Raw genomic sequence first — 142,832 nt, 5'->3', positions numbered from 1 at the left:
GACCAGACTAGCTCCTGGATACAGAGGACACCATGCAAATCTAAAGCCCATCTCTGTGCCAGCTGAAGAATGCAGTAAAGCCCTCAAATACCCAGTTACCGTCTTGGAAAGAAGTAGGGAAAGAAGTGAAACCTTGAATGACAGGACATTTACTTAAAGAGTTATCCATCAATCCCAAAGGAACTATTTAAGCCAGCTCTGATTGGAAGATAAAAACAAAGAGTAGGAACATTTTCACTGAAAGGAGACTAAATAAGCTAGTGGAGACTGTCAGCTGGCATGTGAAGTTTCTCTATTCCTCTGTAGGAAAGGAAGAAGATCTCCTCAAGATCTCCTCAAGAAGATCAGATACAGATAATAAAGGGGTTACATTTTGAAGCATGTTAAAGTGAGGAAATTGGCAGGTTCTACCACACAGATCTCTTTGATTTTAACGTCATCAAAGCAAAATTATGTGCCCAGGGTCACATAAGCAGTGAAAACAAGCCTGAGGCCAGAAAGAGGTCTGCCATGTGCCAAAGCCACAGTCTTTCCCCTGCCTTAGGCACCCTCTGTACCTCTGTGCCCTCCGTTGCCCTGTCCTGATGTATCTGGAATCCTACCGCCCAACTCTCCCGCAACCCCGACCATGCCTTTGTCCTGAGGGACGCTTCTGCCTAAAGTAGCCCTTTCCTGTTTTCCACTTGCACAGGGGATAATGGCAGAACACCCCAGCACTTCAGCACAGGGGCAGCCTCAGAAACCCCACACTCCAGGCTTCCTCCTCTTTCTCCCACCGCATACCTCCTCTTTCTCCAACTGCAAACATCTCCCATGGCCTGAGGGAACAAAGCCAAACTCCTCAACTTTACATTCCAAACAACTCCTGACCTGGCTCCAACCTGCCTTTCCTCCTGCCCCCACTGTTCTTATACAGTGTCAGTGCCAATCAGACCTACCTACTCTTGGCTCCGAGCTCTCACCTGCACACCTTCTCTCACCACCCTCCCTGTTTCCATCATATCCTCTCAGCCTGGAGGCCTTCCTCAAGACTGTCGCACCTCCTTCTGGCCTCCTCTTCTCTGGCTCCTCCAAAGTCATTTACTGGGAAATCGTTGCTGGGTAGAGAGACTTTTGAAAATCAGGCAGAACTGGATTCAAATCTTGCCTATTACTTCCTTGACATTGGGCAAGTCGTGTCATCTCTTTGTGCCTCAGTTTGGCTCATCTGCAAAACTGGAATGGAACTGCTTACTTATAAAGTTGCCCAGGGAGTTAAATGAGATATTGTGTGCCAAGTACGTGGCAGGGCCTAGCACGTGGTAGAAGGTCCAGAAATGTCCATTCCCTTTTGCCAAATCCTGAGAATCTTCCTAATTTAACCTTCCTGCCCACAAAGGAATAGCTCACAGTGTGTGTCTCTCCTGTCTACTCCAGAAAGCAGTAGTACTCCACTGACGTCAGTGTAGTATGACACAGTACAGCAAGTATGGCTTTTAAAAGTATACTTGGAGGCAGACAATCTGAGTTTGAGTTTTGACTAGCTACTTGATCTGTGCACCACTCGGCATATTACCTACCCTCTCTGAGCCTCGGTTTTGTGATATGGAAAATGAAGGTAGTAACAGACACTGATTCAAAGGATCATTTTGAGGATTAAATGCACTGGTAGTTGGACTCAGTAGAGTCTGAAATTAGCCACAAATAAAAAAACAGCTTTGTTTCTTCAAAGTACTGCCTTCGTCCTTTCCCTGATGAACCTCACGTTTCCTGTTTTGTAATGACATCACAGGATGACCCTTCAGCCTCCTTTCATTTTCAGGGTCTAAGTGGAAATTCCAGTCTGGTTTAAAATCTCAGCCGCATGTCTCATTTAGTCCTCACACCCTTCCCATACCAGTCAGATATCAACCTGAGAGTCTCTGCCGTTGAGGAAAGGCATATGCTCTGCTCTTCTGAACTCCTCCCCCTTCCTCTCCTGGGGCCCTTTCTCCTTGGGAGCTTTTGGGCCTGGAAAGGATAAAAAAGAAAAGAGGATTGGTAGACATTAGTGATCAATAAATATACCCAGTTCTACTCCCAACATATGGCTGGATTACACTTTCCTGTCCCCTTGAAGTTAGGTGGAGCCATGTGGCTTGCTCCATAGCAAATGACATGTGAGGACGGATCCCAGGAGGATGAGTAGAGATAGACATAGAGAATGAACAGGGAATTCATTCATTCATTCATGAACAGGGACAACTCCATTGTCATAAAGCTCTAAGAGTTGGGAGCTGTGTGTTACTTAGCATAACCGAGGCTAACTGATATAGGTGGCTGATGGCTCTTCTATGGCCACTCTTCAGTCTCTATGTGGTAGGTCCTAAACTGATCTTAGAATACAGGCATGAGTGCTTCAGGAGGCCTTACCAGAAGGAGAATTCTCCACTACTCATCCCCAAGAGCTGCCCCAAGCTGACATCCTCTGCCCTCCCTCAACTACCACCCTTAGTGATCAACCCCAAAGCCTCTTGCTGCTAAGCTTCCTTCCCCTGCATCCAGGCTCTTGGGTGGATCTTGCCAGATGGCTTAAGCCTGGCTGTATTACAAAATGTGCACTCAATTCATGAGCAACTCACGCAGTTTTATTGTGCCAAAGTACCATATCCTCTCTCCAACTCACTGTCTCTCTCTGTATTTGCTTCCTATTGCTGCCATAACAAATTACCACAATCGGTGGCTTAAAACCACACAGATGTGTTATCTTCTGCTTCTATAGGTCAGACATCAAGTGCATATCTCCTGGGGTAAAATCAAGATGTCAGCAGGGCTATGTCCCTTTCTAGAGGCTCTAGGGGAGAATCTGTCTCTGTGCTGTCCCCAGCATCTACAGGCCCCCCACATTGCTTGGATTGTGGCCCCTTCTTCCATCTTCAAAGCCAACAATGGCAAGCCGAGCCCCTTTCATGCCCTCTCATCTTTCGTGCCTCTTTTTCCATCATCCTAGTTATCCCATGTCTCTCTGATGGCAGCCAGGAAAGGTTCTTCATGGTCAAGGACTCATGTGATTAGATTAGGCCCAACTGGATAATCCAGAATAATCTCCCTATCCCAAGGTCCTTAACTTTAATCAAATCAGCGAAGTCCCTTTCACCATGTAAGATAACATATTCACAGGTTGCTGGGATTAGGATGTAGACATCTTGGGGCAAGGATGGGGGTGGTAAGGGGACATTTTTCTGCCCACCACACTTTCCAATTATCCTTTCCCCCTGTTCAAATAAGCACAAAGAGCAGATCAGCAATTCCTCTGCTAAGGAGGAGTTAAGGCACAAACTAAAATGTCAATCTTCCTTCATCCAGCACCCCTTCATCTCTATGAGTGGTTCTCTTAGAACCCCTCACATGAAGTGGGGACAAATGCCCCTCTAGCCTCCCCCGTGAGAAATGAGAAGGGGAAAGTCACATCACCACCCTCCATACTCCCATCAGATAATTATTTGAGTATTTAAATATTCTTTGAGATAATTCTATAGGAAATATAAATATAACATAAGACATATAGGACTTTAAATTTCCTATGATTCACAACAAAATAAGCCAAAAGAGGGGGTGCCTGGCTGGCTCAGTTGGAAGAGTGTGTAACTCTTGATCATGGGGTTGTGAGTTTGAGCCCCACTTTCAGTGCAGAGATTACTTAAATAAATAAAACTTTTCAAAATAAGCCAAAAGAAACAAGTGAAATTCATGTTAATATTCTATTTCATTTTTTTAATTTTTATTATATTTTTTAAGTTTATTATTTTGAGAGAGAGAGCATGTGTGCAAGCAGAGGAGGGGCAGAGGGAGAGGGAGGGAGGGAGGGGGAGAGAGGGAGAGGGAGAGGGAGAGGGAGAGAGAGAGGGAGAGGGAGAGGGATACAGAGAGAATCCCAAGCAGGCTCCGTGCTGTCAGCTCAGAGCCCAACACAGGGCTTGATCTCAAGAACCATGAGATCATGACCGAAGCGAAAATCAAGAGTCAGACACTTAACTGACTGAGCCACCCAGGTGTCCCAATATTCCATTTCATTTAACTCAGTATATCCAAAATATTATTTCAACATATAATCATATAGAAAACTATTGAGATACATCATTTTATTGAACTAAATCTTTGAGATAATCCAGTGTGTACTTTACACTGCTAGCACATCTCAATCTGGACTAGCCACATTTCAAGTGCTTAATAGTCATCTGAGGCTAGCGGCTACCATATTGAACAGTGCCACATCTAGACTTTGATCTGTATAGGCCATGACAGTGTGGGGCCAGGGTCTGGGCTGCAATTATGGGTGGAGGTAAAAGAGCCCATCCAGTAGCTTCTGGAGGAGTGTCTGTACCTGTTTGCTTTTGGTGCTCTTTATAAAACAGATGTTTTCTGCCTCTTAGCTCTACTTCAGGGTGGCCCGTTCCCAAGCAGTGGGAAAGTCTCATTCACCATGCTTTTAAACATCGAAGTGCTTAGTGCAGTTTGTCTTCATATATGTGCCTATTATCCTACATGATACTGACAATAGGGACAGACACACAGTAGGTACCCAAAAAGAAGCTATTGAATGAATTGGCTTTTATTTATTCCCCAAGTCCCATGAAGTCATGCCAATACCAAGCCCAGGACCAGGCACAAAGTGGACTCAGTAAGCATATTCCATACATACTCCCCAACAGGGCCCGGTCCCGGGCACTGACCACAGCAGACGCTCGATAGGAATGTACTTTCACTGCACACAGAAGCTAGAAGAGAGGGCATAGTCTGCAAATGGAAGCTAGTTCTCCTTCCTCAAAGTATGAAGCCTTAGCCAATTGGAGAACTTAGGAAGTGGATGACAATGTGGAATGTCAAAGCTAAAATAAGGGGGTCGGAAAGGTCATCTCATCCAGCCCCTTTGTTGTATAGACAAGGAAGCTGAGGCCTGGAAATGGAAAGGGACTTGCAAAACCAGGAAGGCAAGCCAAGTCCCCCACCACAGAACCTAGAGCTCGGTTCTGAAATCGAGACTCGGAAATGCTCCCCATGCCTTTTGGTGCAGACAAAAAATAACGTTCTGACTTGGGGGATGGAGGGGTCATGAGAAGGGGATCTGAAAGTTATGTTGACTCTGCCTCTGATTTCCCATTTGGTCTTGAGAAAGCCCCTCTGCGGTCCCCATCTAGAAGACAAGGAGCAAAATGCAAGTGAGTGACATGCTGCTAAGCTTCTACCAAGATTTCATCAAATCACACAGACCACCCAGCCAAGACCCGTTTTTCAGATGGGAAAACAGAGGCCCAGAGATAGGAAGGGACTTGTGTAAGATCAGCTAAATAGTGGCAGATCCTCACTTTGGGCTCTTCCTTCTATGTCCAGAAATGTCTCTCCCAATGACAGCGCTCACTTCCTCTCCAACCCACCTCTTTACTCCTGAGTTCCATTGTAGGGGCCACCCCTTCTTTGAAAGGCAGGAGAGGAGAAAGAGGCATCTGGAGGAAAGGTAGGCAGTCAGCTGACTTTTCTAAGCAGGGTTCTGACTCTGCGGGAAAGAGGAGTCCAAGATCCCAGCTGAGGTGAGAGCTGGCAGCCACCAATCAGGCCTAGAGAAAAAAAATGCAAAAGGATTGCAGCCAAGGAGAAGAAATGTGGAGACCTGAGGCTGGTTCCACGAAGCGTGCATGCACGGCGCACGCGCGTGCTCTCTCTCGCTCTCTCTCTCTCTCTCTCTCTCTCTCTCTCTCACACACACACACACACACACACACACACAGGCACACGCTCAGCCTCACGTCCCGCGCCATTCAATTCCCCTGCGTGTTCTAAACCTAGATGATCAGATAATAAGAGGTTGAGTGGTATGCATAACATCAAGTTGATTAAATTTGTTTACTGATAATTCTTTCAGGTTCCCATGAATATCGTGTAATTTCCTTGCTGTATTTCAAACAGATTTGGGCTAATGCATTATTGACAGCACCCTTGCAGACCATCTCGACAATGTCATTCAGGATAATTATTTCACAACAGATTTCCAGAGCCCCTGGTTCCTGTTGGGATTCACTTGGGCATAAATTACAGAGCCGAATATTTAATCAGTGTCCCCATTAGAACCCCGCGGCTTATTTTTAGGAATTGAGGAGGGAGAGCGGGTGGGGGAGAGGGTATTTGTATTATTACAGCATGAATACATTTCTTCTGTTCTGGGTGGGTTTTTTTTTTTTCCCCCAAAGCTCAACCAAGCTGAAAAGCAGCCTGAAGCATCCTTGCCTTTTTTAGAAATAAACACAAGCATTAATCTTTTGACTGCATTAAATTAAATATTAATGTTAACGGATCACATAATGTGAAGTTAAAAAAGCGATTAACATTTATACCACATTCTCTCTCTGTGACTTTTCCATTACACAAATTAGTCCCTCTCTTAACTAATAACACCTAAGCAATGGTACCTTGGAAAGGTAGGACCAGGAGACAGGGGCTGGGTGATGGTTTCTGGTGTTTCTCAAAGAAAACTGGGGAGAAGGTGTCGACGGGCAGCCGCTGACCAGACCTGCCTCCCCACGCAGCCCATCCAGCCATAACTGAGGTGTAACGTGGCTGCTCCCTTGCAAGGAGTAATCTGAGGGCTAATTAGCAATGCCAAGGGGTGCTGCGCCGGATCCAGCAGTGTTTACATTTCCGGCTATTTGTGTTGTTCAAGCAGCAGAATCAATCAAGCAGCAAGCCTGTGCTGAGCGCCCACTCCTCACCCATGAGCAATGCCTCGGCTGCCTGCCTACCACTGCAGTCCGGCTTTGCCACCGTCACACCCCAGAAAGCAATCACACGGGGCTGCCGGTGGCCTCCCACTGGCCCACTCCGGCCACCTCTCCCCCAGCCCCTCCACAGACTGACCTCTGAAGCCTGTGAGGTTGGCCACCACCCCTCCTTTTTTAAATGACTCTTTCCTTCTGCTGTTGAGACTTCCTCTGACCCCTCTTGTCACTTGAAGTTCTGTATTACCCACCACCAGGCCCATGAGAGGCCACGAGGCACTGTGAGTCCCCTCCAGCCCTCTCTTCCTTCCTCCTCCTCTCCTACGACTATGGATCCCAGTTCTGGCTGTCCCCTACGAGGTCTGCCCCACTGCCTAATTCAGATCCACCCAGGGTGCCAAGGCCTGCTGAGTCCCTGGCCATGTACATCCAGGCTCTCCCTGTCGGCCCAGGCTTCCCACCTCACCGCCGCCAGAGAGACTGCACAGGTTAGTTCAGCACCTCTGATGGCCCCAAGGTCGCCGGGATAAAGTCTGACTGTAGCCTGCAGGATAAAGGCCTTCACGACCAACCCCAACTCCAAGTACTAGTCCCTGGCCACTTCCTGCCACACACACCCTCTGTTCTAACTATATGAGACTCATCATCATAAATGATTTCTGTCTGTGGAGAGGAGAAATGAGGGCAAGAGCCCTTACAGCCTTCACAAAACATTACTGTGCGCCTGTAATTTGCCATAGGGTAGGCAGCCTCAAGGAATCCGGTCCTGGCTCTCTGCTCCAAGGAGGGCTCTGAGGAGACTCTCTCACTCCGCCTGGGCTTCCAGCAAGGTCAGAATAGAGAGATTCAACCCTCCGGGGCTGATGAGAGAATCTTCGTGGAGGACGGGCATTTGAGCTGGACCTTAAAGGAATAACCAGATTTCCACAGGCAGAGAATGCTCATTGTATTCATTTATCTGGCCAGACTGGCACATGCAATGAGAAGAGGAAAATGGGACCAGTCCGTGGCAGAACACCTCACAGGGTCCCAGAGCCACTTCCATCCTCCCTGTGAGGAAGTAGCCTCAGCCCCGGCCGGAGGAAGCTCCTCCAGGCCGGCAGCTGCCCGTGAACGGACAGCTCTACCAGCCACTTCTCAAATCCGGGACCCTGAGTTCTTTCAGCCTGAGCCGTAAGAGGGGGATGACCGTTCCATGCTCAGGTCATTAGCAACCAGCAACCTATTTCCACCATTCATTGCAGAGAATTTGGAGCCAGTAACCTGAGTTCCAAGCCCAGCTCAGCCGTTAACCAGCAATGCAATCTTGCACAGGTCCTTGGGAAAAGGAGCCCCCGTTTCCTTGTGTGCAGAAAGGGGTTAACAACAATGCCCTCAGAGGCACACAGGAGATCAAGAAGGGAGAAGGGCGCTGTGAGTGGGAAGCCCCATTGGTGAGCCTCCACGCTCCGGCACAGCCTCCCGCCCCGCACCCCCTGGCACCTCTGGGGTCCTGGACTCCGTCTTACAAGTGCCCAGCTGGAACCTACCATGAGAGCGGTGCCCTGATTGCCTGGCAAGCACAGCCCCGCCCTCCAGAGCTTCCCTGCTCAGCCCGATCCACCGCCTACGCGCAGAGGCCCTCTCTACCTCCACATCTCCCTTTTGTTTGCAAGGTGCAGACAGAGGCCTGGCGAGGGGGCCGTTTGTGCGTGTGTCACAGTCAACTCTGCCGACACCTGCTGCCACACTTTCCTCTCCTCCTCACTCTCAGGGCACCACATGAGCCTCGTTCATCTTTGACTTGCGGACTTGGCTGCCACTGCTCCAAGATCAAAACATCAGAGAGCCAGACAGGACTGTGGTTCTCTATTGCTGGTGCTTTTTGTTGCATTTTGTTTTTTGACTAGTACATGTACAGTTGGTCCTTGAACCACGCAGGGGGTTAGGGCGACCGGCCCCCTGCGCAGTTGAAACTCCACATATGACTTTTGACTCCCCCGAAATGTAACTATTAATAGCCTACTGTTGACCAGAAGTCTTATCAAGAACATAAACAGTCAATTAACACATATTTTATGGGTTATATGTATTATATACTGTATTCTTACAATAAAGTAAGCTAGAGAAAAGAAAATGTTACGAAGAAAATGATAAGAGAAAATACATTTACAGTACTGTACTGTATCAAAAAAAAAAAAATCCACACATAAGTAGACACCACAGTTCAAACTCGTGTTGTTCAAGGGTCAACTGTATATGCTTTAAAATCGGTACCAAAGGGGATTTAGTGACCAATGAGTCTCACTCCCATTATCTCCAACCCCCAGTCCCTCAAGTGTCCTTTCCAAGCGGTATCTGCTACAGCCAGAGATATCTTACATATATTCAAACATATTTATATCTTTTTGCACAAATTTTAGCATATTATACATAACATTCTCCACCGTGGTTTTTTTCACTTACTGTATCTGAGAGACTGGCCCCAATCAGTACATGTACATTCTCCTCATTCTTTTTTGCAAGTGCAGAATATCATATTGCATGGATGCACCATAATTTAGTGTCCTACTTGTTGACAGGTGGCTGTTCCCGGCCTGGTGCTTTGAAAATCAGTGCTGCAGTTGGGGCGCCTGGGTGGCTCAGTCGGTTAAGCGGCCGACTTCGGCTCAGGTCATGATCTAGCGGTCCGTGAGTTCAAGTCCCGTGTCAGGCTCTGTGCTGACCGCTCAGAGTCTGGGGCCTGTTTCGGATTCTGTCTCCCTCTCTCTGACCCTCCCCCGTTCATGCTCTGTCTCTCTCTGTCTCAAAAATAAATAAACGGTAAAAAAAAAAAAAAAAAAAAAAAATTTAAAAAAAAGAAAATCAGCGTTGCAGCAAACCATGTCGCAAAAAAGCAGCATAGCAAACACCAGGATCCACAGGCGGCCCGCAAAAGTCATCCAATCCTGTTCATGCCCCAAGGTACCACCTCCTCCATGAAAAAGAAAACCGTGCCCAAGAGGTTTTGTGACTCAATGAGGCTCTGCTAATTGATAACATAATAGAGTGAGGGATCTGGGTTTTTCCATTCCATGGAATTATTTCAATATGTTTAAAAAAATCATTCAAGGGTGCCTAGGTGGCTCAGTCAGTTTAGCATTCAACTTCAGCTCAGGTCATGATCTCACCATCTGTGAGTTCAAGCCCCACATCAGTCTCTGTGCTGACAGCTCAGAGCCTGGAGCCTGCTTCGGATTCTGTGTGTCCCTCTCTCTCTGTCCCTTCCCCGCTCAAGCTCTGTCTCTCTCTCTCTCTCAAAAATAAAGTAAAAGCATTAAAAAAAAAAAAAAAAAGCATTCAAACTCTCCACTTTACAGAGGGGGAAACTTGAGGCCCTTCAACAAGGAGAGCATCTCCGCAAAATCCTAAGGCAATGGTTCTCAAACTCAAGCATGAGCATCCCCTGGAGGGTTTGTTAAAACAGCGGGCTGGGCCCCACTGCCAGTGTTTCTGATTCAGTGAGTCTACTAAGGAGTATGAGAACTTGCATTTTTAACCTGTTCACAGGCGATGTTGATACGGACACCACACTTTGAGGACCAGTGTCCTAAGGGTTCCTGGTGTTTCAGGTGATGCAAGGGGAGGCCCTGTGGATTCTGATTCCCCAGCCAGCTAGCCACCCACCTGAGCTTTGAACACCACAGCACTACTTTTTCTGCTATGTGAATAAGTTTAACTCTTGGTTTTTTTTACTGGTGTTTGACTGTTTCAGTGCTGTTTTGGGGAAACAATTGGAATGCATCAGAGGCCTTATCATTTGGTCATGAGAAGCTACCTTTCATTTCCCTGGAGAACAGTGGTCAGGTGCCCCATGGGGGGTTGAGTGGGGTAAAGTCCCTGGGATATGAGCTGTGCTGTCAGAGCAGGGAAAGGGCCTTTCCCGCCTACCTCCTCCCCACTGGATACGCTGGATCAGAGTTGGGCCTGGTGAGGAGGGGCATCACAACCCAGATGTGTCCCCAGAAAGGCAGTTCTCCACCACGGCTGCACTGCTGGCTCTCCCCCTGCCCTGCAACCTTGGCTCAGATTCACTGGTTCTCTGAACAGCTGGCCTCTGCCCTTGGCCTGAACTTTTTGACCAGATGCCTTCGAGGGCAGGTTAAAGTTCAGCCATCAATGATTCCCTCACTCTCCTCATGCCCCCAGAGTTCCCAAGCACCCCATCAAGGCCCATCTCAAGGTCTGGGCCTCCATTTCCAGGAACACAAGTCCCTTTCTCAATACAAGAGAAGACACAGAAGTACCAGTCAATGCAGAAATATGCCAAAAATGTGTCAGGTAAGATTTCAACATCCTCGTAGTCCACTGGATGGGGATTTGGAAGACTTCTGGTATTTGTCACTGACATAGGTCACTTTATGGCTGAGCCTTCCTACTATAGAATACTCTACTGTGTGTGTGGGTCTTCAGGAGGCAAAGCCCTCCTTCTAAGTCAGAAAACAATGCAGGCCTGGGATGCCTGGGTGGCTCAGACAGTTGAGTGTGGAGCCTGCTTAAGATTCTCTCCCTCTGCCCTCTCCCCCGCTCTCTCTCAAAAAAAATTTTTTTTTCTAAAGAAAACAATACAGGCCTGATACTTGTTTCATATTTCCCTTCTCTTTGCAGCTGAAACCCCGTGTGTCACCAAAGAAGAGCGGACCAGATGCCCAGGACCCGTAAGAGGCAAGGTCAAGAGAAAATGTGTCCCAGAAGAGGCAGCTCCCAGGTCCCGAGGGCATCACAGTGGGGATGGAAGTAGCACCAGCTCCGTGCCAAGCCTTCCCTGCAGCTCAGTTCAGGCTGTTATCCTCATGTCTGGCCACCCTTATCCCGCTTCCCTAGCTTTCCCGCTGATGCTTTGATGGGTCATATTCCCTTTAAGCAGATCCCTTTCCCACTTAAACCAGCCAGAGGTCGCTGGCAACAGTGAACTTGGACTAACACTCATACCAGTACAGAATCCTCGGAAACCAAAAGGAACTTTTGCCCTGGACTTCCTCCCCCATGTCATCAGAGCAAGCCAGTCATCCCTGCAGGATTCTGCAGCCTTCGACTTAGCTAATGTTGGTAACAATAATCCCTTATGCTCAAGCACCAGTTAGGTCCTTTTCAAAGCTGTCCCCTCCACTATCCTACTCACTATCACCATGCACAGGAGAGGCTGAGAGAGGCCAACAGAGAGGAAAGCAGGGAGAGACTGGGACTCAGGACACCTGGGTGTTGTTGTTTTTTTGTTTTGTTTTGTTTTTGTTTTTTTTGCTGTTATCACTACATAACAATAATAAAAGCTACTATTTGTTAAGAGTTGGCTATTTGCAAGCAATGGGCTAAACAATTCATTATATATTTTGTGTAGCCCTGCAAGGTAGATGTTTTGATATGCATTCTCAGAGAAGTTAGTTAATTTGCCTAAAAGCATCCAGTTGCTAAGTACAGAACTAGTACTGAAATCTGGGTCCAAAGCCAGGATTCTTAGCCATTATATTAAATATTAAATGACTTCCCACTGATCTGCCTCGGCCTACCTTTCTGGACAAGCCACTTAAGCCCCTCTGAACTCCAGGGTCACCAGCTACAGTAACTGCTCTGACTTACAACACCGAAGTTTAGATTGTCCAGGAAGAAACAGAGCACCCTTGAGACAAGTTTCTCTTGAGCCAAGCTTGGAAGGTATCCCAAACCCCAGCACCAAAGCCTATTGGATAGGCTCACATCCAGCCAACCACAGAGCCCTAATTTTGCAGCCTCAGCATTAGTAAATCCTCTCTTCTGCTCTTTGGCGGTCTTGGAGGCAGGGTGGCAGGCTAGACAGGTGGGCATTGCCACATTATTAATTTGGCTGCCGATTAACTCCACCTCCTAACTGAGAAGGATTCTAATTACAAAACCTGGAAAGTGGCAAGTCCTGGGAGCTGACGGGATCAGCCCATTACGGTTCCTTCTCTGGCCTTGCCCCGGGGGCAGTGTGGAAAGGGAGCACAGAGCCGAGGGAGTGCGGGCCAGAGAGAGCCTGTTGCCAGTTGAGGGAGGGGGCTGTGGGCCCTGCCAGGTAGCAGAGGCAGGGGGCCAGGTTCTAGGCAGTTCTGTTGGGGAACCAAGTAGCTGACTCTGCCCTTTCACCGTGCTTAGAGGAGGCGGAGCCACGCCCCACCTTCAGCCCAGTGGGACCAATTAAAGCATTTACAGTAAAACACGGGAGGGGATGTACCTCCAGGTCTCCATCTTGCCACGTTTGCTGAAGGAGCGCCTATGACATTACACAGATTAATACTCCACTGAGCAAATTAATCCTTGGGATTTCACTCACTACCTGTGGCTTATAAATTTTAATTGGCTCTAAACCACCACCTGAATTGATGTGGGAGTGTGGTGATGCAAGGCAAGACATCAGAAAGAGTGCCAGCCACACGTGTAGCTTCAAGCAGGAAGGAGGGGGATGCCATATTCCAGGTGCCAAAGGGGCGAGGGAAGAAGGAAACCTTTCAGCAGCAGTATTTCCTTGTGCATTCAGCGGAGTGGGCAGAAGGATGCAGAAGCAGCCTTTGGCCTCTTCTTTCTCTCTGCTTGTCTCAGTCTTGTCCATCGTTCAACTCTCACATGAATTTGAACACTCCACAGGCTTTGATTGAGCACTTGGTATGTGCCACGTCCTGGCTGGGCAGTGAAGAGTCAATGTGTTGGGTTGTAAGAAAGGGAAATTCACTGAAACGCCCTGGGTTAGAAGTAGAGACAGCACCACTGTGAAGATGCCCAGGTGTCACAGGGAGAGGAGAGGGCCCCATGGGAACTGGAAGGTGATCAGAGCCATACTCTGCCTCTGACATTTTCACAGGCGTTGGCCTCTTTCTTTCTACACACCTGCTGTACTCTGCTCTCTCCACAGGTAGATTGCTCATCTTCCTGCAAAAAATCTCCATAACCTCCCAAACATGGGAGCCTCAGCTGCCACATTTAATGGCCTCAGTCACTGTGTCCCATTCAAATTTCCAGGAGAAAGGAGCAGGCGGGCCTGAGCTGAGTCTCTCTTAACCATTCCTGCCCTTTTCTAGGCTCACCAACGGCTTCCACTTGTTGAAACTTCCTTCTTGGCTTCTAGGACTCAGCTGGCACCATCTTTCCTCCAACTTCTAAGGCCTTCTCCAGACACTCCCATGGTTTTGACACTGTTAAGGGCCTCTGAGCACTGCTTCAACTCCGTGCACATGCTATCCTTGAACTTGGCTCTACTCTGGTTCCCCCACCTCCACACCCGTCTCTGCCTACAGGGAGAAGTCCATGGATGCAAGGGGATATGCCCACCCAGACACCATGGTTCCGTTCTAGACTAGCACTGTCCAATAGAACATTCTGCGATGATAAAGTTCTACCTGCACTGTACAACGGTAGCCTCCAGCTACAAGTGGCTACTACTGCTGAGGAGCTAAAGTTTTATCCTTTTATTTTTTTTATCTTATTTTCATTAGCTTTATCTCCCACAAGTTTCCTGGCCCTGCCACACTTCTTTTCTAATCCCACCCCCGCCTAACAGCAGCCTTGAGTCACTCTTCTTAACTGTAAAACATTACGTGATCCTCTATCACCTGTATTTCATAATGAAGTCTGGCTTTTCAGCCTAATAGTTACGGTTTTTGTAATCCTGCTTCATCTCCCAGCCTCCCTCCCTCCTTGCCCCTACACAGGCAAACAGCAATGTCTGCACCCCTTCTCTATGCTCATTGAAAAAGCCTTGCCTTTTCTCACCTCTGTGCCTTTGCAAAGACTGTTCTTTCTGCCCAAAATGTTCTCCACCCTACCTTCACTCCAGTGCTAGCAAACTCCTATTTACCCTTCAAGCCCCAGGTCAACGGTCCTCTTATCACCTTCCCTATTCCTGTTCTCCTCTCTCCAAGTTAACATGCCTTTTTCAGTGCTCAGTTACCAAGGCTACTTAAATGTTAATTCTACCCAGGGTCCCCTATACATGTGGGCATCCCTCTGCAAAGGCCTCTGCAAAGGAGTAATTTGTCATTTTGCACAAGTGTGGATTTGAATCTCATTCTGGAAGGCTGGTGTGCAGGGGGAATTATACAGCTGTTTCAGGAGCCTGACTGGCCATTCAACATCCATTTCTCAACACATATTGGTTATTTTCTATTCATTATTTATGAGAAAAAAGTGACTCTTTAATGGAAAAACTTTGTGTAAAAAATGCCACTCTCATCTGCCAGGCAAAAAAAGCTCTGTGATGGTGGTCTATTTAGGTATATAGATACCAACCTTCTGCTTTATTTTTTTATCGAAATATAATTAACCTACAATGTTGTTTCAGGTGTACAATATGATTCAACAATTCCATAAATTTCTCAGTGCTCACCAAGATAAGCAATCTCTTTTATCTATTTCACTCACCCCCCCTTCTCTGTATTTAAGAGTCTTTTGTCTTTGTTTCTTAGATTCCACATATAAGTGAAATCATGTGGTATCTGTCTTTCCCTGACTTATTTCACTTAGCATAATACTCTCTAGCTCCATCCACATTTGCAAATGGCAAGATTTCGTTCTTTTTTATGGCTGAGTAATATTCCACTGTGTGTGTGTGTGTGTGTGTGTGTGTGTGTGTGTGTGTGTGTGTATCACATCTTCTTTTATCCATTCATCAGTCGAAAGACACTTGGGTTGCTTCCATATTCTGGCCATTGTAGAGAATGCTGCAGTAAACACAGGAGTGCATATATTTTATCGAATTAGTGTTTTCGTTTTCTTTGGGCAAATAACCAGTAATGGAATTACTGGATCATATGGTAATTCTAACTTTTTGAGGAACTTCCATGCTATTTTCCACAGTGGCTGCACCAATCTGCATCCCCAGCAACAGTGCACGAGGGTTCCTTTTTCTCCACATTCTCGCCCCAAAACTTGTTTCTTGTGTCTTTGATTTTGGCCATTCTGACATGTGTAAAATTATATCTCATTGTGGTTTCAATTTGCATTTCCCTAATGATGTCTGTTGGCCATCCATATGTCTTCTTTGGAAAAATCAAGATGGTCTTGGGATAGAACTCCTAAATCTCGGGAGTCTCCCAGTGTTTTTCACAGGGTGATCCCTAGACCAGAACATCATAAGCAAATGTGCAAATCATGAGCCCTCCCTAGTCTGGCAGAATCAGAAACTCTGGGGTGGGGCCCAGCACCTTGTGCTGTAACAAGCCCCCAGGTGGCTCTGATGCCCTGGTCTGTTTCTGTCTTATGAGACCTCCTGAGTGGAGTGCCCTGCCACCCTCAGCTCTCCAGGCCCAGTCCCCAGTCCAGCATTCTGGTGTGACAGGCCTTCCATAGCCCGATATGTGTGTACTGAATGAGAGAATGAATGCATGCGTGAGCGAGTGAACAGAAAGTTAAAAACAAATAGGAAAGAAATTGAGCAACAGATGCAAAAGAAACCAGAATAACTTCTTGTTAGGCATTTATTCCGACCTTCTGGTCCAATGAGTAGGAAGAGAAGTGTGAATAGACGACGCAGGCATTGTAGACCCCCTGGACCTGCTCCTCTCCCATCCCCCCGTCCCCACCCTTGTACTAAGACCTGAGTGGCAGTACTTGGCCCCTCACCCTCTCCAATCCATGGCCCAGGTGAAAACTCCTAACTTCCTCAAAGAAGAACCCAGGAGCAAGGGAGCGCTGGGTCCTAAATGGCCTGTGCAGGACCCATAAATTAATTACTTAATATCATTTACAGAAGGCCACTTGGTCTCAAGATGAATGGAGCTAATGCTGTTCTTGGCATCCAACTTAAAGATTCAAGGCGCCAGAAATACAAAGGAAGGCTTCTTTCAACTTCCAGACTAGGCTGCTGAATTAAAGCTGGAAGGATGGGATGGGGGGAGGGGGGCTATTCAAAGAAGGAAGAAAGGTTTCTTTGGTGAAGAAATATTAATCTCAATATTCACATGGCGTTAAAATATATGTTTGAGATCTCCAGAATGAGATGTTCATAAATAGATAAGCTCTAAGTGGATGATTTTTTAGCCTTGATTTTCCTTTACTGAAATATAATTAACACTTCCTGAAACCAGCTAGCTTGGAATAATTTAGTTCAATTGTAAGTATGCAAAACACTTAACAATTAGCTCCATGAAATGAGACCAGCCAGCACTGAGCCGACTTCATTAATGCCCTAAGTGCATATGCCCTATTATAAGAGCTTTCAGAAATATTGTATAAATCTGAAATGCCCCCATAGAATGGAACGGGGAGGGAGTTTCCGATTATTTCCATTCATTTGAAAGCTACATCTCATAAACGCAGCGGTCTGAAAGATGACGGCAATTGGTTTTAATATTTTTACAGCCGCTTCGAGGTGGTAAAAAGAAAAGAAACCAAGGTATTGTAATGGGGTCTTTAAAGCCAGCGTGATTTAACCTCCCATAAAGAGGGGCAGCTGGGGCGGGAAAAGCTTATGGTTTCTCATAGTCAAGGGCCCCGGGTTCAGCTGCATGGCCTGGTACACGTCCTTCACCTACCTACGTTTTCTCATCTGTAAAATGGGGATAGCCAGGGATACTATTTAAATAACTGTCAGTGCCGCACAAGCACTGAGCAATGGGAATGAATGCTGGCAACAAACAACCAGAACCATGGGCATGGTGGTACGATCTGCACACCCAGTACCCTCGCCTGTTCATCCTGCTTGAACCTCAGAGCAGCAGAATGAGAATACAGCCCTCAGAGAGTGCTGAGAGCGTTACAGGATGTATTGAACGGAATAAGCCTTCAGTGTTTCTTTAATTTATTTTTTAGAGAGAGAGACAGAGACAGAGACAGAGCGTGAGCAGGGAAGGGGCAGAGGGAGAGGGAGACACAGAATCTGAAGCAGGCTCCATCCAGGCTCTGAGCTGTCAGCACAGAGCCCGATGTGGGGCTCAAACCCATAAACCGCGAGATCAAGACCTGAGCCGAAGTCAGATGCTTAACCAACTGAGCCACCCAGGCGCCCCATGAATGGGACAAGCCTTCAAAGAGGGAAGCCTCTATTCAAATACAAGAGGTTTGGATATTTTTATATTTTTTCCTTCTTTTCTAGATAGATAGTGGCTGTGGAGGCAAAGCCATCATGAGGTTAACATTGACTCAGCTCTGAGTGGAGTGAAAAATGAAGAATTGCCAAAGCCAGAATGAAAAAAAAAAAAAAAAAGTACAATTTTCAGTGTGTACATTTACCAAAATACTGTTTTAACCCACCAACCTGAAACAAAGAGCAATCAGGGTGATTTTGCCAGTCACAGAATATGGAACCCTATAGGCAGGGAAGGCCAGGATGGGCACACAAGTTCCAGACTGCAAGATGCACATCTTTCTTCCAGTCACACCAGCGAGCTCTGTGACTACATGTGACCACATACGGTGACAACATCAAAAGTCCACGTCTGAAGTCCAAGGGGAGGGCAGCTGTAACACCTGAAAACAAGGAAGGTGGCCAGCTGCCGGTTCCACCTCTGGAAAGCCCTGGCTGAAAGCAGGTTCTTCCCTGCACCTGGCCCTAACTCTGTCCTGGGTGCTGCTGGCTGCACCATTCCCCAGGAGGGCCCCAGAGATAGGAGGCACTGAACACAAATCCCTACTAGGGCTCTCCTGGGGAAGCGGGGTACGGTGCATCGAAGTCTGGGGGAAGAGTAGGCAGCAACATTACTTAGAATGTAACTGGTTAGAAGCTACTGAGTACCTGGCCATGTCAGGTATTTTTCGTATGTTAAACTCTTTCCTTCACAGATATGAAAATGGAGGCTCAGAGAGGTCAGGTGACTGGCCCAAGATCACACCACTAATGAGCAGTATAACTGGGATTCCCACTTGCCTCTTCTGCATCGAAGCCCATGCTCTCTGCACCCACTTATGCTGTTTATAGGGACACATTTAGGTGAGCTACCTAGCATTTAGGTGAGTTCCTGGCCTGGAGGAGGTGCTTATAAATGCCTGTGGAATATGAGTAGAAAATACTAAATATGGATCTTGTATTGATTTCTAACTGCTCCTGTAACAAATTAATACAAACCTGGTGGCTTAAAACAATAAAACAATTTATTACCTTACAGTTTCACAGGTCAGAAGTCCATAATGGGTTGGCAGGGCTGAATTCTTTATGGAAGCCCTAGGAGAGAATCTGCTTCCTGTCCTTTTCCAACTTCTAGAAGCCACCCACACTCCCTGGTTTGTGGCCTTTTCTTCCAACTTCAGAGCTAGCAGCAGCCCATCTTTAAAGCTTTCTCTATGAACTTTGTTGCTTCCGTCATTATATCTGCTTCTCTCACTCTGACCTTTCCGTTGCCTTCATATCAGGACCCAATGGGCCCACCCTGGCAATCTAGGATAATTTGCCCATCTCCAGATCCTTCATTTAACCACATCCGCAACGTCCCTTTTGCCACATAAGGTAACACTCACAGGGTCCCAAATAGGACTTGGACGTTTTGGGGGCCCGTTATTCAGCCGACCATCGACCTTAATATAAATGAAATCATAATACCCATTCCTTTCTTAGAAATTAGCTTTAGAAAAAGCTTTAGCATATCATTACAACAAGCTTAATTCCAGATTTTCAGGATAAGACTCAATATGAAATATTGGCACTCCTTACCAATAATAATAATTTAGTGGCTTTCACCTGCATACTTGTTGTCACAATAAATGCCTTTCAAGGATTTCATTTCATCCTTAAAAATTCTCTGTAATTTGGACATTATCATCTCCAATTTACAAAGTAGGAACTGAAGCTTCAACAATTACACAACTTGCTCAAGGCCACAGTACACGGTGGAACTGGAATTTGAACTTGGGCTGGTAGAGAAGGACAAGACCATCCTGATTGCTGGTTCAGGAATTATTTCTACTAGACAGCCTATGCATGGAAGAAAAAGTGCTCTGGAAAATTTAAAGAGGTCTTAATATTAAGAAGAAACACAAAGAATATAAGAAAGCATTTGGAGCTAAATTCCAGTTCTGCCACTTGGGACTCAGTTTCCTTATCTGTAAGTATCTGTAAACCCAACTCCTTGGGTTGGTGTGGACATTAAGTGGAGACAACGCAGGTAAAGTGTGGTAACAGAGTTCCATCTGTGTTGGCTGGGCAGGGAGGAAGGCCAGAAGTGGCCCTAAGGGTCCCAATGCTGGGATTAACGCTGGTCAACCTCAAGCTGTTTCTTCTCTTATCTGGACCCGAGCCCCCCATATGCAGTGAAAAAGATGGGCTCAGCAGCTCTGCAAGCAAGCTCTCCCTCTCCAGGTTCCAGCAAGAAGACTGTACAGGCTTCCTGACTCCAGCTCAAAGGCCTTTGGAGCACAGCATGCTGGTACTGCAAGCATTCCCATGTCTCCATCCCAGGGCAGCCTCAAAATGGATAGGAATGTGTAAAACGGTCTTAAATCTTGCTCAGAACCACTTTGCACAGATGCCCTTCACACCTCTTCCAGCAGAATCGTTTACCGGGCACATGAAAACAGCAAAGCAAGCACAGGGTCTGGAGCCTGGTCCCAAACTGTTTTACATGGGGATTAATGACTAGTGTGATCAATCCAGAAAGGCTGGCTCTGGCGGCTTCATGATGACATCATCCGGGCAGCTCCTTTGTCCCTGGGAAGAGAGCTCCACCCCTCTCCATCTCACACCCTTGGGAGAGTCCATGGCCAGACTGCAGTGTCAAAATGGAGTAGACAATAACAGGCAGGGTGCTACAAGACCAGCTACCCCATGGAAAGAGGCCCAGAGGCCTGCACCAGGTCACACAGCTGGCTAGCAGAGCTCATGACTGACCGCTCGGTCACTAACTGGCTATTATGATCTTGGGCAAGTCACTTACCCTCTCTGTGCTTCAATTTCATCAACTACAAAATAGAGGCAATAATAAACCTATTTCACAACACTAGCTGAATTAAAATATGCAAAGTGCTTAGAAGAGTACCCAGACCATAACGAGTGCTGTGTTATCATTAACTACTACCTTCTTATAGCTTGGCTGTATATTCATGCTCTTTCCATGACATTAAAGCACACCTTTCTGCCAGATCAGTGCTCTGACACGGTCATATGTTCTCTCCTCAGCTAACATGAAGTCCTGGGCCAATAGGCCACTCCCGATGTCCCATTCTCTCAAATCATCCACATAGGACTGTTCCTTCCCCAACACTCTCACTGGTGGTTTCTGGGACTCTTATAACATAAGGAGTTGCAACAGCTTAGGAGTTAAGCACTCTCGGCCAGAATTTCCTTCTGTAAGAAGTGATGAAGGCAATCGGGCAGAAGGGAGGCCTTCACCCCGGTTCCAGAAAGCCAGGTTCCCAGAGCCAGAGGGAAGGTTGTCCTTTGTTCTCCAGCCCCGCCTGATTCCAGCTGAACTCTGAGAACTGACTGCCATATGGCCCCCGACACAGCTGCCCTTCAAGGAAGCACGAGGTGTGTATGGATGTAGCATGGCCCAGTTGGCTGTAGTGCTAGCCAATTAAGGACAGTCACCCTGTCACTTTGCCCATTAAAAGCCCCAATGCCAAGGCCTGCCTTGATGTCTAGCCCTCTCCCCCTCGCACACACAGCTTGTTCCTTCAGTGAAGACATGCGCCTGACAGAGAGGAGGTCCACAGGAGCACAGAGGAAATGGCTGGCAGGGGCAGCCACAAACATGGCCCCAGTCAGCCAGCTGGGCCAGCAGGACTCAGACACACACACGGCATCCTCGTCCATTCGAGCTACTACAACAAAACACCACAGACTGGGTGGCTCATAAACAACAGAAACTTATTTCACACCTCTCTGGAGGCTGGAAATCTAAGATCATGGCAGTAGCATGTTGGGTGAAGACCCTCTCTGGGTCTGGGTCACAGACTTCTCACTGGGTCCTCACATGGTAGAAAGGGCCAGGTCACTCTCTCAGGCTTCTTTTAGGAGGATGCGACTCCCATTCATGAGGTCTCCACTCTCGTGACCTAAACATCTCCCAAAGGCCCCACCTCCTAACACCAGCACCTGGGAGACTGAGATTTCAATACATGCATTTTGGGGAGACACGAATATTCAGACCACAGCACATGGTATGACAACATGGACCACAAGAAGGCCAAGGGTCTTTATGACCTTGGGACAGGGGAAACCATTCAAGGAGGAGCAGGAATGTGGTGAGAAAGCAGAAACAAAGCTCTGGAAATGAACGAGGAAGGTGGGAGGGGCACGGCCAGGAACCCCACTCCCTACCACTCCTTCAGGAAATAAAGGAACCAGCTGAGACAAAGGCCATGAGAACACTACTTCCCAAGTGCACCTTGGCCAGAGAAATCTCTCTACCCAGAACTCCTGGACTAAATGATAACAGGCCATGGGCCTGGGTTCATATTCAGACCGTGCCACTTACTAGCTGTGTGACCTTCTACAAAAAGTTAACCTCTCTGGACTCCAGTTTCCGCATCTGCACAATGGGTCAAAAGCAGAAATTCTCTCATGTTGTTGATCTGAGGCTTCAAAGGGATAAATATATATCACTCCCTTCCTTCCCATGGTCTCTGCTCTACAGTTAGCTTGCAGTAATATTAGCCACCATGCACCACTGTATCTGCAATAACCAGGAGAGCCATGGCACCCCAGAAGCACTTGAGAAATACCTAATGAACGAATGAATGTTCCATCATCTGGATGTAGTAATCAGGCCTATTTTTTCCTGGCAAAGTTACAAGAATTTGGATTCCATGTGGATATGTGTCTCTCACAATGCCTTCCCTCCCTCATGGGCGCAAAGTGCTTTGAATTCTGGAAGAACGTGCCAGTGAACTGTGGTCTTTAAGGCCTCCCCAAGGGCACAACCTCCCTGCTCAGAGCCTTGAGGAGATAGCTGCCCACTAGGAGAAAATAAGACCCCCATCCCCACCCCAAGAAACCATGCCTGGTTCTGTTCTGCCCATGATCTGGAGTGAGACGAACAGCTTCAACTTACCCTTGGTCTGTGGCAGATGCATTTGGTATATATGCCCCACCTATAGCCCCAGCTACAGGGGCCACCCTAAGTGTCCCACATGTTTTCCTCTGACTCAAGCAGAGACGGATACCTGACCTAAAAACATCTAGGTCCTTAGGACATCTGTCAGCTAACCAGTGATCGGTCAGATTATTTCCTGTCAAGAATTTGGACCACGGGATAGGCATTGTGGGCTGTGTAGAGACATGGCCACAGCTGGCCCTACAGCAAACCAAGCCATCTGCAAACAAGCTAGAGGAGGGGATGTACAGAGCGGAGAAGCCACGAGTAAGCAAAGGAGTACTGCCTACAGGGAAGAAAACAGCAAAGAGGCTGCTCAGAGAGGGGCAAAGAGCAAAGGCCACACAGCCCAAGAGAGATGGGAAATGAGAGGCAGAGGGAAGTTGCCTCACGCTCCAGTGGCCTACCTGATCTGGCTGCTGTGAGCCCAGCTGGCTTCACTCTCCATCTGCAGCCCCCTATACTGTTCCAACCACCATGGCCTGCCTGGTACATGAGCTGGCTCACATGGATGGTAGTCCATGCAACCCAATGATCCCCACCTACAACAATGGGCATGGTGCTGCTCAAGGGGCAGGGGTGTTTTCTGGCCCTGGGGTGATTCCATGCCATCCTAATGTCCTTCTCTCCATCCTTCCTAGGGGCCCAAACCTGGGCCCCTTGCAAGGATTTCTCTGCAAGGATTTCTCTGAGTTTCTGGGCAGGATGCAGATTACACTGCCAGAGAATTCAGGACATCAGGGCTCAGCTGTCTAGAGATAAGAAGAGGCATCTGTAAAATATTCCTAGAGTTACTGCCCTTCTATGAGGAAGCGTCAGTGCAGCCATGACATGATAGATTGTTTTGGTCTCCTAGAAATGAAAGAATCTCCTCCAACAACTGAAATAAAACTGTAACTCAAAGTATTGTATCACTAGCCAAGCGATTGGAGTGGAAAAGCTTGGGTTCAAATTCTGGCTCCACTACTTACTTTGTGACCAAGGGCAATAACTCAACCCCTCTGTTGTTCAAATTTCTCATCTCCTGTGGAAATAGTATCTGCTTGGTATGGTTTGGAAAGGGCTCAGCAAGATAATGCATCTAATTGTAAATACTGGAAGAGGTTGCCTATCCATCGGCCTGCCTTTCCTTCATTGTAAGTGACTGGCAACAAGTAGGTACTAAATAAGTGTATTGTGATGGCCAAGCCCTCCTCAGCCTATGGCAGTGCCATCAAGCACACACATCACAGAATCCACTCCTGGCTGCACTAAACCATGAACCCCTGGAGAAGAGGAGCTCTATCTTGTTCATCCTACCATCCTCCAATTCCCAACACCAGCTCTAGTACAGCTTAGAAGAGGGAAGGAACAAACAAGTGGGTTCCTTAGGGCACATCCAGCTCTGGAATGGTTTGGCTCTGGTTATCATTAAAATACACTCTGTGAGTCTGTGCCTTTCACCTAGGAGACTCACGCCCAGGCATGGACTTGGACCAGGCCTTCTATCCATCTGAGATGGAATACTCCCACTGTGTTTAATGCACGTATGTGTGATTGAGAGCCAGGGCCAGTGGGTAAGGACGCCCAACTTCCTGTAAGCCCCGGAACAGATTCTCACCTTGGACACTGACTCCCTACCAACCTACGCACACGCGTGCGCACACACACCCACACACACACATGTATAAAACCAGGTCAGGGAAGAACATATCCAAGCTGGCCTCACCTACAAGGTCTCAATCCTCCTAGACAGTTGGGTAGGGGCCAGGAGTTGGAAGAACCTGGGCCAGGTCCTCTAGAGATATCTCGGGATCCACAGGTGCATCCTTTTTCCTGAGGGTATATCCTGTCATGTACAAAATGCCAACACCAACAAAGATGGATCCAACTAGGCTGCCTATTCAAGGGACCAGATGGAATCAAAGAGCCAGATTCTAGAACAAATTCAGGCACCAAGAAAGCAAAGAGAAGTCAAGGATCAAAGAGATTCAGAATTCGGACCAAGAGCTGAGCTCAAAGGAGGTCAGGGTCAGGGCATAGGGGCTGGCCATGGGGCAGCAGCTTTACTCCAAATAGCCTCCCCATCTTCAAGTGGTTCTCCTAGCCCACCTCCCCTAAGAGAGACATCATCATACTCACCTACCGACGACATGATGAGAAAGTGGGAAGTAGGAAAATACCATGTGATGAGCCGCCTCAACTTGTCACTCATCCTATGGTGGGACGCATGGCAGGGCAACGTCCTGCTTAAGATGAGACAGCCACAACTCCTTACACATGGGGGACTAGGGGGATAGAGGCCCAGGAATGGAGACGGGAAACCAGCGCATCTCTTACCATTTCCTCCCATGTAAAATAGACCCCGGGAACATGGAAGCACTTCAAATTTTCAGCACATTCCATGCTATTCTATATGTCTCCATGCCTTTGTTCTCGCTCTTGCCTTTCCTCAGGATGCCCTTCAAATATTTCTTACCCTGCCAGTTACCACAATCCAGGACTGAGCTCAAAGGTCATCCCCTCCAGGAAGCTCTTCCTCAGTGCCCAGGAGCTTAGTGAACTAACATATGAGAGCTCTCCCATCCCTATGTTCGCCTTAGCTCTTTCCATTTCATACCAAGAGTCTCTCTTAGGTGTATGGTCCCAGTGGGCCAAGAGCTCCTTGAGGGCAGACACTATTCGTAGTCACCACTTGGTCACCACCCCAGCATCTATCACAGGGCTTGGTGTTATAGTGAGTGCTCCATTAGTGCTTGCTGAGCAAGTTCTTAACACACAGAAAACAGTGGTTAGAATCGTGGAGAAGAGAGTGGAATGAGAGATGAAGAGGCTGGATATGAGCATATTGAAATCTGGTGGGATGCCCAGGTAGAGACAGAGCCACAGAGAGAGCACAGGGCTGGTGATAGGTTTGGGGGTCTCCCATGTGGAGCTAATAACGAAAGGCATGGAAGCAATTTGAGCTCTTTGGATTGAGACGGTACTTTGGAGGATAGGAGGAGAGGATAGGAACCCTCATGATGCTTCTAAAATTGTTCCACTCACAGACCAACTCTCTCTCAGTGTGTGCACAGGATGTCAGCTGGAATTTTTACTGTTGCCCCCAGACTGGTATGTGCACAGAGTTAAAGGCAAAAAAGTACCTAGAAAGGCACTAGTAGCTGACACCTTCCCAAAGGTTTCACCAAGAAACTGAACCAGCACCTCTAACACCAGGCCCCATCGCAAACCATGACACACACACATGGTCTATATGAGAGGGAAGGAAGAAAAAGAGGATCGCTGGGGAAACTGGTGTCCTAGAGAACATACTGTTTCAGTGAGAGGGGCTCAAGAGAATCACTCGTAGAAATGCGGGGAGTGCCCACGAGAGGGAGAAGCTGGTATTTCCCTCCCCAGCCGGGTGCTTGCTGAGCTGTGCTGTCTGCAGCCCCACCTTGTACTGCCAGAGAGAGGCAGTAGTAGTGCCAGGAGAAGCTGACGTGGGTCCCCTAGAGCTTGGAGATTCCATGGGCATGGAATGTGGCACCCACTTTTTCCTGGGGATCTCTCAAGGCAGAAGGAGCCTGCAGCAGCACCAACGTATGGAAAGCAGGGGTAGAATGCTTAGGAAGAAAGGGGGTGCCCACACCTCTGACCCCACCAGCCCCTGAAGGCATAGTAGGGCCTCAGCTGCTCCTATACAGCCCCATGGAGGTGTAGAGAAGAGAGGATGGGCCCAAGCCACAGGACAGCCCAAGAAGCAGTACCCCTCGACACCCCACAGAAAGGGGGCAGAGTGTGCACCATTCATGGGACTGAAGCGATCCATTGCTGCTGAGCACATCATCAGGGATGGGTGGTGCTGGCATGAGCTGTACTCTGCCCCAAGGACACCGGCCTGCTATCTACCCAGGTCAGCCACGGCAGTAAGCCAAAGTAGAGATGCCTCCCACCACACACAGGAACTTTTCTAGGAAGCCTGACTCCACAGCCCCCTGTCCTTGCACCTGACCCCAGGGGGTGGGCCCCAAAGCTCTGGACCAGGAGGAGGAGTGAGAAAGCAAACACTACTTCCCCCACCCCCACCCCCTGCCCACTTCCATCATCTGAGTACAGGTCTTGCCTACAATGGGCCAAGTGGAGTGTTTCAGTCCAGAGATACACCAGTGGTTTTGACCATAAAGCTATGGACTCTACTCCAGCTAATGTTAAGGGTAATTTGGCAGAGTTTAGCAGAAAACAGTGACTAGAGAAAAATAAAACCATTTCACATCTCTATGCTACCAAGTTGACACTCATCAATAAACCAGTTACACAGAGGCCAATGTGGAAGCCCCTCCCTAAACTGACAAATGAAGGAAAAAGGGAAGGGGGGAGAGCTCTTGGCCCCCCACCTCTGTTTCTCAGGAAGATAGAACTTAAGTCAAAACCTCCTCAGTCTTAATTACCAAACAAAAAAATAACCAGACGAGCTTCTCACTGTATGTCTTTATTTATACTGTCATCTGCTCCGGCATTTTAATATCCAACTTTCCGTTGGAAGACAGATGCCTGGATGTTCACACCCCGTTCTAATGGCTTAATACCCTGGGTACTGGAGCAGGGAGGGGGCCGCAAGGAAGGAGGGGGATGAAAGCCGCCGCCACATTGAGCACAACTTTGGAGCAAATGGGTTTGAATATTCATTAAACAACATTTAATTTAAACACCCAAACTCTGAAAGCAGCAGCATATGGCCTGTTTTATTTTACATAAACTGAATAGGAGGTTGGGCCATTCGTTTCTGCAGACATAATGTTCAATACCAATGAATAATGCTTCCCTTTGAGGAAGCCCCTGCACTATACTGGGCCCACTGCCCCACTGCCCCCACCGGCTCAGACCAGCCCACTCGTGGTGGCACAGCAACATCAACCAAACCCCCATCACCCTTTGGGGGCAGATTTGGATTTCATTAGGGAAAGAAAGAAGATTCTGAAGAGCCATTCTCCTGGTTCCTTGGTTTGTACCCTGGGAAACATGATTGGCAGAATTCTCATCCTAGACCAGGTCTCCCCGGTGCCTGGGGGCTAGGTGGCGGCCTCCAGATGGCATGAGCCTGACTTCCTCTGCCTGTGCATGGCTGCCATGCAATGCTCACACTAAGCCCCAGGGCCCTGGATCCCCCACCCCAGCCTGGAACTTAGGATTGTGCACATTTATACAGAAGGCTCTAGGTACAATGAGATGTGTGTGAGCATATGTGTGAGCCTGTGTGTACGTTCTTGTAGGGGGATGTATACACATGGCCCCGCGTGCTGGATATATGTGTGCACATGTGCACATATATGCAGTGTCTCTCTGGGTGTGCCTGTAGCTGTGTGTGTGTGTGTGTGTGTGTGTGTGTGTGTGTGTGTGTACAACACATTCATCTGGAGAGGTACGAGGTATTCTCTGTAACTTTCTATGCAGGTATGAAAATCCCAGTAGGTGTGTAGGTACATGCATCCACACGTGTATGAAACAGAGCATGTGTGTGTAAGGGGTTTTGTTTGTTTTTAATGGTCACTCAGTTCTTAACTTGGGGTCCACACACATCTACCATGGCATCCATGGACAGAGTACAAGAGGAACATGAACTTGGATGAGGAAAAAGGGGACATCTTTATTTCACTAACTTCTAATTTTTTTCCTTTATAAATGTAGACAACAAACCCACAGCAGTAGTCTGTGTTGCCAACAGACATCAGAGGTATCTTCATATAACACCATGGACATTATATATCTCAAGATGTTCTTTACATTCTCAATCACTACTTTGAATCGTAAGTATTTAGACCTGCTGTGAGATACTATTATCACATTAATAAAGAAGCATATATGATACTTCATCACAAATTATCTGATATTTTGCTATGTGTACCTGAACAGAATTGGTTTTCTTCGTAAGTTCGTGTTTTTTATGCACTTAGAAATATTCTGGGATGGACCCCATTGGTCACCAGCCCACCCAGGGGCAAAGAAAAGGTAAAAGAGCCCATGTGTGGGGATGGACAGAGCCAGCTGTGGTCCAGCAAGCACTCACAGGATGCCACATGGAGAGGTGTGCAGGACCCTGGCAGAGATGGAACGAGTACCTTCCCCTCTGAAGGAGACCCTCCCAAGAAGGCAGGTGTCCACAGGGAAAGAGGGTAAAAAGCCAGTAACTATATAGCTATAAAAGACAACTATCTCTGCATGTGCCCAGTCATGCTAGACACTATGCAGACGGCCCACGCTGGCATCCCCTCGGCACTTACACTCCAGGCCTTGTGGGACAGGCTTCTCAGAGGAGCAGGGACTCGAACAGGGCCATGGGGCATGCTCCCAGTAAAGACCGTACCGGGCTCATCTTCTCCGCTCATGAGTCGTCATCACTGCCCATCCACCCAAATATCAGTTAGGCTTTCTTCAATGACCAATTCAAACTATCTTAAACAACAGACAGCATTCATTAGCCTCCATAACTAGGGTCCAGGATAACAGGTGCTTCAGGTAGGTTTGATCAGGGCTCTGGCTGTTTCTCCGCTATTCTTTCACCTCTTCTCTGCTCCAAATCTCAACTCTGTCCTCAGGCTGGCTTTCCTCATGGTAACAAAATGGGTACGGTGGTTCTAAGCCTTCTATCTGCACATCACACCACCTGGAGCAGGAGGGATCTCTCCCCAGCCATGAGCAGAAGCCTTCCCTCCAACTGTGATAAGCCTAACCTCAATCAGTTGCTCTGGCCAGGGGCGATTCCGTGCACTGATCAGTTTAGGTCCGGGTCACTGCCCATCACCAAGCCATTACTATGGCTTTACTATTACTAACGTCACACTTTTATTACTTAAGCCAGTCAAGACCCACCTCCCCAGAAAACAAGTTGGGAGAGTGACAAGGGGATAAAGTGGACGCCTGTAAGGGAAATGGGAAGATTTTCCAAGATCTGTCTTTCCAAGAACTGCTAGCAGGCATGGCGGCTTCCAACCAGACTGGCAGTGCTGGGGCAGGCGCCAGCTTATGCCTATTCAGCAACTGCAAGGTGACCACTCCGAAAAGCACTTCATACATCACTATGACAGGCCCTCAACCTGCCATTGAGCACACGAAAAGCCCCTTTCGGTCACTGCCACACAACCTGAGGGGGCTCCCCTCTCCCACGGAGACCAGACTTCTTCAATAAGATACTGTCTGGGAGGCAGGAAGGCTGGGGAATTCCTTTTGTGGACCTCAGTTTCCCCACATGGTCAAAGGGGGGACTGGACAAACTAAACCTAAAAGCACTTCTCAACTGACAGTTCATGCACCACAGCAAATGGAGAGTGTCTAAACCTAAGAGTCCCCATCACCTACTGTCAGATTCTGCCACAGCCTGCTGGCTGGTTTCCCCACCCCCCCTCCAGCCCCGCACCCCAGCCCAATGTGCTCTCCACAAAGCAGCCATTCGTTGGGTCAGTCCGTCGGCAAGCATTTACTTATCCTGCTGAGTACCAGGCATCGTTCCCGACGCGGGGGATACAGCAATGATGTACATACAAAAAATAAAAATAAAAATTGTTTGTATAGACACACAAGACCCTGCCTTCATGAAGCTTCCTTTCTAGAGAGAAGACAGTCAATAATCAAGAAAATAATAGAAGTGAATGTTGAGGAGAAAAAATTAAAGTCAGGAAGAAAATTTGAGGAGGGATACAATCTTTGATAAAGTGGTCAAAGAAGGCGTCTCTGAGAAGATTAACACCTGAGCAATGACCAGATGAAAGAGAGAGCATGACCCACAAGGTTAGCTGGGGCAGAGTGGGCCAGGCTGAGGGGACAACACGTGCAAAGTCCTAGAGCAGAAGCAGGGCTGACAAGCTGGAGGAGCACAGCTAGCGGCACGGCTGACAGCTAGGAGCACAGCTAGTGGTGATGGGAGGCCAGGTCACAGGCCATGTAGATCATGGAGAGCCTTTTGGCATCGCATTAAGTGACTGTGCAGCCACTAGAAGGTTCTGAACAGAAGAAGGACTTCATGTGACTCTCATTTTCACAGCTCACTCTGGTTGCTGCATGGAGAATAACTCTAAGGGGTGAAGGTGTCATCAGGACTGCAGTGAAGGGGCCACGGCAGTAACAAGGTGAAAAATGTGCAGACTTGGGCCAGAGGAACCACAAAAGTGGTAAGAAACAATCACATTCTGGATAACTTTTGAAGGAAGAGCCAGAAGATGCGTAGATGAACGGGCCATGGGAGTGAAAGTGGAAACCACCTGCCATCCATGGGAGAGGATGGCCAGCAAGAAGGAGGACAAGCAGGGACTACCAGGGGCTCAATTTCTGGCCAGTGGCCTTTGTAAAAGGCACATGATACACGATTCCTCTGCTTAAAATCTTCCAGCGGCTTCTCCCTGCCCTCTAAGTAAAGTCCAACCTGTAATCACCTGCGTAGTCCAACCCCTCCCCTCACCACATTTCTATACGTTCCCAGTCCTGCCTTTTCCAGCTCCCACAAACCCACCCACCTTATCTTGCCTCTAAGTCTTGGCCTCTGCTAGTCTCTCTTCCTGAAAGATCCCTCACCTGTTTGCATCTCCAGGCCCCAACTGCCTCGCCTGCAGAAAGAAGATGCAGAGTGTAGTACCTGTTGACTTGCAGGGGACCATCCAGCCGCACCAGGCTACAAGTCCGTGGTCCTGGGTTTCCATGCCCTCCCTTGCCCAGGGAGGGGAAGATTGGCACCAGAGTCCAGCGGAGAGTATCCCAGTGCAGGCTGGGGCATGCCCCAAGGGCCAGCCTGAAGTACAAACCCTAAGACTCAAAGGGAAAAAGCATGGAAAGGATGCAGAAGAGCCTGAGTAGAGGTAGGAGTGACAAACTCTTGTCTAGAGTAGACAAGAACCCCAAAGCCAATCTGTGTTTGCCAAAGCAGTGTACTCCACCTGGGGAACCCTTCCCTTCCATCCCTGCTCATCCTTCACAGACCCTGCTGTAACTCGGCTCAAATCCCCTCTCCCCAACGAAACCTTCCTGCTGCCCCTGGACCCTCCCCTGCAAGCCAGTTAGTGGTGAACACACCGGTCTTCCCTCTTACCTCCACACCCAACCACTCCATCACTGACAGAGCCGACTTGGAGCCTCACGCACTACAGATTTATCTTAAACTGTTCATGGAATCAGATCGCCAATATGCTCTGCACAAGACATGAGCTTCCTGCTGGGGCAACGTACCCTTATCCAGCAGGCAACCTGGTCTTTGTATGGGGAAGAAGCCAGAGGGGCTGTGATCCAGGCCATGTCCCCAGCCCCTGGCCTGTACCTAATCCAGCCACTTCCTCTCACCTTCAGGATGTTAAGAAGCCAGAGACTCCTTCTCCTCTCTCGCCCTCCCTCACCTTCCGCCCAGGGATGTTATGAGAATTAATGGGATAACAGATGAAGTGCCTCCAAGGAAACGGGCTACATAAATCCAAAGTGTTGTTATTAAATTCCAAATTTAGCCCTCGGGATCAGTGAGACATGACAGATCTGGGCTGGGAGCAGTCCCAGCTGTGTGTACAGGAAGTCCCCATAAAATCAGAAGCCACAACGTACAGGCTTTAGGGGTCAAAGGAAACCCTAAAAAATCCCCCAGGCCTGCACCTTGCAAAAGGCCCAAAGAGCCTCCACAGCAATCCCACCGAGTAAGCAGCTAGACTCTGCTTATACACAACCAGTGACAGGAAGCTCACGACTCTCCAAGTCAGCCCCTGCCCTCCTCCATCAGCTCTGAGTTTTAAAAACTTCCTCCTATCCAGCCAAACCATTTTGCCTTATTTTCCACACACTGGGAGAAATCTCACCCTTTTCCCACATGATAGCCCTTGACCAATAATACCTATCCCCGCTTGTTTCCAGCTAAATACTTCCAGACCTTTTCAGGGGTGCCTGGCTGGCTCAGTTGGTGAAAGCGTGCAACTCTTGACCTCAGGGTTGTGGGTTTGAGCCTCATGTTAGGTGTAGAGATTACTTAAAAATAAAATAAAATCATAAATAACTCCAGACCTTGCAAACAGGTCTCATAAGCCATCATCTGAAGGCAGGCTATCATCCCGATACTCCTCTCTGAACAAGCTCCACTTCACAGTTTCCAAAAATAAAATAACCCCAAGGAGTGGTCCAAATGGACAGGGTAAGAGGACTCACTGTTCCTTCACTCTAGATGCCCACTTCCTATGGAGGCAGCTGGAAGCAACAATTTGTGCTTTTTTTAGTATCCAAATCACACCATGAAATCATATAATCTCCATTTAGGTTTTAGGCCATAATCCCTGCCACACATGTATCTGTCTAGTTATGGCCCTGAAGAACCCCAGAAATGACACCCAAGGTGGGTGGGTGGCCTCCTGGGAGCAGAGAACCATAGCACATGACACAGCCCTTGGAGCCAACACTGACCTAAATTCACGACCCTGCCACTTACTGAACCTTTGGAAAATGACTAAAATCCTGAGTTTCAACCTGTTTATCTCTGAGATGAGGATAATAATGCTTACCTTGCAGAAGTGCTGTGAGGACACAGAGTATATACATAACGTGCCTAGCACGGCAAACAGTGAGGATTCAATAAAAAGCATTATTGTTCTATTCAAAGTCTCACGGGAGCCCTGACAGAAGTTTCTAAGGACAGAAAACTCAGGAAGTGACAACAGAGTCCACTGATTTTCCACAAGGGTGCCAATACAATTCAATGAGAAAAGAACAGTCTTTTCAACAAGTGGTGCTAGGACAAAATGAGTAGTCACATGAAAATGAATGAAGTCAGACCCCTTCCTCACACTGTCCATAAAAATTAACGCCAAGTAGGTCACAGACATAAATGTAAAAGCTAAAACTATTAAATTCTTAGAAGGAGCCATTGGAGCAAACCTTCATGAACTTTGGGTTAGGCAATGGTTTCTTAGATTTAACATCAAAATCACAAGAGACAAAAGAAAAAACAGATAATCATCAAAATGTAAAACACTTGCCTTTTAATTTTTTTAACATTATTTATTTTAGAGAGACAAAGCGTGAGTGGGGGAGCCAGAGAGAGAGGAAGACACAGAACCCAAAGTAGACTCCAAGTTCTGAGCTGTCAGTAGGGCTCAAACCCACAAACCGTGAGATCGTGACCTGAGCTGAAATCTGACACTCAACAGACTGAGCCACCCAGGCACCCCAAAACATTTGCCTTTTAAAGAGCACCATCAAGGGGCACCTGGCTGGCTGTCATTAGAGCATGTGACTCTTGATCTTAAGATCTCGAATTCAAGCCCCACACTGGGTAGAGAGACTACTTAAAAAGCATATGTTTTAGCGGCACCTGGGTGGCTCAGTTGGCTGGGCGTCCAACTTTGGCTCAGGTCATGATCTCAAGGCTGGTGAGTCTGAGCCCCATGTAGGGCTCTGTGCTGACAGCTCAGAGCCTGGAGCTTGCTTCAGATTCTGTGTCTTGCTCTCTCTCTGCCCCTCCCCTGGTCACCCTCTGTCTCTCTCTCCCTCTCAAAAATAAACATTAAAAAAATTTTTTTAATAAAAAAATCAAATGTTTTAATAAGAAAGTAAAGAAAATAATAAGAACATCATCAAGAAAGCGTAAAGACACTGCACAAAATGAGAAAAAAATATTTGCAAACCAAACATCTGATAAGACATATCTAGAATATACAAAGAACACGTACAGCAATAAAAAGACAATCCAACTTTAAAATGAGCTAAAGACTTTCTAAAGACATATGAACAGCCAATAAGCACACGTAAAGATGCTCAACACCACTAGTTACTAGGAAATGCAAATCAGAACCATAATAAGATACCACTTCGTATCTACTTAGCTGGCTAAAATAAAAAATACAGATAATAGTAAGTGTTGACAAGGATGTAGAGAAATTAGAACTCTCACACACTGCTGGCAGGAATACAAAATGGTGCTGCCTCTCTGGAAAATACTTTGGGAATACCTCAAAATGTTAAATACAGAGTTACCATATGACCCAGCAATTCTGCTCCTAGGTATATATCCAGAGAAGTGAAATTGTTATGTCCACACAAAAACTTGCATATAACTGTTCACAGTACCAGAATTATTCCTAATAGCCAAAAGCAGAAACGATTCAAATGTCCTTCAATTGAAGGACAACAGGGCATAAGCATAAGCATACAATGGGATATCATTTGACAATTAAAACGAATAAATTACTTCTACATGCCACAACATGCATGAACCTTGAGAACATCATGCTAAGTGAAAGAAGCCGGTCACAAAATGATACACATGAGATGATCCCATTTACATGAAATGTCCAGAATAGGCTAATCCACAGAGACTAGAAAGCAGATTAGTGGTTGTCAGAGGCTGGGAGGGAGGGAATGCTAATGGGTAAGAGGTTTATTTTTTGGAATGATGAAAATGTTCTCTGTAAATATACTAAAAATAGTTGAGTGGTACACTTTATAAGGTGAATTTTATGGCATATAAGTTATTTCAACAAAACCATATTTTTAAAAAGGAATCAAGTATAGGGGCGCCTGGGTGGTTCAGTCGGTTAAGCAGCCGACTTCGGCTCAGGTCATGATCTCGCAGTTTGTGAGTTCGAGCCCCGCGTCGGGCTCTGTGCTGACAGCTCAGAGCCTGGAGCCTGTTTCAGATTCTGTGCCTCCCTGTCTCTGACCCTCCCCTGTTCATGCTCTGTCTCTCTCTGTCTCAAAAATAAATAAACGTTAAAAAAAAAATTTTTTTTTAAAAAAAGGAATGAAGTACTGATACGTGCTACAGTATGAAGCTTGAAAACATGCAAAGAAAAGAACCAGTCATAAAAAAGATCCCATGTTGCAGAGATCCCATGTTGCAGAATTCCATTTATAGGAAATGAAATGTCCAGAACAGGCAAATTTATAAAGAGCGAAGGTAGACTAGTGGTTGCCCAAGGTAGGGAACAGAGGCTGGGGGAAATAGCGAGTGGCTGCTAAGAGGAACAAGGTTTCTTTTTGGCATGATGAAAATACCCAGAAACCCAGTGGTGGTGATGAGGTGCACAATTCCAAAGCCCACTGAATTATATACTTTTAAAAGGATAAACATTGCAGTATCTGAATTACGAGTAAAGCAGTTTTTAAAAAGAAAGTTTGGTGGGTTTTTTTTTTTTCAGTGGCAACATGGGGTGGTCTGGGAGTGATGAGGAGGAGGCAGAAGTCCTGGCAACACAAGCTGTGGCTGCTGTGGACACGTCGGCAGTGCTCTCTCTCTGTTCATCCCCTCAGGAAGTGCTCCCTCTGCCCCAGTTAAGTGGAGACTGGGCTGCAGGAGCTGGCAGGACAAGGAAGGGACCTCTGTCCTGGGCGGGGCCGGTCAGTGTCACATTGCTGGTAAGTGACAAGTTGGATGCCAGGTCTAGTTAATGGAACTGGCTACCTGGAATAGGAAGCAATGGGGAGGTGGGTGTGGGGAAGGAGAGCATAGAAAGCTGCCTGCAAAGGAGGAGTAGGAGTGGACTCACAGAAGGGGAAGGAAGAAGGAGAGAAGGGCTGATTTGTATCAGAATCCTTTCCCAGTCCCGATCCCAGGGAGGCTGCCGGCAGGGCCTACACTTTGGTTCTTAAACACCTCTCAGCTTTCCAGTAACTTCCTTTTGCTTGAGAGGCTTCTACTCAGAGTCTCTATGAAGCATCCATTTTCTTCATCCAGCCATGGCAGAGACTGGTTGCTGTCCCCCAAAAGCATTTTCCCTACTTTTGCCTGGGCTAGAGTTAGCCTACATTTTCCAGCCCTCTTACAATTAGGTGTGCCAGGAGACTGAGTCCCAGCCAATGAGACAGGAACAGCAATGATGTGGGTGACTTCTGGTCAGGACTTTGTGGAGAAAGGGTGCCTCTCCTCCCTCTTCCCCATTCTGCCAGGTAGATGCAAGTGACCAGGAGGCCCTGAAGATGGCAAAAGGCAGAGTAGGAGGAGCCTGGATTCCTGACTCACCACATACAGAGGAGAGCCTCCTGCTGACCAGGAATAGCCCCGCCGCATCTGGCAACCATTTGCAGAATGGAGCCAATACTGTGAGTAGCAAAGCAGAGGAAGTGGCTAGGTCCTCATAACACTCTTGATCTGCTGCATCAATCAACCCTGAAGACCCCTCTGCATCTAGATGGCTTCTTATATAAACAAATAAATGTCCTCATTGTTCAAGGCAATTTAAGTGGAGTTCTCAGTGTTCTGCGGCTAAAGGCTTCCTACCCAAAACACCATCTAAACCAAAGACAAAGCCAGCTCAGGGAGCACCAGTCGTAGACGTTTTGACTCTTAACTTCTCAAGGAAGACCTCTGTACCAGTGATACTCTGCAAGATAGCACAGGGAAATGAGCTGAACAGCACGGAAAAGTGCCCCAGACAACACTGCAGTGCTTTATAACCTTAAAAACAGAAGGAAGATGGTGTTGGAAAAACTGGACAGCCACAAGCAAAAGAATGAAACAGGGCCTCTATCTTACACTATGCACTTATACATAAATCAACTGAAAATGAATTAAAAGATTGGGGGGGCGCCTGGGTGGCGCAGTCGGTTAGGCGTCCGACTTCAGCCAGGTCACGATCTCGCGGTCCGTGAGTTCGAGCCCCGCGTCGGGCTCTGGGCTGATGGCTCAGAGCCTGGAGCCTGTTTCCGATTCTGTGTCTCCCTCTCTCTCTGCCCCTCCCCCGTTCATGCTCTGTCTCTCTCTGTCCCAAAAAAATGAATAAACGTTGAAAAAAAAAATTAAAAAAAAAAAAAAAAAAAAAAGATTGGGGGGCACCGGGGTGGCTCAGTCGGTTGAGCGACCGACTTCAACTCAGGTCATGATTTCACAGTTTGTGGGTTCGAGCCCCGCGTCGGGCTCTGCGCTGACACCTCCGAGCCTGGAGCCTGCTTCGGATTCTGTGACTCCCCCTCTCTCTACCCCTCCCCTGCCTACACTCTGTCTCTCAATAATAAATAAACGTTAAAAAAAATTAAAAAAAAAAAAAAGATTGGGGCGCCTGGGTGGCTCAGTGGGTTAAGCATCCAACTCTTGTTCTCAGCTCAGGTCATGATCTCACGGTTCATGAGATCAAACCCTGCATCAAGCTCTGTGCTTATCTCAAAATAAATAAATTCTAAAAAAAAAAAAAGTAAAGAAAAATGTGGTAGACACCATACACATACATACACACACACACACACACACACACACACACACACACACACACAGTGGAATATTATTCAGCCATTAAAAAGGGAGGGGCACCTGGGTGGCTCAGTCAGTTAAGCATCCAACTCTTGGTTTTGGCTCAGGTCATGATCTCCGTTTCATGAGTTCAAGCCTCACATTGGGCTCCAAGCTGACATCCAGAGCCTGCTTGGGATTCTGTCTCCCTCTCTCTCTCTGCCCCTCCCCCACTTATGCCGTCTCTCTCTCAAAATAAACTGAAAAAAGAAAAAAAGGAAATCTTGCCATGTGTGACAACATTGATGGAGCTTGAGGGCAGGCAATACACTAAGTGATATTCGAGCAAGAGAATACCGTGTGATCCCATTTATATATGGAATCCAAAAGAAGTCCCAAACTCAAAGAAATAATAGAGATTGGTGGTTGCCAGAGGCAGGGGGTAGAGTATAGAAGAAACTGGTGAAGGTAGTCAAAAGGTACAAATTTCCAGTTATAGGATAAACACATCCTGGGGAAGTCATGCACAACATGATGACTATAGTTAACAACACCATATCATATATTTGAAAGTTGCCAAGAGAGGTCTTAAAAGTTCTCATCACAAAGGGCGCCGGGGTAATGCAGTCATTTGAGTGCCCAACTCCTGATTTTGGCTCAGGGCATGATCTCAGGATTGTGAGATCAAGCCCAGCGTTCTTTCTCCCTCCACCCCTCCTCTGCTCTGTCTCTCTGTCTCTCTCGGAGTAAGAAATGACTCCTGAGTAGCAAACAGCTCAGTCTGGGGTCAGAAGGGGAGTGAGCTCAAGGTGAAGAGGACTGAAGCTTAGTCTTCTCCCTACTACTGATGAGCTGTGGGACTTAGGGAAAGTCAACTGTGCCTCCGTGGCCTTATCCATAAACAGAAGAAAATGCAGCGCTACCTGCCTACAAAATGGGAGATGCCAGATCAACTAAATAACTTTCCTTCTCCAAGGAGGCTGGCTGGAAAGATGCATCTTGTTGAACACATTTCCTCTGCCAACAAGAGCTGCAGTTCAATGGTGTTTGCCTATGGGTCGGACAATTTCTAGCCAAACTCTCAGAGTATCATTGCAGAGGATGGCAGCCAGCAGAGGGCTGTACCCAGACCCTCCCTTGACTCCCCCATGCCTCTGTGACGTGCACCTCTACACCTCTCCGAAAACACAATTCCGGAGACTAACTACCCAGGCAGAGCAGCTCAGCTGGGTGAGCAGTCACAGCAAGCTGTGTGTAGTACGCCAATCCCTGGATTAATGAGGTGAATGCTGAATGAAGCCTCGCACAGTCATGGCCCCTCCCTCTGCGCAGTGTGTATGTGGAATACACTCTGCAGCTGAGAACAGGGTGTAAATCTTTCCTTCTTCCAAGAAATGCAGAATAGAAATCTATAGCAAATCCTTTATGTCTAGAGATCTGTATTTTAAAAAACCCAATTTGATAGTTTCCACCTTACTGCCTTGCACCAAGTCCCCAGCAAGGCTTACTTAAGTGGATACAGGAGATGGATGTCTTACAGCAGGGTTTATAGCTGCCCTGCAATCCAGGTTCCCCGACTAGGACAAGTCTGTCTCAACTCCCCAGAGCAAAATTTTATAACAGCGTCCGAAGGCCACCACTCTCGGCACCACTCCATCTTGCAGAGTAGGGAATGGAGGCCCAGAGAAAAGGGACTGGCCTGAGGAAATATGGTTGGGACAGAGCTAAGGCCTGAAGATGAGTCTCATGACCCAGCACTCTAGCCCCCCACCCAAACCATCCAAAAACTGGATGGAGGCACTGCACCACAGGGAGAACACTGAACCAGAATCAGGCCACTAGGGTTCAAGTGTTCTCTTACCCAAATAAACTGCAAGCCCCTTAGCTGGGGCACACAGCTGAGGGGCAGCTTACAAAGGAGAAACGCTATTTGCACTGAATCTGCAGAGACACTGCAGCACGGATGGGTAGACATCGCCATGCGCACGTGAACAGCAGAAAGCCCTGCAGGTTCAGCTTCCCTACGAGGGCCGAATCCTATAAACAAGATTACCACCCCCATTAGACCTTCTCTGAGAAGAAAGAGTGACCTCTCCAGTTGATGTGGCATTAGGCTCTTTTCATGCTTCCGCAAGGAGAGCGGCCAGGACAACAAAGCAGGCTGCATCCGAGCCTGTGCCTGCAGTGCCACCTTGTGGGAGTCTGTGTGGCTCCACAGACCTCTTTATTCCACCAAAGGAAAGGCTAGTAATTGGAGCAGTCCTTACCACCGCCCTCCCTGGTCCCCACAGCTGTCACACTGAAATGTCCTCCCCTGCCCCTCAGTGGTTTTCAAACTTCAGCCTGCACAAGAAGCTTCTTAAAACACAGGTTGTTGGAACCTACCCAGTTTTTGGTTCAGTAGCTCTGGGTTGGGGCCCAAGATTTTACATTTCTAGCAAGTTCTCAGGTGATGCTGATACAGCCAGTTCAGGACTTTTGGAAAACCACTGCCTTTGCTAATCTCTCTGCACCCACCAATGCTCAGCAAAAATTCTAGCCCTTTATGAGATGTTCCAAATGTCCCCAGACTTATACCATGTCAAAGCTATGTTAACTTTGATCAAGTTCCTTAACCTTGAGCCAGATAACCAGTTTTATCTGTAAAATGTGGATATTAATAGCTCCCTCACAGAGTACTTGAAAAAGATAAATGATACACAGGTCTCCCCCTCAAAAAACCTACATGAGCACTTATTTTTGCTAACTGAAAGGAATCCAAAGAGCATTTTCATTTTTGCGGGAGTGGGGGGGAGGAAGCAAAAATAGCATTTAGTTTGTTTTGCAGCACTCCCGAGTGGCACGAGTCACCACCAAGCCCCTTGCCCCAACATACACTCAGCACCAAGACGCCATAGCTTTGAAGGGTGTTGTGAGCACCTGTGCTTTACCTCAATGTATTTTGTGCATCCATTAGTAAGATGTATCCCAAGATTTCAGGAAAGCCCAAGAGGCTACTTTCTGGGTCTGAGAACACTCCAAAATTCATATAAATTAATAACTTTGTTCTTTACACCTTCTGAAAGGCTTCACAGGATCACTCTACTTCCAGATAGCCAGGAAAAACTGTAATTCCTCGAACAGGTTTACTGGCATGTAGAAAATAAATGTCAGCTATTCTGCCATTATTTTATTAGCAGTAGCAGTATTACTGTTCATGTCCCAGCTTCTCGAGGACAGGGATTTCTCCTACTCAACACTTCTGAGGCAGAAGGGACCTTAGAAGCCCATTAGTCCAAACTTCCCTAGACTAGAAGCAGCACCTGGGGAAGTTGTCACAACTTCAGATGCTTGGGTGCCCCCCACAGCTAACTCAGGAGGCCTGGACATTTGTATTCTCAACCAGCACCCAGGTGCCAAATTTAGGAACTACTCATCTAGCCCTGTACCTCATCTAGACACAGGAAAATGGAGGCTCAGAAGTCTTACCATCCATAGCCCCAGGTGTCTAGAGGCTGAGCAAGGATCAGAAACTAGGTCTCCGAATTCTAGTCTAGTCCTTTTCCAAGCCAGACTGCATGAATGCCATCTCTTCAATCCCTAGCCTCCTGCGCAAATCCCCTCTCCAGCATGCATGATGAACAGTCCAACAGCTTTATGTATCCCCCATGCAGAGGAATTCAGCATGGGACACGGACATTCAACCCACAGCTCAACATCTCATTCTCCAGCAGTTTTTTATTCCAAAATATTGAACAAGGAAAAAAAAACCCTTAGCCTGTTGCACGAGGTCCTCAGTAACCTGCTTCCTGCTGACCTCTCTAGTCTCACTTCCCTCCAGAACCTCACTTATACCCTAACCCCCAACCAGTGTGGACTCTTATTTTGAGCATCTCACTTCCACGTCTGGCCTACAGAAATTCAACAGGGAGTAGATGGTAAAGGACAAATGAAAGCATGGGCGTTCACCCCCCTACACCCACACTGCAGAGTTCTAGAACTCAGGAGAGCCTCTACTTCGCCAGCACAAATGAACTTCTGGTGCCCTTAAAGCCAACCCGAAGTCTTATTTTTGAAATGGGAGTTTCTAATACCAGAAACACACTATGCCAAACTGCTGAAGCCACCAGTCACCACAGGGCCTTCCATCTGATCTACCAGCATGCTGCTCCCACCTTACCCACCTGTACCCCAAAAGAGTGGGCTCACTTCACCCACACCTGCTGCTTGTTCCCACCCTGCAAAAGTTCTTTTTGAGCTTCCATGGCACTAGATCAAAAAACCCTGGTCCTGTGCATCCAGATTAGATTGTCCCAGTTGGTGGTATTCCCTCAGAAGCCTTCTAAGACCCAGTCACCCTGCACGGTTTCTCTCACCTCTGGATACCTATCATGTAATTTAACACAATTAAGCACCGTCTGCTGCTTCACGGTGAGAAACCAGGCCAGGAGACTGTGGGGAGTTGCTTAACCCCCTGAGCCTAGAGGGAATCACTTCCCCAAGTCCCCGCCAGAGACCAGGGCACACAGCAGCTCAGTAAACAGGGGATTCAGTTGGCCATCACTACTTCAATAATCTCACGGCAACGGGCAATTTGTTGAGCACAGTGGGCATACAAATCAGTTATCTTGGAACGCCTGGGTGGCTCAGTCGGTTGAGCATCCAACCCCTGGTTTCGGCTTGAGTCATGATCTCACGGTTTGTGGGTTTGAGCCCATCAGGTTCTGCACTGACACTGGAGCCTGCTTGGGATTCCCTCTCCTGCCTCTCCCCCACTCACGTTCTCCCTCTCAAAATAAACCTTAAAAAAACTCACGTCTTGTTCGCATATCTTGCAGACAATAGCTACTCAACATGTGATCAGAGGCACAGCAATGAAGACTCTGTATTCGGACAGCTGTGTTCCACCCCCAGCCCCACTACTTGCACAAATTGCTTAACTGCTGTCAACTCTCCAACATGGGTCCAATGACACTTGCCTCTTATGGTTACCATGCAGATTAAAGGTGTTTATCTGGAATCTAGAACAGCGCTTGCCCTGGCTCCAAGAGTATGACCTATTAAGATGCTGTAAGGAGAACCCAAAATAACCAACCAGGGAACCAAGCCCACAGCACTGTTAAAAGCTGCTTGATTCCTTGGGCACATGCAACTACAAATGAGGCAAGCTGTTACGAAGCACCCCAGTATTCACTGGAGACTATAAAACCACCCCCATCAGAATCACCTCTATCTTCTTCAAAGATGCCCGGTACCTCTCACCAAGCCAAAGCCTCCCTCTAGGGCCAAATTGAGGAAAGGGAGGTATTCTCCCTCACTGTTGACTCCCCTTAGTTAACTTTGCTTTTTACAAGGGTTCCTTCAGAGCCTGCTGACAGCACAGCATGGTCTGGTTACTGTCAGGGTCGACAACGCTGGATCTGAGAATCCTGAGCCTCAAAATAGCCTTTAAGTCAGGTCAGCAGAGCAGGTACCCATGGGTACCTCAATTTGTAGAGAAGTTAACCCTATCATTTGATCAAATGACTTGCCCAGACATCTACATGGACTACATGGAAAAATCACACAGAAGGGACATGAGATCAGAGCGCAGGCAGTGAGGGTGTGAGCTAGGCACAGGAGCAGAGGCTGCAGTGGAGGCGATGGTGGACTAGACAACACTTATCCTGAGGCAGGTGGCCAGGCATCTAACCTTGCCAACTGTCAGTATGGAGGAAGGTGAGCCTGCTCTTGGGTCCCAATATTTCAAGAGGCTGGAAATCTGGATTGTTACGTATCATTTGTTCAGTTTCAAAATGTGCCCTGTGCAACAAAGCTCACAGACAAGACTACCAGTTGGTGACTTCGGCAGCCGCCCAGCCCAGCAGGTCCCTTGAACAGTGAGCTCAGCCAGAGTTCATCACAACTCCAAGAGGCTACTGGATGAAGGCCAACTCCGCCCTCCCTGAGCACACCCCAACAGAAGCTTCCATGCCTTGTGACTGCTACCAACCTTCACTTCCACTCAGGCTCCCTGCAGCTTTGCCTGCTAGCTCACATCAGTCCCTGGGACTCTGCTCTGAAAGCCACCACCAACCCTTCAGTTTGTTTCCACCAGTCCTGCTTAACCTTCCATCCACCGACCGCTAGTTCACACACCCGCCTCCCCCAGCTCCAATTTACCTGGTGCCCTGCATCCCCTCTGCCAGCTGTCCCTTCCCTTCAGCACCTCGCTCCTGCCTGCTCCTCCCCAGTGCTCTGCTCCCTCAGTCTCAATGCCACAGAAACCCCTTCTCTTTCTACAATGTTGGCCACCAGGCACCAGTGACCTCTGCACTGCTAATTTGAAATCCCCCACTCCAGGGGCGCCTGGGTGGCTCAGTCGGTTAAGCAGCTGACTCTTGATTTTGGCTCAGGTCATGATCCCAGGACTGTGGGACCAAGCCCCACATCCATGCTGAGCATGGAGCCTGCTTAAGATCCTCTCTCTGCCCTTCTCCCCTGCTCACTCTCTAAAAGAAAGAAAAATTAAAACAAAATAAAATACCCCCCCTCCACTCCTATTCATCACCAGTCAGCCATTTTGGTGAAAACGGACACTTGCAGGCCAGAATCTCCCACTCCTCCACACTCTCCTACTACATCCTGGCCCTAGCAAGGACACCCACAGGGCCATGGGTTCCACAAACCCAAGAGTGCAGCCTGAGCATACAGGTGCAGCCAGGCGGAGCAACTGCACCCACCCTACCAGCCGCAGGCCTTGGCCAGCAGGTCCAGCCCCCACATCCCTATCCTCAGGTCTCCAACTTCTTCATTCAAAGTCTCTCACCATGCTCTCCAAAACATACAACCATTCCTACCAGCAACCTTGTGCTTTCTGCTATCACGATTCTTGCCTTTTCCTGAATCCCCATCTACCAACTAACCAGGTCTTTCATTCCATTACCACTTCCTGAGGTTTCTCTGCTGCTTTTTCATCCACACAGTTCTTATAGTACTTATAAGCTTGACTCCCATATGGACCCACGTTAATATGCAAACCAATCCTACACCAACTTCAGGGCAAAATAGCATCCAAAACCCTTAAGCTATTAATGCCTCTTCACCCTCAACTCAACTTCTGCACTTTCCACCCTCTCTATCCTCTCATCAAAAGGCACCACCCCCCACCTTTAGGGCGCCAGGGTGGTTTAGTCGGTTAAGCATGTGACTCGATTTCAGCTCAAGTCATCTCACACGTGGGTTTGGCCCCGCACTGGGCTTGCACTAACTGTGTGGAGCTTGCTTGGGATTCTCTCTCTCCCCCTCTCTGCTCTTCCCTCACCCATGCTCTTGAGCTCACTCTCAAAGTAAATAAACTTAAAATTTAAAAAAAAAAAAAAGGTACCCCAACCCTCACAGTAATCTTAAAACAACCACTCCTCAAATCTCTCAAATGTACACAACTGACCAATCATCCAGAGCTCGAGTACTCAACCCTGATGCCTGAAAAAGACAAACTCAGAATCAACATCCAGCAAAGAAAAAGTAACACCACATAACCCTCCATATTTCACCAAAAACACATACTATCAGATTTACCAAGCTATTACACACTACACCCAAATATTCGTTACACTAGAGCCTCTGATTCCCCACTCATAATACATCATTCACTTATCCCGTAAGCACAAACTTACAGTGGACTAACAATGATTTTGGTGGATCCTACTGACTTCATGATAGATGATGAAAACATTTAGCAATCTAGTAATTTATAATCTAGTAATTTCCTGTCGAGGCCAGCAAATTTTTCAGTTAATTAAGAATAAAGCAGGTTCTAGGAAGACCAAAAAGGAATTCAGATCTCAAGTGTCTTTTTCAGAGACTGACCAACTAGACTGATGGCAAGTATTCACATGAGGCAAAACAGACTGGCCCTACCTATATGCTCCTGCTTTGCTGAGACTGTACACCCAACACCTTTGTGCCACGGAAAGGAACAACAGTCATGCCAAGTTTTCACTGAAAGCTTATGTGAACATGTGAATCCGGGCAGCAGTCTAAATCTGCTCTAACAGCAAATTATCATGACACTTCCAGTAAACGTCAAATGTTTCAAACAACCAGACACATAAAAGTTCTTAGTTTATTAATCCTCTCATGAAAAATCTGCACAAACGCCAGATAGTCCCTGAAGCATCTTTACTCCTTCTGTGGAACAAAGAAAAAGAAAAATTTAGTTAGTTAACCACCTTTAAAAATCTGAAAATTAAAGTTCAAACCCTTCAACAAACTCCAAACTTAATGACGCTCATGCAGAAAAAGTATTCGTAACCTAGAATATTAACTTTGTGATAACACAAGGGAAGCATCAAGAAATAAAACTTGCAAGCATTCAAGTCAGAAATGAAATAAAAAAGCAGTTAAACACTACTAGGTTTTAAAAACAAAACCATGTAATTATCAGTATTTAAAAGTCTACAGTTCTTGAGAGAATTTGTAAGTGGACTTCTAAAACCATTTCACATGCTCTATAGTTTTAAATTACCGTTATCAGTAAACAAGTCTAATGATATACATGAAAAGCTTAAATTATACCTGTTGTCCAATCTCCAGCTCACTGAATCAGTGGCAGGGAAGGGAGAAAGGAGGGAAGAAGGAAAAGAAACATTTCATTAATAGTCCCTTTTCAAACTCCGAAATAATCTGCATTTACATGCATGCAATCAGACACCTTAAAAATGACTGTTTTCTTTGTAATTGTATACCAAACACTCTTCAGACACTCACTGATTTTATTCCCCCCCATTCTGAGAATACCTCACATGATTACTACTGTTCTTATGTAAACAAAGTGGCACGAGGACTTCACAATGAAGAGATCATGCCAACGGCAGTGCCAACCCAAGCTGCCACCGCCTACATATACATGGAAGTACACATGCCTGACCCTTATCCTTCCTGCTCAGCAACATCATGCTGGGCACACAAGCACCATCAACAGACCTGGGAAGCATCCCACACAAGAATCTAAATTAATTTAGCCTCAGAGAGAACTCTAAATGATCAAGCAAGCCTAAAACCTGTCTCAGTTCAATACTTTAAACGTCACTGTTCACAGCCACCGAAAGCAGTACGAGTTAGTTTTTAAAAAGGCAAAACTCAGTCGATGAAAAGGCTTCAAGTGCTCTTCAAAAGTGAGACTATTTATTCCTTCATTTAAAACAACTCTATCGAGATCTCCCAGTCTGTGAGTTCAAGCCTCTCGTTGGGCTCTGTGCTGAAGGCTCGGAGCCTGCTGCTCACCCTCTGTCCCTCTCTCTCAAAAATAAATGAAACGTTAAAAAAAAAGAAAAAAAAAAAAAAAACTATCGTACCCAAAAGCTAAGAGCAAATACCAATTTCAACATCCAAACAAAAACAAAAGTTAACATCAGTATGCCTGGCCATTTTGAGTCAAATACACGTGCATATTTACGCATTCATCTCCCAGCCAGGTTTTCAGAGCTATGCTAGTGAAAGGCACCAGTGCAACCTGAAGTAAGGACAGTGATGCTCAGGTCCACAGAGGTAGCCCCTCCACACACGTCACCGTCAAGCACTAACACACAGGTCTCAAAGGCTGAATGAAGACAAGAACGGGTTAAATGTCCTTTGGTCTAGATCAGTCCACTGACTGAATCTTTCTGCAACCTCCGGGACTTCCGTTGACAGGTATAAGCCTCACAAACAGGGAGCAGTTCTAAGCAGCAAGTAGTTCCTCTGGCAGTTCATCCATTACTAGAACTCCACGGCTGGGAAAACAATGTGATTAGAGAGGTGGGCAGGCATAACACATTCACTGCCTGGCAGGGAGTCATTGCTAGAGGAAGCACAAACGGACAGTGACTACAGTGTTTCAAAACCCTACTACCCTCCAACCCAGTCTTAGCCCACTTCACGTGCTATGGATTGGGGCTGCTCAAATGCACAAAAATGGTTAACATGGGGTAGTGAACTACTGTGACCAGATAGTTATAGAAAAAGCATATTTGTCGAAAACCTTGGTGTGAATATACAATTACCTTGGAATTTTTTCAATTAAAAGAAAAATGGACAGCAGATGGAAAATCGGAGGTCAATAAAAAGCAATGTACAGGCTCCTGGGTGGCTCACTCCGGTTAAGCCTCCAACTCTTGATTTCAGCTTAGGTCATCATCGCACCATCATGACATACAGCCCCGCATTGACAGTATGGAGCCTGTCTGGGATTCCCTCTGCCTCTCTCTCCACCCTTCCCTCCCCTTGCGCTCTCTCAAAATAAATAAACTTTAAAAACTTTAAAAAAAAAAAAAAGAAAAGAAAAGAAAAAGCAATAGAATGGTACAAGGCCATTCTATTGAGCAAATGCTTCCTGGACAGATGCTTTGCCAGATTTCCTAGACTAGAGCTGCCAATGAAATCAACCAGTCCCAGGGTCCCTAAGGGAAAGACTGTTGACAAAAAAAATGAGAGAACCCTTCCCAAGCCCTGTATCAATCAAAGCCATTTCCTGGGTATGTAACTGGGGCACAGCATTTCCCAGTACAAATTAAAAGGTGCCTACTTGGTAGAGTACCCACCTTCCTCCACCAGGTCACTTCGCAACATAACATGCATTTTTGAGTTTCCAAAATAAACGAGATTAAAAGTTTTTCTCCTTTGCTCATAATCTACCATTTTAAAACATAGCATTTCAATTATAAAACACCATACTACAAAAAACTCTTGTTGTCCAAAAGCCAACATGCAAAGCATCAAAGCAAACTCCGTGAAGGTGATGCATCCCCACACCGTGCTCACAATCTCAGTACCTGCTAGACACTTCATTTCTGATGAACAAGAAATCCAAGAAAGTAGAGGGAAAAGGCAAAAAAAAAAAAAAAAAAAAAAGTTCACAGAACACTTGATTATTTGTTAATTTAACAACCCAGCACCTTAATTCCATTCAACTATTATTTACAGTTAGCTAGCAAAGCTGGTAAAAAGCTGCTTATCATTAAAATCACTTCAGTCTTGGCTAACTGGAGAGGAAAGCAATTGAGATCTCTCAGCTGCCTCTCCAGCATGCCAGGAGAACATGGGCCACATTGATTCAACAGCTTCTTAAACCAGTTATCCGTTTTAAGCAAATAAATTTAATCTCCGGGAACCAGACATACTTCCCAATTAACAGTCTAAACCAATTAGCAGTAAAATGGGAAACTTTTCCTGATAGGGCTTGCAAGATGCCCACCAAGATGACTGAACCGATGTGGCCCGTGTTGTGCTAATCTGTGAGCTGACAAAGGGTGGGCAAAGCTACTCTAGTGAGGTGTTAAGATACTACATCGTGTAGCGTCTCAAAACACGTTACCTTCTGTAATCCAGAAGAAGTGGGAAAAGAAAAAACATTAAAAAAGGTTATTAAGAAAACAAATCCCTCCTTTCTAGAAACTAAAGACCTGCAACTGACATTTCTGTATTCTCCTTGATGAACAATACCTTTTTGCCAGCACCAACATTAGCTTTTGCAGTTCCCCTGACTTTCTTCATTCGGTTCTTGCGTTCCTTCCGCTGTTTTCTCGACGTCTTTTTCTTCTCATACAGGCCATGCTGAAGGAGAAAGGAGTACCTCATAAGTGACTGGCAACATCAACTCAGCATTAACTAATCTGGTAAGGACCATGACCAAGCCAGACAGCTCAAGAAATGCAGCTTCCCAAAATCAATACTTCCTCAAGTACATTTAAAAATACTTGTTTGTGCTAGTACCTGGTCATCAAATTAAGGGACATGGACATGTACAAATCAATGGCACAGGAACCAGATGTGCTCTCAACGCCCCACGTCACTCTGCCATTCCTGCTGCCTGAAGACTGCTTCCAACCAACCTTCACATGGACCTCAGCTTCAACGTCACCTGCTCAGCAAGGCCTCCCAGACCACCCAATCAAAGAGTGCAGCATCTATCTACCACATCATGTTTTCCCTCACCTGTGTTCTACTTATCTGATGGCAGAGAAGGAGAAAGAAACGGAAGTACTTGAAAGTAACCGTCTGCGTACTAGTTTTCGACCTAGAATCTAAGGGAGCTTCTCCGGCTCACTGCTGTAGTTCACTGTAGTGCTTGGCACCCACAAAATGATCAAAAACCTTTCATGGTTCCTGGCTACCTGTGAGAACCAAATCCAAACTCAGGCTTTAATATCAAGGATCTCAATTTGGTGCCAACCTTTCAAACTCATCCCCCTATTTCCAGCTCCTATCCTCACAATTATTACTTGCCCTTCTAAACACAGCTCCAATGCCATCTCTTCAAAAGCTGTAGACTCCATTACTGACACCCTGCACTCTTTCTTATCTGTACATCTGTCGAAGAACCTTCTCTCTTAACCCCATTAGTGTTTAGATCTGTAGCTTGTCCTTCCCCAGACTGCTTGCTCTTGCTCATTCCACTGCACCCACAGCACAATGCTGTTGAAATTCAGTCTTCAGTAACTGTTGAACAAATGAGAACACCTACTCGTGCAAGTCTATGTTTGGGTTCATTTTTCTTTGCATAATCCAAGGAATCATAAATCATGCCAAAGCCAGTTGTCTTGCCACCTCCAAAATGGGTTCTGAATCCAAATACAAAGATGACATCTGGTGTGGTCTTGTACATTTTGGCTAGTTTTTCCCGAATTTCTGTCTTAGGTACTGTTGCCTTTCCGGGGTGAAGAACATCGATGACCTTAAAAGAAATAACAAATTTTAGCATTTATCATTACAAAATGCATTTTTTGAAGCAAAACAACCAAATTGTGATGTGTCCTTCCTTACCATCTGTTTCCGCTGAAGTAGTCGGTTGGTCATGAACTTCCTGGTCCGGATAGTTACTGTGTCATTCTGAAAATATTACACACTAGTTAATGATACCACTCAACCTTTTCTTGATCCCGCTGTAATTTTCCAAGCTCTGGAACTGCCAAGGAGTAGCCACCAGCCATATGTGAATAATTTCTAAATATCAAATGACATTTAAGATGCAATTCTGAATCCCGCAGCTGCAGGAGCCACATTTCAAATATTCAAGAACCACAGGAACTAGTGGTGGGAGTGCTTCCATGAAAAGAAAAACAAATCCCAAGTGCCTACCTTCTAGGACACCTCTAACACACGTAAACTCAGTACCAAGAAAACCCACTCAACAGCTTTCTGGAAACTTCTCTTTGCTACGGGAATCACTCTGGAGCAGTTTCTCTAACTCAACACCTCATTTTGGTCCTTATTCTGTGAGGTTTGTCCTATTTTAAGCTGTTTAGGAGCACCCATGGCCTCTAACCACTAGAGGCCAGTAGCACCCCCAACTCCCCAGTTGCGATAAGAAAAAATGTCTCCAGATTTTGCAGACTGTACCCTTAAGTGTAAACAAACCCCAAAATCACCCTCACCAAAAAACCCATTCTCTGAACTAAAACTACTTCCACTTTAACAAAGGTTACAGTCTCAACTACGTTCCTAACATCCTGCACAAATCTGACACAAACACTGCACTCTGCATGTCAACTACCCGTCTTGAATGGCCCACAAGAAATCCTACCCCCTTCTAAATGGCCCAACAGCTCTTACACAAGTGACCACCAAGGAAACGTGGGCATTCAGCATGTTTCCACAAAGAAAAAATTTTACAAAAAGAGGAGAGAAGGGAGAGGCAACAATTGGTTGCTACGTTTCAATTTGAGTTTGAAAAGCCACACCAAAGTAAGTTCACTTCAATAGTACCCAACTCTTCAGAAGATCGGGGGGAAGGGGGGGGTTGCAGAGGAGGTCGACTTAGAAATGGGTGCTGAACCTTTAAGATAGAGCTGACTAGTCATGACTTAATCCACACTCTTTGCAGGCTTCCATGTCCAGGGCCTCGGTTTCCCCAGTGTGCAAGAAGTTCCATCAGGCTGACAATATTTTAGCTTACACGTGGAATCGGTTTCACTGGCCACAACTCGCCCGGACGCCGCCAGTACCCGCTTCACCTCTAGAGCAGCCATCACTTGCAAACCGCTATCGCAAACTGAGACCCCCGGTGAAATGAGTCTCACCCCACCCAGCCCAATCCACTAGGCTCCACGAAGGCGACAAACGCAGGAGACGCTCGCGCAGTCCCCAGGCCCTGGACCCTGAAACCCGGCGTGTCCGGGTCCGGCAGCGCAGCCCGGACTCCCCGCCGACGGCTCCGGGTCTCTAGGCAACCAGCCTCCGTCAGACACAGCCAAAGAAGAGCGACGGGGCTTCAGGTGGCCATAGCGCAAAAGGCAGGACCCAGAGACGAAGGATGGCTCAGGTACGCGACGGATGACTGCACGGGTCTAAGGAAACTCACCATGATGGCGGTCGAGCTTTAGGCAGCCAGGGAGGAAAAGAGAACCACTAACCGCGGGCCAATCATATCAATGCGCTCGGAAGGACCCCAGGAGGCGCCGGCGTGTGGGCGTGGCCCGAACCGTGAGGGCGGCCGCGCCAATGCCGGATTGAAAAAGGCTTAAGGTGAGCCGAGGATCTTCGGCCACACCCCCGGGATTTTGGACTGGCCAATCCAGAGGCGGAACAATTTGGGCCGACGGATTTACGCCAGCGTGGGTTCCCTTTCAGCTCAATTTACTGTCTTGAACTGCGCTTCCTTAAAGTTCCGATAAGCCGAATTATAGTTTAAATTGTCTCATTGCGAGTTAGAGGTTCGTAAAGAAGCAAGACATCTTAGGAGATACTGTCAACCAGCCTCCTCATTTTATAGCGAGGAAAACTGCAGAAATCCTGACTCAAAACCTTTGTTATGTCAAATATATAAAACTATTTTCGTTGATTGCTACGTATTGTTTTCCTGAGATTTTCCTGGTGATTTTGTAAATTAAAAACAAAAAACTCATTAATTAATTTGCTTTTTCTGAAAATCTTAGTCCTTATCAACAACAAAAAGCTGTTTGATCCATAAATTCGTTTAGTTGTTTAAAGTAAAATGGTCATGCAAAAATAAAGAATATATGTACATGTTCAAAGAGACATTAGGAAAGAACTTTCCGAAGGTTAGAATTAACGAGAAAACCACAGTGCAGGCTTTGAGGACAACTTTCCTACATTTTTTAGAATAATAATAGTTAATATTCACCGAGTGATTGTTGTGTGCCTGTTACATTCTAATTACTTTCACCTTCATTTTGCCATTTGACCAACTAAGAAGTAGGGTACCTATTGCTGATCCCTTTTATAAAATGGGGAAACTAAGACACAATGAGGCTAAATAGCGTTCCCAAAGTTACACAACTTTTAGGTGGTAGTACCCACGGAGGCACTGTGGTTCCAGAACGTTTGCTCTTAACCTCTCTATGACAAAATCACTCATCAAATCTTGTTAGTATGGTCTTGTTAGTATAGTATTGTCCACAATAAGTAAAGTAAAATCTGATTTGCTTTGCTTTTCGTCTGTTGCATTTGTGTTTTGCTAGTAAGAATCCATGGAGTCTAACGTACCTTCTTACAATTCAAAGGTGTTAAACCACTTCATTGGATTCGGTTTAGAGTTCCCCACAAATAGTAAAGACATTTTTGGCTCTGTAGCACTGAATCCTATGGTAGTATGGTTTCCTTGGTAGTCTCATGTGCTTAGATATCACACTAGGATCACCTCCCACAGGTTGTCACAGACTGGGTAAGCAATTTATCTCCTGTATACATTAATGATTTTCACTTCGCAGTGTCCCCTCATCTTGTATCCCTAGCTCATCATGGCTAACTTTCACAGATTTACAGCTTCTGTTTTTGTAATCAATAACATGTTTAATTCATTTTTTTTTCAAAGTAACTTTGTAAACTGAAGGTGCACGCATGGCCGTGTTTTCTGACCTGTTTATTTCTTTCCGTGGTCGTCCAGTTGGTACCTCTGTACCCTGGGCAAGTTCATTTCAAGCCTCCACCTTTACTTAAAAAATTAGAGGATCTTAATTAAGATGTTGTTGATGACGATGACAACGATTTTCCTCTTTATGCAGTTTTTGTCTCCCTGACTGCCTGAAAGTCCTGAGGCAAAGCGTTGCAGTATCTCTGCAGGTATCAGAAGACCTGGAGAAATGGACCGGAAATGGGCTTTTGGAAGATACAGCACAGGCCCTGGTGCAGTTTCAAAGAGGCGCCGCAAGATGGCAGTGCAGGGAGAAGGCGAAAAGCGGCGTGTCCGAAGCCTCTCTTGACTGACAGACGCGCCGGCGAGTAGCGGAAGAGGAAGCGACCACGTGGGGCGCTCTACGGTGGCCGAGAGGATGCCGCTGCTGTGTTAGTAACGAGGCAAGAAGCACGGCCGGGAGGTGCAGGGAGCTACGTTTCTCTAATCTAGCCCCCCCCCCCCCCCGGTCTCGAGGAGGGTGCCCCGGCAGCCGTCACCATGGTGAAGGAGCAGTTCCGAGAGACAGATGTGGCCAAGAAAATGTAAGGAGGGGCAAGAATGGCCAAAGGACGGAGAAATGAGGGGCAGAGGGGCGCGAGGTCAGGGGTCCTGGGTCTCAAAGAGTCGGAGATGAGGGTCAGTTGGAAGGGGAGGGCCAGGAATCAGCGGAAGGTGGTGGGCAAAGCTCAGAAGTAATGAAGGTAGGTCAAAGAAATCGGTCAGGCAGAGGGCATTCCAGCACTCGGGGGACTGCAGGCCGGGGGTGGCCCCTGGGCTTTGGGAGGAGTAGGTGGGATGGGACGTGAGCCTTGGGCCTAAGCACGAGTCCTCTCGAGGTCAAACGATGGCCCCTTTGTTTCAGCGAATCTTCTGCCACTGCAGCGTGGGGGAGCAATCTGGGCCGGGGAGTGTGTCTAATTCTGGTATTACCGCAAAGCACCTAACACGGAGGCAACATTTGCTGACCAAAAGGTTGGAGTCACCAGCTAGAAAGCTATACCACTGGGCTGTGGGTGGCAGTCTCAAAAATAAGGCTGCGCTTCTGGGTCTACTCCTTCAGAGCTTAGTTATCAGGCCACGACCTCTCCTTATATGGTGTGCTAGACCCAGCCATAGGCTTTAGGGATGGGGCGTGAATAAGACCTTACTGCCTAGTCTAGTTGAGGAAGGTAGACAAGTGAACCTTGGCAAGTACAAGCGTAGGTATAGGGGTTCGGAGAGTATGTTATGAGAAAGCAGAAAAACGCCGACCAGATAAGGAGCGCACTGGAGGGAGAAAAGGGTGATGAGAAGGACGTGGGAGATCTGAAGCTGTGTTCCAGAGTCATCTGGCAGGCAGTAAGAAACCTTTGAAGCGTGTTAAGCAGGGAAGTGTCTTGATAAGAGTGCTTCTTCTGGAAGATCTCTTGATTCTTGGGGAACAGAGTAAGAGAGAGACCTTGGAGGCCACTGCAGGGGGTCCAGGCAGGGGCAATGATGGTCTGCATGAGGGTGGTATTTTAGAGGAGTTTAGGATATAAAATTGACAGGATTGTTAGGGATGAGGGAAGGGAGAAATGAGATTGAAACACAGAATTTCTTGCTTGGGCAGCTGTGTGGATGGTTGCCATTCAAGGGGAACAAGTATCTTACTTGGAAGAATCCATATTTCCCTGGCCCCTCATGCCCACCCCAAACCCCATCCATATTCAGATGTAATCTGTTCTCACAAAGCAGGCTGGCAGACTCTGTTAAGATGCAAATTAGGTATCTGAGACTTCCATTTAAAACCTTCTAACAGCTTTCTTTTGCACTAACATTTAAATTCTCTACCAGAGTTCCCAAGCCCAACCTGACCTGAGCCCTGTACACCTCACTGATTTCGTCCTGTACCATTAGTTTTCTGTGCTCCATCATACTGGCTTGGTTCATTTGGTTCTCGAATGCCACGCTTGTGCTGGCTCTGGGACCTTTGCCCTAGTTGTTCTCTACTAAAAATGCCGGACCTCTGTCTTGTTTTATGGCTGTCTCCCTCTTACTCAGAATTCAGCTTAAATGTCAACTTTACAGAGGCTTTCTGACCCCATAACATAGTTTTCTTAGACTTTGTCTACCACTTCATATCATTTTCAATCTCTGCATCTATTCACTTTTGTGTCTGTATTTGCTTGTCTCTCTTGCCCACCCTGAACCGAGAGTCCCATGTTGGCAGGGTCCTTGTCTGTGTCCTCTAATATGGATCTTCAGCTTGGCACATAGTAAATCCCCGGTTTGTTGGTCAGATGGTTGAAGGAAAAGATTTGGGAAAGAAAGTTCTGGGTTCTGTTTTAGATGTGTCGAGTTTGAGGTGCCTGTATGGCTATGCAGAAGAGGTGTCTATTACCGTCTCCAGCCGAGTAGTAGTAGCTGGTCTATAGGAGATTAGACAGACATTAACAGGTACTCCAGTGACACAGTCACTCAAGAGGGATGTGTAGAATAAAAAGGAGTTGTGTTGCATCCCTAGGTGAGGAGAGATCATACTTAAGGGATGGTAGTAGAAAAAACAACTACAAAAGAGACTTAAGAAGGAACAGGTGGCATGGGGCCAAGGCATTCAAAGAGTATGTGGTGTCACCAAGGCCGTGAGAAGAAAATATTTCAAGATAAGGGGGAGAGAGAGTTAACATCCAGCACTGCAGAGCAGTAAAATAAGAACATTCTCCTAGAATTTAGCAGCAAGCAATCATTCACTTGATAGTAAGAATGGAAATTATTTCAGTTAGGACAAAGGGATGCTTACCAAGGAAAAATGGGAGAGATTTGAATATATTTAATAATAGCACAGCGAGCCTACAGACAGTTGGAAGGATAAGGTTGGTTGTGGTGGCTCACTGTGTAATAGCCGCTTTTGGTAAGCGGTTTTGATGTAATTTCTCCCCTCTCTCGTTATTAATTAAGTAAGCTCTACGCACTACATTGGATTTCCACTTGCGATCCCAAGATCAAGAGTCTCGGTGCCCTACCGACTGAGCCAGGCAGGCACCCCAGCTCCCGTCTCTTTTTATTCCAGAAGCCACATCTGTTTTGGAATGAAGTCACCTGAGGAGATGCGCCAGCAGGCGCACATCCAGGTTGTGAGTAAGAACCTGTATAGCCAGGACAACAACCACGCCCCCTTGCTGTATGGTGTGCTTGACCATAGGATGGTAAGGTCCCAACCCTTCCCGATTCTGTGCGTTTTGACTTGCCAGATTGGAAGAAGCTAGAGCTTCTCTCCATCTCCCTTGTTCCCCCTGCACATCTCAGGGTCTCCAGACCTCGGTCTGGAGGATTTGAATACACTGCACTTTCCCAAGCGATTTTGACTCAGAGTCACCTGGTCCCTCTTTCCTGTGCAGTGGTCTCCATTAGCGATTGCGTGTGCTTTTTTCCAAAGGGTACAAGTGAGAAGGACCGTCCTTGCGAGACCTGTGGGAAGAACCTGGCTGACTGTCTGGGACACTACGGGTACATTGACTTGGAGTTGCCATGCTTCCACGTGGGCTACTTCAGAGCAGTTATAGGCATCTTACAGGTAGGCGCAGAGGTGTCCGTTTTCAAGGTGTAAACTTAGGAACTACTGCTCAGGGACACTGGGAGTGAGCTTAGGAGCCATGAGTGGTCAGGGGGACATCTGGGGAGGATTTTTACATTACATAACGTAATACTGCATCTTACAAGAAGACACATAAGGATTCTTTACTCTTGATTTTTCTTGAGTAGGAGGTAAGTACGTGTTGTAAAAAGTAATCATGGGCGCCTGGGTGGCTCAGTCAGTTAAGGGTCCAATTCTTGATCTCTGCTCAAGTCATGGTCTGACGGTTCGTGGATTCAAACCCCACATCGGGCTCCATGCTAATGGCACAGAGCCCGCTTGGAAATCTCGCTCCACCTCCCTCTCTCTCCCCCTCCCCTGCTTGCTTTCTCTGTCTCTCTCTCAAACTAAACTTTTTAAAAAAAAAAATTTTTTTTAGCGTTTTACTTATTTTTGAGAGAGTATGAGTATGAGAGACACACAGTATGAGTGGGGGAGGGGCAGAGAGAAGGAGGAAGACACAGAACCCGAAGCAGGCTCTAGGCTCTGAACTGTCATCACAGAGCCCGACGTGGGGCTTCAGCCCACGAACCATGAGACCATGACTTGAGCTGAAGTCAGACTCTTAACCAACTGAGCCACCCAGGCGCCCCATAAGTAAACTTAAAAAATAATAGTAATCATGAATCAAGCAGTACAGAACAGCACACAATTTAAAAATCAGCAAAAATTCTACCAGGCAGCTCTGACTATAGGTAGCATTCTGGTGAACATCAGCCCCCTCTCTGTGCATATCTCCGGGCACATCGCTTAAAGTCTCCTGGGCAAGAGGTAGGGGTGACGTTTTGTTTTTTTTTTTTCCTTCAAGAAAAGACTGTTTCATCTCTCATCCTTTCATCGGTTTTAATTTTTAAAAGATGATCTGTAAAACCTGCTGCCACATCATGCTGTCCCAGGAGGAGAAGAAGCAGTTTCTGGATTATCTGAAGAGACCCGGCCTGACCTACCTCCAGAAACGTGGCCTGAAGAAGAAAATCTCTGATAAGTGCCGGAAGAAAAACATCTGCCATTACTGTGGTGCTTTTAATGGTGAGGAGAACACATAAAAGGTTTGGTGATAGTCCTTTCCACTCACTCTGGTCCATTTAGCTTATTAGTTTTATGGAGTGTTGGGAGGTCAGGTTTTTTTCCTGCAAACTAGACATTAGAGCCTAGCAACTGATGCACTGTTAGCCAAATGCATTTTCAGTGATTTCATTAGCCAGACTGCAGCCTCAGGCCAGCCTGAGCAAGTATCTCATTTTCCCAACCTTGGTAAATAAATTCTCTTTTACAGGTACTGTAAAGAAATGTGGATTACTGAAGATAATTCATGAGAAATACAAGACCAACAAAAAAGTGGTGGATCCTATTGTGTCAAATTTCCTTCAGTCTTTTGAAACAGCCATCGAGCATAACAAAGAAGTAGAACCACTGCTGGGAAGGGCGCAGGTGAGCCTGAAATCACATGCCTGCCTCCCCCCCGCATCACACGCACCCATTCTTACCCCTCCCTCTCTGATAGACACGTCTTCCGAAATGAGAAGCTCCGTTAAGGTAGATCTCTAGGAATACTTCCATGGAAAGTGTTTATCTTACAGTGTGTTCAGTGTTTAATGTAGGCTGATCATGTAACTAACATGCTTTTTTTTTTTTTTTTTTTTTGCATTTATTTATTTTTGAGAGACAGAGACCGCATGAGCAGGGATGGGGCAGAGAGAGAGGGAGACACAGAATCCGAAGCAGGCTCCAGGCGCCGAGCTGTTAGCACAGAGCCTGACACGGGGCTCAAACCCACAAATTGTGAGATCATGACCTGAGCTGAAGTCGGACGCTCAGCTAACACACTTTGAATTGTGCAGACAGCATGTCACAGTTGTATCATAAGAGATTGTGGCATCACAGCTATACAGAGCATAAACTGAGAGAGCCTGTGTCTCGCATGGGTGAGATCTAAGAAATTGTAGGTAACTCCCGTTACTTTTCTTGGTACAGGCTTAACTAGTAGAACTTTATGAAGTATCCTGTTCTGCCTCACTTTGATTTCGATCAGTACTGAATTCACACAGTACCATCCAGAACTGGTAGTATACAAAACTAACAAATCAGTTGAGTGGCTACTGAGTACCAAATTCTGTCAGTCATATGGGGAGTGTCAGGAACTGTAAGACAGTGGGTCTGTTGTCACTGACCCCACCGTTTAGATGTGTCACGAGCAAGTAGTCTGAAAAGATAACTGACATCCTGGGCCAGGGCGCTAACCATCACTTGAGTGGCAGAGACCGGAAGTACAGTACGGTGGGAAAGGAGGAGGAACGTGTTGCTTTGGGCTTGGTTGGGAAATACTGAGGAAAGGTGTGGTTTGTTCTGGTCTTCAAACAGGAGTAGGTTTTACAGAATCAAGGGTAGTGAGCTCAGCACATCCAGGCGGCAATGCCTCGGCTGATTCTGAGGCTGAGGCTCTGAAAGACCAGAGAGTGCTAATGAAAGCACTTGCCTTCAGGGACTGCTGAGAGGGACAGGACCTGTTCCTTGCTCTTCACATGGATTGTCTCTGATTTAATCCTCAGCAGCGCTTGAGACAGCCCTGCCCAAAGTGACAGGGAGGACTCAAGCCACGGCAGCTGGAGTGCTAGAGAAAAGACACAAGTGAGAGCTTGGTGTAGAGCGCGTCCTGCTCCGAGGAGCGTGGCCCCATCAGAGGCTTTGAGGTGGTGAATGGTTCATGGTGAATAAATGACAGAATTGTAGGACAGCCTGACTGCTCTTCACAAGACCCCATTACCAAAGAGAAAGGGCAGGTCACAGCTTAGGAGAAAACGGTCACAATTCATATATCTGGCAAAGGACTCTCGTATCCAGGAAACGGTCCTTAAAAATCAGTAAGAAAAATAACCTGATTTTTTTAAATTTATATTTATTTTGAGAGAGAGAGAAGGTAAAAGGCAGAGAAAGAGAGGAAAAGAGATATAATCCCAGGCAGGCTCTGCACTTCAATGCAGAGCCCGGTGTGGGGCTTGAACTCACAAACCGTGAGATCATGACCTGAGCTGAAATCAAAGGTCAGACGCTTAACTGACTGAGCCACCCAGGTGCCCCAAAATACAACCTGGTTTTAAGCAGTGGGAGCAAAACTTGAATTGGCACGACCCAAAGCGTCCATTCCAATGCCAATAAACAAAGGAACATTGCTCAATGTTACTAGTCATCAGGGAATCACTAATTATAACTATACCCACACGGAAAAATGGAAATGTAAAAAAAACTGAAAACTGCCTGCTTGCAAGGACGTGAAGTGACTAGCACTCACATTGATAGTGTGGAAGGTTACCGCTACTTTGAACGGCCATTTAACAATTTCTTACAAAGTTACGCCTACACTAACCATACAATTCAGCTGTTTGTTTTTTTTTTAATTTACATCCAAATTAGCGCATAGTGCAACAATGACTTCAGGAGTAGATTCCTTAATGCCCCTTCCCCATTCAGCCCATCCCCCCTCCTATATCCCCCCAGTAATCCTCTGTTCCCCATATATATGAGTCTCTTATGCTTTGTTCCCCTTCCTGTTTTTGTATTATTTGTGTTTCCCTTCCCTTATGTTTATCTGTTTTGTCTCTTAAAGTTCTCATATGAGTGAAGTCACGTGATATTATAGGTATTTCTCTGACTAATTTTGCTTAACTTAATACTCTCCAGTTCCATCCACGTGGTTGCAAATGGCAAGATTTCATTCTTTTCAACTGCCAAGTTATACTCCATTGTGTAATATATACCACATCTTCTTTATCCATTTATCCATCGATGGACATTTGGGCTCTTTCCATACTTTGGCTGTTGTGGATAGTGCTGCTATAAACATGGGGGTGCATGTGTCCCTTTGAAACAGCACACCTGTATCCCTTGGATAGATACCTAGTAGTGCAATTGCTGGGTCGTAGGGTAGTTCTATTTTTAGTTTTTTGAGGAACCTCCATACTGTTTTCCAGAGTGGCTGCACCAACTTGCATTCCCAACAATTGAGCAATTTTAATCCAGTACATACCTGAGAAAAATGAGCGCATATGTCTGCAGAAATATTTGTATGAGAATGTTCATTGCAAGTTTATTAATAAAAGCCAGAATTGGAAATAGCCCAAATGCCTGCCAGCGGGAGCATAGCAAATTGTCATAAAAAATTTTTTTTTAATGTTTATTTATTTTTGAGAGAGAGACAGAGCATGAGCCAAGAAGGGGCAGAGAGAGGGAGGGAGACACAGACTCTGAAGCGGGCTCCAGGCTTTGAGCTGTCAACACAGAGCCCGACGCGGGGCTCGAACCCACAAACCATGAGGTCATGACCTGAGCCAAAGATTGGCGCTTAACTGACTAAGCCACCCAGGTGCCCCTAGCAAATTGTCATAGATCCACACAATGGAATACTATGCTGTAATGAAAGAAGTGAACTCGTGACACGCAACCTGGCCAAAGGTCAGAATCCTGCAGAGAACGAGAAGCATATACAAGAGAGTACGTAGTGTATGATTCCACGTAGATCAAGTCCAGCAATAGGCCAGACTGATCTGTGGTGATTGACATCAGGAGAGTAGTTACCCCTGGGGTGAGAGCTTGGTACTGACTGAAAAGAGGTATCAGGGTCCTGGGGCGCTTAGGTGGCTCAGTTGGTTAAGCGTCCGATTTTGGCTTAGGTCATGGTTCATGAGTTTGAGCCCCCCATGGGGCTCTCTGCCATCAATGCAGAGCATGCTCAGGCTTCTCTCTCCCCCCTGCCACTCCCCTGCTCGTGCTCGCTCACACTGTCAAAAATAAAAATTTTTTTAAAAATACCAAGGTCCTTTTATGGAGAGATGGAAATACTCTGTATCTTGATCGGAACACTAGTGTGTGTCTGGTATATATGCGTAGAAGCATGTCAGTCTCTTTAGGATTTGTGGAATTTAGTATGTGTGAATTATGCCTTGACTGGGGAACAGAACGGGTACAAAGAAAACAGACTGTGAACCTGGTGGTGTTAAAGGAGCCAGAGGCCAGAGTCACTGCACGCAGTAAGAATGGTCGGGGCTGCAAGTGTGCGTGCAGACGTCTGGGAAAGGGGAGTGTTCTGGAAATGGGGCGAGAGGGTGTCAGCAATTGATTCAGGCAGAAATGCCTTCAAAGGCAGTAAGGGTGAAGCTGCTACAGAGGAAGTGCGGGCGGGCTGAGGAAGATGGTCTTGGCCCTCGTACAGCCCAAGAGAGAGAGGCACTGTCCAGGCTGGTGGCTGTGCAGAAAGCTTTCAGAAGCCTGGTGAGCAGCCTTGGTCATGGGCGTGAAGGGTGCCTGGGCTTTCCTGGGGGTGGCCTGACTTGCAGGGTGCCCCTGCACGCACTCTGCCGCTCCTGGATCAGCATCCTTGACAGCCCACCACTGCCCCCTGCCAGCTTTCTGTCCGGGACGGGTGACCACTGTCTCTGCTCCACACACTCTCCATAGTAGGGAGTAGCACAATTCTCCCATATGGCCTGGGAGGCATCTTGTTTGGGAAAGTCTCCTTCCTAAATGACTCGGCCCTGGAGGTAACCCCTCCCATTTCAGAGTCTAGAGCATCGAGCTTGGCTCCCTGGGCATTCCCCCACTGCCGCCACCCCCGTGTATCTCACCCCACTCTATCCAGATTGATGCTCCAGAGGTTGTTTAGGGTAGTGGTGAAGAGCTTTGGCCTTGGAGTCGGACCCAAGATTAGAGCTCAGTTCTGCTGCTTGTTTGTTCTGTGACCTTAGACACGTGACCCAACCTGGACTTGAGTTTTGTAACTCTAAACAGGGATTACGAGAGTATCTGCTTTAAGGCTATTGTGAGGATTAAGAGTTGAATTCCAGATCAAGTGCTTAACAGAGTGCCTGGCGCACAGCAAGTGCTTAGACCGTATTACCCAGTTGCAGTAGTTAGCGCTGCTACTGACAGTGTGAGAACAATGACAGGGGTGCCCAGCTGGCTCAATGAGAAGGACGTGTGACTCTTAATCTCAGGGTCATGAGTTCAAGCCCCACTTTGGGTATAGAAATTACTTCAAATAAATCAACTTCGAAAATAAAAGCAATTTTGTCTAGTGCATCTATATGATTCAATTTACAATAATGAAACTATTTTTAAAAAACTAATGACAGACATGGTGAGGATAGATGAGGTTTCCTCCCCCTCCACATGTAGGCTCAGACTCCATGTCCTTTTGGCTTTACTCAGCCTGCTCCCTTCCCCTCTTTACCAAACTCTCCCTTCCCTTGGCTTCTTCCCTGCAGCCCGGCACACCTCTGTTCTCCGGACCCTTTGACCTCACTCTTTCCTCAACCACATGTCCATTGTCTGTGCCTCCATAGCACCTGTGTTCCATCTTACATTTCTGCTGGTTTCTCTTTTAAGTGTGGCCTATAACAAGATCTGTTTTTCTGAGGCCCTGTTTGATGCCACTCACAGTGCTTGGACAGTGTGGGGGCCTCCAGACTCATCAGAGACCATCAGCTCATCCTGCGTGTTTTTTTTTTTTAAGTTTATTTATCTCAAAAGAATGTGTGCACGCTGGGGAAGGAGCACAGACAGAAGCGGGGAGAGAATCCCACGCAGGCTCCATGCTATCAGTGCAGAGCCCAACATGAGGTCGATCTTATGAACCCAACCATGAGGTCGTGACCTGAGCTGAAATCAAGAGCCAGACACTTAACAGACTGAGCCACCCAGGGCCCCTCATCCTGGTTCTTATACCAGCTGTGGAAGAAGGGAGGGGGCAAAACAGGAATTCACCATTTGCCTGATTCCGAATGGCCCTTCCTCAGAACCTCTTAGTAACCTGAAGTGAAGAAAGCATCAGTGACTTTTACCTTTTGTGGAGAGGGCCATTGTGCAGACAGGCGAACGTATTGCCCTGAAGTTCATTGATCTCAGGATGATCCACATCCTGACATGTTTACCTACCCATTTAATTTCCAGGAACATGGAACCCCGTATGCCTTTATGGGTAGCATAGCATTCTTGAGTTGATGGAGACCATAGAGCAGTGGTTCTGGACCTTTCCTGGCTCACAGACCTCTTTAGGAATTGAACAAAAACTCTGGACTCTATCTCCAGAAGACTAGTGTATATCCACTCCCCATTTTTTGTTTTGTTTTCAATTTGTTTTCATTTTTTAGAGCATGCAAGCTGGGAAGAGGGGGAAAAAGAGTCTTTTTTTTTTTTTTTTTTTTGGTGTGGGGTGGGGGGAGAGTACCCTCAAGAAGGAGAGAGAGGATCTTAAGTAGCCTCTGTACTTGGCATGGAGCCTGCCGTGGGCTCAATCCCGCAATCCCGGGATCGTGACCTGAGCTGAAATCAAGAGTCGAGTTGGACGCTCAACCAACTGAACCACCCCAGGTGCCCCATCCAGTCCCAGTTTTTTTTTGTTTTTGTTTTTGTTTTTTTTTCAACGTTTATTTATTTTTGGGACAGAGAGAGACAGAGCATGAACGGGGGAGGGGCAGAGAGAGAGGGAGACACAGAATCGGAAACAGGCTCCAGGTTCTGAGCCATCAGCCCAGAGCCGGACGCGGGGCTCGAACTCACGGACCGTGAGATCGTGACCTGGCTGAAGTCGGACGCTTAACCGACTGCGCCACCCAGGCGCCCCCAGTCCCAGTTTTAATGCAAATCCAGGGGTTGGTGGACCTGCAGATAAGAGTTTGTCCATAGATGGCATCAGTCTTGCCTCCCCACCAGGTATAAATGCCTTCCACAGCATCTCCGGCACGTGGTGCTCTCTTCACCACCACCCAAGGCAGCCCACACTCCACCAGGGAGCCCTAGCTGTTGGGATATTCTGCCTCAGACCAAACAGCCCTTCTGTCTCTCTAGTGGTCCCCAACTTCTGTTTCCTGTCACATAACGATAAGTCAGGCCCACTTCTGTGTGTCCCTTGGGAGATTGTTGTTACGTGACTTTGCCAGTCCTGCCCCCCTGCATCGTGGATGTCCGTGATGTCCTTGTCTGGCACGACTCTGGTACTACAGGTGACATTCAGCCTTCATCCTGTTCCTTGAGCTCTTAGTTTTAGATTTCCTCCAACTGCTTCAGGTGGCCATGAGGTGCTTGTTGCTGGGGGACAGGGAAGCTGAGGGAGGTGAATTCTGTGGTCAGGGACCAGACTGCAAAACGTCAGGCAGGATTCCTTCTCCCCAACTCTACTGCCATCTATTCCAGGGTAGGACCATGGAAACTTTCTCTTGCGACAGTGTTTTAAGGGCAGTGGCTGTTCAAACATTTCTTCTTGGTTTTGCTCCCTTTTTCATTAAGTTACGCATAGCAAGTTCTGGTTGTAACGTGTTCTTGGTCACACAATCTCTCATCCCAAGAAAATGTAATAAGCAGCAATAAGACACAAGCTGACTGTTCTTAACTTTCGTCTTTGGGTATCTCTGATCATTTGTATAGTTCTTGTATTACGAGTGAGTTGTTGTAGCATAGCACTTCTATTAAATGAAGTTAATACAGGGGCGCCTGGGTGGCGCAGTCGGTTAAGCGTCCGACTTCAGCCAGGTCACGATCTCGCGGTCCGTGAGTTCGAGCCCCGCGTCAGGCTATGGGCTGATGGCTCAGAGCCTGGAGCCTGTTTCCGATTCTGTGTCTCCCTCTCTCTCTGCCCCTCCCCCGTTCATGCTTTGTCTCTCTCTGTCCCAAAAATAAATAAACGTTGAAAAAAAAAAATAAATAAAATAAATGAAGTTAATACAAAGGCAATATAAGTTCACTGTAGAAAATTGAAATGTAAACGAAGAAGCGATTATAATTCCATTCACCTGCAGACGGTACTGTTAACACCTTGCTAAACGTACATTTCCTCTTTTCTGTACAGATGTACATTTTCCCCCAAAATGAGATCATATTATACACACACTTTTCATTTACCAACGTCTCATGAACACTTTCCGTAACAGTGGCTACATTTCTGTAATGTCGTTTTTTAATGGCTTCATGCTTGCTCACATGTGGATATACCATGATTTTGTCTAGCCAGCAACCTATCAGACAGTCTCAATTCTTCGCTATTAACGGCTTTACTGAACATCCCTATAGCCAAATCTCTGTGTTGACTTCTAAAGTCAGACCCTGTGGAATAATTATGAGAAGTGGAATTCCTGGCATTAAATAATTGGAAGGAAAGGTATACACATGTTTAGGGCTCTGCCAGTGTAACGTGTTACCAACAGAAATCTCTGCCCATGTTTGTACTTACTCTGAGTTCCGTGGTGGGTCGGGTAGAGTGCACGGAGAAGTAAACCCGTGCCCAAGGTGTGGGAAGTTAATGTGTGTCTCCATTCTTCCTTTCCTGCTCTCCATAGGAAAACCTGAATCCCTTAGTAGTTCTGAATTTATTTAAACGAATCCCAGCTGAAGATGTCCCTCTACTTCTAATGAACCCAGAAGCTGGAAAGCCCTCTGATTTGATTCTCACGCGACTTTTAGTGCCCCCTTTGTGTATCAGACCCTCCGTCGTGAGTGATTTGAAGTCTGGCACCAATGAAGATGATCTGACAATGAAACTGACAGAAATCATTTTCCTAAATGATGTCATCAAAAAGGTCAGTATTTCCAAGCCCCAGGTGTAGGAGTGTATCTATGCAAACCCTTCTTATCGAGAAAGATTGACCCAGGATCATTTTTTTTCCTTTATTTCTGCTCATTTTTAGCATCGCATATCAGGAGCTAAGACCCAGATGATCATGGAAGACTGGGATTTCCTGCAGCTGCAGTGCGCCCTCTACATTAACAGTGAGCTCTCGGGCATCCCCCTCAACATGGCGCCCAAGAAATGGACCAGAGGTTTTGTCCAGCGCCTAAAGGGAAAACAGGGTACGTTTCCAACAAGATGTGCAGGAGACAGTCTTCTGCCTTTTGTTACCCTTTTTTTGGAGTGTGTCTAGTGTATCTAGTTGGAAATTACAGAATTTTCTTGTTTGTGGTCATACTATAACCCCAAACAGCATACATTTGTGCTGCAGAGACCTATAACCTATTTTTATTGATTTAGGTCGATTTAGAGGCAACCTTTCAGGAAAGAGAGTGGATTTTTCTGGCAGAACAGTCATCTCACCTGACCCCAACCTCAGGATTGATGAGGTAGCCGTGCCAGTTCACGTGGCCAAAATTCTTACTTTTCCTGAGAAGGTAAGTACCATTCAGCCGCTCGATTCTGTTTTGACTCCAGTCTTTTACGTTATTATTTTGAGATTCCAAACAGTAGACAGTTGGAAAATCCCGAGGTGTAAGTGTTATCTTCCAGTCTGATGCATATACCACCGCATGTAGTGTCTGCAACATACACAAACACAGATATGTCTGCCTTTGTGTGTATATATTCACATTTATGTCAGACATCTCTAACTTACTTCTCCAAGGAGTATGGTCTTTGACCTCTTCCTGTGTTGGTTCTTACCTCTTCTTTTAAAATAACTAATGATAGGGGTGCCTGGGTGACTCAGTTGGTTGAGCATCTGACCTCAGCTCAGGTCACGATCTTGCAGTTCGTGGGTCCGAGCCCCGCGTCAGGCTCTGTGCCGACAGCTCGGATCCTAGAGCCTGCTTCGGATTCTGTGTCTCCCACCCTCTCTGCCCCTCCTCTGCTCACACTGTCTGTGTCTCTCCCTCTTTCTCAAAAATAAGCGAAAATTTTAAAAAGCAATAAAATAAAATAAGGCCACTAAATGATAAACACCACACCCAGTTAATTTTCTTGGGATAGATTATTATTTTTAAGGCCTTAACAACCATCGAGTCCGATATCTGGGGTGTTTTAAGACTATTGAGGCATAGCCAGAAAGGCTGCCCCCCTTTACACTTAACTCACACTCATCATGAGTGTAAAATGGCCTTTACAGTAACTGAGGTATAGAAAATGCAAGGCCTGATAGCAGGAAGGTATTGGCTTCGGGTTTGCTTTTGAGATTCATAATTAGCCCAGATCATGGAAGCTTCCGGTAAAGCTTGTGTAAAGTATTCTTAGTTGATTTACTAATGATCCAGAGTTTCCTTCTCTGACGGTATTTCACGAGACTGTTGTCCAAGAGGTCATGGGACATGATGTTGCAGACCAGGGTCTAACAGTGCTGGTGCCACAGCTTTTAAACCTCGGGAGCCCATGGTAAATCACTGCTAGTAAAGTTGCCAACTGCTCATAGAATGTTCTGGAAGGTCCCTTCAGCTGAGTCCAGCCCACTCATTTTACTAATGGGGAAACCAAAGGCCAGAAAGGACTTGGCCATTTCACCCTTCCAGTGGTGAGTTCGGACTGGAACCCGGGTGCCTGTGTGCCAATTAGCTGTTGTCGTTAAACTTAAGACTCTAGGCAGCAGGAGATAAACAAGTTTCTTCTCTTTCTTCTGGAATCACTCAAGGAAAGTAACGATTGGGACACAGTACAGTATAGTGTGCTAGCTTACGGAAAGCTAACAGCCTCTCCTTGTGTCTTCTATCGTGGTTGTGCAGGTGAACAAAGCAAACATCAACTTTTTGAGGAAACTGGTTCGAAATGGCCCTGAAGTTCACCCAGGAGCCAATTTCATTCAGCAGAGACACACACAGATGAAAAGGTAATGCTGTCTCAATCTGTTTTTCTTTTTAATTTTTTTTTAACATTTATTTATTATTGAGAGCAGAACATGTGCATGGGAGGGGCAGAGACTGGGGGGAGACACAGAATCCAAAGCAGGCTCCAGGCTCTGAGCTGTCAGCACAGAGCCTGACGCGGGGCTCAGACCCACAAACTGTGAGATCATGACCTGAGCCAAAGTCTGATGCCTAACTGATTGAGCCACCCAGGCGCCCCAATGCTGTCTCAATCTAGCTGTGTGTAACGACCTTCTCGTGACAGAGGTCGCCATATTCAGCCAAAGAATGTCGTCCAAAATCCGGCATTTGTGACATTTTAGCCTGTGGAAAATACCGTTTAAATTGTAGTGATGTCATTTAAATTGTATGTCATTTGCTGAGCTTACTCGTTGCATATATACAAAATGTCTATTTGTTCCCTTGCGTTTAACGTTGGATCTAGGAAGACAGAACACGTGGGGGTGTGCAAGCCAATCATTTTCTGCATCGTGTGGGCTCTCTGGGGTTACTTGACTCTACTCACAGCCTAGGGGGCACTGGTTTGGCCAGCTCTGACCCTTCACTGATCTCTGGTGCCTTTTTATCTCTTGAGACAAACATGAGACAAAACATATCAACAGGGTGCTGTGGGAGAAGCTGACTTATGACTGCATTTTTGTGATTCTAAGACATAATTTTCTCATATTTAACATTTACAAATGAGGACCTATCTGTGTCATAGTTTAATGGCTTGTGGAGGCAGCTTTGATCCAATGAAATATCCATCATTTTAGAGACTGAATCCTGACATGAAGAGGGAGCACCTTGGTGAGGGAGCTTTGTTCTCACAGATCACGTTTCTTATCACATGTGTAGGTTTTTGAAGTACGGAAATAGGGAAAAGATGGCTCAGGAGCTCAAGTACGGGGACATCGTGGAGAGGCACCTCATAGATGGAGATGTGGTGCTGTTCAATCGGCAGCCCTCACTGCACAAATTGAGCATTATGGCGCATCTGGTGAGTGTGAGATTTGTTTTTATTTTCTGTTGGTGGGAGTCTGCTGTGTGCGCATGCTAAATTCCAGACTCCTAAAATTAAGATTGCCGGGATTCTGAAATTTTTTGTCACTTTTGATTTTTCTCTTCCTTCACTTTTTAGTTTGAGTGAAACTTTTACATTTTAAGCTTCCCTTCAACGTTTTTAATATTTATAAAATCCGCACTCAACAGTAAAACAGAAAGGAACTAATTGAAAATTGGCATGAAAGTAACTGGCATGATTTCACTTGCAAATGAAAATATATACATATATATGTGTATGCAGACTTATGTAAAACAGATATAGCTGAAAGTTGATTTGGGGTTTAACGTGGCTTATTAACTATGGAACTAAAATGCTTAGGAGATTTTTCGTCACAGTGGCCCTCCAATGAAGACCTTGGAGCATATTTTTTTCAGTGATTTAGTTTTGCAACAACAGCAGTTCCTTTTTCTGGAGATTTAAAATGGAAATGAGGTGCAACTTTAATTCGTTAAATATTCATAAATTCTCCTATCTCCAAAGCTGTTAAATCCACGAGCATTTGCAACAGCATTTAAACAGGCTCTTCAGTTAGTGTTTTTCTAGATTCGGTCTTTCAGTTTACGAACATGCTGCATCAGTCATTTTACTTAAGCGTGGAAATACCGAAGAAGCACTTTATGACTATGGGATTACGATCATGGGGATCTGGGGAGGTGAACAAAATCCCTCCCTTTCCAGTAACTTTTGCTTGGCTTTGGGACATTTTCTTTTTTTTTTTTATTTATTTATTATTTTTTTTTTCAACGTTTATTTATTTTTGGGACAGAGAGAGACAGAGCATGAACAGGGGAGGGGCAGAGAGAGAGGGAGACACAGAATCGGAAGCAGGCTCCAGGCTCTGAGCCATCGGCCCAGAGCCTGACGCGGGGCTCGAACTCACGGACCTCGAGATCGTGACCTGGCTGAAGTCGGACGCTTAACCGACTGCGCCACCCAGGCGCCCCTGGGACATTTTCAAAGTAAAGGTTTTTTTGCTTGAAAAATTTCAAATATATACAAAAGTAGAAAGAATACTATGATGAACTCCTATGTTCCCATTCTCTATATTGAGTAATTTTCCAAGATTCTGCCACACCTGTTTTCTCTCTCCCTTCTTTCTTTGATGACCCAGGTGCCAGGTCTTTTCTCCGTGTGTGATCAGTTCACGCGTGTGATGGGGGCACCTGGGTGGCTCAGTCAGTTAAACAGTTTACTTGTTCAAGACACACACAACCACAGCGCCATTGTCACACCACACGGAATGAACACTCACTCCCTGCTCTTGTCTAGCACACGGCCCATGTGCACATTTCCCCAAGGGTCTCAACTGTCTTTTCGCAGCTACTTTGTCCAAATCAGGATGTAAAGTCTGCATGTTACATTTGGTTGATACAGGTCCTCAGTCTCTCTACAACAATCTCCCCTCCCCCTGTTCTTGTAATTTCAGTGTCGTTGTTGGAAAAAAACAGGTCACTTGTCCTAAACAATGTCTCATGTTTGTGTGTGTGTGTGTGTGTGTGTGTGTGTGTGTGTGTGTGTGTAAGCATACGGCACTAAGAGTTTATTGTTCCTTTTATCCCTCTGAACTGGGCAGTACTCGATGCGCGATCAGATTCAGGCTCGGCTTCTGGCAAGAATGACTCCTAGGTGGCACTGGCTGCTTCTTACCTTATTTCAGGAGGGGCGTGCTGTCTGGCTGCCCCACTCTTCTTATGTTGAGAAGGTTAGAGCGTCAGATACTTCAGCCTGATGCCTCCCTTGAAAGTTTCCTTACCAAACTTTTATCTAAAGACTTCATCCATGGCCAATTATTGCCCGTGTTATTTCATTGGGGCTGCAAAATGAAGAATTTCTCATTTATCATGCCTTTCATATTCCATACCTATCATTTTATTTAAAAAATTTTGGGGGGAGTGTCCCTGGGTGGCTCAGTTGGTTAAGCACCTGACTTTGGCTCAGGTCATGATCTCACCGCTCATGAGTTCAAGCCCCGCGTCGGGCTCTGTACTGAAAGCTCAGAGCCTGGAGCCTGCTTCCAGTTCTGTGTCTCCCTCTCTCTCTGCCCCTCTCCCACTCATGCTCTGTTTCTTTCTCTCAAAAATAAACGTTAAAAAAAATTTTTTTTAATTAAAAAATTAAGAAAAAATTTTTTTAAATCTTTTATTTATTATTTTTGATAGAGAAAGAGTGAGCAGGGGAGGAGCAGAGAGAGAGGGAGACAGAATCTGAAGCAGGCTCCAGGCTTTGAGCTGTCAGCACAGAGCCAGACATGGGGCTCGAGCTCACCAACCATGAGATCATGACCTGAACCGAAGTCAGATGCTTAACGCACCAAGCCACTCAGGCACCCCTCCATACCTATCATTTTTATAATGAAGAGCCTGTTCTTGTTAACTACAGTTATTTGTTTATCCAAAAATATAGCGCCTGAAGGAAAGGCAGCATAAATGCCTGATTCTTGTTCCTTTATTGTCAGTCTGGGAAGGAAAAAGTTGGTGCTCAGTTTCTTCCAACGAGGTCGGGTTGGATTTTTTTGTCTGTTTTTGCTTTCTCTTTTTTCGGTGTCATTAACCCATGGGTTTTTCCATAAGAGACTCTCGAATACAGAGAACATACTGAGGGTTGCTGGCGGGGTGTTGAGAAGGGGGATGGGCTAAATGGGTGATGGGCATTAAGGAGGGCACTTGTTGGGATGAACACTGGATGTTCTATGTAAGTGATGAATCACTAAATTCTATTCCTGAAATCATTATTATGCATATGTTAACTAACTTGAATTTAAATTAAAAAATAATAAAAATAATAAACCCTGGGTTTTTATTTAGTCCATGTGTTTTATTCAACTTCTGCCATAAATCTTTTTCATACCCAACTGTGACGTCACTGGTCAGTGGGAGCCCCTTCACATGGCTCTTAACCTTGGTGCTTGCCTCATATTAAAACAAACTCATTGCATTGTTTTGATCTCATAAAGAATAACTCCACAAGTGACATGTGTCTCTTAACAAAACATACAAAGATTTTATTTCCTTAATCTAAAGTGTCCAGTTTTCGAGGAAGCCATTTATTAATATTTTGAAACCATGAAGCTTTTGGATAAATGACTAAGCCCCTCTCCTATTTTGTTTTTTTTTGTATTCCACAGGCCAAGGTCAAGCCGCACCGGACCTTCAGATTTAACGAGTGTGTCTGTACACCCTACAATGCGGATTTTGATGGTGATGAGATGAACCTTCATCTTCCTCAAACAGAAGAAGCTAAAGCAGAGGCTCTTGTTCTCATGGGGGTATGTAGGGTAGGGCAGCCCCGCTTCTGTGTAACAGCTTGAAAGGAGGGGGAAGGGAGCGTGTGTCCTGTGTGAAAACACCCTGTAGGGTGTAAGGGAGTGTCAGTGACAGGTGGGGAGCTGAGAGGAGTGAGTATTCTTCTGGCCTGTAATATGCGTTTCTAAGGTACAGGACATACATGAAAACCAGCTGGGAAAAGATAGATGCGGGCGTAGCAGTATCTTGACTGTTGGGTGTCAAGGGCACAGCAGATGTTCTGCATAAGTAGATTTTCTGGTAGCTGAAAATTCTTTTGAGTACCCATACACTTTATTGAAGACTTTCCCATAGTATGTTACATACTTGTTTGTTGTCTAAAGGTCACCCTAAACAGAATCATTATATGATGACCCATACCACCACTTCATTTTCCAGCAGTTAAGGGGAGCCCCTTAGATGGCAGAGAAGTTCAGCGATGAGTCACGCAGACGCCTGCTCTCCAGGAACATGCGGCTGGGCTCTCGTTGCTGTGCTACATGGACTCTACCGGCTCGCGAACCCAGCCGCAGCACAGTGCTGCGCAGGGCTCATCGCTCCTAAATTTAACAGGGCCCCGAACTGTTGAGTTTTTAGAGGCTAGGTTTTCCTTCTTCCCAGTATTCTGCTTTTCTTGTTCTGAGTAGATTTGGCTGTGGTTGTTAGTGTTTCTACCCACAAAACACTTCTTACCATTTCTGATAGAGTGCTTTTCATCTCTTTTGGGGTAGGATGTTAGTATCGATTCTAAAGTGAAGGCTGTTAAGTTCTGTAAGCAGATCTATTAAAAGTACATGAGGATTTGGTGGGGACAGGAACGAGTGGCTGCATTCATGGCCTGTGCCTCGGTTTTTCATGCCTAAAGTCGACATCTTTTCTAGTAAAGTATTTGATGTGTTACTTCTTTTGTACACACACTTAATACTAAGAAATTCATGCGGGTAATTTCAGTTTTTTTAGAACATCAGTTTCTTACTTATTCAAACATTGTAGTGTAATGGAGTTATTTAAATAAGGTGAGGTTTGGGGCGCCTGGGTGGCTCAGTCGGTTGAGTGTCCGACTTCGGCTCAGGTCATGATCTCACAGCTCGTGAGTTCGAGCCCCGCGTCGGGCTCTGTGCTGACAGCTCAGAGCCTGGAGCCTGCTTCTGCTTCTGTGTCTCCCTCTCTCTCTGCCCCTAACCCCCTCGCATTCTGTCTCTGTCTCTGTCAAAAATAAATAAACGTTAAAAAATAATAATAATAAATAAGTAAGGTGAGGTTTTTACACATCACATCTCTTTTTTCTTTATCTCCATCTCTTTTTTTGTTGTTTATTTATTTGAGAGAGAAAGAATGGAGGGGTGGCAGGCAGAGAGGGAGAGAGAGAATCCCAAGCACACTCCACCCTCAGTGTGGAGCCTGACATGGGGCCCGATTTCACAACCGTGAGATCGTGACCTGAGCCAAGATCAAGATTTGGATGCTCAACCGACTGAGCCACCCAGGCACCCCTATTTTTATCTGTTTGTTGCTTATCCACGAACTTAGATGGTGGCAGTCATGGTTTTTAGTAGCCTTGGTTTTGCTTTTATCTACTTAACATGTTATAAATGCCCACCTTTGTTGTAAAGTTTTCATAATTATTGATTAAAATGGCTTCACAGTATTTCACAAGCTTAGCACACCATGATTCACCTACCTTCTCCTGAAAATTTAGAGTGTTTTCCCTGTTTGCTATGAGGACAAATCCCTTAAGGGCCATCTTTGTGCATTTGGAGTCTTTCTTCCGAGTTGTTTCTTCAGACCCCTCAGCCTTTTTAAACGATTCGGTTGATGCTTAATGAGTACCTACTGTGTGCCACCAAGTACTCTCCTAGGAGGGCAACACAGAAGAAAAAAGTCAAAATTCTGGCTTTTATCCTTATTCGAATGGGGAGAGGTGGAGAATGAACCAATATAAAATAGGTCATGTGGTGGCAAGTGCTGAGAAGAAAAGAATAAATCACAACAAGGAGGAAAGAAAATGAGAGGGGTCCTGTTTCATGGAGGATGGTCTGAGAGGGCCACTAGAACGATAACACTCAAGGCAAGTTCTAAAAGAAGTTGACGAGCAGTGTGGTTGTCAGCAAAAGATCAATCCAAGCAGAGGACCAACAGGTACAAAGACCCTGTGGTGTGATCATACATGAGGTAACAAGAGGCTAGCCTGTTTCCTCCTAAGCCTTGTATTTGTAGCAGTTGTGAGGAGTGCTGTGCTCTGTATTGGGAGATAGCAAGAGAGAAGATGAGTGGGAGATAGCAAGAGAGAAGATGAGGAGGGCGAATGGCCATGAATGAGATCCACACTCCCACAGTCAGATGGTGCGTTGACCAGTGCAGTCATTTTTTCTGACCTTGTCCTCTTACTCTGGTAAGCTCTCCAGAGGAAATAACCAGTTGCAAAATCACTTGTAATGATAAAACATTAGAAGCAGGCAATGTCCGCCAATAAAAAAGTTGGTTAGGTTAAATCACATCACATTCGTACCACAAAATCCTGCATGGCCCTTAAAAATGATGATGTAGTATTGTTGTCAGCATAAAGCTACTTATGATTTATTTTTTATTTAAAAAGCAGGCTGTGTGTAAGACATGATCTTATTTAATTTGGTAAATAGATGTTTTCGTATTTGTAAAAAAGCTTATAGTCAGAAATTGGGAAGGTTATGTACCAAAATGTTTTAACTGCAGTTCTTTTGGTTTGGCAGTTCCATGCAGAGATGTTTTTTTGGGATTCTGGGTGGGGTTTTTTTGTTGTTGTCGTTTTGGTTTTTTTTTGCTTATCTATATTTTTAGACTTTCTGTAAAAAACATACTATTTTTGTAACAAAAAAGTAGTAATTAGAATGTTGCTAGTGATATCAGCTATGTAAGCTAGTTGCTAGAGATAATGGCCTGTAGCCAACTACTTGGACTTCAGCCTTGAGTTCGGTACTGAGGATCCATTTTGTTATAACAGTATATATCATTGGTTAAAAATGACAATAAAACACAGGCTCTAAGGCCAGGTTGGAAGATCTTTGTTACCATCAGGACAAATCCCCTCAATTACATGTAAGAAAATTATCATCTAACTGTATCAACTCAGCAGTTCTGTCTCAATAGGTAGGGCTCTAGCCTGAATGTGGTCCCAAATTACTGGGGAGACTTTTACAAGATATGCAAATCCCAGCTTCACGTGCTCAGCCCCAGACCACTCCATTTCCCATCCCAGAGAGATTCTTGAAAACAATCATGAACGATTACCTTCCAGCCCTCCTTGGAGGATCTTTGTTCTGTGAATGTTCACAATAAAGCAGGAACAGGTCTCTGCCTTGGAGGGCCTTTTACTCCAGGTGAGGTTGCCTAGACAACCCACAAATAACATAAGCATCTCCACATCATGATTTGAGCAAATTTACATGTCGCTTATTTCCCAACAACAACAACAAAACTTGAGCATATGCACTCTGATGCACAGAATCTTTTTTAACTTGTTAATTATGCACTGGACAGCTAGCACCCCTTTTTGCTCAGTGTAGGCATTCATTAAATTTTCATTAAATCGTGTCATTAATTATCATTAGTACTCACTGTCTTCATTAAGAGTTCAACAGTTCTGCCCTCGTTGTGGAGAGGTATGAAATTGATTGACCTCAAAGAGAACAGTGCTATTTATCATTCATAGAAGTGAATTTTCTTTGGAGAAGTGAATTTATTAATAACTAGGAAGTCTTAGACATACAGAGTTCTTACAGGGATCCAAAGCTTCACTCAGTATTTAGTGTTGGCAGGAACGTCTGACGTCAGTGTTGCAGGTATGCTTTGACTCCTCTTAACAAATGAAGGAGCAAGGAGCTGGTGACAGCTGGGATTGAGAGCCTTGGCTGCCATTTCTCAGCCCCGCTTTTCTGCTCGCCTGCTCTTCTTTATTTATGTGTGACAATTCAGAGCCTTTGTGGTGCGGTTCTTTGGACTGCATCACGCAATCCAAAGAGTGTCCGAGAATGGCTAACATGTTGTGTTTGTTTTTCCTTTAGACGAAAGCAAATCTTGTAACACCAAGGAATGGAGAACCACTGATTGCTGCTATTCAGGACTTTCTAACAGGTGTGTTTATGAATTCACTTGAAAGGAGACTATGGAACACTAGGATTCTCATTCACAGTGATTCATGTAACAACTTGAGAAGCGATTTAATTTCATGTGTTTAATTCTGTTGTTTACTATGTTTGATTCTGAATCTGCTTGAGAGATTTTGGATTGGCTGGTTATTCATTGAATCAGTAAGCATTTGTTCAGCTCCTGACGTGCACTAGACAGTTTTCTAAGCACTGGAGATAGGACAGTGAGTCAAAGTCCCTTGTGGAGCTTAGATTCTAGTGGAAGAGGGAGCCAGCAAGCAGCTATAGGTTTTAACTCACTCCTTAGCAATATTCCAGATTCCTTTTAAAATCAAAACCTTTTGGGGCACCTGGGTGGCTCAGTCAGTTAGGCGTCTGACTTCGGCTCAGGTCATGATCTCACGGTTTGTGAGTTTGAGCCCCACGTCGGGTTCTGTACTGACAGCTCAGTGCCTGGAGCCTGCTTCAGATTGTGTCTCCCTCTCTCTCTCTGCCCCTTGCCCTGCTTGTGCCTCCCCCCCAAAAAAAAATAAATAAACTTTTTTAAGGTAAAAAAAAATAAAATTGAAACCTTGTAATTGTCTCGCACATTCACTCCGTTTCTTTTTGTGGTGTTTGCAACATTCATAGGCGCCTATCTCCTCACTCTTAAGGACACTTTCTTTGACCGAGCCAAGGCCTGCCAAATCATTGCTTCAATATTAGTTGGCAAGGATGAGAAAATTAAAGTTCGCCTCCCACCACCTACAATATTAAAGGTTTGTGCTGGGAGCACCCGGGTGGCTCAGTCGGTTAAACATCTTACTCTTGGTTTCTGCTCGGGTCATGATCTCATAGTTTATGAGATCAAGCCCTGCCTCAGGCTCTGCACTGAGAGTGCAAAGCCTGCTTGGGATTCTCTCTCCCCTCTCTCTGTCCCTCTCTCTGTCCCTTCCCCATGTGTACGCATGCATTTTCTTTCTGTATGCAAATAACTATACATTTAAGACAGTAAAGCTTTGTGTGGGAGCCAGGCATGCCGAGTACAGGTTTGCATGTGAGTACTCTGCAGACCAGGCTCAGCCAGCTGACATTGTGACTTTCTTCCTCCTTCAGCCTGTCACCCTGTGGACAGGAAAGCAGATATTCAGCGTCATCCTCAGACCTAGTGATGACAATCCAGTAAGGGCCAATCTCCGAACCAAGGGAAAGCAGTACTGTGGCAAAGGAGAAGATCTCTGTGTCAACGATTCCTGTGAGTCAAAGCAGCGGGGTGGGAGCGGGCAGAAAGCAGGTGGCCAATGACTGCCTTCACTTAGCAAGCAAATGCAATGTTTCTCTTAGGCAGGAAGTTTATTCTTTAGGGAAGCGTAGTTGGTATGTCTCCTCAGCTGTGATTCCCCATTTCTCTAAAAAGTAGAGATCATGTAGATACATGATCCAGTGATTAGAATGTTCCTCTCTGGATGTGTTTTAGATGACTAGTGTCTCTAAATTAATGCAATTTCTTTTATTCTGCCCCCCCACCTTTTTGCCATAAGAAAGTATCTCATCATATGAGGCATATAATTTATCATTTTATGTCCAAAAAACGTGTTCATTGTCGAAAAGTATAATGGGACTATTTTTCTATTGCCTCCTGGTCAACTTGTTTCTTATAACACGAAGATCAGGTGTAACCACAAGAAGATATAAATGTTAAACCATCTGAGTCATCCAGACTAATTCAACCCAAAGTATAGTCCACAGACCAGTGCCTTTCAGCCAGCGTTTCCTTTCTGATGCGAGCTCCCTTGCTCACCCCAGACTGCTAACCAGCAGCTCCCCAGCAGGCTCCTCTGAATGGCACTGACTTCGAATGGGCTTTGCTAGCAAGGTCTTGTGACAAGAAATGGATCTCCAGGACTCTGTGCTGAAGAACTGAACCACAGAGTCTCTGAAGGTCAAGATTCCTGTTTTGTAATGAAGAGTAAATGTGTTGAAGGGCACCGATTTTTCTCAGGGTTAGAGCCTTTGCTTTGAAAACACACCTCTGGTCTTTCAGGTGTTTTGGCTTTCTTGTTTTAGATTGTATTTTGTTTCATCTCAATGTAATTCCATTTTGTTGTATAGGCTCTTCATGGTGGTGTCATCAGTTTTCATCATCTTGGGGAATAACAAAGTGCTTTACAGTTTATGGAGTAGTTTGTGGCATGTGATTTCATCAGATGCTCACAACATCCCTGTGACACAGGATAAGTGCTCGGTGCTGTCACTTACAGTTCACAGTTGAAAATGAGGGTCCTGTAGTACTTTTCAGAGTTAGGACTGTAAGGTAAACCACTGGGCTTTTCATGCTTTTCAAAAGTCCCTAGATTTCTCTCTTTTTCCCCTCAAAAAATTTTGAGAGAATTTTGCTTTGCTTTGCTTTAATTTTCATAATGGGAGCATGCTTTCTCCACTGCCCCACGTTGGAACGAGGCTGAGTAGTAAGTAATTATTCAAGTGCCCAATCTTTGCTGTCCTTGCAGACGTTACCATCCAGAACAGTGAGTTGATGAGCGGCAGCATGGACAAGGGAACGTTGGGATCAGGATCGAAGAACAATATTTTTTACATTTTGCTGCGAGACTGGGGGCAGAACGAAGCTGCCGATGCAATGTCACGGCTTGCCAGGCTGGCTCCTGTCTACCTCTGTGAGTATCTCCAGCGTCCTCGGCGTATGGTGGTGGTTGCTCGGGTTTTAGGGCTGTGCGTTAGTTTGTTCTTTTACCTTTGTTTCCTTCCCCCAGCCCCCACATGCCACACACATACCCGCACACAGGAAAGGAGACTTACTCCAGGCTGAATTATTTGGGACTTACAGAATGGGATCAGCTCAGTACTGACTTGCCTGGTTTCAGATTTGAACTTGCTCTTGAATTCTTGTCTCAAAATGCCCAGTAGCTCCACGATGCCAGTCAGACAGGGTTGTTAGACAAGAGCCCTCCACAGGCTGCTTCCAAGGTACCTGCGCTCCACCTATGGCCCTCTGGGCCCTCACAGCTCAGCTCTGCTGGGTTACTCTGTGTTTCCCTTCTCTCCTTGCACTGTTCTGTTTCCTTTGTTGGCCCATCTCTGAGCATGCCATACGTGCAGGTTTTTACGTGCCCAAAAACGTTTCATTTCCACCCTTACACTTGATCGATTGTGTGGCTGGGTATAGAGCTCTGGATTGAATTTTATTTTTCGTCAGAATTTTGAAGGTACTGCTCTACTCTACAGAGTTGCCGTGAAAGTGTATTTCTATTCTTATTTTCAACTTTTGTATGTGTCTTCATTTTGGAAGCTTTGCAAATCCTCTTTGTTCTGGAAGTTCACACTGTAGACGCTTGGTATGAGTCTTTTTTTCATTCATTGTGTTGGGCACTCTGTAAGCTCTCTTAATCTGCCTCCGTGTGTCCTTTGGTTGTGGAAATTTTGTTTTTGTTTGATAATTTTCTCACCTTAACTTTCTCTGTTCTTTCTGGAATTTTTGTTCATTTTGTAAGTAGAGCTTCTAGATTGACTCTGTGATTTTTCTTACCTTCTTTTCTCTGTTGTCCATTTCTTTGTTTCTGGATTCACTTTATCTTTTTTTTTTTTTTTTTTTTTTTAATGTTTATTTATTTGGGTGGGGGAAGAGGCAGAGAGAGGGAGAAAGAGAATCCCAAGCAGGCTCAAGCACTGTCAGCAAAGAGCCCAGTAGGGGGGATTCAATCCCATGAACCGTGAGATCATGACCTGAGCTGAAAGCAAGAGTCAGGACATTTAACCGACTGAGCAAGCCAGGTGCCCCTGAGTTTAACTTTTAAAAATGATTTCCTAGAGGGGCACCTGGGTGGCTTAGTCAATTAAGTGACCAACTTCGGCTCAGGTCATGATCTCACAGTTTGTGAGTTTGAGCCCCACATCGGGCTCTGCTGACAGCTCAGAGCCTGGAGCCTGCTTCGGATTCTGTGTCTCCCTCTCTCTCTGCCTCTCCCCTGCTCGCGCTCTGTTTTTCTCTCTCTCAAAAATAAATAAAAAACATTAAAAAAAAACTAGGGGGTGCCTGGGTGGCTCAGTCAGTTGAGTGGGCCAACTTCAGCTCAGGTAATGATCTCATGGTCCGTGAGTTCAAGCCCCATGTTGGGCTCTGTGCTGACAGCTCAGATCCTAGAGCCTGCTTCAGATTCTGTGTCTCCCTCTCTCTCTCTGCCCCTCCCTCACTCACACCTCTTTCTCTCTCTTTCTCTCTCAAAAGTAAATACATAAATAAAAAATTAAAAGTGAGTTCCTCAGGGCACCTGGGTGGCTCAGTTGGTTATGCATCCAACTCTTGGTTTTGGTTCAGGTCATGATCTTACAGTTCATGAGTTCCCCCTGGGCTCTGTGCTGACATTGCAGAGCCTGCTTGGGATTCTTCTCTCCTCCCCTCAGTTGCTCTCTGCCCCTCCCCCATTCATGTGCTCGCTCTCAAAAATAAAGTTAAAAAAAAATTTAAGTGAATTCCTCTATTGATTTTTTTTTTTATTTTAACTATCATTTATTTCACTTCCAACTATATTTTCCATGTTTCTTATTTGCAGGTAGATTTTGATTTTTGGGTTTGTTTTTTTGTTTGAAGTCTTCCTATTCTTGATCTCCAGATACCTCTTCTCTATCATAGAGACAATGTTTTTCATAGATTTATCTGAAAATTCTCCCTGAATTTTCTCTTTAGTTTTGTTTTTCTGTGCATTTGTTGTCTTTAGTCTTTCATGTTGAAGACTTTCCTCAGAGGTCTGGTGGTCCCAGGGGCGCCTGGTTGGCTCAGTTGGTTAAGCGTCAGACTTTGGCTCAGGTCATGATCTCACATTTTTGTCAGTTCGAGCCCTGCGTCGGACTCTGTGCTGATAGCTTGGAGCTTGGAGCCTGCTTCAGATTTTGTCTCCTTCTCTCTGCTCCTCCCCCATTTGTGCTCTGTCTGTCTCTCTGTCTCTCTCAAAAACAAATAAACGTTAAGTTTTTTTTTTTTAATCTGGTGGTCCCTGGCTATCCATTCATATTTTGGGGAGTGAGACACCAAACACCGATTGGAAATGGATGGAGCCTGTTGGTTGGTGGACTTCTCAGTCCCTTGATTGAGCTGCAAGGCAACATTTTCATTGAGAAACTACCAAATAGCCCTGTCAGTAATACTTTTCTCTAGGGAGGCTTGGTTTCTCCAGGGACATATCTTCCGCTCTCAGTCTCCCACCCAAAGTTGAGACCTGCTTCTCAGGATTCTGGGATGTGGCCAGGGAAAGGGACTAAGGAATCACAGTCATGGTATATACAGACCTCATGCCCTGCTTTACAGTCCTCCCTCTCTGTTTGCACTTAGGATCCCTCAGTCTAGAGCTCTCTAATTCCGTATACTGGGACATAAACTCTCATCTTCCACAGGAAAATACTGGTTTTCCATCAGGTTTCCTTATCTCCAACACATACGTTGTCTTCAGCATCTGCAGAAGCTGGCAGTATAGTTTCTGAGCATTTCCAGACTCATGGGTCCTCATTTCCACAGCCACTCTTAGGTGTCCCTTCCCCACCCTGCTAAGCCAGGTGCCTCTCATCCACCCATTTTCTACATATGTTAGCGTTGGGATTATTGACCATGTGTAGTTCCCTCAAAGGTGGGGTTTTTCTGTGTTTGGGGAGGATTTCTGAAGAAGGAAGGGGGTGTGGGCAGAAAGGTATCTGAGATGATGTCTTAGAACAAGAAGTCAGATGGCTCGCTTTCCATTGCTGACTTTGTCCAGCTGCTCTTTGGTATCTAATATTGGCCTGCTGTATATTATAGTTAGTTGGGGACAGTACTTGCTCCCCACTGGGTTGTAACGTCTCTGACAGGATTCAGTGAGTCTTGGTCATTTTGATGTAACTCTCTACAGACTGATACATTTTTATTTAATTGGGTCATGATATATTCTCTCAAGGTATAAACTGGTTTGTATATGGTGGGTTGACTAACATCCATGGCACTCTCTTTCTGCTCTACCTGCCGACTATTCTGCAGCAAACCGTGGATTCTCCATCGGGATTGGTGACGTCACACCTGGTCAAGGGTTGCTAAAGGCCAAGTATGAGTTGCTGAATGCTGGCTATAAAAAATGTGATGAATACATTGAAGCCCTAAACACAGGAAAGCTGCAGCAGCAGCCTGGCTGCACCGCTGAGGAGACTCTAGAGGTGAGTCTGCTCCTCTGGTGGGTTAGCCAGTTCATGCCCACAGGGCTGTGCCGCAAGCCTGAAGAGAAGGTAGCAGAAGGGAGGAGGAAGTAAAGGCAGTGCCTTTAGCCCCAGGTCAGCCCTGTGCGGCGTGTGTGTGTTCTCGTTTAACGAGGGGAGGGCCTTCAATCGGATCCTTTACATCCCTAGCAGCTTCCACGTTCTAGGTGGTGAAAACAGGGCCATCTGTTCACTTGACCACATGGGGCTGCTCTTGTTCCAGCGTCACACTTAGGCCCCTTCTGTAACTGGTACTCACATGCTTGTGCCCTTTCTATTTCTAGCATCTTTGGAGTAGAGACTGGCAACCACAGCTCTTTAAACGGATGGTCTTTGAAGGAGCACCTAGCTGGTTCAGTCGGTAGAGCGTGCAACTCTTGATCTCAGGGTTGTAGGTTTGAGCCCCACATTGGATACAGAGATTACTTAAAAATCAAATCTTCAAAAAAAATAAAAATCAATGGATGGTTTTCAAAAGAGACTTGGGCACAGAAGAGGGAAAATTCATATCACATGCTTATCTGCTTCCCCTGTCACATTAGAAACTAGGTTAGCTTGGGGCGCCTGGGTGGCGTAGTCGGTTGAGCGTCCGACTTCAGCCAGGTCACGATCTCGCGGTCCGTGAGTTCGGGCCCCGCGTCAGGCTCTGGGCTGATGGCTCAGAGCCTGGAGCCTGTTTCCGATTCTGTGTCTCCCTCTCTCTCTGCCCCTCCCCCGTTCATGCTCTGTCTCTCTCTGTCCCAAAAATAAATAAACGTTGAAAAAAAAATTTAAAAAAAAAAAAAAAAAAGAAACTAGGTTAGCTGAGAACGTGCCGAGCAAGGGTCAGAATCAGAATGAGGACCAGCCTCTGGGAGCTCTGCATTCTCTCAGGCAGCCTGGGTCGGCAGTCTGACTGCACCAGGATTTCACCTGGCTTTCTTCTGTCTCCCCTGCAGCCCATGGCTCAGAGCTTTAACTCACCTAAGTATGGAAAAATGGATAAGCAATAAGAAATTTTCTGATGACATGAGTTTTTTGTGAAATAGGAAGAAAGCAGAGTTGTAGGCACCATTCACCATTAGCTCATTCTTAATCTCACTGAGTCTTTTAATTTATTTTTTTACTTTTTAAATCCCAGTTAGCTAGCATATAGTGTAGTAATGATTTCAGTCATAGAATTTAGTGATTCATCACTTACATGAAAACCCAGTGCTCATCCCAACACGTACCCTCCTTAAGGCTCATCACCCATTTAGCCCATCCCCCCACCCAATACCCCACCAGCAACCCTCAGTTTGTTCTCTGTATTTAAGTCTCTTATGGTTTGTTTCCCTCGCTCTACTTATCTTATTTTTGCTTCCCTTCGCCTATGTTTATCTGTTTTGTTTCTTAAATTCCAAATGAGTGACGTCATACGATTTTTATCTTTCTCTGACTTATTTCACTTAGCATAATACACTCGAGTTCCATCCACATTGTCACAAATGGCAAAGATTTCATTCTTTTTGATTGCCGAGTAATTTTCCATCGTGTGTGTGTATGTGTATGTGTGTGTACATACACACACATACATATACACCACATCTTTATCCAGTCATCAGTCGATGGACATTTGGGCTTTCCATACTTTGACTATTGTCAGTAGTGCTGCAATAAACATTGGGGTGCATGTGCCCCTTCGAATCAGCATTTTTGTATCCTTTGGATAAATACCTAGTAGTGCATTTGCTGGATTGTAGGGTAGTTCTATTTTTAATTTTTTAGGAACCTCCATACTGTTTTCCAGAGTGGCTGCACCAGTTTGCATTCCCATCAACAGTGCAAAAGCAGTTCCCCTTTCTCTGCATCCTCGCTAACATCTGTTGTTTCCCGAGTTGTTAATTTTAGCCATTCTGACAGGTGTGAGGTGGTATCTCATTGTGGTTTTGATTTGTATTTTCTTGATGATGAGTGATGTTGAGCTTCTTTTCATGTGTCTATTAGCTATCTGGATGTCTTCTTTGGAAAAGTGTCTATTCATTTCTTTTGCCCATTTCTTCACTGGATTATTTGTTTTTTGGTATTGAATTTGATAAGTTCTTTATAGATTTTGGATACTAACCCTTTATCTGGTATGCCATTTGGAAATAATCTTCTCCCATTCCTTCGGTTGCCTTTTAGTTTTGCTGATTGTTTCCTTCGCTGTGCAGAAGCTTTTTATCTTGACGAGGTCCCGGTAGTTCATTTTTGCTTTTGTTTAACCTTGCCTTTGTCAAGTAAGAAGTTGCTGTGGCTGAGGTCTTTTGCCTGTTTTCTCCTCTAGGATTCTGATGGCTTCTTGTCTTATTTTTAGGTCTTTCATCCATTTTGAGTTTGTTTTTGTGTATGGTAAGAAAGTGGTCTGGGTTCATTCTTCTGCATGTTGCTGTCCAGTGTTCCCAACACCATTTGTTGAAGAGATTGTCTTTATTCCATTGGATATTCTTTCCTGCTTTGTCGAAGATTAGTTGGCCATACGTTTGTGGGTCCATTTCTGGGTTGTCTGTTCTGTTCCATTGATCTATGTGCCAGTACCATATGATTACCGCTTTGTAATACAGTCTGAAGTCCGGAATTGTGACGCCCCCAGCTTTGGTTTTCTTTTTCAACATTACTTTTACTATTCGGGGTCTTTTCTGGTTCCATACAAATTTTAGAATTGTTTGTTCTAGCTCTGTGAAGAATGCTGGTGTTATTTTGATAGGAATTGCATTGAACATGTGGATTGCCTTGGATAGTATTGACAGTTTAACAATATTTGTTCTTCTGATCCATGAGCATGGAATGTTTTTCCAAAAAGGAAAATTGTCAGAATTGTCTTCTTCAATTTCTTTCATAAGTTTCCTATAGTTTTCAACGTATAGATCTTTCACTTCTTTGGTTAGGTTTATCCCTAGGTATTTTATGGGTTTTGGTGCAATTGCAATGAGAGCAAGTCCTCTTTCTGCTGCTTCATTATTGGTATATAGAAATGCAACCAATTTCTGTAAATTGATTTTATATCCTGCGACTTTGCTGAATTCATGTTATCAGTTCTAGCAGTTTTTTGATTAATTTCTCTGAGTCTTGAGAGAGAGAGAGAAATGGATGTTCCTCACTGGCACTTACCTAGGAATTTACTTGAGGCTCCAGCAGCATTTGTTTTTAGTGGAACCATGACTCGTAACTGATTTAGCACCCTCTCTGTGAGCTGAGAAAGGACACCTTGTGGATGAGCTCATGGACTAGAATATTCCTGTAGAGTCACCTCATCACACGTTTAACTTGTGGGAATTCACATGTGTGCTTGGAAAGTAAAAATAAGAGGTAAGTTTTAGAACTAGCATAAACAGTTTTCCATTACTACATACTACACGGTAGCTTCTGTTCCTAAGTGTATTTGGGCCTACGTGTGCATGTACAGTTGATATGTATACAGACATATTGTAGAGGATGCTATACACATGTTATATACTTTCTGCCTTAGGGGCCATTTAAAGGATTTTTCAAGACTTTGTTACTAATCATTTTTACCTTAAACACTGATTTGGAACCTTTCCTTCCTCATGGAAGGTTAGGGTCTTTATAGATAAGGCATATTGATCTTCAAAAGCTCGAAACCCTTTCTCTATTGGAAATCTGACATCTGGCTTAAATTTTGTCAGATTTCATTAAATGTCAGGTTGAAAAAATAAATAAAATAAAGTAAAATAAAGTAAAATAAAATAAAATAAAATAAATAAATGTCAGGTTGAATGTTGGTAATCAGCAGAGTCCTCATGCACCTCCCTTTTTCCCTCCAGGCTCTAATCCTGAAGGAGCTGTCTGTGATCCGCGACCACGCGGGCAGTGCCTGCCTCCGGGAACTGGATAAGAGCAATAGCCCACTCACCATGGCTCTGTGCGGCTCCAAAGGTGTGCGCTCCTCCACCAACTGCCCTCATTGCATTCTCTGTATGGGCTGACAGGTTTTCTCCCAGAAAATGCAGGAGTAATTTCAGACCGTTCATTTATAAGGGTATGTCTTGGGGCACCTGGGTGGTCTGTTGGTTAAGCATCCGACTCTTAGTTTCAGCTGAAGTCATGATCCTTGAGGTTTGTAAGTCAGAGCCCCATGTCCCGGCTCCATGCTCTTAGCACAGAGTCTGCCTGGGATTCTCTCTCTTTCCTCTCTCTCTACCCCTACCCCACTCGTGTCCTCTGTCTCTCTCGAAAAATAAATATATATATATTTAATATATAAATATGTACATATTAAAATATATATATAAAGGCATATATTTTTATTAAAAAAATTTTTTTAATGTATATTTATTTTTGAGAGAGAGGAGACACAAAATCTGAAGCAGGCTCCAGGCTCTGAGCTGTCAGCACAGAGCCCGACATGGGACTCGAACCCATGAGCCGTGAGATAATGACCTGAGCTGAAGTTGGACGCTCAACCAACTGAGCCACTCAGGTGCCCCAGGGCGTATCTTTTTAAATCATATGTATAGAAAGAGACTTAATTATTTACATCTTAGACATTTAACTCCTATTTTTTTTTAATTTTTTTAAATTATTTTTTTTTAATGCTTATTATTGAGAGACAGAGAGACACAGAGCGTGAGTAGGGGAGGGGTAGAGAGAGGGGGAGACACAGAATCCAAAGTAGGCTCGAGGCTCTGAACTGTTAGCACAGAGCCCGACGCAGGGCTCAAACTCACAAACTGCGAGATCATGACGTGAGCCGAAGTCGGTCGCCCAACCAACTGAGCCACCCAGGTGCCCCCCTATTTTTTTTTTTAATTTTTTTAACGTTTAATTAATTTTTGAGAGACAGAGACAGAGCATTAGCAGGGGAGGGGCAGAGAGAGAGGGAGACACAGAATCCAAAGTAGGCTCCAGGCTCTGAGCCTACGTCGTGCTCTGTGCTAACAGCTCAGAGCCTGGAGCCTGCTTCCGATTCTGTGTCTCCCTGTCTCTGATCCTCCCCCATTCATGCTCTGTCTCTCTCTGTCTCAAAAATAAATAGATGTTAAAAAAATAAAAATTAAAAAATAATAAAAAATTAAAAAAGCTTTCTAAATTAATGTATTTAGTGATATGGTAAATGCTTTAATTTCATAGTTGTCTAGGACCTAAAGCGTTAAGTTTCATGGTACTGCATTCAGATTCAAAACCTCCATGCTTCTATTTCTGTAAATTTTTTTGGCAGAATAAAGTCCAACTTTGCTGCTTCCCTCCCGCCCCCTGCAGTGTTCACCTTCCTGCTCCTGGTGAGCATGCCCCCCACTTTCCCATTCCTGTGTCTTTGCTTCCCACTTTTCCACTTTCTTTGGAATTTCTCCCCTCATCCCTTCTTATATCCACATTGTAATGTCCTCCAGAAGTTCAGCCTGGTGGCAGACTCTTCCCTGCAAGTCTTTGCTCCAGCCCCAAAGTGCTTACACTCCCTGCTGAGCCCTGCAGCTCTCCCTCCGCTTTTGTTCTGTTGCTGAGGGCTCCACCCTGTATTATTCTCGTTCTGGCTCTTACTGTCCCTAGACCGTGAGCCTGCGCTGTCATATTCCTGTTTTATCCCACAGATCTTCTTGTGCTTAATTAACGTGGTTCGGTAAACAAATGTTACATTCCTGACCTGTTTCCCCAGGTTCTTTCATTAACATATCACAGATGATTGCCTGTGTAGGACAGCAAGCCATCAGTGGCTCTCGAGTGCCAGATGGCTTTGAAAACAGGTCCTTGCCTCACTTTGAAAAACACTCAAAGGTAAGTAGTAGTGGTTAAGACAGAACTTTGGAGGGCAACCGTGGGGAGTGCGGAAGAGTATTGGGAGCCCTGTGCTGCCAGCGCACCCAGAGGGGGCGTGTGTGGGCGGGCTCCTCTGGGGCCTTCCCTCTCCAACCCCTACAGAGTCGTGTGGGAGCCTTGTTAGATTTGCTGCTACCAAACTTGATCAATGCCCTCTTGTTTTCTCTCCAAGAGGGAGGATTTCAAGGTCCTTTCCAATAATCAAAATCTATAGATACCTCATGTCTGATCAATGTGTGATTATGGGAACACTGATATCAAAGTATGGGGATTTTAAAATAGTAATAATATGAACCACAGTAAAACGACCAGGAAAGTCCAGATTTTCCTCTCAACTTCTCGAACTCGGTTTTTAAATGACCTCTGGGTTTCAGTGGCGCTGGTGGTTTGGGCACTGGTATAAGCAGAAATAGACAAATCTGTGCTAGGCTTCTTCTGGGACTCAGGGACAGACAACTTTTAAGTCTAGTTGAGGAACTTAGAGTAGGTTTGGTCACTCAGATTCTGGATTTGGAATCAGCTCTTATTCCCATTAAAGCACAGATACTGCAGCTGCTCTTATCCCATGGGACTGTGGGGTTTCTGTCCAGCCACCCCCCCCCCTCCCCCGGGGAGACAGGACTGCTGTACTGGGAATGTGTAGGTATTTTCTGTATCATACAGTCTGAGGAACATTTTAGGGACTCTGTCCAAGATCAGAATTCACTAGAAGTCAGAGAGCCAAGTGGTCACTGGAATGGTGCCCATCTGTGCATGTCAGGCTCAGAGTTCTAAGGGAGCCTGACAAATTTAAAGGGGAGGCTGGGGGCATTCAAACTGCTTGGTCCACTTGCCTGCCACTGACACCAGCACCAGCACCTGCCCTGCCTGGGAGCTCACCCTCCTTGTCTCTGGGAAGGATGGTTTATGCCAAGTTCTTTCTCCTTTCAGGAAGGGCGTGTAAAGTCTACCCCTTCATAAGTGTGCATTGGCCAGGTATTTATAGTCTAAAGGTGGGGCATTTTGTGATTTGAATGAGGTTTGAAGTTGTGGACCTTGAAGGTTTTTTGTCTGGCTTTTCTTTTTTCCCCACCTCTCTTTAGCTCCCAGCTGCCAAAGGCTTTGTGGCTAATAGCTTTTATTCCGGTTTGACACCGACCGAGTTTTTCTTCCACACAATGGCTGGCCGGGAAGGTCTAGTCGACACAGCCGTAAAGACTGCTGAAACGGGATACATGCAGGTAATTTGAAGAAATGTAGGCCATTAGCGGCAGAGCAGGACAGGGTTCCGAGGATTTTGACTGCTGAGTGTTTACATATTTTGTACATGAACTGTCACGTATCGAGTCTTAGTATTTAAAAAGAATAATTGGGAAATACGGGAGCCCTGGAAATAAACAGCATAAAAAGGTAATATGTTCACTTCATCCCTTATGCCTTAAGTGATTCAGACCAGGCCAGGGCCACACTCACCAAAGCTGTACTGAGAACGTGGACTGGAAGTGTATCCGGGGACACGTTACTGAGCCTCACTGGGCCTCTGTTTCCTAATCCATGAAGATGTGGATGACAGTACCTACGTCCCAATGATTGAGAGGACTCTGCTTCTCACTTGGCAACTATTTATGTAGCCTCTTGTTTTTTAATTTTAACTGACTCCAAGAACTTACTCCGGTGCCTGCAGGAGGTCTTGGACACTTGGAGGGATGGCTCTCCATCATATGTGCAGCTCCAGGACAGTAGGCTCAGGGCGACAGGATGAAACTAGAGGGCTTCCTGTTCCCATGCTTCTCAGACCGCCATAAAAATATCCCTAATGGCAGACAAGTAAGAACACATCCCGACTTCATTCTTCCTTATATAAGACCACAAGCAGAGGATTTCATTTCATTCCCTGATTATCATTTTCTCCTCTGTCTTCCATGACCTATGTTTGCTTTTATATTTTTTCAATGTTCCTGTCTCCTTATAACATCAGATAAAGTCAAATCTCCCAGTTGCTAGGCTGTGAACTTGCTGTGGCTTTGAGTCCCCTTTGTCCCCACTGTGGATCCCGGTTTAAGAAGCACAGCCCTTTGCAGGCTGGGAAAGCAGAACTGATCAACCAGAGGTGTGAATAAGACAGGCAGAGCAAACAAGGTTGATGAAGGTGAGAGCAGACTGGAGTCCATAGAAATAGCTATTTCCATAAATATGTGTGTGTCCTCATCAATACTTCCCCTTTTCATCACGTTTTGATGGGAAATTGCCCTTCAGTTTTGGAGTGTGCTGCTTTTGTCAAAAACCCAACAGACTGTGAAATGCTTTTACCACTCTTGCCAGAATGTCTTTTGACTGTATTTTTTGACTTTACCTTTTTGAAGTAGAGAGTATGACTTTCCCAGAGCAGTGTGTTAACTTAGAACAAATTAGTTCTGGCACGAGGGATTTTTGTTTTGAGGTTGCCTGGAGGAAGATTTCTTTCTCTTTAATTCACTGCACCACCATCACACTGCTGGCTGGAGCATTCTACTGGTGGAAGGTTCTCCCTAAGCAGATGTGAGAAATGGCTGCTGCCTGCTGGTTCAGACATAATGCCATCCCTGTTCTCTTTTCTTCCCCCTGGGTCCCAGAAGGGGGTATGCACCTGAGATCCTCTGTAATTCATATTGAAGTCCACCCACAGGGGTCCTGGATTCAGTTGTGTTTAGAAATGTAAAGCTGTTGCATTAATTTATACCTTAGGGAGAAAGAGAGGGAAGGGGCAAAAGGGCCTAGGAAAACAGTTAGTGTTTACAGAATCCTTTGGGGGTGATGGGCCTTAAATTACATGTATTCAAAAACACACTAAAGCACTCGAGGTTGGGCATATTCTGAATCCCACTGCACAGGCTTACGGGTCACTTCTGGGCTTGCTGTTCCAAAGGGCCAGGGGACTCTTTTTTAAGGGATTTCTAATAAAATATTTTAAATGATGAAAGTGCTGGTAACCTTGAAAGTTAGCATTGCAGATCTCATCCCCTGCACACGTGACTGGCCTTCTCAAAGCAGCTGAGCGTTTGTTTCCTCTCCTCCTCTTCCTTCAGAGAAGGCTTGTCAAGTCCCTTGAAGATCTTTGCTCACAATACGATCTGACAGTCCGAAGCTCCACGGGTGATATTATCCAGTTCATTTACGGGGGAGATGGCTTGGATCCTGCAGCTATGGAGGGAAAAGATGAACCTTTAGAGTTCAAAAGGGTTCTGGACAACATCAAAGTAAGATTTAGCATTATATCTGGGGTTAGAGTGTTTCCAAGGACGTGTGTTTACAATGGAGGCATCCTTTGGAGTATCACACACAGTTAATACTCGAGTTATATCTATCCAGCCACCGGTAGTATTTTTCGTCTTGTGTTACCCTGCATAATTTCCCCAAATTTGAAGGAAAAATATTTTTTCAATTTAAAAGTCTAGTATTGGTAGTAATCCAATGTCAACAGAAGAGGGCTTTGGTTTCTATCTAGTGAAGCATGTTACCGGCCAGTGTTAAAAGTCGTGGGTGTTGAGAAGCAAGCTTTAAGCTTTTACTAAAGCACATGCTTTAACTAGGGGTATATATATATATTTTTTTTATTTATTTTTTTTTTTCAACGTTTATTTATTTTTGGGACAGAGAGAGACAGAGCATGAACGGGGGAGGGGCAGAGAGAGAGGGAGACACAGAATCGGAAACAGGCTCCAGGCTCTGAGCCATCAGCCCAGAGCCCGACGCGGGGCTCGAACTCACGGACCGCAAGATCGTGACCTGGCTGAAGTCAGACGCTTAACCGACTGCGCCACCCAGGCGCCCCTAGGGGTATATTTTAAAAAACCTTTTTGAAAGGTAGTTTGACAATACTAATCTGAATTTATATGTGGGTGTCTTTTGACCCAGCAATTCCACTTATAGGAATTTGCCCAACAGAAATGACTTAAATGTACCAAGAATGTTTTTCTAGCACCTTTTGCCCATATATTAGGGTAATATGCAGCCTTTAAAACTTTGGGGGACTCCCGTGAGCTTTGGGGTAGGGGAGTAGTTTCACTCCTGAAATGTTTGGGTTTTTTTTTAATTTTTTTGTTGTTGATTTTTTTTTTTTTTTTTTTTTTTTTTTTTAAAACAGCGATACATAATTTCAATGCAAATCTGGGATGGGGTGAAGGTTGAGAAGTAATGGAACGGTACCCACTGAATCACTCACACTCACTCTTTATGTGAGATGGAGTGGGTTTATCCTGTCTTCAGAATATAAAATATGCTTTGAAAGAAAAATAAAATCATAGATTGGTGAGAAAAAATCATGCTCACTCTGAGAAAAGTCATTTTGTCTCTTGTAAATTCTTTCATTTAATCCTGCCCCCACCCTCAGTCACCCCCATACACATCACACTATCTCCTTTTGATACTTGAGGCAGTCTTCCCGTGTCAGAGCGAGCCTGCGCTGAGTAAAAACGAGCTGGTCCTGACCACGGAGTCAATCATGAAGAAGACGGAGTTCCTCTGCTGCCAGGACAGCTTCCTGCAGGTGAGCTCTCTACTGGTGGGAGCACCCAGCTTGGCCATCAGCAAGAGATTGTTGCCCGGTGCCGGCAGATGGTTTTTATAAGTGAGGGGTGGGGGCTGTGGGGTGGAGTGTGTTAAAAGTGTTTTCTTTGTTAAAAATTTCAGGAATGGCCCAGGCAAACTCCCAGCAGCCGACATGAAGAATTCGTGTCATGTCCTTCTTAGTGTCTGTCTCTCACGCAGGTGTCACCCTGCTAGAAGAAAAATACTTCCTTTAGAGAACTATTGTTTTTTGTTGTTGTTCTTGTTTTTTAACCTTGTCCCTCTGTCAACCCCTTTACCTGCTGTCTCGTCTTGCAGACCAGCTCTTCCCACAGTCATTGCGAATCCTGGTAACTTAAGACTTCATTTTTTTTTTTTTTTTTTAATTTTTATGTTTGTTTATTTTTGAGAGATAGACAGAGCATGAGCAGGGGAGGGGCAGAGAGAGAGGGAGACATAGAATCCGAATAGGCTCCAGGCTCTGAGCTGTCAGCACTGAGCCCGACTTGGGGTTCGAACTCACAAACCGTGAGATCATGACCTGAGCTGAAGTCAGAAGCTTAACCAACTGAGCTACCCAAGACTTCCATTTTTAAGTAATCTCTACACCCAACGCAAGGCTTGAACCCACACCCTGGATGTCAAGAGTCTCACGCTCTACTGCCTTCACCAGCCAGACACACCTGGTGGTGGTGGTATAAATTGCTCTTCCTGTTACCATAGTGTGGATCAGTAGTTCATGGAGTCAGCCAGCCTCCTTTTTCCAGAGAGCTGTTACCTTGATAACCTCTCAGGGCTTTGTTAGTTTATTGTTTTTTTGTTTTTTTTAATTTCACTGACCTGCTGGAGCAGCTCCTTCCTGTTTATTATCACGGTTGTGATCAAAAGCAGAGGGATACAGAAGCCAGTAAATGGTTGCCTTTGTGTGCCAATGGGTGATTCAAATGCAGCACAAAATTGACAGGAATCTATCCCTTTCAGTATGTCAAAAATGACAACAGTCATGTGAAACTGAAAGAGTATTCTAGTCAAGTATGCCCTTGATTCTTTCTTTTCCTATGTTGAGGTGTGAAAGGCGAAAAAGAGACTTCCAGATTTCAATAAGTTTAAATCCAGAGTATGGTTGGGCTGGGTGCCTTTGTTTGTGGTTTTTCCCAAATTTTCATTTTTTTTTTTTTTAACAAATTAGAATTGTGATTTGGTGTTTTTGCATGATTATATTATATTCACCTATTTACTATTCTGTTTATCCTCAAAGACCTTAACTGAGACAGGCTATGAGAAGTACAATGAGGTAACGTGCTGAGCATGCTGGGAGTGCTAAGCTTAAGGGGTGAACTTGGCAGCAGTCCGGCTGTTTGCCCGCCCCGGCGAGCTTCCGCCTCACTCCCGGCACAATCGGCTTCCCTGCTCATCACTCTGGCTCCCTTCTTGCCTTTTGCAGGGTTTTACGGGTGTCTCCCTGACCAGGAGTGTGTGCGTATTCAGTGAGCACTCCTAGCCCTCAATATGTCACACGCCCTGCAGATCCCGGGGACACCCAGATGACTGTGTCCTTGCCCTCTGCGGGTTGACGGTCTAATGAGCTCAGGTCCAAAATCCACTGGCCAGAACCCGATTTATCGGAGGCCACTCCTGAGTGGCACGGAGCCCTGGCCGCCCCAGAGGCTGCTGCCAGTGCCCACAGTTGTGCTGCGGAGGGTGTGAAGACGTAACTGCCGCTTAACCGTGTGATTAATTGCCTGCCGGTTGCCGTGTTGTGAGTTCTCTTTTAGTATGCATGGGTTCATTCAGTTGAGTTCTTAGTAGCTTATTTCAGTTTTCATTTCTACAAAATGAGCCTTTTTTTTTTTTAAACCTAACTTTCAGAATATCTGCCCTAACTTTTGTGTAAGGAAAGTCATTCCTTTCAGCAAAGCCACTGGAAGCAATGTCCATTTGGGTGGTAGCTGAAAGACTCCTCTCCAGTGCCTAAGCTGAGCAATGGTTGTAGGTGTGTGTTCTTTTACTCCTTCTGCGCGCAGAGTTCCTCGCAGGTGAAAGTCCACGGGTCTGCTCAGCCTTGGGCTCTCCTCCGGTTTCGCTGTGCCGTCAGGTGGGGCAGCCTTTAACAGCTGGCGCGAGATGACCACACCTGGACCGAGAGGGCTTTCAGGAACTCTCCCTGAGGCCACACAAGCACAGCTAGACGAGTATACTGGCTGGAGGAGGAAATCACCAACTTGAGAGAGGCTCTTCACGCTGAATGGCGTAGCAGGAAGACGAGGCCGTAGCACGTACTCGTGCCTTTGCACGCTCCTGCCGTCGAGCAGAGCCACACCAGGAGAGATGGTTCCAGTGCCCTCTCCGGTCTGGTTCCCTGCTCTGGTTTGCAGGAGCTGACTGTCTAAAAGTGTAGTCTCAAACTCCCAGTTAGTGAGTAAATCTGGAGAGCTTTTTAAAGAGTTACTTAAAATTTTTTTAAGTTCTTATAAATTGATAAAAGTCCTTTCTGAGTAGAATGACGATGGGGCACAGTACCCCTCGTGTATTCCACGCTTGGTCGAGGAGAAGGAAGAGAGTTGGCGCACAGGAGCAGTCGTCGTGAGGAAGCTGCATTCGTGAACGGGGGGCAGCCAGAGGGCGGTGGATCTCTGGTAGCCCCTTGGTTAGCTGGGCTCCCAGTGGGCAGAGGTGGCACTGCAGAAACCGCTGGCCCAAGACCAGTCTTCAGAGAAAGCATCTGACTTCAGGGACAGGCCTGTTGCCTTGGCCAAGCCCATGACCTCCCAGAGCCCCTCAGGGCCCTCCACTCTAGCCTGTTAGGGTTAATGCCATACCACCTCATGGGGAGGTCTCAACCCCTGGGCAGCTGCTGACCGAGAAGGGCCCATGAGCCATGGACTGTGTGGATATAACCTAAGGCTATTTAAACATAACAACAGTAAGTGTTAGGGTTTTTTTGCTTTCAGAAAAGATAGTAAGAAATCGCCAGGTGGTCTGTAGGAAGCTAAAGAGATTAATTTTTGCAAGGTTGTGATAAAACTGGGCTCCAGTAAGTGTTAAGCTCTCTGTGGGTGCCCATAGGATTTTATCTTTGCAAAAGTAGGCTTCTGGTTCCATCTGCTTTAAAATATTTGTTTCAGACAAAACATTAGACATTTTCAGCTATGTGATACAGACTGAATAGACTTTGGGTAGGGCATACTGGTCTCTCCTTAGGGTCCCTCAGCCCGCCTTATAATCAAGAAACAAGACTTCTTGAAGCTTTGCGGCCACCGCAATATGCAGTCCACCCTCGGGCTGTCCATGTGTGTGGGTCTGTCCTCTGCCAGCCACACAGAGCAGCTGGGTGCCTGCACTGACATTCAAGAGTGACATTTAAGCTCACTGCCACCGTTACTTGTCCACGATCAGTGAGGGAAATTACATTTCTAGGAGGGCTGCTGAGGGAAGTGCAGTCTGTCTACTCTCCCATATTCTCAAAAACGCCCCTGGATCAAACTAGAGCAGCTAATCACCAGCCCCCATGCCTGCATCGCAGCAGCCTCTAAAGGATGGCTGCTGCATGGCGTGTGCCATCAACTCACCTGGGACCTGCCCTAAGAGTCAGCACTTGATGTGTGAGCGCCTGGGAGCCGGACTTTGATGGGTGTAACTCACTAAAGCTCACCACCCCTCTGTAAGTCCTCCTTGAGTGCTGGCCAGTCCTGCTTCCAGGAATGACTACAGGGTGGATTTATTTCAGAGATACACCGTAAATTGCAGAACAGATGGGTCTTCCCCTTTGAACGGTTGCCAGAAAAGTTAGGCCTGTGGCCGATAGCCCTGCCCTGTGCCTCCTCCACAGGATGTCCTTGTCGCCTTCTTCCTTGCTCCATGTAGATCTCATCCAGGGCTTTGAGTACTATTCTGAAATACAGAGGGGACAACAAATACACAATGTTTCATTTCCCACTTTGCTTTCCAGGAATCCTTACAAAGTCCTAATTGTTGGGAAGGGAAAGTGACCCCGGGTGGGGGAGATGCAGAGGTGAGGGTCAGAGAGAGAAAGAGAGGCAGGGATTTGGGAGTGTTTTCTTTGAAATGAAGGCAGGCTGAAACCACGTGTTTGTGATGTATATACAGCATCTACAAAGCTATGCGTTAGCTGCTACTTAAATTGATCATAAGTTCAGAAGAAAGCCTCAGAGTAAGTCTGCTTAGAGACTACAGGTTTGTTCTAGCCGTGCTGAGCTGTGTGAGTGCAGGTGATGGGAGAGCAGAGGAGAAGGCGACAGCGTGGGACGCGCTCCCCGTGCCAGGGTCTCGTGGAGCAGGCGCAGGGGGCGGAGCTAGCCATCGCGAAACCAGTGGACACCTGACATTATTGACGCTTGTAAAACAAACTGCCATCTAGGTTCCCGAGAAATACACAACTGATGCTTGCTGTGTAATCTTTCAGGAAATAAAAAAATTCATTAAGGGTGTTTCTGAGAAGATCAAGAAAACCAGAGACAAATACGGCATCAACGATAACGGCACAACAGAGGTAACGGGCGGCCTTCCCCGACCGGCTCAGTCACCCTCGTGGGCTCAGGTGCCACCAGCCTGACCCTGCACTCGGCTTCTGTCCTTCCAGCCCCGGGTGTTGTACCAGTTGGACCGGATCACCCCCACCCAGATTGAGAAGTTCCTGGAGACCTGCAGGGACAAGTACATGAGGTACGCATGCTAGTTTTCTCAGACTGCCAGGCAGTTGCATGGGCCTCCTGTCCTTCCTGTCTCCCCAGTGGAGCAAAATCCTGCGTCAGCACCACTTCCTGACTGTCAGCATCTGAGCAGGTTCTGTCCCCTCATCTCTTAGGGGCTCCGGTGGGGCGGTAGGCTGGATGCTGCAGGCGGTGGAAATAATCTCAAAGACGTTTCTGAGTGTCCTCTCCCTGTGGAGTAACTATCGATATGTTTGGCGGGTACCAGCTGCTCTGTCCACCGTCGGCACCATGTGTCAGCAGGGCTCTTGGATCTTCTGCGGGCAGTCGATGTTTGGGCCCAGTCACCACATGCTGACCACAAGGAGCCAGTGGTCACTTCCGTTATCAGAGCCCCCTGACTGTCGTACCCCTTCCCCACCTCCATCTGCACCTCCTGCCGACCTGTTGCAAGCACAACCCAGCTCGTAGCGTATTCCCTCCTGACCCTGATGACACCTGCGTTCTTGTCTGTGGAGGGAGGAGAGAAGCGGAGCCTCCTCCCAGCAGTTTTGCTGGGCTTTTCTTCCATACCCTTCCCTTCTAGGGCACAGATGGAGCCGGGTTCTGCGGTGGGCGCTCTCTGTGCCCAGAGCATTGGTGAACCAGGCACCCAGATGACCCTGAAGACTTTCCACTTTGCGGGCGTGGCCTCCATGAACATCACCCTGGGTGTGCCCCGGATCAAAGAGATCATCAACGCTTCCAAGGCCATCAGGTGCCCGCCCTCCGTTTCCCTTTTGTTCTCCTGCTGCCTGTCACACATTCTCTCATCACGTGTGATACTCTGATGGGCAGTGTGGTAAACTCTGGTGATAGGCTTATGTTAATCAGATCTGGGGTTTTAAAAGACCCGCTTGAGAAAAGTCAAAATTAGATACAGTGAAAACTGAGGCAGTGGTTGCTTTTGGCCACAAGTCACATGAAAGGGAGAAACAAAAAAAAAAAAATGACTGGGAAAGCTATTAATATGTCCCTGTAGATTTCAACTGGAGATCTGATTATTCCCAGCCTAATCATGCCTGACAGTGAGTGTATCACTTGACTATTGGCCATATTCTGTGACTCCCAGGTGATTTCATGGTAGGGCTTGTAGGTCATCTGAGACTAGAAAAAGATTAAAAACTCTCTCTCTCTGTCTCAAAAATAAATAAACATTAAAAAAAATTTTTTTTTTAAAGAAAAAGATAAAAAAATACGTTACAGTGCATTCTGTGACAAAATCATGATTCACTCACACTCCACATCCAACAAAGGGATGACAGGTAGCATTCAACGAAGGAGCGCCACGCTTGGTTCTAGAGCAGCACCTGGAGGCGTCCAGGGTGGCAGGGGCTCTGCAGCCTCCCTGGGCAGCTCCAGTCTCTCCCAGGAGTGTGTTCGGGGGTCGCCAGCCAGCACGTTCAGGGCACAGGCTGGTAGAGAGTGACTGGAAGAGTTGGAGACGTCCTGGAGAGGCGGTGGTGTGGGTAGGGCACAGCGATGGGAAACTGTAATACACGAACACGAAGGGTCGGTTCACTCGGGGAGCAGAACCAGAATAACACCTGCGAGGACCAGAGAGGAAGAGATAGGTTCACTTGGTCAGGAAGAACGTCCCAAAAACTGTCTCATTCACTGATAGAGTGGGTCGTGGCATGATTTCTAAAAATAGTAAGTCTGGGTGAGAATGTCTGTGAAGCCCCCAGTAAATGCCCAGGAAATTGCAGTTGTGTTTAGCGCTAGGATCCGGTAGCGCCTGGATTTCACAGAGCAGCCGTCTCCCGGCGGGCTCTCTCCTGCTGTAACCACTGTCCCCCTGCCTTTTCTCAGCACTCCCATCATCACAGCCCAGCTGGACAAGGACGACGACGCAGACTACGCTCGCCTCGTGAAGGGCAGAATTGAGAAAACCCTCTTGGGAGAGGTAAGAAGAAATCCCTCTTGGCAACAAGAACACTAGATCAGCAACGTTGTGAGCAGGCGTAAACACCAGTGGTGGGTGTACTGGTCATTGTGGCCATGCTGGCCCGTGTCCCTAACCACAAGCAGCGTATGCTCTTTGGAACGGGAGAAGTGACTGTGTAATGTTCTGCTCTTTTGACATGACAGATTTCAGAGTATATTGAAGAAGTGTTTCTTCCGGATGATTGCTTTATCCTCGTCAAACTCTCCCTGGAACGGATCAGACTTCTGAGACTGGAAGTGAGTCACGTAATTAAATGTGGGCAGGAAGTCATCCTCCGTTAGTCCCAGGATGGGCGCCAGTAAACTGGGGCAGGAGCTAAGCGAGGCACGAGAAGCACTGCAGAGGCTTTATTTGGGTTTCTGCTCTGTAAGAATCCATTGTACTTCTCTCTCTCTCTCTCTCTCTCTCTCTCTCCTTTTTCTTTTTAAGTTTATTATTTTGAGAGAGCACGAGTGGGGCAGGAGCAGAGAGAGAATGAGAGAAAAGCCTAAGCAGGCTGCCATCTCAGAGTCACATCTCACAAACCGTGGGATCGTGAGCTGAGCTGAAATCCAGAGTCAGACACACAACCGGCTGAGCCACCCAGACCCTCCCCCCTTTCTCCCTTTCTAAACCCAACCCTGACACACACACTCCCATCTAAAGACACGCAAGAAATTAGTTGAAATTTTATGAAGCCACGATACTTTCTCACTATAGCATAGTACTACGGGGTCTGGCGGGAGCATAGGGCCACCCGTGTCTCACTCGTCTGTGGGCCCTCAGCACAGCGCCTGTCTGGCTTGGCGAATGTTCTTGGCTGGGTGGCTTACTCCGGCTTACTATTACTGGTGTTCCTGAATACATAAAGATTGAAAGATCATCAGCCTTTCTCACAGATCAGTTGAGGCAAGGTTGCAAACTGAGTAACTTCCTGGCACTTTCCTCTTCCTCCCAGGTAGTTAACATCCATACTGCCCTTAATACATTGTTTCAGCCCATTCTCTCAAGTACCAAGTTTGTGTTGCCCATAGACTGTGATTCCAGATTTGAGTGCCCAGTTCCCCAGCCTGGGGGCTTCTGTAGCCTAGCTCGGGCCACCTGCCTTGTGGCTCTTCTACCAGAAGAGCCGGGTTGCATTGAGGAATGTGGCACATGAGCAGTTGTAGTGAGGTCAGTAAGGGGGAGGCTTCACTGACTCTTTTAAATTGTCCTGCTCTCCAGCCCCTGCTCCCAGAACCTCCTCAGAGCCTGTGTGTGTTGCTGTGAATTGACCATCCATTTTCAGTGGGGAAAAACGTTGGTTTGGGGATAAGGGGAGGTTGTGAAAAAAAAAAAAAAAATCTCTACCTAACAAGGAAATACATAGTACGTCTCATTTTAAAACTTCACGGTGAGAAGCAAGATTAGGGGGGAAAATGAGGTGGCTTACTGGGGGGCAGCGATGGGAAAAGGCCATTGAAGCCTCCACACACGTCAGTGACGTCCTGCGTGTGTGGCCCGTGCCTGGCCACCTTGCAGGTGAACGCTGAGACAGTGCGGTATTCCATCTGCATGTCTAAGCTCCGTGTGAAGCCTGGTGACGTGGCCGTTCACGGTGAGGCCGTGGTGTGCGTCACCCCCAGAGAGAACAGCAAAAGCTCCATGTACTATGTGCTGCAGTTCCTGAAAGAGGATCTCCCCAAGGTGAGACCAAAGTCCCTTCTTGGCCCCTCCCCCAGCCTATGCCCAGAGATTTGTAAAGGGAGAGGTGGCATTTACCTCTCCCCCAAATACCCAGCCGTCTGGCAACCTGAGGACTGAAGGTCCTGCGGAGACTGAAGGTGGTGCCTGTTTCTTCTTTCCTGCCACGTCCCTCTGGGATCAGGTTTTTCCCATCTTAGCACTGCCATGCTGACTCTGCTTGTTAGATTCCTGTCTGTTCTGTCGTAAAACTGATGGAGTATATATGGCATGGTCCCCTGATCTTCCGTTTTCTGCATAACCCCTAACAGCACACAGGCACTTTTCGGTTTGGTAAGACCTGAGAAACGGGGATGGTCAAGGTGCCAACCCAGTTCTCACAGCCCGTGTGCTTTCTGAGGGTAACGGGGGCCATGGGGCCATGGGTACCGCAGGGCCTTGAGCCTTCTGTGTCTCCGAGTGCAGGTGGTGGTACAGGGCATCCCAGAGGTTTCCAGAGCTGTCATCCACATCGACGAGCAGAGTGGAAAAGAAAAGTACAAACTCCTGGTGGAGGGCGATAACCTGCGGGCAGTCATGGCCACTCACGGTGTGAAGGGCACCCGCACTACCTCCAACAACACCTACGAGGTACAGCTCCTGCCCAGGGTCACCTCCCAGTTGTCCCGGCACACCCCTCTGACCCTGCCGCTTGCCCTGGACCTACCACTAAAGATTGCCCAGCAGTCCGTTTCTGGTAGAGGGCCTGGAGTTTGCCGTTTAGCTTCCGGGCAGAGGAGAACGGAGGGAGAACTTGGGACGGCTTGCCGGAAGAGGCTGCTTGCACTCATCCTGGCTCTCTGTAGGTGGAGAAAACCCTGGGCATCGAAGCTGCCCGGACAACTATCATCAACGAAATCCAGTACACAATGGTCAACCACGGAATGAGCATTGACAGGAGGCATGTGATGCTGCTATCCGACCTGATGACCTACAAGGTTCGTGGGAGGGATGTGGCGTGCCGAATGTCTCACACACGGCTGTGATGACACCATTGAAAGAAAATCAGATGTTACCATCACCCAAAAGCCAAAGCATGTGGTCAGGCTGGGTGTTCTGGTTAACTTCCAGGATGAAATGTGCCACCTCATGGAATGAGGTGGGATGTTATTTCTGTCCTTATTAGAAATGTCCTCCTAAAGCAAAACTGGCCATTGCCGAAAGCTTAGGGATTTCCATGGAAAACCAAGGTGTTTATTTCCCTTCGAACCCATTCATCACACTTCTATAGCCATTTCCAGGTAAATGATAAGTTAATGTGTTCTGAAGGGGTGGTTAGATGGGAATGAGATTGGTTATTTTGTTTTCCTCTTTTCCCACAAATCATATTCCCCGGAGTAGTGCCATAAGATTTTCAGGATGCCTCCGCATAGAACTAGGTGGGGAAATGACCCGTTTCCTCCACCCTTGGTGAAGGCTCTCGTTTTTAAGTCTTCCCTTCCTGTGCTGTTCTCTACGCACGTATGTGTTACGTAGTTGCAGTGAGTAGTGGACATACCGTTTTTATCCTGTTTTATTTGTTGTAAGTACCTTCCACATTGTTATGTAGTTTTTATAAATATCCTTTTTAAACGATGATGTGGTATTCACTTGAATGAAGGCACCTAAATTTACTTAACTCTTTCCCTACTTTGAAACTCTCAAATTATTTGACTTTGGAGTTCTTTGAGCCATAGTAAACATCTTCAGAAATACTCTTTTTTAAAATTAGGTCTTTAATTCTAGCTCTCAGTTCCTAATTCTCTCTTCCAATGACACGTGGTCATGAGTGTAAGGGTCCGTGTTGCCGTGGGGTACGAGCGGGACAGCTGGCCGTTAGGGTCCTGTTCACACCTGAGACTGACCTGAACTGCCACCTCGCTGACCTCTGCTTATTCTGTTGATGGGGTTGCTTTGGGCCTTTGTAAGGGGCGTGAGTACCACCCTGTCCTCTCCTCTCCTGATGCAGGGTGAAGTCCTGGGCATTACGAGATTTGGCCTGGCCAAGATGAAAGAGAGTGTGCTGATGCTGGCCTCCTTTGAGAAGACAGCCGACCATCTCTTCGATGCTGCCTACTTCGGGCAGAAGGACTCCGTGTGTGGTAGGTTTGGTGTCTCTAGGAGCTTCACCAGAGGCCCTTGTTGATAGCTTATCTCGTGGGCTAGGGCTTCCCAGGAGGTGAGGGAACTGAGTCGGCAGAGCTTTTATTTTTTGAGAATAAAATCACGGATGATCTTTTTTTCTCCAAAGCCTGGCTGTGGCACCCTGCGTCCCTCCCTCTCTGTTACATGGCTCCTCTGTCAGTACAGACGGCTTTGGGGCCAAGAAGAAAAGATCAACCTTGGGCACCAAGGAATTTTCTCGACCTTGGAGTTGCAGTCAGCCACTCTGATCCTGCACCCTCTGTGTGGTGCCTGGGATGACAGGAGAGGGGCAGCGTCCAGCGCCCCTGCTGTCGTGACCCCCCGGGAAAGAGCCGCCGGGCCCAGCACCGTGCGTGCACTTCCTTCAGCACATGTGTGAGGTGCAGGTATTAAACCCTGCATAGGCGAGAAGAAGAAACTAACTTGCTTGCTGACAGGTCTCACCCTACACCGGCCTCCTCCCCCTGCTATGCAGCGCATCTCTGATGACAGCCTGGGAGAGGAGAGCTGTGGGAGAGCCATCACAACAGTGCCCGCTGCCCAGCTGGCTCTTCCCTGAGTCCCAGCACTGAGTGCCTGCTGTTCTCTATCCTTTCTCATGCGAGACCCTGCAGGCCCGAGGCGGGAGTCCCCGGGGGACTCAGTAGCCTGCCCAAGGTCACATTCTCATCTGGCCCAAGCAGGGATGCCCAGCCTGGCTGCCGTCCCCACCACCCAGAGCTCTGCTTCCTGGCGGTCGGTCGTTTCCTGTCTCCTCTCCCAGTCTTAGGTGGATTTGCCAAACAGGTGGCGGTCAGGTGGGGGTGCCCATCAGGGTAGACACCTGTGCTTTTTTCGTTCCTAAGGCTAACTCTTCCTCCTTTCGGAAGGGACGCAGCTTGTAGATAGAGGGACAGAGAAATTACTACATCGTTTTTAAGATAATGAATGGTCAGAGGAAAGAAAAGGGAGCAGAGATTGGGGCAGGAGAACAGGGCAAGGCAAGGCAAAAGTAAGAGCAAGCGTGCTTGACGATGGGACTGACAGCCAGCACGCACCCCACACACTGCCACCTCTCTCCATGCCGACCGCCTCCAGGGCCTGGCGTGGTCACACCATTCCCCCTCTGAAATCTCCCCCTTCCTCGTCCTTTAATGTTGTTAATTCATTGTCAACCCTCACATCGGTTGGTCTTTAATTTGGTGGTTGTCTCTCTGGTCTCCTGGTAGCACAAAGCCCAGAACACAGTAGGCAGGCACTCATTATGGAAGCAGAAGCCTGATCCAAAGTTGGAGTGGAGTTCAGAGAAGGAATCTGCCCCATCACCTCACTCCTGTGTCTGTGCAGGAGCCTTGTCTTCTAAGTGTGTCTGGTTAGGGCTGTGGGTTTCCAAGACACAAGTGTGCTGTTAGGCCTGGCCCAGCCCTGACCCCGAGCACAGGGAACAAGTTTCTGCTGCTGTTTCCAAGGGGATTGGCATCTACCGACCGTCAGCCTGGTTACTTTTCTTCTAGGCCCTAAGTTAAGGAAATATTGGGTGGCTTGGTGTTTCCTGAGCATCATTCAGTATCCTTGCTGTCTATGTGAAGGCGTGCCTGCAGACAGCGGGGACCTGCTGGGCTGTGAGCCCACCCCTGTGTTGAAAAGCCCTCTCATCCCCTTTCTGGTTGGTTTCAGGGGTGTCTGAATGCATCATCATGGGGATCCCCATGAACATTGGAACTGGGCTCTTCAAGCTGCTACACAAGGCCGACAGGGACCCAAGCCCTCCCAGGAGGCCCCTGATCTTCGACACAAATGAATTCCACATCCCCCTTGTTACATAGTCCAGGGAAGAGGGGACCATTCCTGACCTTGGCTCCTTGTCCCGTCTGGAAAGGGTCGACATTGGCGGCCGATCTGGAGAGCTTGTGCTTCCTGAGACAGACCCTGACATCCCCACCATGCTGCCAGGTACCCCAAAGTCACGTGGTTTCTTCCCGGGCGCCACAGCATGCAGCCGGCATGCACCCCAGGAGCAGCTCACCAGTGGCCCTGATCATACCACAGTGCATGATTGGGAGAACTGAGGTTTGTCTGTCTGTTTGAAACCCTGGAGTCACGAGGAGACCCCGGCCAGGCATCTTTGTCCTTCTCACTTCACCCATCACACCATGACCCAGAGCCAGCTATAAGCCTCACAGTCAGGGCACGTTCCTGGTTTTTCTGTCCCTCAGTCATGCTAGAATCTCTCAACATGGCCTACTCGTGTAAATGTTACCACTATTATTTATTTGTTCAGTAAAGAGTTTCGTTATTTGTTATTATTTTGGCTTTACTTTCAAAACCAAGAAGCCATAAAAACTAAGAGAGCCAGCATCAAAGTATCATGGGAAAAACTGGTTAACCAAAGGGACCAACTAGGATTTGTAACCAAGTTGAAACTGTTATGAGGCCCCAATACTCTGAAACATCTTCAACAGACACCCCTGGCCACCCCATTGTTTTTGTTTACCTCTGACCCCCGTATGGGGAGTCTCTGCCTTGTGACAGGAGTCAGACCCTCCTTTGTGGCCAATAGAAGCCTTGCCAAAGTTTGGAGCCCGCTGAGGTGGGGACTGTCAGTGTACATGGAGGTGATGCATGAGGCTGGTCCAGGCCCCTGCACTGCCTGGGTGGCGACCACACCCCCTGAGGTATGTGCGCATTGGCCCTGCCTCCCACATCCAAAGAGCAAGCAGGGCAGGTGCAGAGCTATGGCCTAAAAAGTGCCCCGGGGGCTGCGGTGGGATAGGGCCCTCCTGGGTACAGACAGGCATCCTCCTTACATACAGGTAAGGGGTGAACGGGCCACCCAGACAGGAAAGGAGGACCACATGGGGGTGGAGTGTCAGAGCTGGCAGTGTGCCCCATTTGGCAATAGCAGGCTACTCAAAGGGTAAATCTGTAACAATCGAAAGCACCTGTCAGGCTGGGAGGAGAGCCAGCAGGGTATCCCAGGAAAACCCACGTTTAATTGCCTTCTTGGTGTTCTGCTGGTGACTGCATCATCACTGGTGGGTTTTCCAGGGCTTGACATGGGGTTTTGTGCAACAGGAAAGAAATGGGCATAGCATGTCTCAGAGAGCAGACGGTTTTACTGCTGGAGACTGCGGTGCTTTGTACTGAATTAGCTCCTTAAGATTGGGCCAGGGTCACGGAGAAGAGTGATGATGGCCGCAGCTCTCTACTCTCTCTGGAGAATGTTCTGTGAAGTCTGCTCTCCTTCCCCTCCCTGTCCAGAGCCGAGTCCCACTGATCTGGTTCTTACCTCCTCACCAGAGGCTTGGGAAACCAAGGCTGTTTAGTTGGAAGTGAGATGGTAGTGAAAAGTGGGGCTTCGACCCTACTTCCTGGCTCCATGTACCTGAGAAGGTCTACTTCCGAAATGATGTCGCCATTCTCTCATTGTATCCAGCCGCTGGAAGAAACAGCAGCCCAAACTGAAGACGTAAGAGTTTATTGTTGAGTAAGAAGATGGTGTGGCTGATTGAAGAGGCGAATGTGGTAAAAGAAAAAGTAGGGGAGGGGGGCCAGGCCCCCCCCATCTACCTCTTTACCACTCAGTCAATTAAGCATCCAACTTCAGCTCAGGTCATGATCCCATGGTTTGTGAGTTCAAGCCCCGCTTGAGGCTCTCTGCTGTCATTGCAGAGCCCGCTTTGGATCCTCTGTTCCCCTCTGTCTGCCCCTCCCCTGCTTTCTCTCTCTCTCTCTCTCTCTCTCTCTCTCTCTCTCTCTCAAAAATAAACATTAACGGGGCGCCTGGGTGGCGCAGTCGGTTAAGCGTCCGACTTCAGCCAGGTCACGATCTCGCGCTCCGTGAGTTCGAGCCCCGCGTCAGGCTCCGGGCTGATGGCTCAGAGCCTGGAGCCTGTTTCCGATTCTGTGTCTCCCTCTCTCTCTGCCCCTCCCCCGTTCATGCTCTGTCTCTCTCTGTCCCAAAAATAAATAAATAAAAAATGTTGAAAAAAAAAATTTAAAAAAATAAATAAATAAAAAATAAACATTAACAAGCAAAGAAAAGAGAAAGTAGAGAAGATACACAGAATTCAAGTAGTATTACACAGAACTATGCTTGGCTTCCTCGGACATTCCCTAGCTGGTTCCCCCAGTTCTGAGTTCATGCTGCTGGGGTATATTTCATATAACCACTCGTTCTGGGGTCTGTGTTAGAATGAATGATTTCTCTCCCATACTGCAGTGATTCTGAATTCAGCATTCTTGACCTGAGCGTTTGGCCATTCTCTGGCTTAAAATTCTGTTAAAATTAGTTTGGCCCTGTGGTCTCCTTGCACCCATGAGGTTGACTTAGGAACTTCTCTTTAGGTGAAAACTCATTTTTCAGGTTCTACCTCCCACCCCCGTATCTCCGACCTAAGCTAGCCTGGTTCGTGACACAGGTGAAGCCTGTCAACTGGCTTGTTCAGGGTTGTCGCTTGAAACGTCACCACGGGCACCGCTTCTCTCGCACAACCTGCAAAGAAACCTCAGAGCCACACCACAGCCTTCCTGAAAACCAGCCTGGCAGGGAAGCATCCGGCCTGCCCAGAGGCAGAACTGCTGGAGTGCACAAACGCAGAGGAAAGATGACGCGCGCTGCCGTGAGCGGTAGAGACGATCCCGCCGGGAGCCGCGTCCCACTCGAGCCAGTGCTCTGGGTGCCCTCAGGAGATGTGTGTGACTGTGCTGCATGCGGGCACGGGCCGCGTGTGGGTCAGCGTGGCGCCTGGAAAGAAACCACATGTCTTTGGGGTGCCTGGCAGCCCCCGCCCTGCTCCCCACCATGGGTGCCGTAGTGGGCGTTCACCTCTCCCCGAGGGGTCACCCACCCTGCTCTGGCACTGGGCCGTGGGCAAGCACAGAACTCGGACCCCAGATCCACGTGGCAGTGTCCTCCAGAGCAAGCTCAGTACGAGGTTAGGATTTTTCTGTGTGCCTGTTCGGAAGAAATAAGAAAAACACATTTACTTTTTTTTTTGTAATGTTTACATTTTTGAGAGACAGAGCATGAGCAGGGGAGGGGCAGAGAGAGAGGGAAACACAGAATCCGAAGCAGGCTCCAGGCTCCGAGCTGTCAGCACAGAGCGCAACGCGGGGCTCAATCTCACAGACCATGAGATCGTGACCTGAGCCGAAGTCGGACGCTCAACCGACTGAGCCACCCGGGCACCCCAAGAAAAACACATTTAAATTGTGTCCTCCAGGGGCGCCTGGGTGGCTCAGTCGGTTAAGCGTCCGACTTCGGCTCAGGTCACGATCTCGCAGTCTGTGAGTTCGAGCCCCACGTCGGGCTCCGTGCTGACGGCTCAGAGCCTGGAGCCTGTTTCGGATTCTGTGTCGTCTCCCTCTCTCTCTGACCCTCCCCCATTCATGCTCTGTTTCTCTCTGTCTCAAAAATAAATAAACGTTAAAAAAAAAATTTTTTTTTTTTTAAATTGTGTCCTCCATATTAACAAATTCGTATTTCTGACTAGTCCTTTGCCCTTTTTACACCTCTTGTACAAGGGGATTAAATAGCTGTCATCAGCCCAGTTACAGCCCCCTGCTTGTTCAGCACTGTGGGGGTGGGAGAGACATTCTGGAGTCTTTCAGAAAGTGTGTCAGAGTTAAATCATGGTGCTTCGTTTCTGTTTCAGGGTGTATCCCTGCATGTTCACACTGATTCGTGTCTGATTGAGCCTGACACTGTATGATTATTTTTCTTGAATTTTTGCAGCATCTCTGCAGAACTCTACTTTTTGAGTAGAACTGAAAAGAGGAAAACTTGCTATACATACAGTGGTAACAGTTCAGGCCTGTGGGTTGGGACACCTGTGGGCTCTCACTCCTGAAATAATCAATGTCCCCTGCCACAAGCCCACCTCCCAGGTGGTGGAGGTCAGCAGGGAGTGCTGTGCCCTCCCCTGTCATGTGGCCTAACTCCCAACTCCCAACTCCGTGGGACACAATGCAGCATCTCCTAAGCCTGTGCACTTCTAGAAGTGCCACCAGCCAGGATCAAGTGCCTTGCCTAACTGTTTGGGTTTTTTTCTTTTCTTTTCTTTTTTTTTTTTTTTTTCAAGTTTTTCTTAACTTACTCTTAAATTCATTCAGCTAATAAGGGCCTGCTAAAGCGCTAGGTACTAGAAGAGCAGCAGTAAACGAAACAGGCAAATCAGATGCCGATGCACCTAAAACTCATTTTTCAGCAGAAGAGGGCAAAGAGGTTGTGGATCAAGCCTGCAGAAGTGTGTCCAGCACTGTCTAGGGTCACAGCTGCACAGTTGAGGATCCAGTGGGAGGCCCGCCAACTCAGGCTCACTGGGAAAAAGAGAAAGTTCCCTCAGCCAGCACAGCCCCCTGGTTCCAGCCCCTCTACAGGGTCTTTCCCTGGTGATTTGGCCTCTGTCCCTAGGACTTGGATTCTAGAAGGTGGGCACGGAGTAGAGGACACTCACTGGGTGTCCTGTGGCCCCTGGGAGAGGACGCTCCCATACTTACCCCACCTTCCATGTACAGTGTTACTAAGTGGACATTTAAGTCCAGGAAGATTTGTTCAGCTTCCGCTCTGTGCCAGGTGGTGTGCCCGCCTCAGAGAAAATCCCTGCATGCATGGGACTTACCATCTGGTCAAGTTGGTTGCGGTTAAGAGCCTGGGTTCCATGAACAGACTATCAGAATTCAAATCCCAATTTCCCCTTTCTTCCTGGTGCCCTTGAACTAATGATTTAACCTCTCTGCCTCATTGTATAAGATAGGAGTGCTATTTAGTGGTACCCAATTCATGGGGTCATTGTGAAATTTCAGTGTGATTATGCATGTAAGATCCACATATAGCGGCTGGCACAAAGGACACACTCATTAAGTATGTTCACAGTTATGGTGACTATCAGTATTTTTTATGAAAAACATGGTCTGAGAATTCAGAACTAAAACTCAAACTCCCAGGGTGCCTTGGCGGCTCAGTCAGTAGAGCGTCTGACTCAATTTCAGCTCGGATCGTGATCCCAGGGTTGTGGGATTGAGCCCCACGATGGGCTCCACACTGAGTGTGGAGCCTGCTTGAGATTCTCTCTCCCTCTGCCCCTCCTCCCCTCACTCTGTCTCTCTAAAAGTAAAATATATCCTTAAAACATTTTTTTTGTTTGTTTGTTTAGTTAAAAAAATATATATATGGGGCACCTGCATGGCTCAGTCAAATAAGCTTCCAACTCTTGGTTTCAGCTCAGGTCATGATCTCATGGTTCGTGAGTTCGAGCCCTGCACTGTCAGTGTGGAGCCTGCTTGAGATTCCCTCTCTCCCTCTCTCTCTCCCCTGCTTGCACTCTCTCTCCCCCTCAAAATAAAATTTTTTTTTAAACGTTTGTCTATTTCTGAGAGAAAGCGTGAGCAGGGGAGGAGGGAGACACAGAATCTGAAGCAGGCTCCAGGCTCTGAGCTGTCAGCACAGAGCCCGACGTGAGGCTTGAACTCACAAACAGCGAGATCATGACCTGAACCGAAGTTGGATGCTTAACCAACTGAGCCACCCAGGCACCCCGATGAACTTTAAAAAAATAAATAAAACCCAAACTCTGATCCTTTTAATTCACCCAGATGGAGCTGTCCTTTGTGGCCTTGAGGATCCAGCCTCCTTAGTCACAACTTCTGCCCCACAGTCCGCTTGATCAGTAGATCCAGGAAGTATATCATACCAGGGAGAAGGCTAGGGAAGGGGACTGACATTAGGCAGTCATATGACTGGGGCCTTGAACGTTTTACTTTAGGCCATAAAGTAAATGTGACCTCATTTTAAGAGTTGTGGGCGGTAAGACCAAAATAACTCAGAGTCTTTATAGAGGTGGATATTGATATATTTATTTATATGGGTTTATTAAACAATAGGGTGTCGCAGGAGGTGCAACGTTTTTCTCTTTAAAAGGGAGGTGACCGGGGTGCCTGGGTGGCTCAGTTGCTTACATATCTGACTTCAGCTCAGGTCATGATCTCATGGTTCGTGAGTTCAAGCCCTGCATTGGGCTCTGCACTGACAGCTTCTAATCCTCTATCTCCCTCTCTCTGCCCCTTCCCTGCTCGCTCTCTCTTTCTCGAAAATAAAGTAGAAAAACGTTACAAAACGAGAGGTTACCATTTAAAAGCCTTCCGCAAAGAATATGTTAAGAAACCAGTAGTAACAGTTGCCTCTGGCAATGGAAACAATGACGGAGGATGGAGGTATTTTTCACACTGTGTTCTGTTGGGCTTTTCTAATTTCGTGCTTTCTGAAGGTATTGCCATTTTTTTAAATCAATATCTGATGGTAACGAAGTCGTGTTGGAAAGTGCTCAGGTGTTTTGAAAGTAGTGGAGTGGTGGCTCCCAGTTACTCAAACAGCAAATACACACCAGATACGCAGGGTGGACACGGTCACTGGGATAAGGTGACAAAGATGTCTTCAGTTGACACGGCCTTAAATCTCCAAGATTTTCAGGATGCCTGGGGGGGCTCGGTTGAGCATCCAACTTTGGCTCAGGTCGTGGTCTCACAGTCCGTGAGTTCCAGCCCCGCAGCGGGCTCTGTGCAGTCAGCAAGGAGCCTTCTTTGGATCTTCTGTTCCCCTCTCTCTCTGCACCCCCACCCAATGCTTATGCTCTCTCTCTCAAAAATAAACCTTTAAGAAAGAAAACCCCCACGATTTTCTCTTCTGACATAAGAAGACCGTAGTGGGCGTTGCAGGGCTGAAACGGCACTTCCATGAAGCTGTCAGACCCGGGCCCTGCTTCTCCCCTTGTACCAGCTCTGGTTTATGGCCCTGAACTCATCCTTCACGATCCAAGGCGGCCCCTCCATTTCCTGGCATTCTAGCCAGAAGACAAGGGGAAAGAGAGGCATAGCACTTCCTTTAAGGAAAGTTCCCAAAAACTGCATGACGTTTCTGTTTCCATCCCTTCCGCCAGAACTAACCGAACCTAGCTCCAAGGGAAGCTGGCAAATGCCGCTCGGGTTCTGGGTAGCTGTGTGCCTAGCAAAGATAACCGGAGGAACAGGAAGTGGGAAACAATCGTGTCTCTGCCTCTGGTGTATCAGGACCTTCAGGGTTTTGTTGTTGTTAATTCGTTGTTTTGATTGACAAAGGTCCACAAGTCCCCCTGAACCCCTCAGAACAGAATGTTGCTGGGGCAGGTGGGACCAAGGAACCTCTTCCTCTTCAGAAGAAACGGACCGAGACCCTGACCCCTTCATTCCCCCTGTTCTTTTCCCCTTCTGGCAAATTTTACACCTGACACTTTTTCTTTTGGCTTTTTGGCTTGGTTTTTTTGTTTTGTTTTTTAATAAACTGATATTGAAATTAGATCACATTCCCTTAGCAGGCTGTTCAAAGTGTTTCTGGGCTCTTGGAGAATATAACTCAAACATTCATTCAGTAGCCCTGATGATTGCTCGCCTGCTACCAGGTGCTGGGTGGAGAGTGTGGGCAAAATTTCCGTGGCCCCTTACCTTGTTGACTTAATCCAATCACAGCACTCTCCAGCAGAAATAAATGTAACCTTAAATTTTCTAGCATCCATACATTTTTTTTAAAATGGTAAGCTTAATGTCAACGATATATTTTAGTTAACACATCCAAAATAAATATTTTTATTTACGTAATCAATTTAAAATTTATGAGATACTTTACTCTCTTCATGCTAAGTTTTCAAAATCCAGTGTTTTTTTTTTTTTAATGTTTATTTATTTTTGAGAGAGAGAGCAGGGGAGGGGCAGAAGAAGAGGGAGACAGAGGATCCAAAGCAGGCTCCAGGCTCCGAGCTATCAGCACAGAGCCTGATGTGGGGCTCGAAGCCACGAACTGTGAGATCATGACCTGAGGGGGAATCGGACACTTAACCGACTGAGCCACCCAGGTGCCCCATAATCCACTGTATGTTTTATACTTAACAGCACATCCCAAGTTCCATGTGTGCAATAGCCACATGTGGCTGGTGGCTATCATATTAAGACTGGAAAGCATGGGTTAGTGGAAGAGGAGAGACCGTAAATGGTATGCAATCACGTGCTGTGCTGAGCCAGGGAAGAGCTACAGTAATGAAGAAGAATGTAGAGCCGGTGGTCTGAGTGGGCCTCAGAGCAGGGGCCACCTGAAGGATGAGAAGAGCAAGGGTGACGGCTCCGGGAAGAGGGACTGGTGTACAGGGAGGCCCTGGGGAAGGGGAGCCTGGCCCGTTCAAGGGCCAAGGGCCACCAGCAGGAAGCCAGTGACATCCTCTCCAGAAACTTCTAACCGGTATCTGAGCTGAGCCCAGGCCCAGGGAGTTTCCACCGACTTCTGTGCCTTCTGAGGCTGGGCACTCGGCTCCCCCCAGTCACTGTCCAAGGAGCTTTCTGGTGAACGTCTATCTCTTGGGGTTTGGAAGTGTCCAGAAGTCATTTTCTGTGGCCTCTTCACCTGGCCCCAAACCCAAGTCCTATTAGAAGGTGGATGATCCACACTCTGAAAAGGCAGAGGGAGCCTCGCGGAGAAAGACCGAGTCCCACAGCCTCCGTCAGAAGCTTTTTGGCACAGAGTTCGCTCCGTGTTCACAGTGCGCCTGGGGCCTGTACTTCCATACTCCTTTCCTGGAGGAGGGATTGCCTCCAAGGGAAGCCAGGGGTGAGGAGAATCATGCCCCTGTCCCCTGCAGTCACTTCACCACCAAACAACAGGCCTGACCAATTCACCCCATACAGGTCGGGGAGCATATCGTAACCACCCGAGGCTGGCATGAGAAGTAAACTTGACCAGACTCCCGGCTAGACTACACCAGTCTCCCAGGTGCTCAAGGCAAGCGATGTATTCAGCCTTCAGTAAGACAGCGCTCAGGCTCCGTGTGAATTCACAGAGGTGCCAAGAACTCCACGGGTCCGGCAGAAATGGTCCTGGTCTGAGCGAGCCAAGACCCACCCTGCCTGGGTTAGCCGCCTTACCTGCTTTCCCTCCCTCCCAGTTTCCCAGTCCACAAACCACCGTCTGGCCTGCGTATTTTAATTATTTTGCTAATTGTGTCTCCCCCCAGTGGAATGCAGGCTCCACGAGGATGGGTAGTTCCTTTTGTTTTAATCGCCCGCTGTGTCCTCCAGGCTTAGCATGGTGCCTGGCACGTAGTGGGTGGAATAAATGAAGTGGATTCAGTCTTGAATTCCCTCTTAGTATTCAGCATCAAGGAGTGAGGCCCTTGGAGCCCAGCAGCCTGGATTTCTATCTCTGCTCACTTTGCAGCTTCCTCGAAGCTGCCCGGAGCCCCGAGCCCACAGGCCCGTTAAGGGTGTCCTCGCTGCAGGGTCTCTGTCCAAGGACTGTCGTCTCCCACTTTTCCCCCACCAAAGGCTCAATTCCACCTTTGCCCAGGGCGGGCCCCTCGCAGGGCGCTGGAACCGGGGCAAGTGGCTGATGAGCACCTCCCTGCCTCCCATTCCTGTCTGCGGGCCTGGGCCCCAACCCTGGCCCCAAACAGAAGAGTCGGAGCCAAACACTTCCAGCATATACCACCATGGGTGATTTATTTAAGGGTCTCCAAATAATCACTTAAGTGTCACCATGGCAACCTGAAGAGTTGCCATGGAGATTGGAGCAGGAAACGTCCCCATGGAGACCCCTGGGAGACTCTCTAGGAAATCATTACCAGGTGGATGGGGCTTGAGAAGGGGGAGCTGGGCACATGAGGGAGCCCCACAGTTCTGTGTACTGGCAGGAGGAGGGGGTGAAAGGGCAGGGTGGGAAAGACCAGCCTGGGAAGGCAGGCAAGTTAATGATCTCCACCAAGTCTAGGGTCCCGTGTGATAAAGAACTACCATATGCACAGAATCCATCTGACGGGAAAGTCGGGAAACTAGAAACTTTGGTGGCCCCAAAGAAGGGGGTGAGGGAGAGAGACTTATTCGTCATGTGTGCTCCTTTGTGTACTGTCGGACTTTGCTTTGTCAGGTATGTAAATATTAAATATTCCAAAACTAAAATTAAATAAGTTATTTACAAAGCATTTACCACATTCAATATTTATACCCTCAAAACAACTCCATAAGGTTAGGTATCGATCCCACTACACAGATGGGCAAACTGGGGTTCAGAAAGCGGCCCACCATCACACAGATCAGTGGGAATTAAACCCAGGGCTCTCCAGCACCCCCAGCACGTCTGAGTTCTCTGATCTGCCTCTGGCCCGCTGAGCACTGTTAGGTGACTGTCACACCCCTGGACCTCAGTGTCTTCCCCTGCAACAGTTGGGCGGTGGGGACTGGGCGAAAGCTAAAGTCCTGCTATAGCGCTGGCATCCTGTGACTGGGGGCTCTTTGGAAGGGTTTCTGAGAATGATCACCACAGCCCTTCTCTTCCTCCCCCTTTCCCTCAGCCACTCTCCAGTCCCCATCCACAGCAGTGCATCTTCAGGGTTCCAAAGGAAACATTTCACTCAGAGAGCCAAGCCAGAGGGACCTTTGAAGAAGCTCTATATTCCCTCTTAGCAGAGGAGGAGGGTGTGGCCCAAGAGAGGGAAGGTGACCCACCAGGCAAATGCAAACCCAAACCGTGACCTATCTCCACGCACCCATTAGGGTGGTTATCATGGAAACAAAACAAAACAAACAAAAAAAAAAGATGAACCAGGACAAGTGTCTGGAAAGATGTTGAGAAATTAGAACCTTCATACGCTACTAGTGGGGAGATTGGAACCTACATACACAGCTATCAAATGTTTCAGCTGTGTCTCAGCTCAGGCTGCTACAACAATATCCCATTGACTGGGTAGTTTAAACAACAGACACTTATGCGGCACCTGGGTGGCTCGGTCAGTTAAGTGTCCGACTTTGGCTCAGGTCATGATCTCATGGCTTCTGAGTTCGAGCCCTGCATCGGGCTCTGTGCTGACAGCCGGGAGCCTGCAGCCTGCTTCACACTCTCTCTCTCAAAAACAAATAAACATTTAAAAATAATAACAAAATAAATAACACACACCTCTTTCTCACAGTTCTGGACACTGAGAAGTCCAAGATCAAAGTGCCACTATATTCAGTTCATGAGGGCCCATGTACAGACAGCCACCTGCTTGAGGTATCCTCACATGGTGGAGGGAGAAGCTCGGGTGTCTCTTTTCTTCCTATAAGGGCTCGAATCCCATCATGGAGCTCCACCCTCATGACCTCATCTAAATGTAATTACCTCCCCAAAGCCTCACCTCCTAATAGCATCACATTGGGGGTGATGGCTTCAACCATTAACTTAGTGGGGGGATGGACACAAACATTCAGTCCATGAAAAAAATTCTAGAAAACAGTCTGGCAGTTGCTCAAAGGGTTAAACATAGGTATCACATGGCTCAGCAATTCTGCACCTAGGTGTATCCCCAAGAGGGTTCAAAACATGGGTTAATGCAAAAACAGGGACATGAATGTTCACGGCGCCATTCTACAAAATAGTCAAAAAGTGGAAAGGACCCAAATGTCCGTCAGTGGATGAGTGGATAAACAAAATGTGGCACATCCACAAATGGAATGTTATTTGGCCATAAAAGGGATCAAAGTATTGACCTACACTACAATGCGGGTGATCCTCGAGAAGGTCATGCTAAGGGAAAGAAGCCACTCGCAAAGCACCACACAGAAACACATACCATATATGTGATGGCACTTACCTGAAACAGGGGTATCTGTAAAGACAGAAACTAAGTTAGCGCCTGCTCGGGGCAGGGGGCGGCGGGGGGGTGGGGTGGCGGAGAAGATTGGGTGGTGACTGCTAATGGGTGTGGGGTTTCTTCCGGGGCGGTGAAAATGTTCTCAAATTGACTGTGGTGATAGGTGCATGACTCTGAATATTCTAAAAGTCACTAAATTGTATACTTTAAGTGGGTACATTGTATGCTACGTGGATAATATCTCAATAAAGCCGCTTAAACAAGAGAGTGAGAGGGAAAGTACTAACCCAAGGTCGCACAACCACTAGTGGCTGCTTTGGGGTCCCGGCTCCCGGCCAGCCTCCTCGCACCCCTTCTCTTTAGGAGGGCCAGTAGGGCTTCTCAGGCTGTTTCTGAAATGAGTGGGTGCTGTGCCCTGGGGGCTTCAGATCGTGCCCTCCTCCCACGGCCCTCAGCCAGACCATCATTCTTTAACAAATGGGACAACCTCAAGATTTCATTTAGAGAAAGGGGTCCACTGTCAAAAGGAAAGAAAAGTAAAAGTTTGAAAGCCACTGGCCAGAGAAAGTATTAAGGAGGGATGGCAAAGTGGTTAAGAACCTAGCCACTGGCCTTGTAGGAAGCCTGTCTTTTTGTTCTGATGCTTTGAGATGCTGGGGCCTGGCTGACCCTGGAGAGACTACCCCTTCCAGGACTAGCCAATTCCTGGAGATAAAGGATTGTCCTGGGAGTGCACTTTTCATATGCAAACCAACTGATTTAGAGCCCATATCCCAATCACCCTTTTTTTTTAAATACATATAAGTTTTTTGTGTTTTTTTCAGGTAATCTCTACACCCAACATGGGGCTTGAACTTGCAACCCTGAGATCCAGAGTCACATACTCCCATCGACTGAGCCCGCCAGGTACCCCAATAGCCTTGTTATTACACTCAGCCACTATTCCCCTGCCCTAATCACCCCAGGGCCAGGTACCAGACAACAAGGGACAGCCCTATGCCCCAGAGCCACTGACACTATCCAAACTAGACAATCTTGAATGTGCTTACCCCACCTTGCCCATCCTTCCTGCAGAAACCACAACAAAGGGTCTCAGCCATGTTTCCCCTTCCCCACCTGCCTTCTGGTGCTTCCCAGTGTGCCCCTGTATGGCACGTCCCCTCCTCTTGGGAACTGTGAGTAACATACTCTCTTTTCTTTTTACTGAGGAATAATTGACATATGCCATTATATTCGTTTCAGGTGCACAACATAATGATTCAATATTTGTGTACATGGAAAATGATCACCACATGGGGCGCCTGGGTGGCTCAGTTGGTTAAGCATCCGACTTCGGCTCAGGTCACGATCTCACGGTCCATGAGTTCGAGCCCTGCGTCGGGCTCTGGGCTGATGGCTCAGAGCCTGGAGCCTGCTTCCGATTCTGTGTCTCCCTCTCTTTCTGACCCTCCCTCGTTCATGCTCTGTCTCTCTCTGTCTCAAAAATAAATAAACATTAAAAAAAAAAAAAAAAGAAAATGATCACCACAGTAAGTCTAGCTAACATCTGTCACCATGCATAATTATAAAACTTTTTCTACTTGTGATGAAAACTTTTAAAATCTACTCTCTTAGCAATTGTCAGACATACAGTACAATATTGTTAGCTACAGTCACCATGCTGGGCACACACACTACCTTTCCTAGGACAGTTATCCCCCGATCTGTTGGCCTCACCATACCTAAATAAAAATGAGGTCTATGTTTTAAAGCAGGCCTCGTTCTGCTCTAAGTCTGCCTTGGCCCCCCGTGACCTCAGACAAAGTCCTCCACCTCTGTGTCTCCCTGTGCTCCTCCACAAACCCAGGTTACCAGCTGGGCCGGGCTCAGGATCCCCACAGACCGGTGTTGTGTTTATAATCCATTGTGGCTTACAAAAGAAGGCTGTGCCAAGGGCCCGAGTGGGCACTCCAGTCCGGCTCCTGCTCTGCTTTTCAAGCTATGGATGTGCCAGGAAAAAAGGGCATCAGTTCCTAATACATAAAAAGGCCCCGGTGGGTCAGCAGTGGCCCTCAGCCACCATATGGTGCTACTACCAGGACTGAAAGGGTTAAGAGTTGTGGAGTACCTAGAACAGCACCTAGCACGCCAGAAATAGTGTCATCATGGTCCCAGAAGGCAGGACAGGGTTCCCAGATACCGTGAGGGTATCAAGGAAGGGTTCCATTCTTAAACTTTTTTTTTAATGTTTTTATTTATTTTTGAGAGAGAGAAACAGAGTGTGAGCAGGGGAGGGGCAGAGAGGGAGGGAGACACAGAATCCGAAGCAGATTCCAGGCTCCAAGCTGTCAGCACAGAGCCCGATGCACATGGGCTTGAACTCACCAACTGTGAGATCATGACCTGAGCCGAAGTCGGACGCTCAATCGACTGAGCCCCCCAGGCGCCCCAAGGAAGGGTTCCATTCTATTCTGCTTTTGGGGGATAAGGGGCCATGGGTGTACTTAAGCCGATGTCATTTAACTTTTTGAAAATTTTTAATGTTTATTTATTTTTGAGAGAGAGACAGAGCGTGAGTGGGGGAGGGGCAGAGAGAGAGGGAGACACAGAATCCGAAGCAGGCTCCAGGCTCCGAACTGTCAGCACAGAGCCCCACGCGGGGCTCAAACTCCCAAACCGCGAGTTCATGACCTGAGCCGAAGTCAGACGCTTAACCGACTGAGCCCCCCAGGCACCCCTAGCCGATGTCATTTAAATCTCAAAGGAAAATGAACTGAGCGGACGCCCAGTCTACACATGAACACATATTTGCACACCCACATTCATGGCAGCATTATTCACAAGAGCCAAAATGTGGAAGCAACCCAAGTGCCTGTTGACAGATGAATAAACAAAATGTGCACTATGAACACAATGGAATATTATTTAGCCTTAAAAAGGAAGGAAATTCTGACGCACGCTACAACCTAGATGAGCCTTGAGGACATTACACCAAGTGAAATAAGTCCGTCACCAAAAGACAGATCCTGTATAATTCTACTTATGTTAGGTGCCTAGAAGAGTCAAATCCACAGACACAGAAGTAGAACGGTGGTTGCCAGGGGTTGAAGGGAGGGGGAAATGTGGAATTGTTGTTTAATGGACACTGAGTTTCAGTTTTTACAGGATGAAAAATTTCCGGAGATGGATGGTGTTGATGGCCACACAACAACGTGGATGGACTGAATGCCACCGAAGTATACACTTAAAAATAGTTTAAGTGATAGATTTTATGTTATGTGTATTTTACCACAATTTCATTTTAAAGGCACAGCCAAGTCATTTGCTAACAAATCCATACACAGGAGAGTAATGACCCTTGTCCTTTAGGAAAACTGCTCAGGGCAGTGGGGAGAGATCTTTAAAATGCTTCTCGACCATAGAGGAAGGGAAGGAAAAATAAGTTACCAACAGAGAGGGAGGGAGGCAAACCATAAGAGACTCTTAAATACAGAGAACAAACTGAAGGTTGATGGGGAGGTGGGGGGTTGGGGGCAGGAAAAATGGGTGATGGGCATTGAGGAGGGCACTTTTTGGGATGAGCACTGGGTGTTGTATATACAATGAACCATGGGAATCTACTCCCAAAGCCAAGACCACACTGTATACACTGTATGTTAGCTAATATGACAATAAATTATTAAAATAATTTTAAACTGAAGAAGGGAAAAATAAATAATAAGTAAGTAAATAAAGTGCTTCTCCACTAGGCAGGTGGTAACATTTGTTTGGACCCCTCAGAACCCACGGAGGCCGAGCTCTCTGTCCGTGAGGTGCCTGGAACGTGAGGTTTCCTGCTCACACCAGCTATTTTATGTTTTATTTTCTTTCCTTTTTATTTGTATTCCAATATAGTTAACCTACAGTGTTGTATTAGTATGAGCTATTTTAAGTTAATCGCACACACATAGATTCATGCTAATGTGACAGGAGAAAATGCTCTCTCTCTCATTTGCACTTGTCTGTTTTCTCCTGAGGTTCAACTTGTTGTTGACTAGTGGTTTTCATCTTTCACAAGTGGCCTGCTGTCAATGCTCCTAGAACAACCAGAAACACAAGTGCTTCCTGGTCCCCCTGGCACCTCAAACGTCATTGCCCTGTTTTTGAGAAGTCGCTAGTCTTGGACGTCAGGTGTCTCAGTCAGAATTCCTAGTGACAAGAAATAGAAACCAAATCCATCTCACGATGTGGAAAAATTTTGTTTGTTTTTGGAAACATATCAGGCAGCGCACAGAGTCGTCACAAAGGCTGGGAAGGCAGTGCAGGGATTCACGATGAGGAGATAAGCAAAAGGCAAGGGCAAACAGCAGCAGAGAACCAACAGGGCCGCACCCCTGCATGGTCTGGTGAGGGCCCGGGGTGCCTTGCTGGGGGGCCTGGTGCCGCCTTGGCCCTACTGCTAAGACTCTCCATTCTCCCCTTGCAGGGCAACCGGTTGACCACACTGGCCACCAGGGACCGAGGGCAGGGGTAGTAAGGGTCTGTCATTCCTGTCCTGGGGAACAGGAGAAAAGGAAATGCCTTCACTTGATGGAGGAAGGAGAGATTTAGATGCTGGGCTGTCCAGAAGATGAGAAACACCAAGTACTTTGTGTCCATAAGAGTAGCAATCAACAGCCGCTGTTTATCGGGTTTTGCTGATAGGGTTATGCAGCAAGAACCCCGGTGAACATATCAAATGTTGTCATTAACTCTTCAAATGATCCTGTAACAGGTATGCTTGTCCCTGTTTTGTAAGTGAAAAAACTGAGGCCCAGAGTGGTTCTTTCACTTTTCCAGGGCAGACATAAATGTTGGAACCAGAAAACAAACCCAGTTCCATCTGACTCTAAAGTCACCAGGCTTTCTACGTGGTTGACCAGTCACAACACCTGCCTTCCCAGGAGTGGCCAGAGGCCACCCAGAGAGCGCGTAGCAGAGTGTGACCCCGGAGCCTCCGGCTAGATCTGCTCTATCAGGATCTCTGGATGCTCTTCAAGGTCCGGGAAGGCTCCAAACACAACCACTCCCCACCTGATTGATGTAAGGAAGCTTTTGCCAGGGTGTTTTCTTCATGTTCTCTTATTTAGCCAGGAAAAAACGTATAGAATGTGTATTTAAAAAAATATTTTTGCCAGGGGGGTGGCGCCCAGGTGGCTCAGTCAATCGAGTGCCCGACTTCAGCTCAGGTCATGATCTCTCTGCTCGTGAGTTCGAGCCCCACGTCAGGCTCTGTGCTCAGAGCCTGGAGCCTGCTTTGGATTCTGTGTCTCCCTCTCTCTCTCTGCCCCTTTCCCACTCACACTCTGTCTCTTTCTCTCAAAAATAAATAAACGTTGAAAAAAAATTTTTTTTAATAATAAAATAAAATAAATATTTGGGGGGCACCTGGGTGGCTCAGTCGGTTGAGCATCTGATTTTGGCTCGGGTTGTGATCTTGTGGTTTGTGAGTTCAAGCCCCACAGGAGGCGTACTGCCACCAGCACAGAGTCCACTTCATATCCTCTGTCTCCCCCTCTCTCTACTCCTCCCCTTCTTGTGCTCTCTATAAAAACAAAACAAAACATTAAAATAATATTTAAAAAGATATTTGGGGGCCCTTGGGTGCCTCAGTCTGGTTGAGCATTCAACCTTTTTTCTTTTTTTAATTTTTTTTTTTTAACGTTTATTTATTTTTGAGACAGAGAGAGACAGAGCATGAACGGGGGAGGGTCAGAGAGAGAGAGGGAGACACCGAATCTGAAACAGGCTCCCGGCTCTGAGCTGTCAGCACAGAGCCCGACGCGGGGCTCGAACTCACGGACCACGAGATCATGACCTGAGCCGAAGTCGGACGCTTAACCGACTGAGCCACCCAGGTGCCCCAGAGCATTCAACTGTTGATTTCAGTTAGGGTCATGATCTCATGGTTGGTGAGTTCCAGGCCCACGTTGGGCTCTGTACTGACAGTGCAGAGCCTGCTTGGGATTCTCTCTCTCCCTCTTTCTCTGTCTCTCCTACTTTCTTTTTCTCTCCCAAAAATAAATAAATAAACTTAAAAAAAAAAAAAAGATATTATAAACTTCTGTTTCCAGGTATGATGGAATAGTTGGAATCACATGTATCCTTTCCTGCCCCTGGTGTAAGCAACTGTAGAAGCTGGACCAAGTATACGAAACAACTCTCTGCCCACATGAGACACCGAGTGTGGGGCTGTGCTTGTTAAGAGAAAGTTTGCCTCAGTGGTCACCTTGAGGACATTTTCTTTTTTTCTTTTTAATTTTTTTAATGTTTATTTATTTTTGAGAAAGACAGAGACAAAGCATGAGCAGGGGAGGGGCAGAGAGAGAGGGAGACACAGAATCCAAAGCAGGCTCCAGGCTCTGAGCTGTCAGCACAGAGCCCAACGTGGGCTCACGGACCAAGAGATCTTGACCTGAGCCAAAGTTGGATGCTTAACGGACTGAGCCACCCAGGCGTCCTGAGGACATTTTCTAAACTGTGGAAAATAGTGTCCAAGGAGACAATGGCCGTCTCACTTGGTGGGAAAAGCAGATCAGCGTGCAAGGCTGCCAAGGCAAGGGTATGGTGAGGAGATACAGAAAAGGAGACTCTCCCCCCAAAATTTACATTACAATCCCCTTGGGGGCATAGGAAGCTTTCTGAGGTGATGGGAATATTCTATATTTTGGTTGTGATGAAGGTCATACAGGTGTTTACATTTGTCAAGATTGTACTCTTAAATGAGCGAATGTTCTTGTAAGTAAATCAATATCTTGTATTTTAAATCAGTAGAGTTGATTATTTCAGAATCCCCCTTGAATCTTGGCTGACCCCTAAACCAACCCACCCAGAGCGCCAGACTCGGGAACAGAGCAGAGAATCAGCCTCTGCAGCTGGACAGCTGAGTGGAGATTTCTAGCTGTCCAGCACCCGGACAGCTGGAGTCTGACCCCAGCCACAGTAGACAGACCTTGGCAAAGACCTAAGCGGTCTTTCGGCTGAGACCCTACAAGGTCCATGAATGTGTAGAAAGGGCCAGGCGTTAGGAATGGGAATGGAGCCTGGAGCCGGCAACACAACTCAATTTTGGAAGCTGGAAAACTAATGAGTGGCAACGAATTCAGCAGGTCCGTGAGGGCCGAATCCTAAATCCGCAGGGGGAGAAGCGAAAGGCAACTAGGTTTACTATGTGGAATCTCCAAAAGGCTCAGGAATCAGTGGCGCCAGAATTAGCAGTGAGGTTCGGGCTAAGAACAAGAGAATTGTTTGAGAATTTAAGAAGAGACCAGACGCCCCAAATACCCACTCCTATTCTACCATCTAAACTACTATGTAACACTAAAAGTTTATTTTCAGGAGAAAGTAAACCAGAGGGTCTCAGGTTAGGAGATATTGGGCTAAACCAGGCGTGGGGTTCTGTACCTAAAGTGTGGGATTAAGCACGCTGACACTTTGGCTCAGGTCATGATCTCACAGCTCGTGAGTTTGAGCCCTGCATCAGGCTCACTGCTGACAGTGCAGAGGCCGCTTTGGATCTTCTGTCTCCCTCTCTCTCTGCCCTCACCTGCTCATGCTCTCTCTCTCAAAAATAAACACTAAAAAAAAAATACTTGAAAGAATTTTCCCCAAATTGAAGGACATAAAGGGGTGCCTGGGTGCCTCAGTAGGTTAAACACCCAACTTTGGTCCAGCTCATGATCTCACAGTTCATGAGTGTGAGCTGTGCATCCGGCTATCTGCTGACAGCTCAGAGCCTCCTTCAGACCCTCGGTCCCCTCTCTCAGCTCCTCCCCCACTCTCTGTCTCTGTCAAAAATAAACATTTAAGAAAAAGGTGGGGGGGCCCACAAAGGAGCACCCGGCCAGCTCAGTCAGTAGAACATGTGACTCTCGATCTTGGGGTTGTTGGATTCAAGTCCCACGTTGGGTGTTACTTAAAATAAGTTTTGTTTTGTTTGTTTGTGTTTTTAGAGCACAAGCTGGAGAGAGTGACGGGGGGGGGGGGGCGGAGAGAGAGAGAGAGAGAGAGAGAGAGAATCTTAAGCAGGTTTCATACTCAGTGTGGAACTGGATATGGGGCTAAATCCCACAACCCTGGGATCATGACCTGAGCCGAAGAGTTGAAGTTGGAGGCTCAACGACTTAGCCACTGAAGTGCCCCCAAAATAAAATCTTTAAAAAATAAAAATAAATAACAAATAAGTGAAAAATAAAAGGACCTACCAAATACCTGACACAATGGATGAAAACAGAACCACATCAAGAAAAAGCATCATAATCCAGAACACAGAAGACAAAAAGAAGGTTCTACAAATTTCCAAAGGGATAGAGGAACTGGTCAGATTTAAGAATGGCTTGGGGAACCTGAGTGACAGTTAACTATCTGACTTCAACTCGGGTCATGATCTCATGGTTCTTGAGTTCGAGCCCCACATCAGGTTCTGTACTGACCACTCAGAGCCTGGAGCCTGCTTCGGATTCTTTGTCTCCTTCTCTCCCTGCCCCTCCTCTCACACTCTGTTTCTCTCCCTCGCTCAAAAATAAACATTAAATTTTGTTTTTAAAAAAAGAAAGAAGAATGACTTGAATGTCTCAAAAGAAGCACCGTAAGTCAGAAGACACGTAAAGAATGTTCTCAAAATTCTGAAGGTAAGTTATCCCCAACTTAAAATTTCATACCCAACCAAGTTATCAATCAAATTTGAAAGTAGAAAAAGGCATTTTCAGTCATTTAAGATCAAAAAAGTTTCTGGGGCTCCTGCGTGGCTCAGTCCGTTAAGCATCTGACTCTTGGTTTCGGCTCAGGTCATGATCTCATGATTCGTGAGTTCAAGCCCTGCACTGACCTTGTAGAGCCTGCTTGAGACTCTCTCTCTCTCTCTCTCTCTCTCTGCCTCTCCCCAGTTCATACTTTCTCCCTCTCTCTGTCTCAAAATAAATAAATAAACTTGAAAAAAAATTTTAAAGATCAAAAAAGTTTTTTTTTCTTTCCTGACAGGGCAAAGCCTGCTTGGGATCCTCTCCCTCTCTCTCTCCCCCTCCCTGCTTGTGCTCTCTCTCCTTCTTTTCCCTCTCTCAAAATAAATAAATTAAAAAAAAAATTGTTCTCATGTACTTAGTTAGAAATTCTGCTGGAGGATATGTTTCACCAGAGTAAGGCAATAAACCAAGAAAAAGACAACTGAGGGGAGCCCAGCTGGCTTAGTCAGCAAAGCATGCAACTCTTGATCTTGAGGTTGTGAGTTCAAGCCCCACACTGGGCCTAGAGATTGCTTTAAAAAAAAAAAAAAAAAAAAAAAAAAAAAAAAAAAAAAAAAAAAAAGAGACAGACCAAGGAAACTAGGAATCTGACCCAGGAGAGAAGTGTAGAGAGAATCCCAGAGGATACTTCTGCAGGCAGCCTGACTACAGGAGGAAAGCAGTGTAACAGGCCTAGAGGGCAAACAGCCCAACTCAGGTTAGGTCAGAAAACTCCAGGAGAGATTTCATTAAGGAAATTAAACTGGGTGGGGGGTGGTGCGCCTGGGTGGCTCAGTCAGTTAAGCGTCCGACTCTTCATTTTGGCTCAAGTCATGATCTCACGGTTTGTGAGTTTGAGCCCACATGGGGCTCTGCACTGACAGTGAGGAGCCTGCTTGGGATTCTCTCCCTCCCCCTCTCTCTGCCCCTCCCCTGCTTGCTCTAGGTATCTTTCTCAAAATAAAAGCAAACTTTAAAGAAAAAAAAAACCGGAAATTAAACTGGTAGACTATCATCTGAATTTAGTGAAGGGAGATTTCAACCACTGATAGAGTTTGGCATTGAGTACAAAGAAAATGAAGCAAATGAGGGGGCAGGGTGGATAATTATTCCCTCCAGGAAAAAATGAAAAACTTGTGCATGAAATGGGAAGTAATCACAGTCTATCCATAGCTCATGGTATAAACGCATGGGAATAGCGTTTATCTAGTACCAGTACGGTCAACACCTACTGCTGCTCTAACCAGATGATCATATGGCGACACTGGAAGGATGGGGGCCAAAAGAGTGAGTGGGTTGTTGGGAGTAAGAACGAGCCATAGAAATTGAAGGTGGATTCGCCGATGAGGGAGAAGGCTCTTTTTCCTAAGTCTTGCGCCACCCTTTGACTCTTTGAGCTGTGTGAATGAATAACGTTACTAGAAATTAAAACCTTGCCCTGATTTCTATCTTGGAATATACAAGCTCAGGCAGGCCGGCCCAGGAAGCAATGCTAAGATATAAATGAAGAATCTAGGATCCTACAAGAAAACTCTAGTGGTAGACAGGGACGGAAAGAGTACCTGCAGGTAAAAGGAACAGTGGTGCTTCCAGATACGGACTCAGGGTAAAAGTGAGGCGTCCTTAGACGCACCCAGGAAGCTGGTACACAGAACATAATCTTTGAACTTGACCTTCAGGATGCAGCCCTGTTCTCTAGAGAATGTGGCACGGGATGCAAGGCGAAGCAGCCATGGCTCCCCACCCTTTCCTCCGCTCCTCTCCATCCTTTGCTCCACCCTCCAGCCCTGCTCCTGCCCCTCAAGACTGCCTGGAGGTGTTGACCTGTGCTCAGGCTTGCAGAGATCAGACCGGCTGTGGGGATCAGGATGTGCTTCAGAGCCAGCAGACAAACCTGGCTTTACTTTTGCCCCCCACCCCAACCCCCGCATGTTCTAACTCCCGTCATGGTCATGTCTACAATATCTGGGCACACCGCTCAGCCGACCCACCTGCATAGCTTCACCAGACATTCCACACTCAGACAGTGGTGCCGGGAGTAAAGCTGCAGAGAAAGGGAAGGTATTAGGGAGAATTAAGGTGAGGAAGTGACTCAGCCCAGCAAAAGCCTGCAGGCACCCCCAGGAGTTCTCGGGAGCAGGGAAGGCTGCCTATTTGGGCTTTCGAGTCAGCTTGGGAGTGTCCCTGAAATGTGGCTCTGCTCTGCCCCACTGAGCCCTGGGGTGGGAGGGTAGGGTGGGGGGCTCTTGCCCGTGCCCTCCCCTGGCCCCCAGAGCATCCCTGGTGGGCTGGGGGGCCATGGATTTGGCAAGCCTGCTGGTTTCTTTCTCCAGGATCTGTTTGCCTTGTGCAGAGTGGAGCCAGGTTGGGGAGATGACTCTAGGAGAGGCTGCTTCTCCCCACCACCTCCAGGAGCTGCTCCCCAAGAGGACTGAGGGTGGGCCTTTGGGCCTGGCAGGTGGAAACCAGCCTCTTGGGGCTCAGGGGAGAACCACTGTTGTATAGAGAATGTGCAGTCTTACAGTCAAACGATCCCAATTCAAGCTCTTGAGCTTAGAAAAGATATTAGCCTCTTGGATACCTACTTCTTCATCAAACAAACCCTGGGAAACAAAACTACCTCATCCATTTGTGGTCAAATCCACTCATCCACTCACTCCACAAACATTCTGATATGCCAGGGTCTGGACTCATTTGGCAAGAACTCTATAAAGGAAACCACCCCACACCCATCAGGATGGCCACTATTAAAAAAAGAACAACAGAAAATAAAAAGTGTTGGCAAAGATGTGATCCAGCATTTTCTGAGTATATACCCGAAAGAATTGAAAGCAGGGTCTCATGTGGTGCCGGCGTGGCTGACTCTTGGTTTTGGTTTGTGTCATGATCTCATGGTTCATGGGCTCTGTGCTGACAGCATGGAGCCTGCTTGGGATTCTCTCACTCCCTCTCTCTCTCTCTGCCCCTTCCCCACTCATGCTCTCCCTCTCGCTATCTCAAGGTGAGTAAATAAACTTAAAAAAAAAAAAAAAAAAAGAAAGGAGGGTCTTGAAGAGATATTTGTACATCCTTTTTCATAGCAGCATTATTCATAATAGCCAAAAGGTGGAAACAACCCAAGTGTCTATTGATGGTTGAATTGATAAACGAAATGTGAAATGTACGTATACTGGGATATTCAGCCTTAACGAGGATGGAAATTCAGACACATGATACAACATGGATGAAACTTAGGCACATTATGCTAAGTAAAATAAGCAAATTACAAAGAGACAAATATTGCATGATTCCAGTTATATGAAGTACTTAGAATAGTGAGTTCATAGTAACAAAAGGAATGGTGATGGCCAGGGGCTGAGGGGATGGGGAATGGGGAGTTGTCCTTTAAAAAGACACAATTCCTGGGGCGCCTGGGTGGCGCAGTCGGTTAAGCGTCCGACTTCAGCCAGGTCACGATCTCGCGGTCCGTGAGTTCGAGCCCCGCGTCGGGCTCTGGGCTGATGGCTCAGAGCCTGGAGCCTGTTTCCGATTCTGTGTCTCCCTCTCTCTCTGCCCCTCCCCCGTTCATGCTCTGTCTCTCTCTGTCCCCAAAATAAATAAACGTTGAAAAAAAAAATTTTAAAAAAAAGACACAATTCCTTCTACCAACATACCCAGATACAGCTGGGCAGAGAGATGGGAATATAGCTACACATAGGTACCAGTGATAGCTTTCTTGGAAAGTGCTGTAAAGAAGAATGCACATAGTATGAGCAAACCCAGATAAGGAAGCATTTCATTTTGCTTGGGGGTGGAGATGGGGGGGTGGGTTCTGGGAGGAAAGGACATTTGAGCAGCACCCTTTACAGGAAGTAGGGTTTGATCAGAACAGAAGATCCTGGTTATCTATGACACCAGTTTTAGGACTCTGGGAAAATTCCATGACTCCTTTGAGTCATTCATTGTAAGGGTGCCATGAGGATCAAATGAGAGACTGTATATCAATAGTCTCACACAGGAATAGGCACAAAATACACAGTCATTTAATGGTAGCTTACAGCATCATTACTATTATCACCATTATTGTTATATTTTAATCCATGTTGGGAATGGTTGAAGATAAAGCCAAAACTTAGGTCAGGGTCAGATTAGGTCTTGAACAGCCTAGAAATTAGTCATATTTTCCCAGGAGTTAGGAGCCCTGGAAGGCTTTTGAGGAAGAGACGCTGTGGGATGTTAGAACTGAATTTGCTTGCAGCCAAGTTTATATATTTACCTTATATTTATCTGGGCTGGATGTGTGGGCTTCTAGGCCATCCCATCTGGGTTTCAGTGCCGTGTTTATGGATCAGAGAGGTTTTAAGTACCAGTTCCAGGAGGAGCCCAAGAGAAAAGCCCTAGGCTTTAAAAAAAATGTAGAAGACCTGGAGAGGAGGGTGGTACAATTGTAACTGGGGAAGAGAACTTACTTTATTTTCACAGTGAAGTGAGGCTTTAATCAACGTTCTTGCAAGAGCGGGTGTCTGATGGACCAGCACACTGGGGCAGTCACAGCAGACAATTTATCTCCTAGTGCACAAGTCCCTCCCCTGGTTCCTCATTGGCTGAGTACTGCAGACACGACAGCCTTCCCTGGATGTTGCCTATGTCTGGGTAAGGCCAAAGTAATCTGATTGGAATAAATGTACATTTCCTGAGGTGATGCAAATACTTTCGGTCCCTCCTTTGTGCATTGGCACATGCCATTGCAAAGCCCACAAAAATAAGCCCTCAAAAAGGAGAGGGGAAGAAGAACCAGGAAGTGAACTCCATTAGGCAGGGGTGGGGGTGGGTCATATATATTTCCAATAGGTTGTAAACCTACTGTTAACTAGACAGCACAGCTTTTATTTGGTAAGAAAACTTACTTTAAGGGGTGCTTGGGTGGCTCAGTCGGTTAAGCATCTGACTTTCACTCAGGTGATGATCTTGCGGTTCACAGGTTCGAGTCCCACATCAGGCTCTGTGCTGACAGCTCAGAGCCTGGAGCCTAATTCAGATTCTGTGTCTCCCTCTCTCTCTGTCCATCCCTTGCTCGCACTCTCTCAAAAATAAATGAAGACATTTAAAAAAATTAAAAAAAAAAAGAAAACTGGCCATGTGGGCGCCACAGTTTCCTCAGTGAACAGATAGTATAGCTTGCAACATTTAAGAATGTGGTCTTGTTAAGTATGTATTTTTCTCTCCAACATTTTGTGTTGTGAAATATGTGTATGTGTGTATGTTTGTGTGGTAAGAACATTAGGCAGACCTGTTTGGAAGCGCCCTTCTCAGCAAGTACATCTTTGGAAGAGATTGTTCATTGTCCTACAAATGCATTCTCTCTCTTTTCTTATAGTTGGGCATATGGGCACAGAAATAAAGACTACGTTTCCTAGAATTACTTGCAGTTAGCCACTGGGATATGAGAGAAAGTATCTTGTGTACCTTTCAGAAAGTGTATTCAAAGAAAAAGGGGTGAAACGTTATTTTCCTTTCATCCTTGTTGGCTGGAATATAGATATGATGGCTGGAGTCACGCAGCCTCATGGGAGTTTAAGCAGCTCAAGTCACGTGCAGAGGAGAGTGGAACAAGATAGAAGAAACCATGGGGCTTTATATCAACCTAGGTAGCTGATCTGTGGTCTTCATTTATGTGGGAGAGGAATATACTTGTAGCTTAATCTGCTATTATTTGTGGGGTTTTGTAACTTGCAGCAAAACAATCTTTTTTGTTTGTTTACAGGGAGAAAGAGAGAGTGAGCAGGGGAAGGGGACAGAGATAGGGAGGGAGAGAATCCCAACTAGCCTCCACGCTGTCAGCACAGAGCCTCACACAGGGCTCAAACTCCTGAACCATGAGATCATGACCTGAGCCGAAATCAAGAGTCAGACACTTAACCAACTGATGAGCCACCCAGGTACTCCAGGGGGAGAGGGGCAGAGGGAGGGAAAGAAAGAATCTTAAGCAGGGTCCATGCTGTCAGTGCAGAGCCCGGTGTAGGGCTCAATACCAGTACCCTGGAATCATGACCTGAGTAGAAATCAAGAGTCAGACACTCAGCCGACTGAGCCACTCAGGAAAACACAGCAAAACAATCTTAACTGTCATAGCCTATAAACTCTGGGCTTATTCCCTTTGGTGGTCTTTCTGAACAATTTTTGCTTTTGACTTCCCTCAAACTCTCAGCCTGATGAAAGGAAATTCAATTGGTGTTACAGGCCCGTGTTAGAGAGACCACCCTGGTGTCGAGTGAGACGAACTCCAGATGAGATGCCTAGAAGCAGGTGAACCACTTCAGAAAACAGTTAGGCATTACCTGGTGAAGTTAAAACTCGCATACCCATGACCCAGCAATTCCCCTGAAATATGTGAAAGAGATTTGTGCACATGTGCATCAGTCAGGAGTCACATCCAGCAGCCTTGTTAGCAATCACCAAAGACTGGACACAATCCAAATGACCATCAGCAGGAGAATGGCTGCGTAAATTGGGGTGTGTTCACACAATAGAATTGACCATGCAACAGGGAGAAAGAATGAACCACCTCAAGCATCGATGTGGGAAAAACTCCAAAAAAATCATGTTGCAGAAAAGCAGTGGGCCACAGAAGAAAATGCACAATCCTAGAAAACCCAAAACCAGGCCATTCTAGACAATGTGTTGTTTAGTGGTATATATATAGTGGTATATATATATATATATATATATATATATATGCACATATATAGGGGCAAACTTCAGAGAAGAGCCAAAAATGGTTCACACCAGATTCGGGATGGAGGTTGGAAGGGCAGAGAAGGGGTGATGGGCTGTCATGGAAGGAGCCCAGGAGGACTCTGAGGTCTGGTGAAATGCTATTTCTTGCCCTGAGGGGCAGGAGAGGGGGTGACGTATGGGCATTTGCTCTGGCATGACACTGTAAACTATACACATACATTTTCTGCTCTCCTCTGAATGTGAGCGAGACAGGGAGGGAGGAAGAGTTAAGGCTTTATTTTGACAGCGCAGGGGAGAGAGGGTGAATGCCTTTCCGCTCTTCCTTCCTTGTCAGCAATAATGACTCATTCCACCACCATTTAGCACTTACTCCATTCTGCTTGAATTACTCTGAGCTGTTAACACGTCTGTCTCCCTCTGTCATTAATTTATTCATTCAGCTGACAATTACTGAAAGTCCCCAAAGTGTCAGCAGGAGGGAGGGGGCGACAGGAGGGAGTCAGCCAATAAAGATGAACAAACCTGGCATCTGGAATCTGGCTGGGGACACACACAAGCCTCCAACAATGTGGCCATATTTGGCTCTGTGCCTTCAGGGCTGGGCTCCGTAGAGGTGGCAGTGTTTGAGCTTGAAGGAGTGATCTACCTGAGAGGCTGGATGGGCCTTCCTGCAGCTCTGTGTCCCTCGCCTCCCAGCAAGGCCTCAGGGGCACTCGCAGTGTTGGTCAGAGCCGGTGTGCAAGACAGTGTGAGGCTCTGTGAGCTTAGCCTGCGCGATGCATTCAGAGAGTGTGGGTCCTGGGTTCTGTTTGCCAGACTGTGGTGAGATTCACCTGGCGTGCCGGTTAAAACGTCAGGTTGTCAGGCCGCTGCCCTGGAGGGCCTGGCCTTGCAGGTGTAGACTGGGGCTCCCAAGTGTGGATGTCAAACCCTCTCCTCTGTGTCACATGTGTTGTCCAAAGAGACGTATGTTCTGCTTCCTTCCGAACATAAGCTGCATTTCACCGCCTGGGAGGCCCTGAAGTGACTGGCAGGGCCATTAGCAGGGGGACCTCTTCATTCCCAGAAAGGTACTAGATCTCAGGTGGAGAAGGCCTTATTCACAACCGTCCTCTTGTTCTCTTTGGGCTTAAAGAGCGTGTGTGGAATCAAAATGATGGAAGAATGAATGAGACACAACCCAGCATATCTCTGAAACTAGAAGAATCGTGCTCCCAACTTCGGGAACCCCCCACAGGTGCTTCTGTTAGTATTTGTGTCCATGTGGAAATATGTAGAGGTGGCGCGTGAGGTGCTGAAGAAGCTCGCCTCTTTGGACCTGGTTTCCATGGCTGTTCTACTTGCTAGTCAGTCATGTGACCTTGGACACCTCACTTGACCTCCTTGTGATTCAGTTTTCCCATTTGTGAAGTAGGCCCGCTAATAAGGGCACACACTTCAGAGGGTTGTTCTGAGGATGAAGAGAGCTGATACACGGGAACCTGGTAAAATAGTTCACGCCTGGGGCTAAAAAAATGGTAACTATTGGGGCGCCTGGGTGGCTCAGTCAGTTAAGCGTTCGACTCTTTTTTTTTTTTTTTTTTCAACGTTTATTTATTTTTGGGACAGAGAGAGACAGAGCATGAACGGGGGAGGGGCAGAGAGAGAGGGAGACACAGAATCGAAAACAGGCTCCAGGTTCTGAGCCATCAGCCCAGAGCCTGACGCGGGGCTCGAACTCACGGAGCGCGAGATCGTGACCTGGCTGAAGTCGGACGCTTAACCGACTGCGCCACCCAGGCACCCCAAGCGTTCAACTCTTGATTTCAGCTCAGGTCATGATCTCACGGTTCATGAGTTGGAGCCCCTAGTCGGGCTCTGTGCTGCCTGTGTGGCCCTGCTTGGGATTCTCTCTCTCTCCCCCTCTCTCTCTGTCCCTCCCCCTCCTCAAAATGAATAAATAAGTTTTAAAGAATGGTAACTGTTAACATTGTGCTCCTGTTGCTTCTGTCTTGTGGTGAGAAGCTGGGGCCAGCAGTGGGCGGAGCTGATCTCAAGAAAGGAAGAGGGACTCGGGAGTGAATTACCTGAAGAAAAGAGGCTGAGAGAGGCTGGGTGGGGTGTCCCAAAACCAAGGAGGAAAATCCACTCCATGTATAGGCCATGACTAGGCTTCCCTGGTTGGGAGGCTTCTACTAAGGCTCCTGGTAACTCACCCTTGGGTGCGTGGTTGCTCTCTTTAGCTTGCTTCACTTTCACCGTAGGTAAAGGTTGACACCGGTGGAGTTCCTGCAAAGGCTCACGTGTTTGCTTTCATCTGGGGTAAGTAGGTACTTTTCCTCCCTGGGCTTCAAGGTCCTTCCTTGGGAAAGAAAAATGAGGGCCGTGGACAAGTGGATATGCCCAGGCGTGCTCAGAACAAGAGGGTAGTGGGTTATGTGCCTGAGAATTGAGATCAGAGGTGACTTGGGGAGTGGGGGAGTGTCAGGAGGTTCTCCCGGAACCCAAGGCAGTTTCTTCCCCAAAGATTCATACCCAGAATTATTATCCCATTTCTTTTTTTTTTTTTTTTTTTTTTAAATGAAGATTTTTTTTTTTTTAATTTTTTTCAACGTTTATTTATTCTCGGGACAGAGAGAGACAGAGCATGAACGGGGGAGGGGCAGAGAGAGAGGGAGACACAGAATCGGAAACAGGCTCCAGGCTCTGAGCCATCAGCCCAGAGCCCGACGCGGGGCTCGAACTCACGGACCGCGAGATCGTGACCTGGCTGAAGTCGGACGCTTAACCGACTGCGCCACCCAGGCGCCCCTCCCATTTCACAGGTACGAAAACAGAGTCACAAAGCAACTAGGCAATGAAGAGATGTGGAAATAAATGAAGACCACCCAAATGAGGACAAGCAAAGGCCATCTACTCTGAGTGTGCAAGGGAGTCAGCCACCATCACCTGCCTTTTGGTGTGCAGAGAAGTGGTAAAGTTTTAGAGAGGAAATGGGGAAGACTTCAGGTACTACCAGACCAGATTGGAGGCTTGGCAAGGGGAAGCCAGAGGCAGATTACCTAGAAGTGGAGTACCCTGTAGGACTGGCTAGGGGAGCACATTTGGCTTTCTCCAGTTGGTCCTAAGCTGAAGCGGAGGCAGAAATTAGGGAAGCTGTCATTTCTGAAGTTCTGGCTGTTTGGGGCCTATGTGTTGCTTCAGGCAGTGAGGTGGCTGTTCAAACTGGTTGCTTCAGATTGAGGGTCAGAGTTCTATTTTTATGTATGGTCTGGCCGTTGTCCATTTGTGTTTTTTTGTTTGTTCGTTTAATTTTTTAATGGTTATTATTTTTGAGAGACAGAGCGTGAGTGGGGGAAGGGGAGAGACAGAGAGAGAGAGAGAGAGAGAGAGACAGAATCTGAAGCAGGATCCAGGCTCTGAGCTGTCAACACAGGGCCCGATGCAGGGCTGGAACTCACGAGCTGTGAGATCCTGACCTGAACCATAGTCGGTGGCTTAACCAACTGAGTCACCCAGGTGCCCCTGGCCATTGTCCATTTGCATATTCGGTCTCTTAGAGGTCTTCCTGGCTTTGCACTCCAGCGGCCACCTCTGCTGTGGCCCTGCTGCTGCAGATGCAGAAATGCCTGGGTGTGCATGCCTGATGAGGCCTCCCATGGAGGGACTTTCACCCCAGGGAACAACCCCAGGAAGGCTGCACAGAGCTGGATGCTTCCTGGCTGGAAACTGGAGGCCAGCGTTCCATCAGGCAGCTGTTTCTTTAGCTGCTGCTTCTGCAACGAGGAGGTTAGCCCTGAAGGCAGCACGGGGAGCTGTTCCTAATGCCATCAGTGCTAACCCTGATTCTGTTGCGTTCTCCCATTGTGATCCTGAGCAGGCTGACTTCTCTGAGCCTCCATGTGGAGGAGAGGCACTGTTAACTGCCACGTGGCGGAAGGAGAGACAATGGAGAGAATGTGTGAAAGGATTCTGAATGCCCTAAAGGGACTGGCGCGCCCAAGTGGGTTTCTGATTTACCCAAACCAGAGTTCCCAAGCTGCACCGACCCTCCTAGCACGCAGTTTCTGGCTTTGGTTCATTCTCACCACCTCCGAGAGAGAGTTCGCCAGGCTCGTGGGTCCACTTGCATTTGATGTACATATGTCTGCACGGCAGGACAGCTGTTGCTTTCTAGCCTGTTCTCTGGCAGTGGGGTTTCATTCCTTTGAAAGCAGGGGTAGTTTCCGGTGCATTTTCAAAAGCTCTTCTGAGACTTCTTGGCTGTTCCCTGGCAGTAGAGATTCTTTGCCCTACCAGACGAGAGACACACGCACACAGCTAGTAGGGCTGGGAAGGGTAGGAAACGAGACTCAGGCACCACACCTGTAGAATGGAGCTGATCGTGGTCCAGTACTGCCTGTGGGTGTGGTGGACAGGGATTGGGGGCTGGCGGAGAGACATTCAGTACAGTGCAGGGCATGTAAGGGGAACTGTCATAATGTCCTCTGTGGCTGGGGCTGTAGTAACCCCAGAGACCCTGATCCTCAGACTAGAATCTCTGGTCTAGACTAGGGAGACAGAAGTGCCCCCTAGGGAGTTCCTGAACGCAATTCCGGGCACCAGAAGCAGGTCATATCCTCACCTTCTCTAATTTGTTCTTCCTACACACAGTTCTGAGCCTCTATCATGCATCAGACTGGATGCTGGGGATACACAGGTGAGCCAGACAGGTGTTCCGTGGAGCTTATAGTCCAGTGGGAGGCGGTCGCTAAGCGCGGAGTCACATAAGAAATGATGTAAATTGTGAGGAGTGCCAGGAAGGGAATTGCTGCTCAAAGGGGATAGAACCCCATTTTGATAACTTGGGGAGATGCTGGGACTAGGTAGGCTTCTGCAGAAGTGACCTTTAAAATGCGATCTAAGGGGTTCCTGGGTGACTCTGTTGGTTGAGTGTCTGACTTTGGCTCTCAGGTCATGATCTCACACTTTGTGGGGTCGAGCCTCTTGTCGGGCTCTCTGCTGTCAGTGCAGAGCCCTGTTTGGATCCTCTGTCCCTCCCCACCGCCCCCGGCCCTTCCCCTGCTCCCTCTCTCTCAAAAAATAAATAAACTTAAAAAAAACTCTGAGATCTAAAAGGTAAAAATGTGCTTGTCCTGCTTTCCCTTGTCTGGGTTCTTTCAATCCTCAGGTCTTTCTGGGAAAGCCTTTTTTTTTTTTTTTTTTTTTAATATGTATTTATTTTTGAGAGACAGAGCACAAGTGGAGGAGGGGCAGAAAGAGGGGGACACAGAATTGGAAGCAGGATCCACGCTCTGAGCTGTCAGCACAGAGCCCGATGTGGGGCTCAAACTCACAAACTGTGAGATCATGACCTGAGCTGAAGTCAACGCTTAACCGACTGAGCCACGAGGTGCCCCAATCCTCAGCTCCTCTGAAGTGTCTGCAGCAGGCCTATACCTGCATAGGCCATACTGCGAAGGGCTCTGAAAAGAGTAACAGTGCAAGGTCCCTGTCCCAGTGTGTTCAGGGTGGTGGAACTTACCCCCGGGAAAACATAAACAATGCAAGGCAGTGGATAATGGCCACTGGGGGAGAAGTGGTTCAAGGCATAAGCACCTCTGGACTTCTGGGGAGGGGGAGCGGGGGTCAGCAGGAAGCTTTCCTGGTCCTAAGGGATGGAAGGGGTTTGGACACGTAAAGAGGAGCCAGGAGGAGTGGGCTCCAAGGCGAGAGCAGAGAGGGTCAGTCACTGGAACATTGGGGGGTAGGGGTGGGTCTGGGATGATAGAGGAAATTAGGAGCCTTGGGCGTCCAGCTAAGGAGGTACACTTGGTCCTGTAGGCCATGGGGAGCTAGTGAAGACTCCTGAGGAAGCAAAGAGGTAGCAGTGTTCTGAAGAGGGGAATCCTGCAGTTGTCCAAGCATGGATGGGAGACTAGGCAGCCAGTCCGGACCCACTGAGCTAAGGTTCATGAAGGTGACTGCTCACACCCGAGGCTCAGCAACATTGTTAAACTGACCATCCTTTGGGAGAAGTAACCAAAGGAAGATGCTATCACATGATATCAGAACCTTTCCAAATGTGGCTTTCTGTAGCTGTAAGCTGGTTTCTGTAGAAGGGACACACCCAGGAAGTGTTTTAATGCAGGGGAGGGATGAAGGGTGAGGAGCTGGGGCATGAGCCTTACAGGGTTGCTGCACACCAACTGTGTGGGTATGCAGAGGGACTAAAAAACTGGAGTGGAAGACTCCAGGGAGGGCGTGGACTAGTGCAGAAAGAGCGATGGATTTAGGTGATGAACTGGAATCTTTGCCCCAGTTCTGACAGTGTAGTTTAGGGCAAGCGACTTCCTGGCTCTTTATTTGCAAAATGAGGTGGGTAGCCTTAGGGCCTTAGCCTAGGGCATGGCACACAGTGAGCACTCAATAAATAGTTGCTAATTATTTATTTAATTGTTAATCATTAATTACTTCTTTCTAAGGTTCTCGCATGCTTTGAATCTCTGATCTCAGAATTTTGCCTGGTCTCAGGTACCCTGGACAAGACTCATTATTAAATGAGACTCTCCCAGATTTCCTGCTTTAAAATTGCAGGAAATTTGCCCCTAGGCTATTCCTGAACTAAGAACGAAAGCCATCTGGAAGAAAAATGTCTTCATGATTCGAGAAGCTACCAAGAGCCTAGCTTAAGCTAATTTTTTTCTTAACAGGTATATAGTCCATTTCATTGCCATAGTATTCCGAAAAAAGTTGTGTGAAACATAGCATCATTATAAATAGAATTCCATTTTCAGCATCCTGGGGAAGTTCGTTCTCTTCAAGAACTCTTCAAGGAAATCTAAATGTCACACCTCGGATGTAGGGCCACCTGCAATTTCGGGGGGGGGGGCAGAGAAACTACTCTAGAAAGGGTTACTTCTCTAGTCACACACATCGAGGTGTTCATCCTAGTGCAGTTTGTACTCCCAGACACCCGCACTCACACCACAACAGTCCCGCACTGCCCTCACATTCTTGCTGTGCACACATGCGCACAAACTGTCTCGCGTGCAGCCTCGTTTCCTGTCAAAGGAGCTGGGCACGTGGAGCAAAGCATCAGTCTCTGTTTCTCCAGGGAACAGCTGTTGCTTATCTATTAGAACATAAAATTCAGGGTCAGAAGCCTCTGGGGCCCCAGCTCACTCAGCCTGCAAAGCTTCTAGGTTTCTTCATTTGAAAGCCTCCTCTCCAATTGTTGGTGGGGAACTGAATCTTGTTTTCATTAAAAAATTTTTTTTCATTAAAATTTTTAAAAAAATTTATTTATTTTGAGAGAGAGCGCGCGCACACACACACACACACACACACACACACACACGTGCAAGCGGGGGAGGGGCAAAGAGCAAGGGACAGAGAGAGAATTCCAGGCAGACTCCCCATTGTCAGCATGGGAGCCTGATGTGGGCCTTGAACCCACGAACCTTGAGTTCATGACCTGAGCCAAAATCAAGAATTGGATGCTCAACAGACTGAGCCACCCAGGTGCTCCTGGATTTTATTTTTAAAAGATGGCATAAATAGGAGTGCCTGAGTGGCTCAGTCAGTTAAGCGTCCGACCTCGGCTCGGGTCATGATCTCATGGTTGGTGGGTTCGCGCTGACAGCATGGACCTTGAAGCCTGCTTGGGATTCTGTGTCTCCCTCTCTCTCTGCCCCTCCCCCACTTGCGCTCTGTCACTCTCTCTCTCAAAAATAAATAAACATTGGGGAAAAAAAAATCTTAAAGATGCTATAAATAATTACCCCCAAACCAAGTCCTGCGGTAAGAGTAGGTTCCCATTCACTCATACATACAAGAGGGTTTGTTTTGAGTGCGTACCAAACAGCAGGCACCATGGTAAGTCCTGGGGGTTCAGCAGTGAACAAGAAGATATTGTTCCTGGGTCCGCAGAGCTCAGAGTCTTTGGGGATTGTCAGTTTTCTGTTGCTGCCATAACAAACTTACCTCAAATGTAGGGATTTAAAACAACCTACATTTACGATCTCCTAACTCTGGAGGCCATAGGTCCAAGTGGGCTCAACTGTTTTCTACTCTCAGGGTCTCACAAGCCTAAAAATCAAGGTGTCAGCCAGCTGGGCCCTAACAGGGAGCCTGTTTGCTTGCTGACTGTCAGCTGGGGACCTTCCTTTGCTTTTAACAGCCCATCCTGGGTCTTTGCACTGGGACCTTACATCTCAGGGCCAGCAACGGCAAGTCAAGTCCTTCTTGTGCTTGGAATCTCTTGGACTTCCCCTTCTACTGCCTCCAGCCTGAGAAGATTCTTTGCTTTAAAGAGCTCATGTGATGAGACTGGACCCACCTGAATAATCCAGGCAGCTCTCCTCATCTTGAAGTCTGTAAATTTGATCACATCTGCACAGACCCTTTAGCCTTATAACATAACATACTTCATGTTCACAGGCCCTGGGGACTAGACGTGGACGCGTTAGGGGGGCCGTTCTGCCTACCTACTGCAGATATATATAGGTAAGTAAACTGATAAGTTTAATACACACCCATAAATGTTAATAAGGGGAGGTAAAAAGTTGCAAATGAGAGCACAGATCAGAGACACCTTTTGAGAGGAGGTTGGTGAGGCATGTCTGGCTTCTTAAAGTAAATAACATCTGAGTTGAAATGTGAAGAACTGGCTCTGAATGGAAGAGTTAACACCCTTGGGGCAGGATTTAGTTTGCAGTCCTGAAGGGGAGCCTTGCCTTCAAGACTACATTAGCTAGGGCATCTTCTTCTTCAGGGTCTGGTGGGTGGAGCTGGAAGCGTGGGGCCAGGCGGGGGGGGGGGGGGGGGGGGGGGTGTCAGGGGGGCAGATAGGAGAGGGTGGGAGGGGCTCAGCATCCAGGGGGTAGAAGGGCTCCGGAAGTGGGAGGAGTTCAGGCACCTGTACCCACTCAACCTGCTGCCCACCTCCGGGGATCTCACTTTGCTTCCGAAGCTGCTCCTATTTAAGGCACTCTCCTTCCCATCTTTCTGTTTTCGGCAGAAATTATTTTTGAAATGTGGCCTCAACGCAAAACTCTTTAGTTGTTTATTCATTCATATGTTCACCGATTAATTAAAAAAGATCTATTGAGCACCTAACACATGCCAGGCACCGTGTTAGGACAGTAAAGCAGAGAACAAGGTAAAAGGGACCCCTGCCCTTTCCAGCTGAATACAAGTCAAGTGGAAGTCTTTAAGCCAGAGGCCACAACCTTCCTTCAGGAATCTGGAAACATCTGCTTCAAACCTGTCTCTACGTGCCTTGGAGAGTCTTTCAGACCTAAGAGAGAGTGGAAGCCAAAAGCACGGTGACATCTACTATTGAATGAGCACTCACTGTTATCGATATCCCTATATTAAAGATGAGGAAACTGAGTGTGTGCAGAGAGAGGTTTATCCAACAGCACCCAGCTAATAAGTTGCAAGGCTAATATTTAAATCAGGCCTTCTG

At 46.9% G+C, this 142,832-nt stretch overlaps 2 protein-coding genes and 1 long non-coding RNA gene across 9 annotated transcripts; 2 read left to right on the top strand and 1 right to left on the bottom strand.

The window, feature by feature from the left end:
* Nucleotides 1-45,921: 45,921 nt before the first annotated feature.
* Nucleotides 45,922-52,225, bottom strand: RPS24 (ribosomal protein S24). Of its 6 annotated transcripts, XM_045437799.1 has the most exons (8): nt 52,153-52,225; nt 50,616-50,681; nt 50,317-50,526; nt 49,296-49,406; nt 49,168-49,170; nt 48,626-48,643; nt 46,392-46,413; nt 45,922-46,004 (listed from the first exon to the last, which is right to left on the bottom strand). In XM_045437799.1, the coding sequence occupies exons 1-6, from the start codon at nt 52,153-52,155 to the stop codon at nt 48,638-48,640; spliced, it is 399 nt and encodes a 132-aa protein (XP_045293755.1). In that variant the 5' UTR covers nt 52,156-52,225; the 3' UTR covers nt 45,922-46,004; nt 46,392-46,413; nt 48,626-48,637. The 6 variants fall into 6 exon arrangements, with proteins under 6 accessions (XP_045293755.1, XP_045293758.1, XP_045293757.1 ...); XM_045437802.1 differs by lacking the exon at nt 48,626-48,643; XM_045437801.1 differs by lacking the exon at nt 49,168-49,170.
* A 1,833-nt stretch (nt 52,226-54,058) lies between these two features.
* POLR3A (RNA polymerase III subunit A) lies at nt 54,059-106,628 on the top strand. Of its 2 annotated transcripts, XM_045437795.1 has the most exons (32): nt 54,059-54,248; nt 56,738-56,873; nt 57,104-57,241; nt 58,159-58,330; nt 58,578-58,732; nt 66,625-66,864; nt 66,973-67,135; nt 67,314-67,450; nt 68,768-68,871; nt 69,746-69,887; nt 73,078-73,218; nt 77,275-77,344; nt 77,989-78,116; nt 78,454-78,592; nt 79,848-80,012; nt 83,357-83,529; nt 87,351-87,462; nt 89,180-89,298; nt 90,423-90,560; nt 92,385-92,555; nt 93,731-93,844; nt 95,123-95,158; nt 98,288-98,374; nt 98,465-98,547; nt 99,121-99,291; nt 100,386-100,479; nt 100,665-100,757; nt 102,022-102,186; nt 102,649-102,813; nt 103,029-103,160; nt 104,171-104,303; nt 106,003-106,628. In XM_045437795.1, exons 1-32 carry the CDS (start codon nt 54,205-54,207, stop codon nt 106,149-106,151), a joined length of 4,209 nt encoding a protein of 1,402 aa, XP_045293751.1. In that variant the 5' UTR covers nt 54,059-54,204; the 3' UTR covers nt 106,152-106,628. The 2 variants fall into 2 exon arrangements, with proteins under 2 accessions (XP_045293751.1, XP_045293752.1); XM_045437796.1 differs by lacking the exon at nt 95,123-95,158.
* Nucleotides 106,629-120,900: 14,272 nt separating this feature from the next.
* Nucleotides 120,901-122,169, top strand: LOC123577498. Its single transcript, XR_006701880.1, has 2 exons — nt 120,901-121,183; nt 121,964-122,169. It is a non-coding gene; the product is annotated as an uncharacterized LOC123577498 (long non-coding RNA).
* The last annotated feature ends 20,663 nt before the right edge of the window (nt 122,170-142,832 follow it).

Source organism: Leopardus geoffroyi, chromosome D2 (assembly GCF_018350155.1).
Source record: "Leopardus geoffroyi isolate Oge1 chromosome D2, O.geoffroyi_Oge1_pat1.0, whole genome shotgun sequence".
NCBI lineage: Eukaryota > Metazoa > Chordata > Mammalia > Carnivora > Felidae > Leopardus > Leopardus geoffroyi.
The sequence above is the reverse complement of the archived record's forward strand: the minus strand, read 5'-3'. Positions and strand labels throughout refer to the sequence as shown.

Coding starts and splice junctions, on each gene's coding strand:
- POLR3A (XM_045437795.1), top strand. CDS start 54,205: ATGGTGAAGGAGCAGTTCCGAGAGACAGATGTGGCCAAGAAAAT. Junction 89,299..90,422: donor ACTTTGAAAAACACTCAAAG/GTAAGTAGTAGT, acceptor ACCTCTCTTTAG/CTCCCAGCTGCCAAAGGCTT. Junction 104,304..106,002: donor GCAGAAGGACTCCGTGTGTG/GTAGGTTTGGTG, acceptor GGTTGGTTTCAG/GGGTGTCTGAATGCATCATC.
- RPS24 (XM_045437798.1), bottom strand. Junction 50,527..50,615: donor TACTTCAGCGGAAACAGATG/GTAAGGAAGGAC, acceptor ATTTCTTTTAAG/GTCATCGATGTTCTTCACCC. Junction 49,407..50,316: donor CCAAACATAGACTTGCACGA/GTAGGTGTTCTC, acceptor TTTCTCCTTCAG/CATGGCCTGTATGAGAAGAA.